Below are 144,179 nucleotides of genomic sequence, written 5' to 3' on the forward strand. Positions count from 1 at the left end.
GCCCTATACCTTAGCTGAGCCTGGACTGCATGTTTCCTCATTTGCTGGAGTTGCCCAATCTCTAAGCTTGCCCTCCTGAAGCGATACAATGCCAGGATATTATCTAAACAGGGGAGTTAACCCCCTTCTTTAAACAAATTTCAAGGGTGTGCCTCCCTGAAAGACAAAGACCAAGGCCCTCAGCGATGCAAAACCGGCCCTGCCAGGCCTTCTCCACTCTCCATCTCTCGCATCTCCCACCTCGCCATATTCTTGTATTTCACGTGTAACGGACACAGCATTTATCCTTTGCCGGTAACATCCAACTCCTACTCATCCTTCAGTAACCTCCTCTCAGACGCTCTTCCCAACCACACCACGTCCACTGCACAAACACAACAGATCTTACCTCCCCGGTAGTGCTTCCGTTTTTGTAAAACTGTCATCACTCCTTCACCCTGTGCTGTTAACTATCTCCTAATATCTCCCGTCTTCGATGACTAAAAAATTCTTAAAGGGCAAGAAATATGCCCCAGCCCAATTCCATCATTTAAGATTTCATACCGCTTTCACCTGTTCCCCTTGCCCGCGGTCCTCACATCCGGCACGGCGCCCCGAGCGCGCATCCACGCGGGACCCCGCTCCCCTCAACACCACGGAGCAGCTGGCCGGAGCCAGCCACTCCCGCTTCCTGACCTACCCGAGTGTCTTCCAGCCCCCTCACCTGCACGACCGCGCGGGAACTGCGGGCCACCGTCACCCAGGCTCGGCCAGGTGCGGCAGCCTCGGAACCTGTCTCTCAGCGTCGGGGGTGGAGCCAAAAGCGCAAGGCCGTCTTCTTTTTGCCGTTATTGGCTTGTGAGGGCTCACAACCCGCCTTCTCAGCGCTGTGATTGGTCCTTGAGGTTGCTGGCATCCTGTGACTCGCGTGAACGAATCCCTGGCGATCTCAGCCATTGGCTCCGCGGATGGAGTGAGGATAGTGAGACCGAGACGTCTAGCCAGTAGCCAGCGCCGCAGCGCGCCTAGAGGCGGGGAAGCGCGAGGACGCGTGACAGCGTGAGGGGGCGGGCTCGGACGCCCACTATGTGCGGGCCCCCGCAAGGAGTTGCGTTGGCAACCTGGGTTCCTTCGTGGTTCATGCCGCGCCCGCGCTGTCCCGGTAAGAGGGTACCAGGCCGTCCTCCCCGCGACTTTAAGATGTGATTTGTGTAGCAGTCGCTTCGCCAAAACCTGGGAAGAGAATAGTATAAATGCAGTTTGACTGTTTTGTGTTTACAGATAGCTCCGCCCTTCTCTGGTGTACCTGGGATTTAGATTTTTCTCCTGCCTTGCTTCCCCAGCCTCAGTATCCTTTAATAAACTATATATATGGAAGATGGAGAATTTCCATTGCAGTATATTTCCTGCGATCATCTAGAGAGTTATCATTATCCCCATTTTGCAGATGAGAAAATCGAAGCTAGGAAAAGTTTAGAAAATGATTTGACATAACAGATGGCAGATGGCTGCTCCCCGGAGGGGGATTAAGGCCTTGACCTGGCCAGTAGTGCGTGGGCTGCGAGAACGCCCAGGTGGTGTAATCCACAGGGAAACAGGGAGCTCCAGAAGCCCGGGGGTGGAGGGGCACAGAGGATTTGACACACTTGCAACTTGTCTACTGCCCTGGCCTCATCTCAGCCATCTCTCAACACTAAAATACTTGTGTACAAGGGAGTAAGGGTAGCGTGTACAGATGGTGTAATAATATACGAATTTAAACCTAAGAGTGCCTTCTAAAAGTTCGCACAAAGGCACCATTTGGTCTAGTCGAAGGCACTTTCTGTTCAGTAGTTTCAGGAAACAGGATGCTGTTCTCTCAGGGCTATGCTGAAACTGGTTTTTCTGCCTGAAATAATCAGCCGTCTCCCCCGCCACCCATCACCTATCAATTCAGGTGTCATCTGCTTGAGGCAGTTCCCTCTTGAGGGATGTCTCTCGTCTAACTGTCCCATGTCTGACAAGGACAGTAAAGTCAGTATCATGACAGTGAGGTCATGACAGTGAATCCCTGGCGATCTCAGCCATTGGCTCCGCGGATGTAAAGTATCATGTAAAGTATCTGTAAAGTATCATGACAGTGAGGTCAAATCAAATGAAAAGAAATGGGATCTGCCCTTTGGGTGGTCAGAGCCCTATCTTTAGAGGAGGCCTGTGAAGGAAGGTGAATGGTGTCCTGGAGTGGATGCTGCGGTGCACCACTCAGGTCCCCTTCTTCGGGACTGAAGCAGGCATTCAGCTACTGAGTGTTGGCAAAGAGAGCCACCTCTCCCCTCTGGCACACCCCCTCTCCAGGGGGCAGCCTGAGTCCAGTGACTGGTTGATGCAGGATGAGCCCCTCACCAGCTCCAGAGCTCCCCCTCTTATTGGCTGAGGTTGTGGATGTGACTGCATCTGCAGTCCGCTTTTCCATCTGCCCAAACCTGCTGCACTTTCTCCAGTACTGTGAAGAACATGCACTATGGGGTCAGATTTACAAGGCTTTGTCAATTAGCAGTGTGCTAACTTCTCAAAGTTTTATCTAGTACCTCTGTAAAAAAGTTTGTTAGGATGGTAAATATTTATGTAAGGCCATTTGCATAGTACTTGGAATACAGGAAGTGCTCAGTAAATGTTGGTTTTCATTTCAGACTTGGAGTCCTACCACAGTAGATATATTTTCTAAATCAGAGCAGGTGTATGTATTGGAGGGGTCAAATTACTATTTTAAGTCCTGGATATTTAGAGCTGAAAGGAAATACAGATAGGGCAGCTCAACTCACTTATTTCCCTACAATAAAGAAATGGGGGGGGGGTTCAGAGAACAGTAACAAAAGTGGTAATTTACTGAGGGTCCTCTGTATTCCAGGCATATTCACATACATCATTTCTTTCAAATTCCACAATAACCTTGTGACGCAGGCACTACTGTTGCTATTTTAGAGCAGAAAGATAAGGGTCAGAGGTTAAGTAACATGTTTAAAGTCACAGCTAGCAGCTAATGGGGAGGGGGGGATGCAAATTCAGAGCCTTCTAATTCTTATGCCCATAGATTTTCCAGTACACACACTGCTTTTTTCCTTGGAGTCATGAAGCCAGGTTGGAACCCCAGAGTCTTGATTCAAAGTGTGATTCCACTCTCCCATGTAACCTCTTCTCCAAAATGAGGCACTGACTGCCATACAAGTCAGGAGGAGGCAATTTGCTCAAGATCAAACTGAAACAAAAGGCAGGCTTGTTTAGCACATCACGGTGTAATATTATGATGTCCTTGTATCTATTAAAGGAGAAATTTCATAACCCATCAGCAGCTGAGATTATAAATACCCAGGTCCCCATGCTATAAGGGAGAATAAAAACCAGGAATCATATGCCAGAGTCCACAAGGAAAAGGAAGGGAAGTCAAAGTCTCTTAGTAGTATACACATCATCCACCTTAACCATAGCCACCATTGCTTTTGGCCAACAAGGCATAGATCCAAGCAAAGCAGGCAGCAGAGTTGCTTCACAATGCAGGTACCTAAATCTAGCCTTGAACGCTACTCAAACCTGGTGCTGTTCCCTTGGCAGGATTTCTAAAGTGCCTCTCTGCCTCAATTTCTGATCTCTATTTCTCATACAATAATAGAACAAGCCAGGAATACTTCTATATGCCTTTTTTAAAGGTGGGGCATTCCAAACTGGAAAGACAGAGGAGTATGGGGGAGCAGGGTATATCCAAAGCTTCTGAAAACATAGTTATGAATCTACCTACTGACAAACCTTGGCAAACTAGTTTAGTCTAGCTATTAAAGCTTTGAAGGAAGTAAAGACAAAGAGGTACTTGACATGCTAAGTATCTAAGATTTTATAACCTTAATAGATTGCATTTCAAGAAAAGCTTAAAAATTTATTTTTTTGATAAATCTTTAATTGATAATTCACAGAAGTTTCATAAAATATTAGTGTTTGGAAGTGATCAGGAAAGATAATGACACACATTTTCCTTGATGCCACCAAAACAGCTAATAGTTCTCCAAGTTCATTAGATCTTCAACATGTTTGTTGACAGTGGATGTGCTTGGAGCCACACTGAAGCATAAATTCATTTTTTTTTTTTTTAAAGATTTTATTTATTTGACAGAGAGAGAGAGACAGTGAGAGAGGGAACACAAGCAGGGGGAGTGGGAGAGGGAGAAGCAGGCTTCCCGCGGAGCAGGGAGCCCGATGCAGGGAGCCCGATGTGGGGCCTGATCCCAGGACCCTGAAATCAGGACCTGAGCCAAAGGCAGCCGCTTAATGACTGGGCCACCCAGGCGCCCCAGAAATTCATTCTTTCATAAGGTAAGCAGAGGCTTTTTCTTTTTCTGATTAAATTCCTTATATTTCCATTTATAATTAAAAGTTCAAATAAGTATTAAGTATGGTTTTATGTTTAAATTTCAGTACTCTGTTAAACTAAATGGAAATTTTATCATAGGTATAATTCTTGCTCTTGATTATCGATTGTTCTGGCTAAACTTCTGTTCATGAGTTAATTCCTCTTCTGAGGCATAACCACCATATCCCATCACACTTTCTCCTTCTCATCCCCCTCCCCTCTGCACCCTCTCAGGGTCCACAACCTAAGCTGTCTATCCCACTCCTCTACTCCCATCCCCTCAATTCCTTTGATTTAGTATCAAAACCACAATTTATTTCTCCGTTGCTCTGGAGTAGGTATTTTTTCTTTGACTTAATCTTTGGTCCTTTGCTATTTGTTTTATTGTCATCTTGGGCTTGTATTAGAGACAGAGGAATATAAAAACTTGAAATTTCACCAATACTTGGGAGATTTTTCTCTGATGGTTGAGATAACTTTTTCTTTGATCACAATTTTCAACGACTTCAGTTACTTATAACAGACTTGCCTTTTAGGTTCCTTTGGCAACAAGTTAAAAATACTGATTTGTGAAGTTAGAAAATGCAAATTTTAAAAAAGAACAGAAAAACAAAACAGGCAACTTTTTAATATGAAACTAAATAGATAAAAATCAAGGACAATGTGAAACAAATAATATACAAACTTTTATTCAAAGATATTCAAGAAAGACATGTTTCGGTCATTTTAAAGTGAGATTAATTGAAGATCTCAGAAAAACTGTATTTGATCAACACACATGGCTACTCACAGAAAATTCTCTCTTCTGTTAATAGCAGCTAAATTTATACACACAGAAAAAATTCTTAAGACCATGCAAACTCAGTTGAATTCCATACATTCATTATATTCATCAAAAACCTGTAGTAATGTTCATGCCAAAGTGTTACTTTAAGAAAAAAATTAAAAATACACACCAAAACATGACCAAGATTAAACTAAAGAAAATAATAAATAAGCATAATTTATATTTTATTTAAAAAAGTTTGGCATCACACATATTTAAGTGTGTTACACCATGTTCATTCCTCAGAAGTGGCATTTTAAAGTGTTAAGCATTGTTAAATATCAAAAAATACAACTCTGTTTTACAATGTAGTACTGGCATAATTCAAAGTACTGTGCCAATTATAAATAGTATAATCAAGTTTCAAACATCTTTTCAAACATATTTAAAGGAAAGCATATAGACACACATTTATATGCACACAATTTATTATACTCATGTAATCAAAGATATTTTATAAAAGCAAACAGTTTTATTCCTCAGCTACTTTGTATACTTATACAGATTTTAATACCTGTTCAGATTTTCAGTTCCTGTGTATACAGATTTTCAGGAGAAGGAATAAAGATAAAATTTAATTTTACAAGAACACATTATCGTCCTTCACAAAATAATCCATAGTCATTTGAGGTTGGTAAGAACTAGTCTTTAAGAAAGCAACTGTTGTCTAAAGACTACAGAATAAGTACTGTAGTCCGGTTTCTTATTAAAATTCAGTCAGCTGCTGCTCATTGCAGAAAAAGCCTATGCAGTGCTTCTACCAAAAATAATCTTCAGTATCTGAGGCCTATTAAGGCAGCCGATCTGATCTTCTGCTGAGACTTAAAGAGCAGCCACAAGTGGAGAAGTGCTAGACTCTGAGTCGCTTCAGAAATACTTGGTGAAGCCTGCTTCTCATGTATAAATATGCCAAAAATGTCCTTCCGGCTCATAATGGTTTATCAATAACTGTGACCCCTGAGCAAAGAAAGAAATAAAACAGAAGTCACAGGCAGCATTCTGTACGTCTGAGAAAAGAGTGAATTCTTTATTACTGAAACAATAGGGACTGAACGAATCATGGTGTTTCAAGATCTCTTTCTTCAACTTGAATACTATCATTTTAATCTAAATGACAGTGAAATCTCTACTCAGTTATGGACCAGAACTACATCAGACTACTTAATCCAGAACTACTCTTTTGCTCTTTATGGTTATAATTAAGGGAAAATAATTTTACTTAGGAAATATCAAAATTCACCTAATACTCAAAAGGGACACAAGAAACTTTTGGGGGTGATGGATATTTTCATTATCTTGATTGTGATGATGGGTTCATGGGTATATACATATGTCAAAACTAATAAAACTGTACACTTTAAATATACACTATTTATTCTATGTCAGTTATATCTCAATAAAAAGCTATTAAAAAATTTCACCTAATTTTGAGCCATGTTATTCTTGGAGCCTACTGTATATAGTTCTTCTATTAGGTGTTGTTTTGGATGATACATAAATAACAGTGATGGCTAATTAGTATAAACTCTTTAATCTCGACTCCTGGGTCAATATTAGAATGAATATTAGAATTTAAAGCAATATACATATGTATCTATCATCAGAATAATATGCAACATACAACTTTAAAGACTCATCATTATATTCATTAAAGATTATTACTATTTCTCTTTCTAAGAGAATGGACCCAAAATGGTATTTTATCATTCACCCAGTGCTATGCTTAAGAAAAATTACTCCACAGTCTCACTATAGTACTATCACATGGCACCCTGCCAGGGGAGATGTTCTAATAGTCCTATTTCTTGGATATCTGAGTAATGAAAGCCTTGCCACATAGTGAACTCCACTCTACTCCATACAGATTTTAGCCATATTAAGTTTTATTATACGATTCTGCACTAGAAAGGTTTGGGATTTTGAATTCAAATGACTGTAGAATGACAAAACAATACCAGTGCTTTATTTTAAAATATATACATCCAATATTAATTATTTTGAGAATAAGAAATTACTTTGAGAAAATTCTCCCTAGAACATTAATATAAAAATCATGATGACATAATTTTTTCATTTAATAGAAGACCGTAAGAAAATTAGACAATTATTACCTGCGTAACTTCTCCCTGTGCTCATACAAGATGACACAACTGTCCATTTATCAGTTGTTGGATTATAATATTCTACAGATGCCAAGTTACAGGAACCATCATCCCCGCCAACTACATATAACAGACCATTAACTGCACAAACTCCTTTAAAAAAGTATGCAGAGAGAAAACAATTATTTTAAAAATTTGGGTAAATATAAATATCCCTATATGTATTTGGTGAGGTGATCCAGAGACACTTATTTCCTTGAAAAGGGGCAAGAAGAGAAGATGGTGAACATGAAAACAATTCCCTTTATATTTGACAGTCTAATACCACTTCCAAGCTCCTCCTCGTTCCATTTGTGTAGTAGTTGTTTTATATGGGCATTGTTTCAATTAATCTTCATAATAACCTTACTTTATAGATCAGAAACTATTTTAATTCTTACTTTGTTAAAAAAAAAAAAAGTAAAGGTCAAAAAGTTTAGTTAACTCTCCCGAAGTCAGCTTCTTAGAAAATCCTAAAGAAAAAATATATATTGGTAGAAGGTAAAAATGATTCTGAATTCTGAAATGATACTGGTTAACTATTTTATCTCCTGTAAAAGGAGAGAAAGGCATTATTTATTTCATTATTACTAGAATAACTCATTTTTTGCAAAAATTCAAAATATCTAGAAAAGTATATATAAAAAAAGATCAGGGGTGCCTGAGTGGCTCAGTTGTTAAGCGTCTGCCTTCAGCTCAGGTCATGGTCCCAGGGTCCTGGGATCGAGCCCCGCATCCGGCTCCCTGCCCAGTGGAGAGCCTGCTTCTCCCGCTCCTACTCCCCCTGCTTGTGTTCCCTCTCTCGCTGTGTCTCTCTCTGTCAAATAAATAAATAAAATCTTAAAAAAAAAATCACCTCTAATTCTGTACTAATTAGAATAATGACCATTGAAATTCTGATCGCTACTCTTGCTGACTCTTATCTATGCATATATACTCAGATACTTCTTTTTTTAACCTTAAAGTTGCTTATACTACACACACTACTTTATTACCCACTCCCAAACAACATACCTTGGACATTTCCCTAAGTTAATAAATATATACATAATGCTTAATGGCTGCATAGTATTCATCTATAATACCATAATGTAATTGTCTTTGCTGATAGATATTAAGTTATTTTCAGTTTTTTTGCTCTTATCAATGATGTTGCAATGAACAAGGATCCCTCTTGCATACTTCTTTGCATACTTATGCAACTGTTTTCTAAATGTAAATTTTTTTGAAAAAATTGAGTTAAAAAGTAAACTTGTAAAATCTCTTTACTTTTATACTTTAAAAGCATATTTTTTATAATTTTAAACAAGGTTCAGAGCTAACTGGTACCAGAAAGCATCAAAACATCCAGAAGGATGCTGCCCACACACTGGTTTCTGTAGTTTTGTAGATGATTTTGCTAACATAATTAACAGATGCTTGTAGATTTTTAACATAACAAAGTAATGAGTCCAAATCTCTATACAACATTTAAAAATGCACTATCAATAGTATCTTTTTTTAAAGATTTTATTTATTTATTTGAGAGAAAGCAAGAGAGAGCACAAGCAAGGGGAGTGGCAGAGGGAGAGGGAGAAGCAGGCTCCCTACTGAGCAGACAGCCCAGTGTGGGGCTCAATGTGGGGCTCGACCCCAGGACCCTGAGATCATGACCTGTGCCAAAGGCAGATGCTTAGCCGACTGAGCCACCCAAGCGCCCCAGCATTAGTATCTTCTGTGCAAATGGAATGGATATGCTCAAATTCAGTTGTGTTATTATTCTAATCTCTTGACAAGAAGCAAACTCATATCATTTTAATGTAGTTCAACTGCTTAAAAAGTAAGAGCAAGATGATAGTTCTACATTCACAAATTACTGCCTTATTCTTCTAGCAAGAAGAAATGAGCTAATTTTGATTTGAAAACAATAAAATACAGGTAGAGGGGGAAAAAATCAGACTATTCCAGTGTTTAGGAAAATAATGAAAGCTCAAAATGCAAATAAATTTCCCAATCCAGCAAGGCACATGCACATATTACTGTGGCTTTTCTAATCTAATATGTATTAGGGTCAAGCACTTACTCTATTTAGGGCCCAGATTTGTGGGTCTTACCATGGTTCTTGACTATCTATAGCCAAGAGATTTTTAGTACCTCACCAAATACAATTGATTGGATGAAGGGAAAGATCCTTGCAGTCCCACATACTTAGTTTCCCCTCACAATCACATCACTTAATTAGAAATTTTTTAAAAATAAAGAGAAATTAAGAAGAGCATTTTGGGGGGGGAGGGAGGGTGCATCTTGCAAAATCATCCAGTGGTGTACAGTGAGTTTGAGAATCAAGAGGAACTTATTTTGGACTATGGGAAATGGCATGAAGATAATGGCTTTTAAAAGATGACTCGCATTTCCTGAAAAGACTATTTAGCTATCCTGAATCTATTTTCCATTTCTATTTCCCTTCCATAGGTCTTCTTTTTAAGTAGTTAGTTCCCTAATCGTGAAGACCTCAGCTTTCTTAAAATTACTTGCTGTTGTAGGGCACCTGGGTGGCTCAGTCGATTAAGTGTCCGACTCTTTTGATTTCGGCTCAGGTCATGATCTCAGTGTTCTGGGATCAAGCCCTATGTCGGACTCCATGCTCAGCAGGGAGTCTGCTTGAGGATTTCTCTTCCTCTCCCTCTGCCCCTCCCCCTGCTCATGTTCGCTCTCTCTCTCTCTCTCAAATAAATAAATCTTTAAAAAAATTACTTATTGTTGATATGTTGTTTTAGCTTTTCCAACTTTAGAAATCATGAACTATATTAAATTAGGGTTAGCTTCTTTTTTTTTTTTTTTAAAGATTTTATTTATTTATTTGAGAGAGACAATGAGATAGAGCATGAGAGGGGGGAGGGTCAGAGGGAGAAGCAGACTCCCTGCCGAGCAGGGAGCCCGATGTGGGACTCGATCCAGGGACTCCAGGATCATGACCTGAGCCGAAGGCAGTCGCTTAACCAACTGGGCCACCCAGGCGCCCTAGGGTTAGCTTCTTCAAGCTTCAAGATAAACAACGAGCTTTTAACCTGATATAAATATTTACTCAACCAGACTAAATCCCCTGAGGATTGGGATCTCCAGTACATGATACATGGTACGCACTCAAAAATATCTGTGGTAAGAATGGATGAATTTAAGCATCAAATATAGAGGGCTCTTCCTCTAATTTAGTCTACATTATTACCAAAAAGTAGCCACTATGCTAGGCATTCACTATATAGGATTACTACATAAGTTTGTTTTTAAAGAGCTCATCTATTAGAAAACCCAAATCAGTAAAAGAAGAATGAAAATATACGACAATACTAGTAAAACTCTGAATACATATCAATATAAATTCCATAATCGTAAGCTAGACAGATACCTGCATTTCTTCTGCACATGTTCATATCTGCAACCTGTCTCCATGTATTGGTGGTAGGATCATACACTTCAACACTTTTTCGTACTAAAGGACCATCATGACCCCCAACAGCATACAGTAAGTTGTTTAACACGCCAACACCTATAAAACACAAAAACCAAACTACAGTAGAGTAAAAGTGACAAATTTGTAACATACGAGGGTTTATTCAAATGACTTATAAAAGTAAGTCAATATTAAAGCACACAAGAAATGGAAATGAATTGATTTGACAAATGAGAATCTCAATAAGAACTATTATTCTAAAAAAGGCATGTCAAATAAAATAAAAAATAGTATGAGGAAGAAACACAGAGAGGAAAGTCATTTAACATAATCCTTCTGAAAACAACTTTCACAGTAAAAGCAAACCAGTATTAAAGCACAAAACTTGTAAGAAATGGATATGAAGAGACTTGATTATGAAGTTCGATAAGAACTAAGAACAAAAACTCAAAGAATGTCAAAAAATATAAGTGATACAAGAAGCCTTTAATATGGCACTTAGGAATTTTACAAAGTGATCTTTAATTATAGATAATTAATTCAAAAGACATTTAACAATGTCATTAAAATCAGTATATATGTTTTCTGGTAAAAGCCAATGAATCATTTCACTTGTTTATTAATTCTTTTCCAACATTTTTGTGTTTTTGGCTTTTTTTAAAAGATTTTATTTATTTATTTGACAGAGAGAGACACAGCGAGAGAGGGAACACAAGCAGGGGGAGTGGGAGAGGGAGAAGCAGGCTTCCCATGGAGCAGGGAGCCCGATGCCGGGCTCGATCCCAGGACCCTGGGATCATGACCTGAGCTGAAAGCAGACACTTAACGACTGAGCCACCCAGGCGCCCCTCATTTTTGTGCTTTAATCTAAATGAGTTTCCTACATACCGGCTCCACTCCGTCTGGTGCTCATTTCTGCTATATAGGTCCATTCATTTGTTGTAGCATTATAGCATTCTACTGTGCTAAGACATTGACGTGAAGCTCCATCATACCCCCCTACAGCATAGAGCAAACCTAAACATGGAACCACAAAGAAAGCCAAATTCATAAAAAGCTATTTTTTCAAGGCATAAAGTATTTTCCTCCAGAGTAGCAGTTTCCCTTTTATTACCCATTTTTATAAACTATAAAGATCTTGCCTAATGGTGATCGAAGAAGTTACCAAACCACATTATGAAGATCTGCAGGGTGTATTTGATGATATTAATATTTTCATTAATAAATCTGAATAATAAAACAAAGTACACTCATTGCATCTTTGGATAATATTATTTGGTAAGTAAACAACATCGTAGGAAACAGAATTAAATATCCTGGTAATCTTAGTAATGGGAAAAAAAAGTTAAATCAAGAATTAGTACCAGTATACAGTAGAATATTATTTGGTGATAAAAAGAAATGAGGTACTAGTAAATGCTACAACACAGATGAACCCAGAAAACATTATTTTCAATCAAAGAAGCCAGTCACAAAAGATCACATACTGTATTATTTCATTAATATGAAATGTCCAAAAATGGGAAATTTATATAGAGACAAAGTAGATTAGTGGCTGCTGAGGTCTGGGGAGATGGGGGTGACAGCTAAGGGGAGTGGGGCTGCTTTTGGGGGGAATAAAAATGTTCTAAAATGAATTGTGGTGATGTGTGCACATTGAATTGTACACTTTAAATGGGTGAATTGTATGGTATGTGAATTATATTGCAATAAAGTTGTTTTTAAAAAAAGTTAGTACAAAGAATTATACCAATAGTAGGGAGAGAGTGAGAACCCACAAATCTGCCCAAGCAGATTAAAAAAAAAAAAAATCACACCAAAAAATAATAGTTACAGCCTTTCTTAAGCTCTTTTGGTGGACAAGGTAGGATATAAATAAATAATTGTGGCAACCCATCCTCTTAAATGTGGAACAGCTTTCTCCAGAAGTAAAATTTTGCACATGTCATCTGATTTGTTCCCTAAACAACTGAATTAAGATCAGTTAACAGTTTTATATAGGTTACAAATAGAGAGAGAGAGAGAGAGAGAAGAGAAAGGGGTGAAGAAGAGGACAAAGGGAGAGAAGGAGGAGGGGGAGAACGAGGGCTTCCACAACTTAGTTTATATACACAAGCTCATTTTTAAAAAATAATACAAGTTGACAATGGCTTTTCCTTTCCTTGTTTAAATGATCGTTTGCTTGCCCATTTAGAAAACTGGTGTTTAGGTTATTGGAAGAATCCCTCAGAGCAATCAAGAAGCCATCCGTGCCTGGAAAGGTTCACCCGAAACGACTGTCAGCACCCACCTCCGACAACACCGACACCTACGCTGCTCCTCCTTGTGTTCATTGGAGCCACGTGAAACCACTCATTAGACTTTATATTATATGCTTCCACGGATGATAAACCTGTAATAAAGCACAATGCTCTTCACTTCCTCCTCTAAAAAAAAAAAGTGAGGTGACTGTTCCTTTATATATATTATTAGGGAAGAGTACTTCAGGTTATGTTAAATTGGACTAAATTAAAAGAGGAAAATGCTGGAATGTAAACATATCAATTACATGATACATAGGACTAGCCTCTTTTCCCCAGGGCTCCTACCCAAGCTACTGACATTTCTTAACTTTTTAAATGTAAGGGGACTGATGGTGATATGCATAAAGAAGGAAATTTATATACTTAGTACTCTTCCATTATTTAAAAGAACTCTTTTTTTTAAAAAAAGATTTATTTATTTATTTGAGAGAGAGAGAGAGTGAGCACACAGAGGGAGAGGGAGAAGCAGGCTCCCTGCCAAGCAGGGAGCCCAATGCGGGACTTGATCCCAGGACCCCGGGATCATGACCTGAGCCCAAGGCAGACGCTGAACCCACTGAGCCACCCAGGCGCCCCTTATAAGAACTCTTGATGGGAGATTTTAAACTTACCTTTATAATACCTGTAAAACACTCAAATGTCTCCTAATTTTGCCACAGTTTATTCCCTAAACTTGACTGCTATGTTAATTCTAATGCAACGTAGAAAAGACCAAAAGGAAGTTACCTGTGCTGCCATCAAAGCCTCCCACGGCATATAACAATCCATTCAATACAGCGGCCCCCAAAGTGCTTCTGCGGTCCCGCATGTTTGCAACGCTGGTCCACTGATCTTTCACGGGGTCATAGGAATCTACAGTGCGGACTCTCAAGGAGCCATTAAAGCCACCGACAGCAAAAACGAGCCCAGCCATGTAGACCATCCCTGCAGAAGAAATCCGGCAGTTAATGATGAATATGCAACCAGACTACCACACTATCTAAAGGCTGCATTCCAGTAAGTTCACAGCTGTTGTCAGAATATAAACTGCTCTTAGGAGAACACTGGCTAAATAGAACTCTATTCATTAGCAAGAATATCTAACCACTAAATTGTCCTCCTTTCTAAGATTATTAAAAAATGCAATGGTGTGGGCTGAGGCATTATTTTGACTCTTGGCTTTTTCAAATATTTATTTACAAATTTAAATACTGTGGCAATATGTGCCAACTACTTAAACCTGTATACAGCTCCCACAGCTTTCAAATTTTGGATCTTCTACTCTGTATGTTTATACTCAATTTGCATAACATACTCCTGATTTATCATGTTAGTGAGCTAAATCAGGGGTCGTGATTATTTTTTGTAGAACCTATGAGCTAGGAATGGTTTTTACATTTTTTAATGGTTGAAAAACAACCAAAAGAAAAAATATTTTGTGACACAGAAAAAATTAAGTGAAATTCAAATTTCTGCACCCATAAATAAAGTCTCACTGGAACACAGCCCCACCCACTCATTTATGTAGGTCTGTGACTGCTTTCACAGTAGGGGGCACTTGAGTTGTGACAGAGACCATATAACCCACAACTCCTAAAATACGTACTCTGGTCCTTTAAGAAGTTTGCTGACCCTGGGCTAATGAGAGGTTAGGGAATTCCTGGATGGAGAAGCCAAATTGCTAGCCTCTGGGTTTAACCATCTTTTCACTTTTCTAAGCTTTTTCCTGCCGTTGTCCTGACCTGAGAAGCCCCTCTCACCATCCACTCTGCTTTCTTTAAGTTTCAAGTCACAGTGAAAGTTCTACATTCTCTCCAACCACTTTAGCCTGAAGGGATTACCTCTAGCTCCTAAACCCCCCAGAGCGAATCACACCTAGATAGTGCATTTGAGGTTAGTAAATCTTGCACAGTCTGCATTATCATCACTTTACACTGTCAAAGTTCTACTGTTCTTCAATTCTATAGTGCTTATGTCACTGCTCAGCTTGGGGGCAGGCACTGTGCCTCACAGTTCTCTGAATCCAGTTGGGAGATCAGGAATCACACCAGTCCTAAGTGTTGACCAGCTCAATGCTTCATATGATGTCATCAGGCAAGGCATATACCATGACCCCCGACAGTCTTACCCTCTGGTGCTTTATCCCCCAGCTCCCAAAATAAGTATGGATGTGCAGTCCTTCCTATGGCATGAAGACTCTTTACAGTTCAAATGAAACTGCCTGTGTTGGCAGCTCTCTGTCAGGGAAAGGAATGACTTCTCAGTCCCTGGTTCAAATTGTCCTCCTTTCTAAGATTATTAAAAAATGCAATGGTGTGGGCTGAGGCATTATTTTGACTCTTGGCTTTTTCAAATATTTATTTACAGATTTAAATACTGTGGCAATATGTGCCAACTACTTAATGAATACTCAAGCTACTTTCTGGTAAATCTCAAGTATTTGAGGAGAGCTGTGGGCAACAGACAATTTAAGTAGGCAGAGAACTAATGAAGGATGAAGAGTAACCCCTGGATTTCCTGAGTGCCCTCGATAAAGAAAATGTGGTATGTCTCCTGGGAAGGCCTGGGCAGCCAATGAGTAGTGAACACAGCAGGCAGTATATTTTAGCATGAAAATGCCCTATATCCCAAATGATGAGGAACACTGGGAAAAGTTCATTATAGGAATTTGGACCACTGCAATGTTCATTTTCTTTTCTCTACGAACAAAACAAAAATCTATCATCTCTCAGAGATATGTAGTATGCTTACCAAGTGCTAGAGTATTTCAGGTGACAAGGAAGAAAACAATGTATGAATCCAAACACTCTGGGTGCAGAGGGTGTGAACTAAAAGAACTGATACTCCCTAAAGTTACAGGGAAGCGCCCAGAAGTTTGAGTAATGTGGCCAGAATTCCACAGTTTAAGGGCATCCACTCTAGTCTGAAGTGGGTGGGGAGGCACGTTGTGCTTTCACGAGGGCACAATGAAGGTAAAATTCATGCATGAACAGTACACTTCGGAATGCACCCAGTCTAATGAGTTATGGTGCAATAAAAAGGAAATTGAATCAGGAATCAGATACGAAGTAAGAAACCAGTTATAAATATCAGGGAAGACTCCAAGAGTAACAATAAAGATAAAATACCTAAGAATAAACTTGCCAAGAAACGTACAAAACCATATGAAGAAAATGTTAAAAACCTACTGAAGAAAGAAGATACAAGTCCTATCACCAGTCATGTAACTAGTCCCATCATATCTTAAAACAAATTATAAAGCACAGTAATTATAATGATAACTGCTCTGTTTTGATGCATAAATAAACAAGATGAGTCAATGGAACAGAACAGAATATTTAGAATAAAACCAAATAAATGTAGAAACTTAGTATATGATAAAGGCAGCACTTCAAATGAATGGAAACAGTTGGATTAGCCAATAAAAAATCTTTGGACAACTGGCTACCATTAAAAAAACAAATTCCACATCTTACTTCTTATATCAAAATAAAGTCTAGATGTTTTGATATGAATATAAAAATTAAAACTCTGCAAACACTAGAAAAATTCATATTTTAAAAATATAATTTTGTTTTAGGGGAGAAACCTAGCAGACACCACCTTCACCAAGTGACTGAGGTTAATGTCACCAGAGAGAATCATGATAACCTCCATCTAATCATGAGAATCATGAGAAAACATCAAACTGAGAGACATTCTTCAGAACAGCTGACCAAAGAATCAAGGGCATGAAAGATAAGGAAAGACTATGGAGCTATCACAGATCAGAAGAGACTAAGAAAATATAACAATTAAATGCAATATGGGATCTGAAACAGAATAAGGACACTAATGAAAAAACTCATAAAATATGAAGTCTGTAGTTTAGTTAATAGTAATGTACCAGTGCCAATTTCATAGTTTTGAAAATTGTATCATAGTTGTGTAAGATATTAATATTAAAGAATGAATATATCAGAACACTGTAGTATTTTGCAACTCTTCTCTAAATGTAAAATTACCTCAACATAAAAAGTTTAAAAATAAATTTTTAACTTAAATAAAAAACATATATATGTACACACACACACACACACACACAAATAGTTTTGAATAAGGCTTTTCTACACAATAAACAAATCCTTAAATCCAAAGGCAAACTGATGTACAGGACTTCATAAAATGGCAAAAATTTTATATGGTGAAAATAATACAAGTAAAATCAAAAAAGAAAAGATCAATACAAATATTCACACCACATATGACAGACAAAAATGATACTTTCCTTACCATATATCTGTCAAGCCAATGAAATAATAAAAAAATGGCAAAAATCATAAACTGACAACTCAGAAAGACGAACTTTCCTCATAATAAAAGAAGTACAAGGTAAGATGAGATAACATTTTCCATCTACCAGAGTGGCAAAACTCAAAACATTTAATCACAAGGTGTTGTTGGGAATGTAGGGAAATGGGCACCTTCGTATTTCACTATTAGTGGTAGTAATAATTGGTGTTTCCTCTTAGGATACCCTTTGAATCAGGAATTAATTTCTAGAGTTTTACCCCACTAAAATATATTGGCACATGTACATAATGATGTATGTGTAAGGGATTCACTGTAGCACTGTTTATAACATAAGATAAAAAACAATTTTAATGTTCAATTAAAAATTAACAAAAACTATACCACATCCAGGACCCCCACCCCCCAATATTAAACAGCTCTTAAAGAATGAGGTAACTATGCTGGTATGTAACCATCACCAAGATATACTGCTAAAGTACTACCTTCTATTTTGCTATGGGAGCTATGAATTATGGACCCAAGTTTGAGTCCCAGGAAGGATGCTTAGGGTTTACAACTGCCTTTCTGCTTGCAGTTTTGGCTAAATAAGGTCTATTTCAACAAATGTTTATAAAATGCATGTCTGGAAGAAGGCAACTAACTGTGGATTATAGCAAAGTCAGGAATATCTTAGAACAAAGGGTCCCAACCTAAAGAATTATTTTTCAATACTTCATTAAAGGTAACCAGGAGGGCGCCTGGGTGGCTCAGTTGGTTAAGCGACTGCCTTCGGCTCAGGTCATGATCCTGGAGTCCCGGGATCGAGTCCCGCATCGGGCTCCCTGCTCGGCGGGGAGTCTGCTTCTCCCTCTGACCTTCCTCCCTCTCATGCTCTCTGTCTCTCATTCTCTCTGTCTCAAATAAATAAATAAAATCTTTAAAAAAAAAAAGGTAACCAGGAAAATATCCAGCAAATTGCTAGCTATGCCACCTTATACTAGAGAATCAGAAAGGTATGTAAAGGTGAAGACTGAGTGGCTATCTGCAACAATATCTTGGGGCATTAATGACACATCTATTTTAATCAAAGCTTTTCTAATAAAGATTCTTCTAATTAATAAAATAAGACCTGAGAGGGAAGCTCCCAATGACCCAGCAGCACAGAAATGACCAGAATGTATCATGCTTACCTGCCCTACATCTCCTGGAAGGTAATTCTGCTACTTGGTGCCATCGCTCTTCTTTAAAGTCATAGCATTCCACACTTCGGATAGCCTTTGGTGCCTGGCCCCCAACTACCACCATCAACTGGAAGGGCAGAAATGTAAGCACTTGAATAAACAACTATTGCATATGGAGGGATTTAAAATGTCTTACAAAGACACTGATGAGAAGAGTGTTAGGATGAAGATGGTAGGGTGAGCTGGGGAAAAACAACCACCTAATCAACACTTAATAAACATCAACAGAGGGGGCACATGTTAGAACTACAGTTCTATTATCTAGCACATTTAGTCAAAAATAAGGATTTCAGAAACTAGAATATGTTTCTGATCCTTCAAGCAAAAGCAGTATTAAAGCCAAAAACAGCAGGCAGTAGCACTGGCAAGGCTGCAAGAGGTCAGAGGGCTTGCTATAAACTAGACCCTGGCTTCGTAACGACCAGGGATTAGGTCTCCACAATCCAGGAGAACAGACAGAAGTGAAATTTATGTTAGTGGGTAGGTGAAATGAAAAGGGCAGTAAGGTATTAAAAGAAACATGAAAAAAGGGGTAAAAAAAAAAAAAAAACTATTGAAAAAGGGGGAGTAGTTGAATTGGAGTTCACAAGAGAGCACACCTTCCTAGATCTCAAGTAGAGACCTCCCTTGATGCCACACAAATAAACCACCCTAAAGGACAGATAATGGAGATACTAGAAATCCTAATGAATGAAGGTACAATAGGCTAGTGCTAAGAATAAACAAGGTCTACCAATTTCTTCAATTCAACTCAATCCAACTATTTACTAAGTGCCTATCATCTATATTTGTCCAGAACTGTGCTGGGTGTCATACACATAAGAAATATAAGACATGGTCTCTACCTCCCAAGAGCTTATAGATCTCACTAAGGAGACAAGACCCATGAAGTAATTCAAGAACAATATACAATTATGTATGACCAAAAAGGTGTATGATTAGTATAGACATTAATCACTAATGCTGATCAAAAAATGGAATGTTGCCATAGTTCAGTGAAAGCTTCCTGGAGGGGGTGGAACCTTGAGAGACAGATGGAATTTAGCTGTCACTGGGTTTGTCTTTTACTGAGTACAAAGGGGCACTCTTTGGCAACACTGAAAATACAGCCATCAAATCGGAAGAACATAAAAGTTAATGATATCACACATGGAAAACTTTAAAAAATGGCAAGGACCTGGGGGGAAAGATGATGTGATGATAGGAGAAAACAGATGTTCAAAGGAAATAAAAAATCAAAACAAAAGAAGATGGAATGACTCATACACACAAAAAGGGGAGGTTTGTAACCTTAATGAAGCAATGACCTACCTGTACTTAGAACTACAGAAATATGGGTACAGAGAAAACAGGATTCCTGAATCAGAGTAAATCCCAAGTTTCCAAAAAGAAGCCTCTTTTAGCAATGTATTAACTGGAGAATAGAAGAAATTTTAAAGGTCTTAAAAAAGAAGACTGAGCATAGACCGATTATATGATTTTTTTTCAGATGTGTCATTCTTCTAATGCTGATGCAAATAAGTAAAAGGAAGAATTAAGAAAATCTGCAATATTCTCCCCGCTTTTACCCAAGGGGAAAAAAGTGGGTGGGGGGAGAAGAAAGGCAAGGTTGTAAAATCACAGAGGTAGAACAGACAGAAAGATCAATCTCATATCCAGCTATTTATTTAAGATCGATCAGCATTTAAACTTCTAAAGACTGCCTCGCAGTTAGGCAGTAGTTAAGAGAGGCTTGGTTAACATCTCTGAAGGTCACTTGAAGAACAAATCTCTGAAGGGAATGCTTTTCAAAAAGTCCTTGAGAAACAATACTGATTTGCTAGATTTCGTGATTCTCAAGCTTTGAACCTCGTGTTTTCCGTGCAGTAGCTCCCTTCTACACATCACAGTGAGGATGGAAGGGAGAGTACACTACTGAATACAGAGAGCAGCAGTATTATCTGTCCTGCACTCAGCCAAGAACAGTAGAATGAGTTGAGGATTCGTGACTCCAGGTATCACAGAACAGGGACAAAGAATGGATAATGGGAACACAAGAGAGCAGGGATATTTGTATGAGATCAAGAGACTACATCAAAAACCACGTTGCTAACCATCAAAAGAGTTGATCATGACCTGACACCCCAGTTATTTGTAAAAGGCATCTGATCTCATTGGAGAGACACCAAACTAATTATGCTAATGTAAAGGAATAGAAAACTGGGAACATTTTTTTGTATGGAAAAGTTACATGTGACATATTTAAGGAAGGCAAGGAGTAGGGAGTTAAACATATTCAAGCGACCATCCTAAAATGCAGATTAAACTTTATTTTTTCATTTTCTTCACCTATTAAATATTAGTTACAAAATGCCTCCTGAAAAATCAAGTTTCATTAATTTTCCAATTGGAAATTTCAAAAGATATCCTGAATAGAGAAAAATACATACACAGAAATAATATGATAACGCTTGTAAAAATACAGATTCCAAAGTGAAAAAGCAACAAAGTACAGTAGCAAACGTAGTTTCTCATTACGATGTCCAAATCCAAGAGTGCCTAACACAATCCCAATATTGTTTATTGAAGATGCAAAACTAATGTCTGAGATATAAAAAGAATCATTCATGCTAATCTGTATGAGTCCACAGAATCAGAGCCTAATATAAAAAGTACTAAGTCACTGTCATGGTAGAAATATTACTAAATATTACACAAGTTTCCTTAGCACTATGACCACACTTTGTCTGATTTGACTTATTACTATGATAAAATACATCATTATTTTGAAATACGTAAGCATGAGAAATTAATCTTTGCTTCATTCTTACCTACCTACTCAGAATTAATGTTGAATATAACCATTCTAACATGACAGTGTTGCTGAAAGAGCATCCGATACAAGCATCTTTTCAAAAATATGTGTAGATAAATAAATTCTGAGAAGGGATCATGCGAATGCAAAGCCAAAGCAACAGTGGAGTTCCCTGCCATCTGCCAAGTCTGCTGCTCCTCCTCCCTAGCCACCCGAAAGAGCAGAATGAATGAGAACCTTCTTGGATAGTATGCCCACCACAAAATAAAAGCCAAAAAATTGAGAAATCCAGAAGTATACATAGAGTTGGAAGGGCCACTCCAAAGCCACAACCAGAAAAGCCGAGAAACAACATAACTGAACAGATGATCACAACTCTATAAAAGAGAAGATAAAATACTTGATAGGACTTTACCAAGAACTCCAGAAAGTTTCCAAAAGTGACATGTTTATTCCAGAAATTGGAAAAGAGTTTTCACTCTAAAGGTCATAACAGCACATTAAAGACAGCAAAACTAAAGATGCCAGAAGAAGGAATACACAAAAAGAGAACTTTTACAAATATGGAATGTTTAAAAAAGTGTTAAAGATAAAATAAACTACTTAGAAGGATGCTAAAAAAAACTAGCATAAAAAGAAATGGTAATTTAAATGGGCTAAGACTATGAACACTTTATAAATCTTTTTTTTTTAAGAACAAAAACTGACACCAAATAATATGGACAAATATGAAGTGATGTAGACTTATAAAGATGGCTATTTATAAAAGCAGGTAAAAGGGTATTTGGAAAATGTAAACATTTATAAAATCAGCAGACCCGGATGGCATGCATACTAAAGTGTTAAGGGAACTAGCTAATGTACTTACTGAGCCACTTACAATTATTTTTGAAAAATCTTGGAGAACTGAGGAGAGATCAGAAAATTTAAAAACGGCAAATACCAATTTTCAAAACAGGGTAGGAAGTGAATGCCTTGTAAATACCTTCTACGTGATAATAATTCTGAGTAAAAATTTAGAATATTTTGAGAAAAGCATCCAAACCTCTAGGAGACAACAAAATGATGAGTAACACGCAAAGGGATGTTAAAAAAAAAAAAAAAAGTCATGCCAAATTTGAATCTATTTGATCCTGACTCTCACTGGATGTTACAGGCCAAATTACTTATTTTTGGCTTAGATAATAAACATAATCCTATGGACTGAAATTTTCTACAAATGGACTATGTCAGTGAGTGGGTATTTCTAGCAGGGTGTCACCAGGAAGAGTGCTGAGGTCCATTCTAAATTAAAATATTTACTAATGATCTAGAAAAAGGAGTAAATAGCATACTCACAAAATACACAGTTGGTTCTAAATTGAGAACTGGTATTAACACTGGGCAGAACAGAAAAACAATACCAATATAGATTTGAAGAAATTAAAAATGTACATTCCAAAAATAAAACTTAAAAAACCACTAAGTAAAAGCATTAAGTGAAAGAATTTAAAAGACGTAATTTCATGGAAAGGACAGAGTGGTAACTAAAGATGACGTAAGAAAACAATGGGTAACAGATTAATTCTTATTTCTTAATCCATCATTGCCCCACACACATACAAGAGCTAAAAATAAATACATAAATAAAAGCATTATATTATGGATCATTCTGATTAGACCATACACAAAATGATGCATAAAGTGCTGGTTTTCTAGTACCGTGAAGATGGAAAAAGGCAAAAGAAATTGCAGAGACAGAAATGCGGGGTTATTCTGTAAGGAAAATTAAATCAGTAAAACATAAATGGCTCAACTAAAAAGATAAAGGTAGAATATGAACTCTCACACAAGGGAAATGTGAACACTGGTGATCTGGGACAACAGAGGGGAGACATACTGAAATGGCTACAGATGATGCATGAATGAACTGTCAGACAGTATACAACAGGGAAGATGAAGGAAATGAATCGAACAAGCTGTTTATCAGCCTTAACTCTAATATATAATTCTGTGAAACTGCTTGGTTTTCAGTTATTACCTAAACACATAGCTTACAGACAAATCTTTCTACCTACTCTGATTTTCCTTTCTACTATAACTAAAGCTAATAAAACTCTGAAGGGACAAAAATCAGTTGCTTTCTGTTCCAGAACAGTGACATCATGTGGTTTATAAAGATTAAATGAACCAAACAATCCCCACCCTCTACACACAAACCGAAAGAGAAGTTGAATTATATACACTACAATGAATTCTCAGGCACATGGAAATTCAGGTGGGTAAAAATATTAACAGCCTCACTATGGGCCTTTCAGATGAAGTAATAACAAGTGTGAACAATAGATCCTACTTTGGGAAGGTTCATGGGTGTCCTCAGTCGGGTCCGAACACTCTTCATTAATATACGCTGTTCTGTTGGCAGCAAATGATACTTCATAGCTTCAATGAGGTAATCTTTGCAAGCACTGCTATTCTTGACCAATGCTTCCTCTTCGACCCTCTGTAAGAAGAAATAAGACATACTCCATGACGGGGACAACTTATTTCATGATAAAACTGGCAAAGAAACAGAAGTAAAGAAGAGGGGAAAAAAGTAATAACTATCCTCTCTGGTTCAGGCTTTTCCTTCAAAAGGAAAGTTTATGAATATCACTAAGAGAAAAATAAATGAAGCCAAAAAAATTCTCAAGTATCTGGTCTGCAGAGAAAAACATATGTAAGTAATAAAGAGAAGAACTGCAATCAAAATTATATACCTCAACATCAGCTATAAAATAATCTTTAGATAATACTATATTCACCTATCTCTCTTTTTTTTTCCTGGGTATATTCACCTATTTCTTATCTTTAAATGTCAAGCCAAAGAGTAAGAAAAAAATTTAGACAATGAGTTCTTCAGGTGGAGTAGGCGATACTAATAAATTAAAGACACTTTTCAAGCACAAAAAGGCAAATAAAATATCCAAAAAAGGGATGCAAAATACCTATGCCAACATGCCTATACCACAAATAAATCTTGTCCCTGCTATTCCTGACCTCAAATGCAGGACAGATTTTTCTGTTCATTTTCTTAACAGTGGAGTGCCAATGATTACGCGATCACAACAAATAATGAGGCTTCAAGAAATCCTAAAATGCTCAGACTGAATCTCTTAATAAAGAATGTTTCCTTAAATGGTTTCAATTATAAAAATGTTGAGGGCGCCTGGGTGGCTCAGTTGGTTAAGCGAATGCCTTCGGCTCAGGTCATGATCCTGGAGTCCCAGGATCGAATCCCTCATCGGGCTCCCTGCTCGGCAGGGAGTCTGCTTCTCCCTCTGCCCTCTTCCCTCTCGTGCTCTCTGTCTCTCATTCTCTCTCTCTCAAATAAATAAATAAAATCTTAAAAAAAAAAAAAAATGTTGAAATGTTCCTAGCAGGATGCTAATAATAAAAAAATAAATTCAAAATTGTCCATAGACTGCTAAAATCCATTTATTTCTACTTATTTCAAATACCCCGGTTTTCCTCAGATTAGAAACCAAAGGCATGCCACTGTAAAACTGTGAAGTAGAATTAAATACTATTTGGGTCAAATGTCAAAATTCCATTTCTGCAGGGCAATCAGAAGCTATCAAAAGAAAAGCTAAGAAGATGCAGAGCAGGGACACAGAGGCACAGGTGCATTTATTTACTTGTAAATGACCACAAATCCTGCCTGGATAAGCTCTAGCATTTGCTTGCCCACATCAAAAATAGGGGGAAGCAAATTTCTAAGAATGGGGAGTGGTCGAAGAAGGAGCAGCTGCCAAGGACTGCAGGTGCCTTTACTGTCCTCTGTCCTGTGCCCCGTGGATCTGTATTCTGCAGGTCTTACCACCGTGTAACAGGCATCTACATGCTGTCAGCCCAGTGACAAAGTGCTACCAGTGACGAAGTGCTATGTGTATTCATGTGTTTTGCATATGCTTTTACCTGAACTAAATATTCCCGAGGAAGCAAAGGTAACCGCACGTGTTCCATCAGCCGAGCCATAAATTCTTGCCTTACATCCTTGTCATGGTTTACCCAAGCTATTACTGCTTCAAATACCTTGCAGAATATATGGGGAAAAGAAAAATAAGGAATGAGTTATGTACCACGGCATCTGAATGAAGTATGAAGAGATTACATTTTATTCACTGTTCTTGCTAAGACATCCAAGTTTAATACATAGCTCAAATTTTTCAAAATCCTGACCTGTGCTGTACTTAAAAAGCTATTCAGTCTATCTCTTTCTTTTAATTTGGTATTTGTAAGTACTTTATTTTTTTCCAGCTTCACTGAAATATAATTGACAGATAACATTGTGTAAGTTTAAGATGTTCATTTGATATATTTATACACTGCAAAATGATGACATCATAGTTTTAGCTAATACCTTCATCATGTCACATAATTACCACTTCTTTGTGGTAAGAACATTTAAGATCTACTCTCTTAGCCACTTTCAAATATATAATACAGTTTGTTAACTATAATCACCATACTATACATTCCCCAGGACTTACTCATAACCAGAAGTTTGTATCCTTTCACCAACATCTCCTCATTTCTCCCATCCCCAACCCCATGTAACCACCACTGTACTTTGTTTCTATGAGTTCAGTTTATTTAGATTCCATATATAAGTGATATTATACAGCATTTGTTTTTTTCTGACTTATTTCACTTAGCATAATGCCCTCAAGGTCCACACATGTTGTCACAAACGGCAGTATTTCCTCCTTTCTCGTGGTTGAGTAATATTCCAGTGTGTGTGTGTGTGTGTGTGTGTGAGATACCTTCTTTATCCATTCATCCACTGATGGACACTAGGTTGTTTCTATATTTTGGCTCTTGTGAATAATACTGCAATAAATCAATGCACATGAGAGTGCAGATGTCTCTTCAAGATTCTGCTTTCATTTCCTTTGGATATAACCAGAAGTGGAATTGCTGGATCATATGGTAGTTCTACTTTTATTTTAGTAAGTACCTTCAGTACTTTTATGTATTAAGTATTTTTCTTTTGGTATTTACTAAGCATTTCACCAAATGCATTATCTAATCTTCTTGAACATAAGTGGTAGCTGTGATAATCTGATGAAACAATCTAATTCCCTGTTGATAACCCTCCTAATTTGAATTTGGTTCTAACTTACCTAGATTTAAATCTCAAGTCTCTTTGGAATAAAGCACCCAAAATAATAAAGCAAATTGATATTGTGGAATGAAAATCGCATGCCCTTATAAACAACTATTTTTGGCTTTTTCTTTAGGTTTATGAATAAATGTTAACCGTACACTTTTAAATCAAGGGTCTGCAGAATAGATGAACTCTCTTTTCTCACAATGGAATATATTAAAATCTAGTATTTTTGAATTTTCTTAAAAAACGAAATAAGGGCATTACAACTTAATAACATATACCTATGAAAAAGCTAACAAGCTAATAGGAAGACCGTATTTGGCTATATAATTTCCTTCCAGGCTGATGACCCAGTAATTCTTAAAGGCTTGTAGAAAATGCTTGATGCTAGGTAAGTGTATTATTGGAAACAAAACTTCTGCTGATGCAGGAATAGAGCAAGAAACTAAAAATAATCTACATTATAATTAACATGCCTCTTTAATTCAGGTACCTACCAAGTACCTCTATGTGTTGGGTGCTAGAAATAAAAAGAATCCTGTCAATTCTATCTACTATTTCTCACCTCTGCTCCTCTGTTCTCTCTTCTCCACCTGTTTCAACCATCCTACATCAGATCCTATTGCTCAATGGTATGACTTCAACATCCTCCTATCTGACCCTCACCCCACTTTTGGTTGATTCAGCACACACCACTGTGACAGCTGGCCTCCAAAATGGTCCCGTAATAAACCATATCTCTGAGTATCCATACTTTATATAGTAAACCTGCCGTAGGGAATCTAAGTTGGCCCTGTGTAACCCCCCCCAAAAAAAGCAGCAGAAGCAGTGTTGCGTGACTTCTGAAAGCCGGGTGATAAGAAGCCTTTTGGGGCGCCTGGGTGGCTCAGTTGTTGAGTGTCTGCCTTCGGCTCAGGTCATGATCCCAGGGTTCTGGGATCGAGCCCTGCATCAGGCTCCCTGCTCGGTGGGAAGCCTGCTTCTCCCCCTCCCACTCCCCCTGCTTGTGTTCCCTCTCTCGCTGTGTCTCTCTCTGTCAAATAAATAAATAAAATCTTAAAAGAAAAAAAAGAAGCCTTTCAGTTTTCACTCAGGTCTCTTGAAATGCTCATTTGGGGGAAGACAGATGTCATGCAAGAAGTCTGATTACTTGAGATCACCATGCTATGAGGAACCTAAACTAGCCACAAAGAGGGAGGGCAGGGAAGGGCCAGGGGGAAGAGGACAGAGGTGGAAGGAGATACCAACCAAACTCCAGCCCAGGAGCCAGAGAAGTGAATGAAGGAGCCACTGTGGATATTCTGGAGACATAAGATACCATGTGCAGACAGACTAAAGCTCCACTATGGCTCATCTGGTATCATGCTGGTATCTCCAGACATTCAAGCCAAGCCAGCAGAAGCCCCAGACACTACAAAGCAGAGATAAGCTGTCCCAACATGCCCTGAATGAATTCTGCCCACAGAATTTTGAGTATAATAAAATGGTTATTGTTTTGTGTCACTACACTTTGGGGTGGCTTGTTATGCACCAGTAGAAAATCAGAACAGCTTTCATGATATTTCTATTACATAGGTATTATCATGACATTGTCCTACCACTTAAAACCCCTTTAAAGGCTCCTCATCACTAGGATGAAGTCAAGGTTCTTTAATATGGCTGAGAAGATATTTTATGTCATCTTCCCATCTTATCTCCTACCACTCTGCCAAACATATTCTAAACTCTAACCATACAGAACCAACGTAATGCCATTATTCTTTCACGCCTTTTTTTACATTTACGTATTCTACCTCTACCTGGAATGCCCTTCCCATTCCCACCCATCCAGACTTCCCCAGCAAACTCATACTCATTTTTAGAACTTGGATCCTACACGTGAGACAGGCTGAACTGCCATACCCATCCCAGGAATGACAAAATGCTCCTAAGTACCCTCTACAGCATTCCATAATCACTAATTTAGCCCACTTGTTGTTCCTCTAGTCTGTGGAGTAAAGATTGCTGTTTTCTTAATATTTCCGTATCTGTGACGCTATGGCAGTGTCTGGTACTCAGCAGGCACTCAATACATGTCTCTTAATATGACTAGTAATGTCTTCCTCTTCTTTATATTTCTGAAGTGCTAAGATTATACATCTAACAACCACTTCTCACATACTTTTTTCATATGGTAAATATAATAGTAAATGTGCCTTTTTATGCCCAGGCAGGATGGGTATCTTTGGAGAATAAAGCTAAATTTCATACAACTTTAAATGCAAAGCACACAAAGGAAAAAATGTTTCAGTTTCTCCAAACTCAGTGTGTTCACAAGCTTTTGTGTCCTGATTCCCAAAGAATACAACACCGACCCAAAGAATAAAACCCACTAAGAGAAGAGAAAGTGGGGGGGCACCTAGGTGGCTCAGGCAGTTAAGCGGACGACTCCTGATTTCAGCTCAGGTCGTGATCTCAGGGTTGTGAGATTAAGCCCCACATCAGGCTTCATCCTCAGCACAGAGTCTGCTTGAGATTTTCTCTCCCTCTCTCTCAAATAAATAAATAAATCATAAAAAAAAAAAAAAAAGGTGCAGGTGGCTGACAAAGGCAACTCAAAATGTGGAGAGGGAGGCTACAGCCAGACAAAGCAGCTGCTCTCTGGAAGGGAGAAGGGAAGTGCTGGTAGGGGTGGGCTATGAGTGGCAGGAGATCAATTTAAAGGAAGAGTATGGTCAAGAATGTTCAGTCTAGGGCGCCCGGATGGCTAAGTCGCTTAAGCGTCTGCCTTCAGCTCAGGTCATGGTCCCAGGGTCCTGGGATCGAGTCCCACGTCGGGCTCCCTGCTCAGCAGCGAGTCTGCTTATCCATCTCTCTCTGCCCCTCCCCCCTGCTCTCATGCTCACTCTCTCTCTCTCTCTCTCAAATAAATAAAATCTTAAAAGAAAAAAAAATGTTCAGTCTAGAACAAGCTACTACTCTGTTATCCCTGGTAACTTCTTCCAACTCACAGGATAGTAAAATTACTTTGGTTTGAGAAATACTGCATTTAGATCACAATTTTTATAGGCATCTAGCTTTGGGAAGAAACCCAGCACCAAAGGACTAGTTTCAAACAGTTTAACATGTGCCAGTTCTTACTGTGGGGGTCAAGTACAAAACTCTAATGTCTAGCAATTCAGGGAACTTCCTATGGAGTGAAGAAACAGTAATTTGCACAATCAACAAGTTAACTAGTTGAGTTTCTAATAACTTCCAGATCAAAGATCACTGGCTGTCACTACACATACAGAATTACAAAGTTACGAAACAAAGTGAAATAAAGAAAGGAAAAGTACTACATCACAATATACCAGAAAAGAACAATTTAATTACCTTCTCTTCTGAGGAGATGGTAAGTTTGTCACTTGAGATTAAGCTGCACACTTGTTCAATGCCGAGATTGAGAAATTCTTCACTAAGTACAACATCTGCAAAATGCTGCTCTGTTTGGAGGTTAAAAATAAAATCCATTAACACCAACATTCCATTATCCAGCTTCAAACTGCTTCAAAAGGAAAAGGTTTTTCTTAATCTAACCTAATAATGAGAAAAACAACTGCATTTCCTCAAGGCAAGAGCTAACAAAACCCAAACAATCTCAACTGGGGAAGTGCTCTCACTTGAGTAACAAAGTAGAGGCACAGGTAGGAAAACTGCCTTATATACTCAACTGAATCTCTTCTGCTTCACACGGTGGTATTTCATTAACCATGTATTCCTTATATGCTAATAAGACTATCAATATTTAAATCCGTAAAACCTTTTGATTACATAAATTAGATAAAGTACATGGTATTAATATATTCACACACTTGAATGTATTATGTAAAACACTAGAGGACTCCAAAACATAATGGAATAAGGAGGGAAACCTGCTTTATTTGAAAACTTTAAACAAATTTTAAATGCTCGTCAGTCTGAACATATGACCATCATTTAAAAAAAAACAATTGATTTATAATATAGATAGCTCTGAATTCTGTGGCAGTTTATCTGGGACCAAAGCATACTATTATATACCCTCAACCCTTTTCCAGAAACTGGTAAAACTAGTAATTCTTGAAATACTAAGAAAACTAAGATTTCACAAATATACCCACTCCTCCAAAGGGGGGTGGGGGAGGAACTGTTCATATAATCAATGACTTTACAACTTTAAAAATTAATCATTTACAAAATAACCTTTCCTGCAAATCCAGCTCTCATTTATAAAGTGTGAGTTCACAAGGAAATGTGGTGTTTGGGCTTTGGAGTCAGACACAGAGAGTTAAATCCCAGCTGTCATATGCTAGCTTGTAAAACCTTGGGCGAATTATATCATTTCTCTAAAGCCTTGGTTTCCTCATCTATAAAATGGGAATAATAAGAATACCTTACCTAATAAGACCACTGTGAGGATTAAACAAATTAAAAGTTTATAAAGCACCTAGAACTGTGTATGGTAGAGAGTAAGGATTTAATAACTTAGCTCTTACTGTATTGTTATCCTTAAGTTCTAAAGTAAAAATTTGCCAGGCAACCTAGGTATTTTCTAAAGGTCTTCACAAGTAATCATATTTTTTTTTTTTGTCAGGAAGTATTTTATTGACAACTAGGGACGTGGCCATAAGAGAGGGAAGCACACAGGACTGCAAACTAAAACCCAACAGGCAGCAAGGGCCCTTTGGGCCAGGAACCCTGAGTCCTGGCGTCCTCATGGTCTCCCACCAAACAAGACTGGGTATCCAGGATAAGGAGCAGTGGCTCTGGTGTCCCACAGAGTGAAAGGATATATGATGCCTCATTATGAGCGACAGGGTAAGGAGGTAAAATGGAGGGAGGGTCCATCACTGCCTAAGACCACCTCCTCCTCTCAGAGCCAACACGAGGTGGAGGACTGAACACAAGTAATCATATTCTAATAGTAATTTTTTTAAAAAAGGCTTTCTAAGATGAAATAAAGATTCATTTCAAATGTGTTTCAACATACCACAGAAAGGATTAGTTGGCTTCCATCTTTTCAGAAACACTTCAAAATCTGCATTTACATAAACCCCATAACTACTCACTTTACAAAAGATTCATCACAAAATGACTTTAAAAATGATAAGCAGCTCTAGGATCATTATAAAATGATTTGGATTTACAAAAATCCAGCTGACACAATTTTTTTTCTGTTGGAATACATTTTTCTATTATTTTTTTATTGAAGTATAGTTGACACTGTTAATATTAGTTTCAGGTGTAAAACAGTGACTCAGCAATTGTATCCATTATGCAGTGCACACCAAGGTAAGTGTAGTTACCATCTGTCATCATACAGTTATCATATTATTGACTCTATTTCTTATCTGTACTTTTCACCCCTGCAATTTATTTATTTTGTAAATGCAAGTTTGTACCTCTTAATCCCCTGCAACTATTTCACCCTTACCCCTCCCCCACCTCAACAACCACCAGTTTGTTCTCTGTATTTAAGAGACTTTCCAGGTTTCTGGGTTTGTTCCTTTTTTTGGATTCTCTATATAAGTGAAATCATATGATATTTGTCTTTCTCTGAGAAAGGTCCACCACGTTGTTGTGAATGGCAAGATTTCGTTCTTTTCTATGGCTAACATTCACTGTACACATACACTACTTGTTCTTTACCCATTCATCTATCAATAGATATTTGGGCTGCTTCCATATCTTGACTATTGTAAATAATGCCACAGTAAATGTAAGGGTGTATATACCTTTTCAAATTAGAGGTTTGGGTTTCTTTTAGGGAAATACTCAGCAGTAAAATTACTGGATCATATAATATTTCTATCCTTAACTTTTTGAGAAACCTCCATACTGTTTTCCGTATGTGCACCAACTTACATTCCCACCAATGGTGCACCCAAGAAACCTTTTCTCCACGTCCTTGCTAACACTTGTCTTTTATTTCTTGTCTTTTTGATACTAGCCATTGTGACTGGTGTGAGATATTTCACTGTGGTTTTGATTTGCATTCCCCTGATTAGCGATGTTGAGCATCTTTTCCTGTGTCTCTTGGCTGCCTGTATGTCTTCTTTGGAAAAATGCCTATTCAGGTCCTTCTGTCCATTTCTTAATTGGATTATTTGGGCTTTTTTGGTGTTGAACTATATGAGTTCCTTATATATTTTGGATATTAACCCCTTATAGGATAATCTGTCAATATCTTCTCCCATTCAATAGGTTGCCTTTTCATTTTTTTGTTTTATGGTTTCTCTCACTGTGTAAAAGTTTTTAGTTGGATGTAGTTCCAGTAGTTTTTTGCTTTTGTTTCCCTTGCCTAAGGGGACATATCCAGAAAAACGTGAAAGCTGATGTCAAAGAGAATATTACTTATGTTTTCTTTTAGGAGTTTAATGGTTTCAGGCCTTACATTTAGGTCTTGAATCCATTATGAGTTTACTTTTGTGTATGGTATAATGTAATGGTCCAGTTTCACTCTTTTGCATGTAACTGTCCAGTTTTCCCAGCACCATTTATTGAAGACACTATCTTTTCCCCAATGTATATTCTTGTCTCCTTTGTCATGAGATTAACTGACCATATTATTTATGGGCTTTCAATTCTGTTCCACTGGTCTATGTGTCAATTTTTATGCCAGTACCACCTCTTTTGGTTATTATAGTTTTACAATATAGTTTGAAATCAGGAAATGCAATGCCTTCATTTTTGTTCCTTCTTAGGATTGCTTTGGCTATTCGTGATTCCATAAAATTTTTAGTATTTTTTTTTCTATTTGAACAATACCATTGGAATCTTGATAGGGATTATACTGAATCTATAGACGGATTTGGGTGGTATGGGCATTTTAACAATATTAATTCTTCTGATTCATGAATGCAGGATATTGTTCCATTTATTTGTATCTTTTTCTGTTTCTTTCATCTAAGTCTTGTAGTTTTCAATGTAGAGATTGTTTACCTCCTTGGTTAAATTTATTCCTAAGTATGTTATTGTTTTTGATGCTATTATAAATGGGATTGTTTTGTTTTTCAGATATTTCATTGTTAGTGCATAGAAACTCAAGTCTGCATGTTAATTTTGTATCCTGCAAGTTTACTGAATTTATTGATTAGTTCTAAGGTTTTTTTGGTGGAATCTTAGGATTTTCTATATATATGAAATCATATCATCTGCGAAGACAATTTTACTTCTCCCTTTCCCATTGAACGCCTTTTATTTCTTTCTCTTGCCTGATTGCTCAGCTAGGATTTCCGTAATATGTTGAACAGTAGTGGTGAGAGTGGGCATCCTTGTCTTGTTCCTGATCTTAAAGAAACCTTTTCAGTTTTTCACTGCTGAGTATGAAGTTAGCTATGAGTTTGTCATATATGACCTTTACTATATTAAGGTTTAATATATTAACGTATGTTCCTTGTGTACCTAATTTGTTGAGAGTTTGTCTCATAGAAGGATGCCATATTTTGACAAATGTTTTTTCAGCATCTGAGATGATCACATAATATTTATCTTTCTTTCTATTCATGCGCTGTACTTCATTTAATGATTTACAGATGTTGAACTATCCTTGAATCCTATGGATAAATTCCACTTGATCATGGTATATTATTCTTCTATGGACTCCTGAATTCAGTTTGCTAATATTTGGATAAGAATTTTTGCATCTACATTCTTCAGCTATATTGGACTATAATTTTATTTTCTTGTAATGTCCTTGTCTGGCTTTGGTATCAGAGTTTTAACCCTAGCCTTGTAAAATGAGTTTGGGAATATTCCCTCCTCTTCTATGTTTTGGAAGAGTTGGAGGATTAGTGTTAATTCTTTCAATGTTTGATAGAATTCATCAGTGAAGCCATTTGGTCCTGGAGCTTTCTTTTGGGGAGCTTTTAGATTACTGATTCAATCTCCTTAGTTGCTATTGGTCTGTTCAGATTTTCTATTTCTTCAAGATTCAGTGTTGGCAGACTGCATGTTTCTAGAAATTTATCCATTTCTTCTGGTTATATTAGCATATAAGTGTTCTTACTAGTCTCTTATGATACTTTCTATTTCTGTGGTATAAGCTGTAATGTCTCTTTCATTTCTGGTTTTATTTACTTGAGTCTCTGTTTTTTAGTCTAGCTAAAGGTTTCTCAATTTTACCTTTGCAAAAAAACCAGTTCTTAGTTTTACTGACCTTTTCTATTGTTTTTCTGGTCTCTATTTCATTTATTTCTACTCTGACTTTTGTCATTTCCTTTCTTCTGCTAACATTGGGTTTAGTTTGTTCTTTTTCTAGTGACTTGAGGTGTAAAATTAGGTTGCTTATTTGGATCTTTTTTCATAACAGGCCTTTATCACTGTAAACTTTCCTCTTACAATTGCTTTTGCAGCATCCCATAGATTTTGGTGTGGTGTGTTTCTGTTTGCTTCAAGATATTTTACTTCCCTTTTGATTTCTTCTTTGACCCACTGGTGGACTGGTGGTTCAGCAAGTTGTTTAATTTCCTCACATTTGTGAATTTTCCTAGTTTTCTCTTGTTATTGATTTCTAGCTTCATACCACTGTGCTCAGAAAAGATAGCCAGTATGATTTTAATCTTAAATTTGCTAAGACTTGTGTTGTGACTTATCATATGATCTCTCCTGGAGAACATTTTGTGTGTGCTTGAGAAGAATGTGTATTCTGCTATTGTTGGATGTTCTATATGTCTGTTAGGTCTGTTTGGTCTAAAGTATGGCTCAAGTCCAATGTTTCCTCATTGATATTCTGTCTAAATGATCTATCCGTTGTTGAAAATGGATACTGAAGTCTCCTACTATTATTTTATTATTCCTGGTCTGTTAGTATTTCTTAATATACTTAGATACTCCAATGTTGGGTCATATGTATTTTTAATTGTTACAGCTTCTTGATGAATTGAACCTTTTGTCACTATGTAATTACCTTCTCTGTCTCTACTTGCCATTTTTGGTTCAACATCCATTTTGTATGATATCAATATAGCTACACTTGCTCTCTTCTGGTTTCCCCTTGCATGGAATATCTTTTTCCATCCCTTCACTCTGAGTCCTTAAAGCTAAAGTGAGTCTCTGGCGAGCATCATATAGTAGGGTCTTGTTTTTTTAATCCATCCCGCCACTGTGTGCCTTTTGGAGAATTCAATCCATTTACATTTAGAGTATTTATTAATAAGACCTTACTAATTCCATATTATTGTTTTCTGGCTGTTTTATATTTCCTTTGTTCCTTTCTATGGTTTTTGATGTCAAAATTTACCTCTTTTTATATTGTGCATTCACTAACATATTGTAGCTATAGTTATTTTTAATATTCTTGTCATTTAATTTTATGCTAGAGTTAACACAACACCATATTACATTATTAGAGTATTCTATTCTATTCTATTTATTTATTTGAGCGAGAAAGAGCATGCAAGAGTATGTGTATGAGCAGGGGAGGGGCAGAGGGAAAGGGAGGAGGAGGAAGCAAACTCCCCACTGATCATGGAGCCCAACATGGGGCTTAATCTCATGACCTTGCGATCATGACTTGAGCCCAAACCCAAGAGTCAGATGCTTAACCAACTGAGCCACTCAGGCGCCCCTAGAGTATTCTTAATACAACTGTACACTTGCCTTTACCAACGTCTTGCATATTTTCATATGTTTTCATGTTACTAATAATTAACAAGTCTTTTCACTTCATTTTTGTCAGCATTTCTAAGGCAGGTCTAGTGATGATGAATTCCCTTAGCTTTTTTGTCTGGGAAAGTATCTTTCCATTTCTGAAAGACAACTTTGCTAAATAATGTATTCTTGGTTGGCAGTTTTGTTTTTTTTTTTCCTCTCAGCACCTTGAATCCCCCTCTCCTAGCCTGTAAGATTTCTGCTGAGAAATCCCCGATAGCCTTATGGGATCTCCCTTATAAGTTACAAGCTTTTTTTTTTTCTTGTTGCTTTTAATAAAGATTATCTCTTTGCCTTGATTTTTTACTGTTTTAGTATAATGTGTCATACAGAAAATTTCTTTAAGTTGATTTTGTTTGGTGACCTATAAAAGCTTCATGAACTTAGATATCCAAATCTTCACCCAGATTTAGGTAGTTCTCAGCCCTTCTTTCCTTTTTTTTTTTTTAAGATTTTATTTATTTGAGAGAGAGAGAGAGAGAGCACAAGCAGGGGGAGGGGCTGAGGGAGAAGCAGACTCCCCGCTGAGCAGGGAGCCTAATGCAGGGCTCGATCCTGGGACCCTGAGATCACAACCTGAGCCAAAGGCAGGCGCTTAGCAGACTGAGCCACCCAGGCACCCCAGCCCTTATTTCTTTAAATAAACATTCTATCCCCTTCTCCCTTTCTTCTTCTAGAACTCCAATAATTCACCATTTGGTCCTTCTAATGGAATTTCATAGATGATGCAGCTTTTCTTCACTCCTTTTCATTTTTTTCCTTGTTCTCCTCAGACTGGATAGTTTTAACTTCCTGATTCTTTCTTCTGTGTGACCGTCTCCACTGCATTTTTCATTTCATTCACTGAATTCTTCAGCTCCAAAATTTGTTTGGTTCTTTTTTTTTTATGATTTCCCTTTGTTAAACTTCTCATTTTATTCATGTATTGTTTTCCTGAAATCACTGAATTATTGGTGTTTTCATGAAGCTCACTGAGTTTTCTTAAAACAGCTAATTTGAATTCATTATCAGGAAAATAACAGATCTCAAAGTTTTTGGGTTTGGTTATGGGAAGATTACTGTGATCTTTTGGTGGTGTCATGTTACCTTGATTTTCCATGTTTGTTGGAGTTGTGTGCTGCTGTCTCTGTCTCTGAAGTAGCAGTCATCTCCTCTAGTCTTTGCTATCTTCAGGGGAGTAATACCTGCCTTCAGCCCTGCTGGAGATTCTGAGGATTTCTTGGACCTTCTACGGACACACCTGCTCTAAGCTTCTTATTACCTTTTGTGGAAGAAATCTTAAGCTTGTATGCTTGTCTTCATCCTGCAACACACCAAACTGAGTGCTCATAGCCTCTCTTTTGTTTTCTCAAAGGTGGTGCTATAGCTGAAGTTTGTGGTCTCTCCCTGGCCCACAGATTTGGGCCTGCTGCATGTGCTTATTTGTCACCTTCCAAAGCTTACTCTTGCCTCTTCCTACAAAAGCACAAACAGGAAACTTGCCACACAGTAGGGGTGGGGGGCATAGCATACAGGGGGTGGGGTGCATATGGGTCTGTTCAGAGGATCTGAGAGGGAGGCTTTCCCAGCAGCTAGTGGGCAGGCTTTTTGATGGGAGTCCACCACGCAGTTAGTAGAACTGTGTCCCTCAGTGCTCACTCATACACTCTTCCTTTTCTGCACTTAAAGAATTGCAGCCTGAGGAAGATCTCTCTTGGCTCTGTGCTGTACACCTTGGGGAGGGGGTGATATGGGTAAAGTCAAACTGTTCCAACCCACTCTAATGTATCCAGACTTCTTTATTTCTCTGATAAGTGCTGGATCTTCCCCTCTGGAAACCTGGACTTCTTTAAAGGCTCTCCTCTTGTCCACAGGTGACTGTCTAGGTCAATGTTCTCCAGTGGCTCCCTGACTGTGGTCAAGAGGGGCTAGAATGGGTTCATGGGTCACTTCAGAGTCCACAACCAAGAAAGGGGTCTGTCTGCCTAGTATGCAATGCACAAGTAGGCAAGACTCCCACCAGATCCCTTGGTGTATGGTGCTGAATCCCACAGGTCCCACAAAGCCACTTTGTTCGTGCATGGATACAGAATACTTGTTATTGGGGGTCGGAGGGCAAAAATGAGGAATGTCTTATCCCACCATGATTAAAAACAAATGTTTTTAGAGGAAGGGAAAAGATGGTGGAGGAGTAGGGGACCCTATTTCAACTGGTCCCCGGAATTGAGCTGGATATCTACCAGACCACTCTGAACACCCACGAAATCAACCTGAGATGTAAGAAGATAGGTCTGGATCTCTACAAACAGAATATCGCAGGTGGTTGGATTCAAGGTACGAAGAGGTTCCGTGGGAAGATATCGAAGGATAAACGGAAGGGGGAGGGAGCTGAGCCGTCAGGATCCTACACCGCCGATGAGTGACAGCCTCCCGCACTGGGGACCGGACACAGACTCGCAGACCGGTAGCAGCGGGGAAAGGACTTTAGGGCAGCCCCCCTGACAGAAACCCGGAACGGGTGGGAACTGGGGGCGGCTGGCGGTTTTAGAAGCACAAAGGGCAGAGACATGCCCCAACCTGGAGGCAAGGACTGGGAGTGCTGCTGAGAGGCACACAACCCAGGACGCTGCAGTTTTAAGCAGCACAGACAGAAACGGAGATAGTGTGGCCTGGAGAGCTCACTGAAGAACAGACTGTGATCTCTGCTCTGAGGCAGAGGGTTGGAAACGGTCTTTTCAGCTCTGATTCTCGGAAGAGACACAGAAAGCCGCCAGGGAAAGCCGCCAGAGAACAAAAGCCCCCAAAAAACACTTTTCACTGAGCCCGCCCCACCCCCACAGGGGGCAGGGCAACTCTGCCCAAACAGGGTTGCCAGAGTAACAGTGCAGCAGGCCCCTCCCCCAGAAGACAGGCTGGAAGAACAAGAGGGCAACAACCCTAAGGTCCCTATAAAACAGGTACATCTTGCTTGGGTTGTGGTCAATAATTTGGACTCTGTACACTCCCAAAACCACCCCTCAACAGAATGACTAGGAGGAGGAATCCCCAAAATAGGAAAGACAGAGACTGTGACTTCTGCCACAGATTTACAAATGAATACAGATAGAACCAGGATGTCAGAAATGGACTTCAGGGTAACAGTTACGAAGACCATAGCTAGAATGAAGAAATCAATTAATGGCAACATAAGAGTCTCTAAGGGCAGAAATGAAAGCTAAACTGGCAGAACTTAAAAATGCTATCAGTGAGATCCAATCTAATCTAGATACTCTTAATAGCTAGGGTAAACAAGGCAGAAGAACGAATTAGTGTTCTAGAAGACCAATGGATAGAAAAAAAGGAAAAGGAGGAGGCCTGGGAGAAACAGCTCAAAATCCATGAAAACAGAATTAGAAAAATAAGTGACGCCATGAAACGTTCCAATGTCAAAATTATTGGGATCCCCAAGGGGGTGGAGAGAAAGAGAGGACTAGAAGATATATTTGAGCAAATCATAGCTGAGAACTTCCCTAATCTGGGGAATGAAACAAACATTCGTGTCCTAGAGGCGGAAAGGACCCCTCCCAAGATCAAGGGAAAGGGGCCAATGCCCCAGCATGTAATAGTAAAACTCGCAAATCTTAGAACCAAGGAAACCATCTTAAGGGCAGTTAGGGGGAAGAGATTCCTTACATACAGAGGGAGGAACATCAGAATAACGTCAGACCTATCCACAGAGACCTGGCAAGCCAGAAAGGGCTGGCAAGACATATTCAGGATACTAAACGAGAAGAACATGCAGCCAAGAATACTTTATTTGGCAAGGCTGTCATTTAGAATAGATGGAGAGATGAGAGCTTCCAAGACGGGCAGAAACTGAAAGAATATGTGACCACTAAGCCGGCCCTGCAAGAAATATTAAGGGGGGTTCTGTGAAAGGAGAAAGACCCCAAGAGTGATATATAACAGAAACTGACAGAGACAATCTACAGAAACAAACACTTCACAGGCAACATGATGACAACTAATTCATATCTTTCAATAATCACTCTCAATGTGAACAGCCTAAATGCTCCCATAAAATGGCACAGGGTTGCAGACTGGATAAAAAGACAGGACCCACCCATATGCAGTCTACAAGAGACTCATTTTAAACCTAAAGCTACATCCAGACTGAAAGTGAAGGGATGAGATTCATCTTTCATGCCAACGGACCTCAAGAGAAAGCTGGGGAGGCATTCTTATATCAGACAAAGTAGATTTTAAGCTAAAGACTGTAGTTAGAGACACAGAAGGACACTACATCATTCCTTTTTTTTTTTTTTAAGATTTTATTTATTTATTTGACAGAGAGAGACACAGCGAGAGAGGGAACACAAGCAGGGGGAGAAGGAGAGGGAGAAGCAGGTTTCCTGCCAAGCAGGGAACTTGATGCGGGGCTCAATCCCAGGACCCTGGGATCATGACCTGAGCCGAAAGCAGACACTTAACAACTGAGCCACCCAGGCTCCCTACTGTATCATTCTTAAAGGGTCTATCCAACAAGAAGATCTAACAGTTGTAAATATCTACGCCCCCAACATGGAAGCAGCCATCTACATAAGCTAACTGTTAACCAAAATAAAGAGTCCTATTGATAACAACACGTTAATTGTAGGAGACCTCAATGCTCCACTCTCAGCAATAGACAGATCATCTAAGCAGAAAATCAACAAAGAAACAAGAGCTTTGAATGATACATTGGACCAGATGGACCTCACAGATATATACAGAACATTCCACCCTAAAACAAAAGAACACTCACTCTTCTCGAGCGCACAAGGAACTTTCTCCAGAATAGACCACATACTGGGTCACAAATCAGGTCTCAACTGATACCAAAAGATTTGAGATTATTCCCTGCATAGTCTCAGACCATAATGTTTTAAAACTGGAACTCAATCACAAGAAAAAATTTGGAAGAAATTCAAACACTTGGAAGCTAAAGACCACTCTGCTCAAGAATGTTTGGGTCAACCAAGAAATCAAAGAAGAACTTAAATAATTCATGGAAACCAATGAGAACGAAAACACATCAGTCCAGATCCTATGGGATACTGCAAAGGCAGTCCTCGGGGAAATTCATAGCCATCCAAGCCTCACTCAAAAAAATAGAAAAATCCCGAATTCTCCAACAAACATTACACCTTAAAGAACTGGAGAAAAAGCAACAAATGATGCCTAAGCCACGCATTAGAAGAGAAATAATTAAGATTAGAGCAGAGATCAATGAATTAGAAACCAGAAACACAGTAGATCAGATCAACGAAACTAGAAGCTGGTTCTTTGAAAGAATTAATAAGATTGATAAGCCACTGGCCAGACTTATCCAAAAGAAAAGAGAAAGGACACAAATTAATAAAATTATGAAAGGGGAGAGATCATGACTAACACCAAGGAAATAGAAACAATTATTAGAAATTATTATTAACAACTACATGCCAATAAATTAAGCAACGTGGAAGAAATGGATGTCTTCCTGGAAACTTATAAACTGCCAAGACTGAAACGGGAAGAAATCCACAACCTGAATAGGCCAATAACCAGTAACAAGATTGAAGCAGTGATCAAAAACCTCCCCCAAAACAAGAGTCCAGGGCCTGATGGATTCCCTGGGGAATTCTATCAAACATTCAAATAAGAAATAATACCCATACTCCTGAAGCTGTTTCAAAAAACAGAAACAGAAGGAAAGCTTCCAGACTCATTCTATGAGGCCAGCATTACCTTAATCCCCAAACCAGGCAAAGATCCCATCAAAAGGGAGAATTTCAGACCGATATCCCTGATGAATATGGATTCCAAAATCCTCAACAAAATCCTAGCTAATAGGATCCAACAATACATTAAAAGGATCATCCACCATGATCAAGTGGGATTTATCTCCGGGATGCAAGGGTGGTTCAACATTTGCAAATCAATCAATGTGACAGAACACATTAATAAGAGGAGCAAGAAGAACCATATGGTCCTCCCAATTGATGCAGAAAAAGCATTTGACAAAATACAGCATCCTTTCCTGATTAAAACTCTTCAGAGTATAGGGATAGAGGGAACATTCCTCAAGTTCATAAAATCCATCTATGAAAAACCCACAGAGAATATCATCCTCAATGGGGAAAAGCTGAGAGCCTTTCCCTTAAGATCAGGAACACGACAAGGATGCCCACTCTTGCCACTACTGTTCAACATAGTACTAGAAGTCCTAGCAACCAGCAATCAGACAACAAAAAGAAATAAAAGTATTCACATTGGCAAAGAAGAAGTCAAACTCTCTCTTTTCGCAGAAGACATGATACTTTATGTGGAAAACCCAAAAGACTCCACCCCCAAATTACTAGAACTCATACAGAAATTCAGTAATGGGGCAGGATACAAAATCAATGCACAGAAATCAGTTGCTTTCTTATACACTAACAATGCAACTGTAGAAAGAGAAATTAGAGAAATGATTCCATTTACAATAGCACCCAAAACCATAAGATAGCTTGGAATAAACCTAACCAAAGAGGTAAACGATCTATACTCTAGGAACTACAGAACACTCATGAAAGAAACTGAAGACAGAAAAAGATGGAAAAACATTTCATGTTCATGGATTGGAAGAAAAAACATTGTTAAAATGTCTATGCTACCCAGAGCAATTTATACCTTCAACACCATCCCAATCAAAGTTCCAATGACTTTTCAAAGTGCTGGAACAAACTATCCTAAAATTTGTATGGAATCAGAAAAGACCCCAAATTGCCAAGGAAATGTTGAAAAAGGAAAACAAAGCTGGAGGCATCACGCTGAGTGATTTCAAGCTATATTACAAAGCCGTGATCACCAAGATAGCATGGTACTGGCACAAAAACAGACATATAGACCAATGAAACAGAATAGGGAGCCCAGATATGGACCCTCAATTCTATGGTCAAATAATCTTCGACAAAGCAAGAAAAAATATGCAGTGGAAAAAAGTCTCTTCAATAAATGGTGCTAGGAAAATTGGACAGCCACATGCGGAAGAATGAAACTCAACCATTCTCTAACACCACACACAAAGATAAACTAAAAATGGATGAAAGACCTCAATGTGAGACAGAACATAGGCAGTAACCTCTTCGACATCAGCCACAGCAACTTCTTTCAAGACACGTCTCCAAAGGCAAGGGAAACAAACGTGAAAATGAACTTTTGGGACTTCATCAAGATAAAAAGCTTCTGCACAGCAAAGGAAACAGTCAACAAAACAAAGAGGCAACCCCCAGAATGGGAGAAGATATTTGCAAATGACACTATAGACAAAGCGCTGATTTCAAAGATCTATAAAGAACTTCTCAAACTCAGCACCCAAAAAACAAATAATCAAGTCAAAAAATGGGCAGAAGACATGAACAGACACTTCTCAAAAGAAGACATACAAATGGCTAACAGACACATGAAAAAATGTTCATCATCATTAGCCATCAGGGAAATTCAAATCAAAACCACATTGAGATACCACCTTACACCAGTCAGAATGGCAAAAATTGACAAGGCAAGAAACAACAAATGTTGGAGAGGTTGTGGAGAAAGGGGAACCCTCTTACACTGTTGGTGGGAATGCAAGTTGGTACAGCCACTTTGGAAAACAGTGTGGAGGTGCCTCAAAAAATTAAAAATAGAGCTATCCTATGACCCAGTAATTGCACTATTGGGTTTTTACCCCAAAGTCACAGATGTAGTGAAAAGAAGGGCCATATGCACCCCAATGTTCACAGCAGCAATGTGCACAATAGCCAAACTGTGGAAAGAGCCGAGATGCCCTTCAACAGACGAATGGATAAAGAAGATGTGGTCCATATATATCATAGAACATTACTCAGCCATCAGAAAGGATGAATACCCAACTTTTACATCAACATGGATGGAACTGGAGGAGATTATGCTAAGTAAAATAAGTCAAGCAGAGAAAGTCAATTATCATATGGTTTCACTTATTCGTGGAACATAAGGAATAGCATGGAGGACATTAGGAGAAGGAAGGGAAAAATGAAGCGGGGTAAATCGGAGGAGGAGACGAACCATGAGAGACTATGGACTCCAAGAAACAAACGGAGGGTTTTAGAGGGGAGGGGAGTGGGGGGATGCGTTAGCCCAGTGATGGGTATTAAGGAGGGCACGTATTGCATGGAGCACTGGGTGTTATACGAAAACACTGAATCATGGAACACTACATCAAAAGCTAATGATGTACTTGTATGGTGACATAGCATAATAAAATTTAAAAATTTTTTAAAAAATAATAAATATAAAAACAAATGTTTTATTCATCTGAAAATATTAATGGTTAAGATTTTTTTAAAAAGAAAAAATAAAATATTTCCAAACTAGGTCCAAATAGTTTCCTTCCCCAATGAGAAAGAAAAGTGTTGCTATAGATAATCAATGCATTTCATCTTCTTGACTTCAGTGGACAAATGCTGTCCTAAGTAAGAAAAAAAACAATGGTTTACGCTTCCTATCTTGGGCCACTGCCCTATGTTGCTGGCATTTATACCAAACTTCTTTAGGGCAGATCTTAATACAGAAGCCTCTGAATTTTGATGCACTACACACTCACATCTTTATCTGTTGTAACATAGCCTCTGGCCCACCCTTCCCCTGAATTTGTTCTTTGGAAGTCCTTTTCTTGAGATTAAAACTTCTCAACCCCTGTACAGTGTTTAACCCTAAGGATACTCTATCCCAGTTTGGATTCTATAATACTTCTTTCTAAACTTTTTTTTTAAAAGATTTTATTTACTTATTTGACAGAGAGAGACACAGTGAGAGAGGGAACACAAGCAGGGGGAGAGGGAGAGGGAGAAGCAGGCTTCCCACCAAGCAGGGAGCCCAATACGGGGCTCAATCCCAGGACCCTGGGATCATGGCCTGAGCCGAAGGCAGACGCTTGACGACTAAGCCACCCAGGCGCCCCTCTAAACTTTTTTTTTTTTAAGTTTTTATTTTTTTAAGTAATCTCTACACCCAACGTGGGTCTCAAACCACAACCCCGAGATCAAGAGTCACAGATCGGGATGCCTGGGTGGCTCAGTCAGAGCATTATTTTCTCCTAAATTTTCTTCTCAGGGTCTATAAACTCCTAAGTCTTTTGAGCATTCCTTGTATAATATCACTTGGGGTCTTCACCATAATCCTGGCTCCAAATTCAGGGCTTCCATTTGTCAGTCTGTCTCAAAACATGTAACCCGAAAATGAACTCAGTTTCATAGGTAACTGTCTGACCCAGGAAGAACAGAATGAGATAATCACCTTACATCTTTGTAGACACAGTTACAGTATCGTTATTGAATACACTATCAGCTAAAACCCTAACATCTTTGGATTGGTTTTACTAATACAAGTCTAATACCTGTCACAAAGCCAAGATAAGAAATTCTTCCTTTTCATTGAATGAATTCTTATTCAGCTTACTGCGCCTCAGTAAGGTACAGTACAAATTAACAGCTACTGCACACCGGAATAAATACGCACACAGTAAAATGCACCCACAAAATACTCACTTAAAAAGTTATGCTAAAGGGCAGATCATGTCAGAGTTTGGTCTGTTTCCTTTACTCATATCCAGGGTTAGTTTCCATATCCCCAGTCTGGCTTCAGTCACCCTCTCTCTATCTTCATTACCATGGTTCTCCCTTAACCAACCTCAACTATTGTTTCTAATCCTTTCACTCACATGTTGACAAATTACTCTGAGAGCTTTCACTGTGACTTCAGTAACTTGCCCTTACTAGTTTATCACTGCTGCTGAATAAAACCAACCTAGTTATGCTGACATTTAATAATCAGTTCCTTTTCTCTAGACAAATCCCACAACTGCAGGAGGGCATAATTCCCAGTAGTACAGACTGTATCATGAATGTGCAATACACATTAAACACATCTATTGTGCATATATGATATATATACATATTCTTCCTTATATATAAGGGCTCTCTTCACTCTCTAGGACAGCTCAACTTTTCTGTTTGCTTCCCTTCTGCACCTAAAATAAGATTATCAAGAAATGAAAGATAATCCTTAAGGATTTGTCACACCAGGTCTATTAGGATCATTAGCTCTGGTCCCTCATCCTAAATTAAGCCCAATGAAATCAATAATAAAAGTCTAAAGTTTTGCTTGTTCAGTTTTGCACCCAGTGATAAGTTACAAAGTATGCTTTATGTTTGATTTCCCAACACCAAACACCTTTTTGATCAAAATTAAGTGCCATGAAGAATTCCTATAATTCCTTTATATTCCACCTAGTGCAGAATTCCATCTGAGAAATGAGGGTAAGTGCATGGATAATAACATATTTTAGACCCACAAACAGCTTATCCCTGAGAGACAAAGTGTTTTTGGAAAAATAAAAATCTCCCTGGTCTTCATTATCCTAATTAATAAAATAAATGTTAGACTAGATAACCGCTAAGGTCCCTACAAGTGCTCATACTCTGTGATTCTTTCATTCTGAATACTATTAGTCTCAAGGAAAAAAAAAAATTACATATATATCTCCAGCAGCTCCATTAACACATACAGCTTTGGTGAAACCCAGAAACAGCTAACTCATCTGAATGAGAAAAACTGTCAACCCAAAGCAGAGCAGAAAGATTGCATGTCGCTTACTAGGACACAAATGAGGGCCATAATGAATGTAAAAATATAAAAATGATTAATTCTTGTAAGAAGCATCAATTAAGTCAGCATGAATTCATCAAGAAGCACTGTACATCAAATGCTTTCATGGTTCTCCAAAGGAAGAATCTTCCATATCAGTAAATTAACATTGCAAAGACCCTTAGATAATCAGCAACTAGTCTTTAGTATGCATATCACATAGTCAAGGCTAGTAATGCTACTATTAAAACCACTCTCTCAACACAAGTTTCTTTCAAAAGGGCAGCTTTCAAAATCATGGGCTTATTTTGAAAGATGTTTACCCTAAGCAGTGATTCCTAGCCTAAATTATAGAATGGTGGGCAAATGATTGAAGCAAACTAATGGCAAAAAAAAAAAAAGTTATAGGAACTACTTTTACAGAGAATAAGGCATAATCAAGACACACTGAATTTGGGCATAAGTGGAATATTACTGGCCTAGAAACTCCTTGCAAGCAGGGGTTAAATCGCACTGAGCCTCTTTACCACCCACAGCAGCCTGGGTAAAGGCAGGCACATAAAGAGGGTAGCTTTGAAATGACTGACCATTGGCTAAAGGGCCAAGAGATTGCCAGGTAAAGGGCCAAGAGATTGCCAGGTAAGTGGCATTAGAGAGCAGATTTATGAAGAAATATAAGAGCATGAGGAGGCAGGAATATAGTCAGCACAAAGCTGTTTCAAATACCAACAAGGCGTTCAAAATACAAACAAGGTTCAACATGCCCTGGAATTGAGGTCTAAGGTGGCAGGTGGGTTTACGGAGGAAAGATGGTGGCCACAAGCAACTAGGAACAGGGAATCTCAACGAAGCCAAAAGTATAGATCCTGAGATCGCTGATGGCAAAAGACAGGAAGTAGAGAGGGAGGAGACAACCTAGGTGTCAAAGACAGAAGCAGACGTGGAGGTCTGGAGAGAGAACAGGCTGCAGAGAGAATGCTGCAGGCCGCCAGTCAGTGGTTCAGAACAGAGGACAGTGACAGGGACAGAACAACAGGCTGAAGTCGTACCCCTTTACCCACCTTCCCGGTGAGTCGGGGGGGGGGGGTGGTTCTCTAAAGAAGTTTGCCCCCAGTTCTCAGGTTTAGAGGGAAAGCAAAGTTTCATTTAAGACAAAGGGAGAGGGGACACACATGAAAACAGCTGGGCATATAAAAAGTGTGGTCATTTTCCAAGCATGGTGGAAAGGCTAAAAGTAGGGCAGTTCAGGCCAGGATGTAAACAGACAACAGGGTTAAGAGCAAGAGGAGGACGAGAAAGAAATTGAAAGTATGTCAGGGACTGGAGAAGACTTCTTTTCAGGTTTTCCTGGTACTGGGGAATGCTGAGTGTTCACCAATCCCAGAATTTCAGCTGGAACACTGGCTTGAAAATGATACTGCAAATCTCCCCAAAGATCACTAAGAACTGATAGTAAGTAACTTCTCAAACTTTTAGTGTAGGGAGTGGTGAAATGAAGGAATGATTAAGAATCTAAAACTGTTGTTTCCCTTAAATTTGTTTGAAATTCTTACAATTCCACAACTGGCAACTTTTGTTTGTCAACACAGAGGCTAAACAAAATTCGTATTTCAAATTAAAATTAAAACCTAACTTCCAAAACAGTCTGGGACTATTAAAATGCCTTGAAACTAATAAGTTCAGTTTTTATCTCCTCCATATTTTTATCTTGGAGAAAATGCTAAAAACAAAGGTATTCATGATTTGGAAAACTGTTAAAATATGGACACCGCTCAAAACACACGGGAAGTAAAAGCATCCACAAGTTAGCATTATCCAAACAAGTCTCTACAACCTGAAATTAGGTGTGAAAATTTTCTTTTTTAGGCATGCAGCAAAAATAATTTCATCTAGCTCTTTAGCTAAGAAAATAATCATTCAAGAGCATCACAAAGGCTGATTACAGTCCAGAACACCATGCCTCAACATGCAGATCATGTAACCTGGCTGGTCTGGTCGCCGTCAGCTGTCTACGATTTGAAGAACATGTCACTACAGGCCCTGGTGAAGCCGCGTGGGCCAGCGTGACAGGCCGTGACTGCCAGCACCACACGGCCAAAGCCATGAGAGTGCAGCAGGATAAGCAGCAAGGATTTACACCCTCCCTGCTCAGGCTTTCTACCCCGCCCACTGGTTTCTCACATTTTTACTTTCTTTAAAAATGTGATATTATGAAAAATAAGCATGAGTTCATAGAAGAGATTTCCACGGAGCACCTTAATTCTTTCATTATACCTGTATAATTTAATTCAATTATAATACACACCAGAGAACTCATTTCCACTCTGCAAGAGAAAGGAATGAGGCAGATCTTATGTCCAGAATCTCGGGTGAGTTTTCAAAGGACAGGAGTGCTCCAGGCATGCTTGGGATCAGAAAGTACCCTGAGGTTAAACAAGCCTTCTTGCCTTTCCCATCCTTTCTCTCTGTCTGCCCCCCTTTCTCCTCCCCTCTTCTTTCCATGTCTGTAAGCATGTATGTATGAACCCTTCTACTGCTCTGTATTCCTTCCTTTCTCTCTTTCTTTCTTGCCTAGAAAGGCCTGTCACAGGCCCACTGTCTAGGACAGAAAAATGAAAAAGGAAGGTATTAACTTTCTTAATTGCCACTGTCCCCCTTCACTCTCCCAGACCTTTCCACATGCTCCATGATTTGAATTTGAAAGTAATTTAGGAGTTTGGGTAGATTTTCTGGATGCATAAAGTGCTTGAATTGCGAAAAGAAAGAAAGGAAGGACTAAACAATTATTTGTTCACAGCAGAAAAAAAAAGACTGTTATCTTCCCGTGTGAACTCCTTACCTCCCCACCTCCTATTTGCGTAAGATATAAACAACAATCAGGTATTTTCACTAGGAAGAACAACTGTTTTTTAGTATTATTCTGAATTATTTACTTTAGAAAGTTTGTTATTAATATGCCAAAGTATATGGAAATAGTTTCATTATATGAAGTTGGTCACTGCGATTTTATTTCTTTAAAATTTTAAGAATGGAATAGATACGAAATGATGACAGAATTGCTTCAAATAATACAAGAGGATGTAAAAATTCATCAAGATGTAGACTTGCCACTGTGTACTTTTCTCTATACATATACATATATATGTATATATATAGGATATCATTAAAAAGTTTACATATAAAAAATAATAACAAGAGGGGGATAGTTAATAACAGGGGTATATAGTTGAAACAAGATTTTTCATGATTTGACAACTCCTAACGTTTGATGAATAGTACTATTCTATTTTCACGTGTGTTATAATTTTTCATAATAAAAGATGTTGTAAAATGTTACTTATAAACTCAAGCAAATATAAGATTCAAAAGCATGGTATAAAAGCAGTATATCCTTTAACACTAGACTATGATTTAAGATACAGTGCATTTCGGGCTCCTAGGTGGCTCAGTCAGTTAAACGTCTGACTCTTGGTTTCGGCTCAGGTCATGATCTCAGGGTCGTGAGATGGAGCCCTCAGTTGGGCTCCACACTCAGCACAGAGTCTGCTTGAGATTCTAACTCTCCCTCTCCTTCTGTCCTTCCCCACTCTCTCTCTCTCTCTAAAATAATCTTTTTTTAAAAAATAAAATAAAACATAGTGCATTAAAAATTAAGCATTAGGGGCGCCTGGGTGGCTGGCTCAGTCTGTTGAGCGTCCAACTCTTGGTTTTCAGCTCAGGTCATGATCTCATGGGTCATGGGATTGAGCCCCAAGTCGGGCTCCGAGCTCAGTGGGGAGCCTGCTTCCCTCCATCTCCTCCTTCCTGCACTTTCTCTCTTTAAAATAAATAAATAAATCTTTTAAAAAGTTAAGAATTAATTTTTCTTTAAAATTTTGCTGAAAATGACATTAAACTGTCCACAAAAAGTTCTTTGCATAATTATGAAGAAGGACTCTACAAACTAAGACATAGAGGTATTCAAATTCTGGTGGATAACTGTTCATATTTTATAGTATACCACACTAAATTTAAGATTTTAAATAAGAGAAAGAAATAACTAAATCTAATAAAAATCTCCTAAGCACACAGTACATGAGTTGGTTCTGACAGGAACAGAACTAAGAGTTCCAGTATATCATGTGAATTATGTGTGGACATCTTTTGCATGAGTCCTGCTTTATTCATTCTGTCCCCAAGTCCCTTTCCCTATCTCTTAAAAGTCAATAACGTGTATCAAGTCATATGAGACAACTAGCTGCCCAAGAAAGATATGTTTAACAGTGACTGTTTCATGCACAAAAAATTATCAAAAAATATACAAGCCTCCTTCATTCTCCCAATATAAATCACTTACAACAGGCACATTATGTCTAGAGTTAATGGATCTTACAAATTTAGACGGAAAATTTTCTACTTAGCTGAAGAACAGCTGAAGAACACTGGAACACATCAGTGAATCCAAATTTGTCTTTGGTTTTTCTTAAAATGTGTCATCCCACTCAGAAGGATTACATGAATATCATTATATATTATAGGCATTCCCCAACTTACAGAAGGGTTGTGTGCTAAAAGTTCATCTGTAAATTAACTTTCTGAAATTCAGATCACATCTTCCCACTGAAAGAATTTTATAAAGGGTAGTCTGACTAATCAGGTCACCCCAAAGAAATCTATAAAATTCAAATTTACTGGACATACTATGTTTCACTGCAGCACTGCAGGTTTTTTCTCCAACTAACCACTTACCATTATTTCTTTGATAAATACAATAGGGATGCTAGCATTATTCCTCTCCAGTGCTTTGTGCGTGCACATGTACACACACACACATACACACACACCCCTTATCCGGGTCAATGTGCTACAGTACAGTGTCCCTTACTCATCAGAGTAAGCACCGTGGAGCAGGGTTTAGACAAGGGGCTCTTGCATTTGAAGGTTGGAGGAAGTTGGGGTTCTCAAGCATATTAAGGGGTAGGGTCATGGAAGGTTCTATAGTAACTGTACTTATTGGATCTCACAAATACAGGACAGAGATGGTGGGTTATAACTTCCACTAGGCTTATCTTCCCAAAGACAGTTAAAAAAATTAGAAACTTTCTAAGAATCACCTTTACTATGTATTTTTTAAAATGCTTATAAATTCAGAGCAAAATAAATTATAGGTTACTTTTGTGTACTTTAGCTACTCCAACACAATAACAAGAAACTCTGCTCCTCAACTGGAGACATAGGGGATCAGAGGGTCCTATACAGCAACCAAAGTGATGGCTTCCTTGACAACAGCAACGGGCTGTCCTCTGCCACAGGAGGAGGGTGCCAGAAGGTCCTGAGAACTAGTGTCTAAGGAGAAAGAGGCCTATATTTCGGATCTACTTCTCCACTCTGCCCAAAGGCAACTAGACTTTAACACCTTTGAAAATTTTTAAGCCAGGGGGCTCCTGGGTGGCTCAGTCGTTAAGCGTCTGCCTTCAGCTCAGGTCATGATCCCAGGGTCCTGGGATCGAGCCCCGCATCGGGCTCCCTGCTCAGCGGAGAGCCTGCTTCTCCCTCTCCCACTCCCCCGCTTGTGTTCCTTCTCTCGCTGTGTCTGTGTCAAATAAATAAAATCTTTAAAAAAAAAAAAAAAAAAGAAAATTTTTAAGCCAGAAAATTGTTCTGCTAGGTTCAAGAAAAGGGGATACAAAGCCACAGAGATTAAATGACTTAATTCACATGCAAATATTTTCTCATATGTATGTTAATTTGAAAGTTTGAAAGAAAAAGACATAGGGATTCAATACTTGCATAAAACTATCTATTCTATTCTTCAGGCCCAATACCAATTGATAGAATTTTTTTTTAACTTCAGAATTTTATAAACATGGTTCAATTCTGCAGTAATACATCGTAAGATTTTAAATGTATTATTATAAAGTCCCGATCCAGAAACACAACACAACTTTCCAAAAATCACTATAGAATCCCATCAGAACTCAAGAGTTCCAGATTCCTCTGTCTCAAACTCAGCCGACGTCTATTCCACTTGCCTGCATAGGTGTTGGCTTTGTTCAGGAGGTCTGTGCATGCATGCATATCAGCAAAAGCCCGAATTCCTAAGCAGTTGACAGGGTGAAGCTGAGACTCCAAAAATTCACAGCAGGTCTTCTTCACATCCTGTAACTGTAACAGACCAGCTGCTGGGAGAAGTACCTGCAACATACAAGTAAGTCCGGTTAGGCAGGTGGACGGAGGAACACTATTTACCACTCCTATACAGATCACAACACATGCAGCTATAACTTATGATCTGCATCCAGCCCCAAATACTCCATGGACCCATGGAATACTCCATGGAAAATAATGGAACAATTATTTGCAAAAAGGGCGATGCCCACATTCCCCATAATTTCTATAGAATCTTTCAAAGATCCCTTCTTGGTCATAAAAATATAAGAGATATCAGATATTAATCATTCTTTTTTATAAGCATAAACAAAATGTACCTTTGACTTTTAAAAACATAAATTATTAGGATGCTAGGGGGTGCTATGGTTCAGTCAAAATGGTTTTTTTCCCCTCAATTCAAGCAGTCATGACCTTCAGTGATTTGTGGGGAAGGCAGGAGCCCAAAGTAATACATACCACAACAAAGCCTCATTTTGCTCTTCCACTGTCTGAATAACACAACAAACTACTTTCCTTAGGGGACAGAACAATTTTAAATTCAACAGTCTCAGTACAAGTCTCAGTACAATCAGATAATTTCTCTAAAATGTAATATATGTGCTAAAAAGGAAAACACAAAAGATAATTACTTAATATTAACTTTTTTTTTTTAAAGATTTTTATTTATTTATTTGACAGAGATAGAGAGCACAAGTAGGCAGAGAGGCAGGCAGAGGGAGAGGGAGAAGCAGACTCTCCACTGAGCAGGGAGCCTGACGCGGGGCTCGATCCCAGGACCCTGGGATCATGACCTGAGCCGAAGGCAGACGCTTAACCGACTGAGCCACCCAGGTGCCCCTAATATTAACTTTTTAATTTGTATTTGTATTTGAATAATTCCAAGAGATTTTGTATTAATTATGAGTTTTTCTATGGGATCTCACCAGTATCTTCACTATAAACACTATATCCAATACCACAACTGCTTTTCAAATAGGTCAATAATGGAAACATTTTTTTCCTTTTAAGCGAATTAGTGTGAAGCTATGTTAAGTACCACATTTGAAAGTCAAATTAAAGAGGAAAGCTTCATTAAAAAAAGAAGTTCTTGAACATCTGCTGCTCTTTTATAAAAGCCAAAAGAAAAAAATAAACCTCAACTATTAGAACAATGGTCAATTTTAGAAAAGATCATATTAGCATAAAAAATAAATAAAACCTAAGTCCCTTCAGGAATTGACTCTCATATATGCCAAGCTGTAGACCAAAGAGGAAAAGAGAAAAGAAACAGTAGTTTAGGATATCTTTTATAAGTTTTCTCTACCAATGTAATAAATCCTAAATGTGGACAAGAAAGTGTGTTCATGTCTTTCTGTAACACAAACTAGTCTACTTGTTTAAATGAACCACAGAAGTTTTACCTCCCAATCTAGAGGCTGCATATGTAGTTAACCCACATGTACACAATGAAATGGCCAGAATTAAGGACTGAGAGAATAATTTCATGTGTTTTTAGTGCAACTTCACCAACTAATATTAGTTTTCTCTAAAAAAATAGAAACAGTATCTAGTGGCCTTTTCCTTCTGAATTTAAGAAAAACAAAATGCAAATAATGCTGTTTATAGCGAAACCTTCTGTATAATATGTATAGTGTGTTTCATTATGTTATGAGAATGATCTCCATGGAAACCTTTAGTTGTTGATAATTTGCAAATTGGAGGTTTTTCTACACTGGTATAATTGTGCTCTGAAGCAACGTAAAGTACATTTCAAGATGCTTAACAGTGCTGCCATTTAATTCAGCAAACACATACAGTTAAGAAAGTGGTCTTCAGTGTAAGATTTAATCTCTGTGAAATTTGCACAAATACTAACAATCACCCATCTAGTTAGCATTTTCCCACAGACAATACAGTGTTAGAAAGTAGTATTCAAACTGGTGGTATAGAAAGACAGGAGCCTTGGGGGGAAAAAGCGGTTGAGCAGAAACGGGCTCACTCATGCACTACTGGTAGGAGTGTATACTGACCCAACGTTGTTGAAAACCAATTTGCCAATTTCTGTCAAAATTACAAATGCACATATCCTCCGACCCAGCAATTTAACCCACAGATACACTAACAAATGCTCAAAATCTCACATGCAGAAGACATTCATTGGAGCACTACTGTGAATAACAGCAGAAGTTAGGAAAAAGCCTAAATGTCCATTGCAAGGAGACTGATAAAACACTTATATCCCCTCCACTCAGTGGAATGCTCTGCAGTCATTCAAAACAATGAGGAAACTATATGAATGGGACAGTTTCTAAGATATATTCTTAAGTGAAAAAATTAGTAATTGATGCATACTATGCTAACATACACATGTACGCCCTCACTTATATACACATCCACCTAAAAAAGTAGCTACAGCAGGCTTCTAAAATTTTTATTTTGCTTCCTTACCTTCAACTTCATCACTACCAAGTCCAGATCTACCTTATCAGGAGAATGAAATTCATAAAATTGTGGAATATATACACGAGGGACAGAAAAGTTATTTCAATTGTAGGCCATGTAGCCGGAAATTCACATATAATTTTTAATTAATGGCAACGGTGAGTCAAGTGGTCCCGTGCCTGGCAAACAATATATATTAAATATACCTTAAGTGTTAGTCAAATGTATAAAACAAGTTTATTTATAATATCCTTCTGTCAGTAAATCCTTTAAAAACGCCTCAGTTTTATGATGTAACTTTACTAGGACTAAATTTCAATAGCTCGTTAATTATTAATTACATACAGCTTCAAAAACAATGAATAATTGGCCCAGGCTTACTAACATGACCCATGGTGACCATCAGTTGCTCATGATGAAAACAGGAAAGCAGCCAGGGGCACACCAACTTTCTAGATTACTTTGTCTATTAGATAGCCAGCAAAAACAAAACAAAATAATAAGTGCTCCTAATTTCAGATGAACCATATCCCACAATCAGAACCACTCAAACAGCTGACAGCCTATGAGCTGGATGCCTTGGGATCAAATCAAATCCAACCTTCTAATTCATCTGATAAAGAACCAAATCCTAGAAGAGGCCAAAAGACTGGACCAAGTGATACAGCTGGTCAGTGGAAAGCTAAGAATATAATCAAATTTGCCAACTCTTTGGTCTACGGTTCCTTCCACTACCGTGAGCCCTCTCTGTAGGTGCAGAATGGAAGTGGTTGTCCAATTTCTAAATCTCCAATACTTGTCTTTTCAGCAAGAGTAATAAAGAAAACAATCACTTCAACAATACATTCTTGTAATTGCTTCCACTTAATGAGCAATTACTACATCAGCACTGTGCTAAGCACTTGGCAGGCAATAATATCTCATTATCCCCATTATATACAAGTGAACACAGAGGCCTGGAGAAGCTGGGTAACTTGCCCAAGGTCACACACCTGGTATGGGACAGGTCGAGTCTACTATGAGAGCAGCAATAACCAGAGTGAGTATAATGCTTTTAGATGGCACCCAGATAAACATTCTTACGTCATTAGTTAGGAGTAGGTTTTTAAAGTTACCCTCTATTTATTTCAATAATATAAACCTTTTTCTAAGTACATTTATTTAAGCAAGAATTGAGTCAACATAAAGAAAAACATTAAATATTTAATAGTGCCAGCAGCATAGAATATAGCAAAATCATGAAGGTGACACACAAATTACTAAACTTTAGAAACCTCTGATATGGGAGATCACATTTAGTATTCTAATCTTTCAATATGTGATCTCATTCTGATTCTTATGGCTTTTGCCTATCACCGAAAAGGAAGGATGTGCCTTAATCTGGGGCTATCACAATCCCATGGCATATTTTCTACAGGGTGGATAAACTCTGCTATTAGTAACAAATGCGGGAAACACCTAGCAATGTAAAGAGGTGGTTTCTTAATTTGCTATTTAGGTCACAAAAATATCTTGGGCATTGTAATTAAAAGGTCTGAAGAATAAATTTATGCCTTAAAAACTAATTTTTCTGAGCTCCCTAGAGCAAAGGTGCAGTTGAACAGTGCTGCTTCTTATATGAAGTGGAATTATATTGACACCATAAACCTCCAGCCACATAGCATTATGACCTAATGGAAAATTTCCATTTGCTCCATTTTCCACATTAACGCTGAGATTGATGAAAATAACCCAAAGGCACTCTAAGATCTAAAGTGTATTCCAAAACATCAAAGAAAAAGCAATTATGCTTGTTATATAATACAAATGTTAATGATATAGTCTAAGAATTAAAAAGTGATTAATTCCCATACAGTATATACACTGAGGGAGGGCCACACTCCAAAAACTGAAATATCTCTCTCGATTATGTTGGTTTTTTTTTAAAGATTTTTATTTATTTGATAGAGAGAGACACAGCAAGAGAGGGAACACAAGCAGGGGGGAGTGGGAGAGGGAGAAAGCAGGCTTCCCTCGGAGCAGGGAGCCCAATGTGGGGCTTGATCCCAGGACCCTGAGACCATGACCTGAGCCGAAGGCAGACGCTTAACGACTGAGCCACCCAGGCGCCCCGCTTGATTATGCTGAGGCCTAAGGAAAAATATACAGCTGGCAGTGTGTCTTGGGGTCCAGCCCTCCCTCTCCTTCCAGCAGCCTCTTCCACATTCCCCTTTAGTTCTATTCTATCAACCCTGAGCTTCTCCACTCAGACCCTGGTGTTCTCACCATGATCTCTCAGTCCCTTTCAGGTCACCACAAACAGCATCACACCAGCTTCATCTGCTTTGTAACACTTACCATTGTCAGAAATGATTTTATGTATCTGCTCCCATGTTTACTGTCTCTCTCCCTGCAGAAGAATATATGCTCTGGGCCTGTGAGGTCTTATCTGTTTTACCCCCATTATAGCCTCAGGTACTAGAAGAATATCTAGATGCAAAATAAATGAATCAATCTGAATGTACTCTCCTGGGTATTTGTATTTTAAAAGAGATACAATTTTGGATGTCCTTTGACCCAGAAATACAAATTCTATTTCTAGAATGTGTCTATATGGGACACTTGTGTCCTACTACAAATCTTCTGAGCCCTACCTCTTGCTCAAGCCACCATGGCAGCAACCAGGTCCAAGTAGACTTTGATCACCTCCATGAAAATGTAACTTAACAGAGCCTCCCCCCTCCCCCCACCTCCTACCATACCTCTCTCTGGTGTCCCAGCCAGGAAATGCACTGGGGACTCACAGCTGCACCATCTGGAAGCACAGGGAAACGCTTGTAGGGCCAGCCCTGACCTATGAAGAATGGTCCAAAGAAAGATGATAGCTAAATGCTTCCCCTCTTTATTCCCAAGCAGATAGTTCTGAGACACATTTCATAAGCCTCCTCAGATGGTCCTGGTGGAAAACAAGTAAAGAATGCACTTCTGGATCTCCAGAATTCTAACCAAGGTAGCAATGGTAAAGGCAGCTATTTATTTGGTGATTATCACCCACCACTAACCAGACATGGCTTCAGTTTGGCCTGTCCTCTGAGTACTATGATCATCCAACTAGTGTTCTGTAGAATGTAACATAGGCTCTACACATTATTCTTTTTGTTCATGTGAAAAGCACTATCTCTAAGTGCCGGGAAAAACACGAAGTAAAAGAACATGACCAGCTAATTAAATAAACAACTTCAAATCAATCATTTTGGTAAATAGGAAAAATTTATTTTCACCTAGATGTGCTGATTTCCAAAATACGGAGACAATAAAAGCCTAAACATTTTACACTGTGGAGACGTTTTCTGCAATGAACAAAGAAGCAGGGGGAAAGCTACCACTGATTAGAGAAGACAAGTGGAACACTAGACATGGAAGACACTCGAGACAAACAATTAGCACCCGTGTGACACTCTTACACCAGCTGCACATTTTAAAGGAAGATGCTTTCATCCTACTTCCCTTTGACAAGCCAAATTACACATAAGATGTTTCGCTTAGACAAGTACACTCCTTCTCCTTGGCTATTAGGATCTGCAATTTATTTTCAGCTTGGGCATTTACTCCATAGGGGGAAATAATTTATGTAGTCTTTTAAATCCTGAGCCATTAGCAGTGTGTTTATTAGAAAAGACTACCAAGGGGTCTGACTGTTCCATACACAAGATTTCCAGATGTCTATGAAAACATGCAAACATGAAACAGCTCAGCCACTATTAACTTTACAATGAGTGTACTATTAAAAAGGTTTTTATTAATTTCCCAGCCATTTTATATTCATATCAGAAGCACCTGTCTGTTTAAAAGCAAGGGGGCACTCGGGTGGCTCAGTCAGTTAAGCGTCTGACTCTTGACTTCAGCCTAGGTCGATTTCAGGGTCATGGGATCAAGCCCCACATGAGGCTCTGCACTCAGCAGCGAGTCTGCCTGAGATTCCTTCTCCCTCTCTCGCTGCCCCTCCCCCCACTCTAGCGCAAGCGTGCTCTCTCTCAAATAAATAAATCCTTTAAAAATAAAGAGCAAGGGCCTTGTGTGCCAGGAATGACCTAAAAACAGAGAAACAGCTGTTCAAAGGGCATGAAGAGAGAGAAGAAATTATTCCCAAACTTAAAGAAGCTATACGCTGTTGGACCAAAAAAATCTCATTATGAAATATAACCTATAACTTTCAGTACTATACATCTTCTAAAATCTGTACTTAGTCTCCAGATTATAAATAAATCATGTTCCACAAGTTTATTTTTTCAACTGGCTTCTTGATGCTCATTTAGTCATAAAACAGTATTAAAAATAGTTATAAATCACAGTATCAATGAATATACCACTTGACTGCTGTGGCCTCATGGGGCATTGGGTTCAGGAAAGAAGGAGAAAGAAAGTTTCCTTCCTCTTTCTGGGATGTAGGCCTGACTGGGTGCAGAGTTTTGAAATAGGAAGTGTTTGACCACGGCATCCTGCCACCTCACTCACACTTCCACGTCTCAAAACCCTAAATCTCAACCACCAGGAGCTGGCCTCTGCTCTGTGCACCCAGCTATGATTCCCCACACAGATCTGCCTTTCCTGACTGCTAAGTGTTTCATCCTCTAAATAGATTTACCTCACCCCCTCCTCCCAACACCCCCCCATCCCAAGCTCCATCCCTCGGGGTAGCTACTGCCAGCAGTATTATTATCTTATTATTAATTCATACTAATGGTTAATAACGCATCACCTTGGGGCGCCCGGGTGGCTCAGTCATTAAGTGTTTGCCTTTGGTTCAGGTCATGATCCCAGGGTCCTGGGATCGAGCCCCGCATCAGGCTCCCTGTTCTGCGGGGAGCCTGCTTCTCCCTCTCCCACTCCCCCTGCTTGTGTTCCCTCTCTCGCTGTGTCTCTCTCTGTCAAATAAATGGATAAAATCTTAAAAAATAAATAAATAAATAACGTATCACCTTCCAGGACAAATACCTTCCAGAGATATTTAAACTTTTAAGAGAGGCTGACTCTTAAGCAGAATACATCTGTAATGGAGGTGATTTCCAATGGTATAATAAATGAGGCAGAAAGGCAAAAGTAGTAAAGAAAGAGGATATATGTGGGCAATGTGGCTTTCCCACAGGCTGAAAACCACCCCTCCTCTACTATCCTTTCTACAGCTGCTTTTCCCATTCTTTTTAACCTAAGTTTTCTCTAAAATCTCTCACTTCTTCAACAGTGGCTCAAATGTATAACAAACATAGCACCTACCGTATAGAGTGTTGAAAAAAAATAAGTTGGTCTACCGCTCAACACAGTGCCTGGCACCTGGCAAAGGAGCACATTAGCTCTAATTCAAGGTTTCTTCTTGGATTGAATCGAACATTCAATCCCATAACAACAGAATGCCAGGATTTCCTTTCTCCCTCACAAGATGATCTTCTATGCCAGATCATTTATAATAAGCGTAAGGTTGCTTTCTTTTTTGATCAAATATTCCCAAAGTAAAAGATATAATCAGGGACAATTTGAAAAGAACAAACACCGCATACAAAAATGGGAAATATATTTGATATCCCACTGCCTATTAAATAAATATGAATTAAAATAATGATACAGCATTTTATGACTATTGATATTCTCTTTTTTTAAGACTTATTTATTTGAGAGAGAGAATGAGATAGAGAGAGAGCATGAGCAGGGGGAATGCGAGAGAGAGAAGCAAGCCCCCCGCTAAGCAGGGAGCCGGATGCGGGGCTCCATCCCAAGATCCTGGGATCATGACCTGAGCGGAAGGCAGACGTTTAACCGACTGAGCCACCCAGGCGCCTGACTACTGATATTTTCAACCACATATATTCAGGCCAAGGGATAGTAAGCCTTGGCCCCTATCACATTTTTGCCCTCACTGTAAACTAGTTAACTCTCTTAGAAAAGAAATAGGCAATATTCATCAAGAGCTACCAAAAATTATAAAAGTTTAAAGGCTTTGATGATGGAAGTATGTTCCCAATAATTTACCCTGAGAAAACAGTTCAAAAACTAGAACAGGCTACAACCATGAATTTTACTTTAGCATTATTTATAAGAATAGGAAAAAACCTTGGGGCGCCTGGGTGGCTCAGTTGGTTAAGCGACTGCCTTCGGCTCAGGTCATGATCCTGGAGTCCCGGGATCGAGTCCCGCATCGGGCTCCCTGCTCAGCAGGGAGTCTGCTTCTCCCTCTGACCCTCCTCCCTCTCATGCTCTCTGTATCTCATTCTCTCTGTCTCAAAAAAAAAAAAAAAAATTTTTAAAAAAAAAAAAAAAAAAAAAAAAAGAATAGGAAAAAACCAGAAACAACTACAGATTTAGCAATATGGCAACAATTAGGTGAATTATGTTAAACCCACATGATAAAATATTATATTCAATGACAATGGAGACTAATAATGGTTTTAAAAAACTAATATTTCTAAAATATTTGCAATAACATATAATATTATAAAATGAGACGGATACACAGCTAGCTCTAACCTATGATTACATTAGAAAAACTTAACAGACATCAAGTGAACATTTCCACACGATTTAGTTTTTCTAACACATAATGGACATAAGTAAAGAAAGCGGTGCACGGGTCTTTTTAACAACAGCTTGGCTCCCTGCCCTCACATCTGTCCGCTCTATAGCTAGCAGCACTGGATCTGGATCCAATCCTGTCTCTAATCAGAACATCTCTCAGCTCTAACTAGAAGCAGCTCAACCTGGTCAACTTCATGTCAGTGCTAATGCGACCTTGGACACTTTGATGCTTTGTTTCCTAGACCAAGCTCCAGCCCACCTGCCTCTAACTAGGATCCTTCCCTAGTGGGCATCAGTAACTTGGCCCGACTTTACTGTGCATGGACCAGTTCTCCCAGAGGCTGAAATCCTGCCCTCGAGGTCCCAGCCCAGAAAACGCAGAGTGCTTGTTCCCAGACTCCCTTCCTCCTGTTCTCCCAGGACCTCCTGCCTGGCTCTGCTCCTATCCATCAAACAGGGCCTATTCATTAAACAGGCCTATCCTATGGGCATTCCCCCATTATTCACCTAACAAATATTTGTTGAGTATTTAGTCTAGGGTCCAATCACTAGTCTAAGGTTCTAGGGATATGGCAGTGAACAAAATGGACAAATATACCAGCCATCCTAGAGCTTGAATTCTAACAGGTAGTGCTTACATTTAGTAGGGGCATATGTAATTTCCATCATTCCAGCACTCCTGCCCTTCAAAGTGGTCTTCATATCTCAAAGTCTGAAGTCCGGAAGCACTGGAGGGCTTGAGAGCTATAGATTTTAAGCCCCAACCTGTTGCTGAGTTCCAATAAAGCCTCAGGGGCAGAATGGAGTTAGTATGAAAAGAATGGAGAACGGAAACCATACCACAGGCTCAAGAGAACTCTGGTCTTGAATGCTGGACATGCTCCACAATAACTGTGTGACCCAAGAAAATCGCTTAACCTCCCTGAGCTGCAATTCTCTAAGTTGTAAAAAACAACTCTCTGTCCAGGATGTTGTAAAAACTAAATGAGATCATGTATGGGGATTAACATAACAATAAAAAAAAGATGCACATTCTCCTGTGACAGCTAAAAAAAAAAAAAAAAACTAAATGAGATCAGTATTTAGCAAAGTGACTGGAACATGGAAGGTAGGTAGCCCCTTCTTCCTAAATGAATATTTTTAATTCTATTTCTGCTGTCTTTTATGGGCATTAATCCACTTAAATTTCTTCTCCTTTAGTCCTTCCTCTCTAAAATCACCTCAAATCAAAAAAAATGACTACTAGTCGCTTTACTAACTGATCATGCATTTTACTCCTATTATATAGATCAAAATTTCCCCTCTACCTCCTCTGTATTCTCCAGGATTCTTCCTTTCCACAACCTCAGAATTTCATGAATAAAGAACAGACTAACAGACTATCACTGACTCCACATCCACCTTCAACACAGAATTTAAACTCGTTAGTTTAGGGTGGTGAGACTGAAGCATCAATCCACTGCCTAACAAAGGAAACAGGGACCAACAAGAACTGTCAGCAGGCCCCAAAAATATTTTTTTAAAAATTGAAATCAAAGCAAGCAAGTTTAAAGGGCCAAGGCTATCAGCAAAGGTAAGATATGAGTCTTAGTACAGGGACTAATGATGCTTCTGGCTTTTCAAAGGTGCTGCGTGGATATATTCACAACTGTGGATGGTAACTGCCAAATAAAATGCCAAATATAACTGTCAAAATAAATTATCTTCACTGTCTTCACTCCCCAGGGCACTGTATTGCTTTATCACACACAACTCCCTCTTCTTCCTCTCCTCCTTCTTGGTCTTTCCAGTCTTACTCTCTCCCTCTTGCCTTTTTGTCTATGCTTGCTCTTTTTTTCATCTTCTTTCTAAACTGATTTATATTATTCGGAGCCTCCCCACCCCCACCAATTATGAAGTTTATTTCAGTGGAGTTTTTTCAAGACCAAAGAGACCGCTAATATTTTTTAAAGATTTTTTTTTGTTTTCACAAATAATATAACGCTAAATCAAAACACATGGACACCCATTCATGCATGCACACACACATACCAACACTCACATACATCATATACTTCTTGGACAAACAACTCTTTTTCTGTCGCATGTTTATATATTCTCTCCTTCCAACCCTGTCTGTAATCAATATTCATATATCATCTCCCAACCCTATTTGTCAAAGCCTAGGCTTGACATGAAATGGAGATTATAAGATAAGATCAAGATCAAATTATTGCTGGAGAATGAAAAGTGAGAAAATACATAAGAAAGCACATGTCAAGCAAAAAAAAAAAAAAAACCAACAACAAATCCCTTTTAATAGGCAATTAAATAACTTTATCCATCTTACTTACTAGCCTCTCCCTGACCCCAACTAGAGCTTAATTACAGAATATGTGTTTCTCAATGCCCTTTATCAAAGTGCCTTAAGTCTTATTCATAACAGCCCAAAACTTTAAATACATGTCCATCATCATGCTAAACTGCAATAAACTCATACAACAGAATACTCAGCATTTATAAAAAGCAACTAACCACTGGAACATGCAGCAACACAGATAAATCTCACAAATGCTCTGTTATGCCAAAGTCAGCCTCAAAAGAATACATTCTGTATGATTCTATTTATATAAAGTTCAATATCAGGCAAAACTAATCTGTTCTAACAGAAATCCTATCAGTGGTTGCCTGGAGTCAGAGGTGAGGGATTTATTAGGAAGAGGCCTGAGGTTATAAATGCTCAATATCCTGATTTGGGTGTGGGTTAATGGGTACATTCATTTGTTAAAACTTAGCAAACTGAACATCTAAACAATAGCCCACTAAGGAAAAAAAAAAAATGAATGCTTTAGGCCCACACTAAGATGCACCACAAGTCAGTGGAAGGCATTTATAAATTATGAAATAAATTTTTAAAATGAAAAATAAAAATCATACCTGACAGAACCCCAAATAAGAAAATAAATGAAAATATATCAAGTGTATTTACATAACCAAATTTCTATACTAGTATTTGTAAAGTTAATTTAAAACAACAGCTTTTGAAGAAATGTTAGTGATATGCTACATTCTATTTTCACAAAAAATGAATCATATAACCTGGGGAAAGACACATGTATACTTAAACTAGATGATGAGAAGCACATTAATTTTTTTTTTAAATTTTTTTTTTGATTTATTTATTCATGAGAGACAGAGAGAGAGAGAGAGAGAGAGAGAAGGAAGCAGGCTCCCAAGGAGCAGGGAGCCCGATGCGGGACTCGATCCCAGGACCCCGGGATCATGACCTGAGCTGAAGGCAGACGCTTAACCATCTGAGCCACCCAGGCGCCTGAGAAGCACATTAATTTTACTAACCTGACAATGGAATTATGACATTGAAGTACAAAAGGTAATAATATTATTTAAAGTTGTGGATCAATAATGCTAGGATTTATAAAACCTTTGGCTTATTTCAAACTAAATATGCCAGAACCACAGATAATTCAACAACTCTAAGCTCTCACCACCTAAACTGGTTTGGAGAGCAGGATCCTGAACACTGGCAGCAAGCCTGTCACAGATGTGCTTTGCCCCACATAGGTCCAAACACAAACAATATGAGGCATAGGTCAAACATGAAGAAAAAAATCCACCTAATAAGGACTCTGATGTATATCTAAGCTTTCCCTGCTCAAATTACGACACCGCTGTAAGATGCTAGATCACAATCAGGAAGGAGCCATTTTTTGCTCATCAAGATCAAATTCTTCTTATATACCACATGAAGTTAATTAAAATATCAATCACAAAATGACTCAACGGTGGACACCTTCAAAGATTATATATTTTGGGAGCATCTAGGTGGCTCAGTCAGTTAAGTATCTGACCCTTGGTTTCAGTTCAAGTCATGATCTCAGGGTCCTAAGATCGAGCTCTGCATCGGGCTCCGTGCTTAGCGCAGAGTCTGCTTGTCCCTCTCCCTCTGCTCCTCCCCCTGCATGTTCTTTCTTTCTCTGGCTCTCTCGCTCTCTGGAATAAATAAATAAAATATTTTTTTAATTATATATTTTAATAATGTAAAGCCACAAGTATCTTAGTTACTAATATTTCTTGAATACCTAGCTTAAAAAACCACTTCAAGTTTGATGCCCATTTAAATTTTATAACATGTTCTTATGATAAACTCTCTAGATTTTTCTCAAACTAGCTGACCTCCAACGGCTTCTTCCATACTAAATTTTAAATAGGTTTTCATTTATCCTGTACTTTTAACTTATACAGAATAAAACAATTTAACTGGAATGACTGGAGAACAGATATTCTAGGCTGGTCAAGTATTTTGATTAAAATTATGAGAATTACCAAGTTCAGACTTAAAATATAATAAAATGCAATTAACACCAAAACTCAATTGTAAATAATTTTTAAATTTATAATAATTATTAATATAAAAGAAATTCACCATTTTTTGCCTCTGGATAATAATAAACTAAAATTATCACAATTCTGCTAAAGCGATAAAATACCAGTTTACCAGTTTTCTGAGTATTAGAATGTCAGATAAATTCACTTCCATGATAGGATTTCCCACTACTATCCCATAAATAACCACTAATCCTGAAAGTTGGACTCAACACATTTTTATGTTTTTTTTTTTTTAAAGTTTTAACCTGTGTTTTAAGCACATCATCTGCCAAACTCTTTTAGTCACAAAGAACTACTTTCTGTCTCATAAGAGAAACAGAACATGAAAATGGAAAAACAATAAGGCTTCCAAAACCTGTGCTAGGAAAAATAGCACTTTTTCTTGAACCACTGCCCATCAAACCAGTAGAAGAGGGTGTTACAAATTGGTACTGCAATCACCCCAGAGTGCTGTCTCCACACTAACCCAAATACACAAATCCTGTTGGCTGGAGAGAAATCCACAGCAAATTAAGATTTATTTTATAAAAAATGAGGGAAAGGTTACATGAGCCATTTTTTTTTTACCCAGTAATCCCAAACAATCTCAGTGGGTTCTTCTTCTTCCTCGTGGTCACAAGACTTTTTATTGCTGCCCATTTCTTATTTCTGCTCAACATTTACAGAGCACTTTAATATTTTTATAAGCTTTAACTGGCATATTTCATATATCACAGCATTTCTGTGAGGTGTCAAAGCATTATCAGCTTTTATTTATAATAGCTAAAAAACAGAAAAGTTAATGTCTTACTCAAGGCCATTCTTGAAATCAATGGTTAAAATTACGATGTGAGCTCTGAATTCTAATACAATAATTAACCAGAGTCCACTAGCCCATGAAGGTTTTCTAGCAGAGAGCCAATCTAAGGGGGCTCCTTATTATTTTCTGAGTTGTTCAACAGTAACTTAAATATACTTGATTTAAATTATTTTATTTAAACCAAAAACATTTACAAAACTGCTCAGTAGATGTTTTTGCTCACCCTGAAGATAAGCCTGCTACTGAACTCCTCTGGTACATGAGCAACTTCTAATTGTGTGGCTGAGAATGGAAAATGGTCATTCAATTAAGATAACTAAAGGGCAGATCTGGAATGTGACTGTAATTAAGGTTAAAGCATAACCAAGTGTATAGTTATAGTCTCTGTCAGAAGAAATCATTCTTAACAGAAGTGCAAAATAATTCTTATTATTCAATCTCTATATGGAGACAGATGAGAATTCAAAATTCCGGGGCCCTACTCTCTAATTAAGAATCCAGGCCTCAATGAGCCACCATGGCTGGTAGAGTTCCTTACAGCCTCAAGGGCCTGGAGGTAGAAAAGACAACTACCAGACAATAAAATGTTCAGAAATGGGTCATCTAAAGAGAAATTACTTGTCAGTTTTTCTGGATTCCATGCAGAGGAGAGAGGCATTGGATCTGATGGCGCTCGATCAATTTCCTGATCACTAGAGATGTGTTTTGTAGTAGAATGATAGTCCATTAGGGCCCTCCTTAATCCATTTGAAGTAACCTCCCTTCTCTATGATTTCATGCTCACCAAACAATCCTCTGATTAGAAGTCTATCACTTAGAGACCTAGGTCCTGGGAATGATGTGCATTGGATTACATACACATCTATCCAGTCACTAGAAACACCTATTACCCTGTAAAGTAACAGGCTATAAAGGCTCTTAGGACAAGGACTGTCTTACTTGATACTGTATCACCAATAGCTGGAACACTGCCTGGCATAAAATAGATGTTCCATAAAATCTTAATGAATTACCACTGAAAACTGGAATTCATAAGGATCAACACCAGCATTGGAAAAATGGGAAAACTCAATACCTTTAGAAATAAGAAAGGGAAAGAGCAAGCCATGTATAAAGAAGCAGTGAAATAGTTATTAATCCTTACTTGATCTATCCTCATCTAGCTGACGATGTTAAAAGCCTTAGATCTTCAAGTTCAGTCCAATTCAGTCTTAAACTAATCCTGACCAAGACTGTGAAGTTTATTAGGAGCCCAACCAGTGTTTCTAGTCTGTCATTAATCTTGCTGCCTTAAATGTGGTCTGCTTCCCAAAGCATCCTCATGCTTACCAAGCCACGTTGTGAGCCCTAAAGCCCTGCCCAACTAAGCATGGCCTCAGATCCTGGATTTGCCATCCACAATTTCAACTTTACATAGCTATGGTATTACAACTGCCTAGCGTTTACCAAGTCTCTTTCCCAACAAGTGAGCTTGGGGCTGTAGACTTGACTCACTGTTCACTCAGGGCATCAAAGACACTGCCAGCTGTTAAGCAGGTACCACCACCACCACCACCACCATAAGACTTCCTGCTGCCATGCCTCCTGTAGCACCTCATTCAGACCTGAATCTGTCACTCGTCCTGGAGCACTTTCATTCGGATTACATGCTGCCCTCAATTTTAAAAAATACTTATTGGTGCGACTGGGTAGCTCAGTTGGTTAAGCCTCTGCCTTCAACTCAGGTCATGATCCCAGGGTCCTGGGATCGAGCCCCACATCGGGCTCCCTGCTCAGCGGGGAGCCTGCTTCTCCCTCTACCTCTCCCACTCCCCCTGCCTGTGCTCTCTCTCTCTCTCTCTGTCAAATAAATAAAATCTTTAAAAAAATAAATGAATTAAAATTAAAAATATATTTAAAAATACTTACTGAGTGCTTGCTCTCCCAGATTCTTGCCCCTATTCTTGGCCCCATTCATTTCTGGCCCAAGCCTCAATCCCAACTATGCTTTTAGTGAGGTCCCAGCATGTCTCACCTGTACATAAACCAGTTATCTAGTGAGTGATGTTTCACAAGCTCCTATATATGAAAGAACAGAATTTATCCCATCTCAGACAAGAAAATAAAGCTCAGAGAAGTTAAGAACTTTGGACAAAGTCACTTGGTATTTCAATAGCACAGCCAACAGCTATCCCCTATTTACTATGCTTTGTTCCTTGTTCATTTTTGGTAGCATCAGGACCAAGCACAGGACTGAAGACTTAGCAGATACTCCATCAGTCTGCTTAAATGATAGGGTGTTTTCAATATCCATTTTAAAATAAATATCCATCTAATGGGAATCTCATTTCAGTGTTTATCTACACAATGCAGAAATACACACAGCAAAAGCACTGGTTTACCAGCCACTGCTTCACCTGCTCACCTGACTAACCAACTCTCCCAAGTTCTCTGTACTCTCTAACATGCTTGCACACTTCTGCCCCTCCAGCTGAGTTGCATTTTATCAACTCATACATCTTGGTTTCATTCCCAAATCTGTTTATGATACTTGCACTTGTTACAGAAATTATATAATTTAAATAAACATATATAATCCAATGAGATATAAGTGTAAAAAGAGAGCTATTTCTATGAAAACTAAGTTGATTGCTTTAGAATGATTTGATCAATGTGTTACTGCAAAAAAAAAAAAAAAAGCTCTCAAATTACACATGGGGGAAGGAAAGAGAAATTGTGTAACTCAAAGATGACTTTGCACTGAGATTTGTTTTCAAGTGTCTCAGTTCTTGCTGCACTTTTCTAAAAACTAGAAAATAAGAGTTGCTCCATCATTATGATGTCCTATGTGCAAAAAAGCATATGGCTCTCCGAGCAGCTAACCACACTAGTTTTACAACAAAAAATTGTCATACAATTTTACAGTTGCATGTTGTAGGTTAAAATAAAATATTTGGGGTATACATGTATTCTTTTTTGATGGTTTCTCCACTTTAATAGCCTTTTGCTGATTAAGTGGTCAACCATGTCAACAGGTCTCCTACTGTGGATGCTCCTTCCCTCTGATGCCTTCTTTTTAGGAACACCTCACTGGTAAAAAGTTATACAATATACTGTTAGCACTTCTGGTCTGAAACAAACAAAAATAACCTGCCCTACACCACCAACAAAATGGACACACTATGTTGAATTTTCTACTGTATACTGAGATTGTGTAAAATACTCTGGTGTGTTTATTGCCAAAAATTAATTTTAACTGTCTCTTGAAAAATTTCACTTAAGTTCTGTTCCTTTTCCAAAAAGATGAGATTTTCTATCCCAAATAATTTCAATTTATGCAACATCTAAGTTTTCTGAACTGCTTAAAATCAATTATCAGATGCTTCTTAAATTCTTCTGAAATGAGAAAAGTTCTAATGTAGACAGAACTTGTAGATGAACACTCATATAATATTAATTTGGAAATAAGAGTATTTACTTACACTGGCACTATTAAGATACTTACCTTTGTTTTTCACACTTACATCAAGTGAAAACTCTTAGCTTCTTTTAGCAAGCCAAAACAAATACACAAAAGCTCAGAAGTCAAAATGTATGTAACAAAACCACAAATTTAGCAATGAAGTAAATGTTCTGAAAAATTCAAGTTGCTTTAGGATTCTCCAAAAATGTTGATCAATACATCAAATGAAGAAGAGTTAAACCTCCAATAATTTTTAGATAATGAAAAAAATATTTTTAGTTATAAAGGTATTTTTATTTTCAAATTTATAAACTCTCTTTTTAAGCAACACTAGTTAATGGCAACTTAACAGCTGCTATGTGATACTGAACAAATTACTTAGCCTTCTTGGGCTTCCATTGCAAAATGGAGTTAATACCTATCTAATAAGGTGATGAATATCAAATGAGATATATGTAAAATGCCTAGTACATAACTGAAAATAAACCTTCATACAAACACACACATATAAAGCTAAGTATTCTTAACAGTGGGAGAGTGAGGCGGGGAGAGACAAAGTACATGAATTACCTAAAAGTGTATGCAAAACTCTGTGCATAAATGGCTATGTGCACTTTACTTGGGAAAGGGTCCATAGTTTTTCATCATTCTCAAAGGAATCCAGGATGTCCCCAAATTTAAACAGTTTTTGTGTTTGTGTGTATGTGTTTTTAAGAGAGCTCGAGCAAGTGGCAGAGGGGAGAAAGAGGGAGAGAGAATCTTAGGAGCCCAATGTGGGGCTCAATCTCACAACCCTGAGATGATGATCTGAGTTGAAACCAAGAGTCAGATGCTTAAGCGAAAAAGCCACCCAGGCGCCCATGATGTCCTCAAATTTAAAAAACTACTTTATAATAGCCTTTGACTTTATTTTCTCTGTTCCCAGATACATAATGTTTATAAAATTTCACTGGAAACTTTAGAAACAAGTTAAATTTAAATTACTCAATAGGAACAACAACAAAGTTCAATTAAAAGCATGATCGTGGGGGGCGCCTGGGTGGCTCAGTTGGTTAAGCGACTGCCTTCGGCTCAGGTCATGATCCTGGAGTCCCGGGATCGAGTCCCACATCGGGCTCCCTGCTCAGCGGGGGGGTCTGCTTCCCCCTCTGCCCTCTTCCCTCTCATGCTCTCTGTCTCTCATTCTCTCTCTCTCTCAAATAAATAAATAAAATCTTTAAAAAAAAAAAAAAGCATGATCGTGGTAAGATATATATTCTCCTTTTATTTCTCCTTTAAAAAAAATACACAAACAAATTCATTTGGTTCAAATTATTCCCCAACCTTGCCATAAATAAAAGCAAATACCTAAATTCAAAACCAAAATTTAAAAACCTAAACAAAAAAAAAACAGCAACATCAAAAAAAAAAAAAAAAATCAGGGAAACCCTGAAGAGCCAAGAAATTAAAGTGCTATTACTTACATGACACAATAATAATTATTCTTTTTTTGGAGTTAATGCTTCAAATTGATTCAATCCCTCATTCTGACTCAAAGTTCAACCTTCACTTCAAACAACTGTGATATATATATTTTTTAATTTGTGTAATAGGAGACTATATAGTATCACAGAACAGGCCCTATACTAGGAATCAGGGAAACCAGGGTTATGGTCCTGTTCAGGCACCAACTGACTAAGACAGCTGGACCTCAACATTCTATGGCACCATGATTCTACATCAAAACATGTAATCCCAAAGTAAAACACTAAGATATCTGCTATCCTAAAATCGTATTTTATTATTTATTACTAAAACAGAAACTTATTAAAAGAGAGGTTACCTGACCAGAGACTTGATTCTAGGTCTAATAAGAAAATATACCTATAACAACAAACTTTTGAACTACAGAAAGATCTACTCCCACTGTCAATTCTCTCAAAATATATATACTCAGAGCAGGCTCCCAGTTGGGGCCATTTAAAATTTTAGCTTAACTTTAACAAGAACACCACATACCTCCACCATACCACTCCCTTCCCTAAGGTGACCAGTGCTTATAAGAAAGATATAACAAAATGTACACAGACAAAAATAAACAAGACAGAGGAGAGAGCAGTTTGGCATATCTGGATAGGTACACCCTAATTTTGTATTTCACTGAAAAATACTTGTTACAGAAAAGGCAACTTATTTTAATCAATTTTATTTCCAAACTGCCTTTTCTAAAATAAGTATTTTTCAATGGAATATAAATGAGGCTAAGCTCTCTTCCCCCACCCCCCCAAAAATAAAAACTACACGAATATTAAGCATTTAGTAAGTCTGCCAAATACAACTCTTTGAATGTACTCCTGTAGGAGCTGAACATATACAAAAAAGGCAAATCAACATGGCAAGAGGTTTTCTGAAAGGCTGTGATAACTAATATTTCAGGACTGGAACGTGACAGTTATTAAAAGAAACAAGAGAGGCGTTCTCCCAGTTCCTCATAGGTCAATGTCTCCACCGCCAAGAACTACTACAAACAGCACTGAGGGCTGAATTCACACAGTCTATTAGGCCTAAATCATCTTAGGCCTAAATCATCTTTTGCAAATTTCCCCCATGTCACATTTTATGACAGCAATTCATTGGCTGAAGGTCAGATACAGGGCACAATGAGGCCCATGAACTCAAATGAATTTTTAAAAAGGAGCAAAAAGAAAACCAAGATAAAATCTTGTTGAAAATGATGTCCCCAAATCCAGCAACTAGCATAACCGTACAGAAAAAATCAGATTGTTGGTACTGTTACTTCATGACATGAACCAAACACTTTCCTCCAGGTTAAAAAAAAAAGTTCGCATAGCAGTTGATTCACACCTTTATACGTGACTTTAATATCCAAACAACCAAGGTTGTTTCAAATGCCTTACCTCATGAACTGGATTTCCAAGCAAAGGCAAATGAGGCCACCTGGGAAAGATCACCCGAAGGCTTCACCACTGCCAATATTTCAGATTTAATAACAGCATGTCTTAACAAATTAATGTCCAAAGATTTCAGTCTCCAAACTCAAAAAGTTTGTATTATATTTCAACTAATTATAAGGGACAAAAGATTGAGCCCACACTTTCCTATCTGAGCAAGTAGAATTCAGAGATTATTTCTTAAGAAGTTAGTCCTAATTCTTTTTGTTGTCCTCAAAACACAGTTTACCTGTTGGAACAAGGAGTATAAATAAACTTTCAGTTGGCAATTTGGCATAACTATCAAAAATTAAAACATGCATGCACCCACTGATCTACCAATTACATTTGAGAAATCTATTCCATGAAGTTTTGGATATAAACATAAAAATGTCCATTCACTGCAGTACTTTTATAAAGGTGGAAAAATCATATATGCTGATTAACATATGGGATGCCATTCAAAAAAAGGAGCTGGGCCCACATATACTGACATGTGAAGAACTTCAAGATACTTTGTACAGTGAAAAAAGCAAGTTTCAGAATAACAGGCATAGTGAAAATATACTTATATCAGGAAAACTGTGCATGGGTGTGAGTGCATGGGTATATATAATTGCATAGAAAATGGTCTGAAACGATTCACACCAAGCAGATAGCAGAAGCTACCCTCTGGGGCAGGAGAATAGATCAATGTGTGTGGGTTGGGGTGGGTGAGAAAGGAAGGGCAGTTTATTTATTTTTATTTTTATTTTTTTTTAAAGATTTTATTTATTTATTTGAGACAGAGAGAATGAGAGAGAGAGAGAGAGAGAGCACATGAGAGGGGGGAGGGTCAGAGGGAGAAGCAGGCTCTCTGCCGAGCAGGGAGCCCGATGCGGGACTCGATCCCGGGACTCCAGGATCATGACCTGAGCCGAAGGCAGTCGCTTAACCAACTGAGCCACCCAGGCGCCCCAAGGAAGGGCAGTTTAAAAGAGGCACTTTCACCTTCTACACTACATACATCTGTATTATTCATTTACATCATATATATATGACATTTGTTCTTTAAAGAAAGAAAATGCAATGTCAAATTTTAGCTAAATTCTAGAATCACAGAATATGCTGTAATAGAAAAAGAAGTAAAGACTGTTGATAGTCAAAAACATCCTTTGTAGATTTCAACCTCAAGGGAACAGAGAAATGTTGGCAGCATCAATCAGTAGTTATAAATGAATATGACAGCGTTTTCACAAACAAGTGTCATTCAGAGAACTGAAAGATTGGAACTTCAAGACTATAAAAGATACTGAAATCAGAAACATCATTAGAAAGATGTAATCATTCCAAATGTCCCTTAGAAATTCAGTTTTAACAATGAATTCCATTACTTTGGTACAAAAAGTGTCCTGTGGTGTGGGTATGCTATTTTGATTTAAAAAACGGGCATGTACGAAGAGCCAAATGGTATGAGGGGTTTACTCTCACCTGTACATTTTCTTCCGTAACCTGAATTTCTGCAGTGTAAACATAATCGATCAGCATCCTCAGAGTCCAGCCGTCTACCTCTTTTATTCGAACTCTCTTTGCTCGGCTCTCACTCATCTCACCTAAAACACAAAGGAGGAAAAGTGACGCTACTGCAAGCCACTGCTGTGAAAATACCAATACCATTTTCTTGCCATTCACTATATTTTGTAGGCAACACAACCAGCCACTTTTTGCAGGCCTAAAACATTCCATTACCTCCCCTAGCAGCTTACCTAAGCAAATCATAAAACGTACTTCCGTTACCACATCAAAACAGTGAACATGCCACGTGCCCAGCTGTAATACCCGTGGCATTATTAGGTTCAATATCTGATGCTGTCCATGCTTTTTTTGGTCCATACTTGTGGGCAGCTTGTTTTCTTTTTGGATTTCTACTCATGACTAGAAGAGTCACAATGTTACCCCTTTTGACTAATAGCAATGAGCACTTGCTAAAAAGGACCCACTTGGTTAGCAGCATTCATTCAATAAGCACGGCAGTGGCTGCCATGGGCATGAGTGGCCTGCACCGGACACAGAGGCTTTGCTCTCGGGGACAGCACGACCCTCATGCAGGAAACAATTAGGACACAAACTACAGAAGCTGCTGAGGGAATGCAAGACAAAAGAAAGATCACAAAAGGGCTAGTCAATGACATGGGTTTGTTACAGAGATCTTCTAGTCCAAGTTCTACTCCTCTTTGTCATCTGTGGTAACTTCATCCACAAACCTAAGTCACTTCCATACCAGCCTTTCTTACTAAAGCCAGATATTCTTCTATCTCACTGCCTGCTAAAAAGTGCTATAAGACCTCTCTCCTTTACTCACTGAACTAGTGAAGCATTCAAGGATCATAAATAAGGTCCTCTCTTGTGGAAAGAAACAGGAAAGCAGAAAAGAGAAGGGAACTTAGGGAGAGAAAGCAGCAGGTTTGAGCTCATATGTGTGGACAACATAAAATGACCCAAGACATAGGGAAACATAAATTATCTAATGGTAGAGAAAGAAAACTTCAATTTAAAATGATGAAGGCAGTCTAAAAATTATGTTGACTCCTACGAGACACCTAGCACAAGGGTTTGGATCCATTGAGTTTCAAAGACAAAAGAAGCAGCATCAAAACCATTAATCCTTCACCTTAATCCAGTATCTGTTAGAAAAACAACATAACAGCCTCAGGATTTCTTGAAAGTTCATTTCTTTTTTAGCCATGGTACACTGTCAGCGACCATAAGCTATCAGAAAAGCCTACGGGAATCCATAATTACACAAAATTCCTTTGTAAACACAAACCCTGGGAGGAGAGAAATAATAATAGTGATGTACATTTAACTGCATGCTTCCCTGGAGATTATTTCTGACAAGATCTCAGAAAGAAGCTGTTCTCCTAAGAGCTAAAATATCTCAAAAGTATCCTGCCACCTCCCAGGGAGGGGTGGGGGCGGGGGACGGGGGGCATCCACCGGTGTTATAAGAGAAGAGAGATAGTTAATGAGAAAGAGGTATGTATGCCTATACAGCAGGAAGACAAGGGACTGGGTTATGTGTCTGTTGCCTCAGCATGTTTTTTCCCCTCTAAAAAAAGGGAGGAAAAAGGAAAGGTTGAGAAATACAGAAATATTATATAAAGGCACATTCCTCTATCCTACTCTCTCGGATCTTGTAGACAGATAGGATTTGTATCATCTCAAAGTTCTTTTGTGTCTGAAGTGAAGCCACCTTGGAAGGTAGACTTGGACTTTGGACAAAGGCCACATCTAATTCACCTATAGGGCTCCAGCGATGTGTAAAGCCCTGCAGGGCCTGAGGCCACACAAGTATAAAGCCATGTACTTAGTTCTCAAGGAGTGAATTCAGCTCTCAGGACTTAGGCATGATCTAGCTTAGACAAAAACAAGTCTGACTTTAATTTACATATTTGTGTAAAAAATTAGTCCTTTGCCAAGCAGTTTTTAATATTCTAGTTTTTAAGGTATTGCTATAAGACATACTTTGCTAATTCATATATTCCATATGCGTCTTTTTTAATATGAATTTTCTTTCCCCAGAAAACTGCATCCGCTTTCAACAAATTCAATCTCTATCATGTGTTGCTTTAAAAATGTTTTAATCCTTATGTTTCATGTTAATCTACAAAAACAGTAACAAACAGCCTGCCACAGATTGCATTAATAGTTTACAAGTTCCAGTAAATACTAAGAATTAAAACACATACCAAAGAGAGTTGTAGGGATGCCTCGGTGGCTCAGTCGGTTAAGCATCTGCCTTCAGCTCAGATCATGATCCCAGGGTCCCCCACACTGGGCTCCTTGCTCGGCAGGGAGCCTGCCTCTCCCTCTGCCTGCAGTTCCCCCTGCTTGTGCTCTCTCTCTCTCTCACACACACACAAATAAATAAATAAAATCTTTTTTAAAAAATTATTTAAAAAAATAAAAATAAAGAGAGTTGTAAAAGCTATTTAGATCTAATTCTAGTTGTTACACTTTACCTGAGTTACTGCCCTTTGCTGTTTATAGAGGAAATCTTTAGGCACTATGGTTTTGTGAGATTTATTTTTGATAATGCCTTTTTAAAAAATATTCAATGATACTGTACAGAGTTTATTCGTATCATTTTTAACTTCACAAAGTCTCTCTCCAGATTAGGGTGTTTTGCTTCTGTATCTTGATCATGTAGACCTGTGAAGCTCTATGAGGATATCCGCACAGATATCATCACTAAAATCCTGAGAAGCACTTTTGACTCTCCCTTCTTCCTTACCCACCCATCCCAACGTTCACTAAAACCTTCAGAATGAACCTCAGAGAGATCTCAAATCGATGCCCCCCTCTCCTCTCCATCCCTTCCGCCACTATGTCACCAGGGTCCTACTACATCCTGCCAACACCAGCACAGCAACCTCCTAATTCTTTCCTTGCCCCCGGGACGACTCCACAGATCTGACCATGGTAGTCAAAAGCCTCCAGCTGCTCCTAGTTCAGGCATGTGAGCTCCTTCCATATTCAGTCCCTGCTTCACTATCCAGCCTCCTCTCTCTCTCCTACTTCTAGCCTTAAAATATATCCAGAAGAATATTACGCAGCCATCAAAAAAAAAAAAAGAAAAAAAAAGAAAGAAATCTTGCCATTTGCAACAACGTGGATGGAACGAGAGGGTATTATCCTAAGCAAAATAAGTATCATATGGTATCGCTGATATGAGAAATCTGAGAAACAAGACAGAGGATCATAGGGGAAGGGAGGGAAAAATGAAACAAGATGAAACCAGAGAGGGAGACAAACCATAAGAGACTCTTAATCTCAGGAAACAAACTGAGGGTTGCTGGAGTGGAAGCGGGGTGGGAGGGTTGGGGTGGCTGCGTGATGGATGCTGGGGAGGGTATGTGCTATGGTGAGCGCTGTGAATTGTGTAAGACTGATGAATCACAGACCTGAACCCCTGAAACAAATAATACATTATATGTTAATAAAAAATATATATATCCAGAAGAAACTTCCTGTAGTTTTCCACATGCAGCGAATAACTTCCTGCTTTGATGCCTTTGTTAAGCTTTGTCCTCTTTGTCTCCCCATGCTCTCATTCCCCAGGCTAATCCCCATTCTTCAAGAGTCAGCTGGACCCTCTCCAGGTAGGCTTACCTATTGGTGGCCCAAAGCCAGGTTAGGCTCTCACCCTGGGTACACTTGGGTACCTCCTGCAAATCCACTCTGTCCTAATAATACTTAGTTCCCCCTACCTGGATCCTTGAGCTCCCTGAGGGCAAGATGTCTTTCTCATCTTATCTCTGTATCCCACAACGCCTGACCTATTATAGATACCCAATAAATTCTGGTTGGATAAATGAATGACTAGAAGAATAAAAAGTGATACACATGTCAATCTAAAATGTAGCCTCTTTACTCAACATAATTAACACTTGAATTAGTCTTGAACATGGGTTTCTAGCTATGAAGGATTTCAGTCAACATTCACTGAACATCCACTATACATTCCAGGCCAAGCTAAGTACCTCACTAGTGAACACTGCACCATCTCCAAATTGTAAAAGTTTACAGACATATTTGTGGATAGAAACATTTCCATCTAAAAGACCTTTAATCAAGGCTCCTGAAACCTAGCACAAACTGATGACTTTATTCATGCACCCTTAAGTTCTAAAAAGTGAACAGGCTAAGAGAGCAAACCCTAAGATCCATTTCAATGCAAAAATCCTATGATTCTAATTTCAATTATTGTTTAGCATATAAAAATATCTAAGAAAAACATAAAAGCATGATACAGAATCTTTTACTATGCTGAAATGCTAAAAAGTGAATGGCAAATTTACAACTACATGTAGTAAATAAATTTTATTCCATTACTCTTCAGGTTCATTTGTAATCTAATCATTATTGCCCCTTTGTTTGTCATTAGTCCTGGGTTACAAAGAAGCTACTGATACACAGGTATTTTCATTCTGGCAAGCTGACCCGGATGCCCCTGCCAGCCATTCTCTATGATGGTCATGGCACATAATTCCCCAATCCTACCACTAATCTGAGGCAAACGTTGTAGCCACATTCCCCTGCCAGTTTCAGTCTAGTTTGAGTAACTTCTGGAAAAGGTCTACTAGACCCTAAAAGGGAGAAAAAAAGAAAAAGCACGCCCTCCCTCTCCTTCCTTGAGATGTTCAGTCCACTCTGATAGGCATCTTCCATTCACAAGGGGAAGCAACCTTGGGATAACATTTTTACTGCAAACAGCAGGGCAGAGAGAGAAGGAAGCGGATCCCTGATGAAATTCTCAGGCTGCAGATCTGACCATGCCTGGTGTCCAGCCTACCTCCCAGTTATGAGAGAATACACTTCCTTACTATTTAATAAACCAGTTAAGTGGAGTTTCTATCATGTGCAGACTAAGGCATCCTAACTTAGGCTCTTTATGCACAACACTCTATTTAATTTTCTTCACAGCAGTCAATGATATCAGAAATTATCTTTTCTTTGCATTTACTCTCTAACCTTTCCCCCTCTTCCAAGGAGAATCATGAGAGCAGGGACTTACCTGTCTTGTTCATCTCTAAAGTTCTCAAACCTAGGATAATGCCTAGCACACAGAATATGCTCAATACATATTCCTTGATGAAAGAAAGCATGAATCTTAGACAAATATAACCACGCAAACAACTTTTTAAAAATACCACTTCTTAATCGTGCACATGATAATCCACCTTTTCATATTCTAACTTACTGAATCATGTTCAATATGACAAAAGAAATCATCAAAAAGCACAATACAAAGGAGTAAAAGTAAAAATTCAATATTTCCCACTAGACGTCATATACTTTAGACTGTGGCACTAAATAAGCCTCAAATATATCTGTAAGAGAAATAGCATTTTAAATGCCACGTTTGTAACAAGTAATTTAAAAAAAGAGCCCAATCTGATATATGCTTTCTCAAGTAACAGTTAAACCACCTGGCCTTGCTCTAAATAGGCCCACACTTCACAGAGTAAAAACCTGTGAATACATCACAGAATTACTTTTCACCTCCCTTCTCTACCCAAATACTTGGAATTACAATGAGTAACAGAATTCTTTTTTAGGTGATATAATTTGAATGAAAATTTCCCTAAAATTTATGGGAGATTAAAAACAAGGGCCAAAAAAGGACATCTGCATATTTCCTAATAGGGGAGTCACAGGAAAACAAGAGTAGGTAATGCCCTGTGCCATTGCAAACACTTCTGATTACCCACGAAGCAGGAGAAAATAAATATACATAACGTATGATGCAATGGAAGCATGCAAAGGTCTACTGGTTGGCCTCACCATATTTTTTATAATAAAATTTAACAGGGCTTCAGATCAAAAAAAAAACAGGAAAAGAAATAATGGAGTCATATTCTAGCAAAAAGTAAATAAATGTATGTACACTAAACCACCTAGACCAAATCTCCTTATGTTCCTTACCTAATCTCTGACAAATGATGTACTATTCAGTGGATTCAAAAGTAGAAAATGTACAAAGATCGCCAGAAAGGTGAACAGCATCTACTGCTTTCTATCTATGCACTATCACTTCACCATAAAGTCAAGCCTAATAAGCATGTCCATTTTTTAATTGAATTATTTGGTTTTTTGGTGTTGAGTTCTATAAATTCTTTATATATTTTGGATTTACCAAAAACAAAACGAAAAAAATTAATTTGAAAAAATTACATACAACTCCTGTTTATTGCAGCATTATTTACAATAGCCAAGACATGAAAGCAACCCAAATGGCCATCAATAGATGAATGGAAAAAAGAAGATCTGGTACATATATATGTGATAGAATACTACTCAGCTGTAAAAAAAAAAAAAATGAGATCTTAGCATTTGAGCCACCATGGATGGACCTAGAAGGTATCATGCTAATGAAATAAGTCAGACAGAGAAAAATATATACCACATGATTTTACTTATATATGGAATCAAAAATACAAAACAAACAAGCAGAAACAGGCCCATAAATATAGAGAACAAACTTGTGGTTACCAGAGGGGAAAGGGTAGCAGGACGGGCAAAACAGGTGAATGGGAGTTGGGGATTCAGGCTTCTAGTTAGTGAATGAGTAAGTTCCGGGGATGAAAGGTACAGCACAGGGAAAATAATCAGTGGTATTGTAATACTGTTGTATGGTGGTGGCTGGCAGCTAGTGTTGTGGTGAGCACGGCATAACATACAGAGATGCTGAATCACTCTGTTGTACACCTGAAACTAACATTTATGTCTGCTATTCTTCAATTAAAATAGTAATAACCATAATTACGGCCAAAATTAATTATGTATTTTCTCTGTGCCAAGTAAGAAAACTGCTAAGAAATTCACATATATGATCTCATTTAATTTTTACAAAAATCCTAGGAAGTGGGTAATATGATCATCCCCCTTCTCCAGATGGGGAAACGGTAGCATAAATTGATGACATGAGTTTCCCATAGTTTCCAACAAGGAAGTAGCAACAGCAGTGTCATGGGAGAGAATGCCACTTACAGGGGACAGCACTATACAGGGAATTCCTAAACTAGGCCAACACATTCCAGCTAGAACCCTCCTCTCACAAGCCTAGAGACTCTGTTGAGAAAACTGTCCAGGAGAAATAAGTAAAATGTGAACCACGAGACTGAAATGAACCCTAGGACATAAAAATTTGACTAGTCTCACTTCATCAGAATTGACTTTTCAAATCAGCCTCAGCTAAAGAAAGGCACCCTCCCAACTTGGCTCACTGCCCCTCTGCTATCCTTCCTACATTCTTGATTATTTAACTCTGTTCAGGAACAGCAAGGCTGCAACAGACTAAATAGTGAGGGGATCTAGACTCCTCTCTACTCCTAAAACACTAAACCCATCCTCTTCACATGGCCTTCTGCACTCATCTTCATCTGTGTGAGTCCTTTAAGCCTACCAGGTTTCAGGATGTGTCAGATCCCCTTCTCTCAGTGCTGCCCACCACAGCCCTTACCATCAGCATCACTGCTCTGGGCACCCAGATCTTCCACACACTACTGCATTATTTAAAGTGTGCATATCATTACGGGGTGGGAAGCACACTTACGCTGGTCTGTATTCCTTGAAGTATCTAAGCAAAATATCAAGCACAAGAAATACTTCATGATTTCTGAAGTATGAATAGCTTTGTATTTGTGCTTTTTGGTATAACCACATTTGTTTTTATAAGTATTTTGTTTGCCCTACCAATACTCTTAAGATTATAAGCTCACTGTTGGAACAGATAGTAACTTCATTTCTTTGCATAGTAATATGTTTAAATTTATTTTATTTTATTTTTTTTAAGAATGAGGTTAAGAGGGCACCTGGGTGGCTCAGTCAGTTACGTTTCTGACTTCAGCTCAGGTCATGATCTCTGGGTCCTGGGATTGAGCCCTGCATCAGGCTCCCACTCAGCAGGGAGTCTACTTCTCCCTCCCTCTCTCTCTGCCCCTCCCCCTGCTCATGCTCTCTCTCTCGCTCTCAAATAAACAAATAAAATTAAAAAAAAAAAAAAAAGAATGAGGTTAAGGACTTCAAGTGTTGCAGGCAAATTACTTTTTTCCAGAAGTACTGAAATCATTCTATATATTTTTTTACAGTTACCGAAGTGTCCACCCTATTTTTTATGTAACCAAGTCAAAGGACACTAAATAAACATCTCTTTATTCATGGTAAAGAATAAGTGAAGCATATGTGAAAATCATTTGAAAAAATGGAAACAGTAAAAGCACTTTTCTTTTGCCAAAATAATGAAGTGCCAAAAGTTGTTATAAATAGCAGGAAAGTAAACTGAGCCAATATATGTAAACATAAATATAAAGGGGGAAAATTGAGCATAAAATTGTGAGTATGTGAATGTACACATACACACAACATGATTGCAAAAATGAAAAACAATGAGGAAGAGGAATTTGAAAAAAAGCAAGAGCATTTACTTCCATTACGATACTGAATTTCGTAACAGTAAAATGTTAGTAAGAAAAGAAAGTATGGAGGGCGCCTGGGTGGCTCAGTTGGTTAAGCGACTGCCTTCGGCTCAGGTCATGATCCTGGAGTCCCGGGATCAAGTCCCGCATCGGGCTCCCTGCTCGGCAGGGAGCCTGCTTCTGCCTCTGACCCTCCCCCCTCTCATGTGCTCTCTGTCTCTCTCATTCTCTCTGTCTCAGATAAATAAATAAAAATCTTTAAAAAAAAAAAATTTAAAAAAAATAAAAATTAAAAAATTAAAAAAAAAAGAAAGTATGGAGAGAAAAGCCCAGATCTGTATACATTTAAAAAACACCCATAACTAAGACATTTCATACCTGTAAACATGGCATGAAAGTAAGGACTACAGGCAGCCAGCACCACTCTATGAGCAGAGATTTCCATGTCTTCAGCCACAATTGTGACATCACACAGCAAATTTTGACTGTTTACAAAGCAGAGAGAGAAACAAAATTTTAATGATACCAATAATATATGTATTGAACATCCCGTGCAAAATATATTATAGTAAAAGCGCACTCTTCTGAAGTTGAGGCTAACTTTTAAAACTGCAATCCTGGGGGACGCCTGGGTGGCTCAGATGATTAAGCATCTGCCTTCGGCTCAGGTCATGATCCCAGGGTCCTGGGATCGAGTCCCACATCGGGATCCCTGCTAGGCGGGGAGCCTGCTTCTCCCTCTGCCTCTGCCTCTCTCTCTCTCTGACTTCCATGAATAAATAAATAAAACATTTTAAAAAAAAACAAAAAACACTGCAATCCTGGGGCGCCTGGGTGGCTCAGTCATTAAGCGTCTGCCTTCGGCTCAGGTCATGATCCCAGGGTCCTGGGATCAAGCCCCGCGTTGGGCTCCCTGCTCGGCGGGAAGCCTACTTCTCCCTCTCCCACTCCCCTGCTTGTGTTCCGTCTCTTGCTGTATCTTTCTCTGCCAAATAAATAAATAAAATCTTTTAAAAAATAAAATAAAACTGCGATCCTTTGGGGCACCTGGGTAGCACAGTGAGTTAAGCAGCTGACTCTTGGTTTCGACTCAGGTCCTGATCTCAGGGTCCTGGGATCGATCCCCCACCTTTGGGCTCTGGCTCACACAGAGTCTGCTTCAGATTCTCTCTCCCTCTCCCTCTGCCCCTCCCGCTCATGCGTGCGCACTCTCTCTCTAAAATAAATAAATAAATCTTTTTAAAAAATAAATAAATAAAACTGCGATCCTTTAAAACAGAATTCCTAAACATGAAGCACACAGAAAACAGGCATGACAAAAGCCCGACATGCATTGGGCCCTCACTCAGAATCTTGCCTTTGTTTAACAGACAAATCTTTCCCAATTTGATTACTGATTTCTCAACCTAAAGTAAATTACTAGCAGCAAACCATCAGTGGATTGTAAAAGGGGAGATTGTTTGAATTAAGAACAACATCAGCAGAAGTGGCAGATGGCAGTTTGACGTTAAGATGAAGACAAAATAAAACATATGTAGAAAACCAAATTGGGTCAAAGTACCAAAAAAAAAAAAAGATACTTAAAATGATGCTGGTCACCAAGCAAAGGTAAAATTATATTCAATTACACCTGCTATTTAAAAGGCATATAAGACACTTGAAGCTTAACTTAATCAGAACATTTTACCAGTGAAAATTATCTCATTCCTCAAGGCTAAAAAACATTACCATATACAAAATTAAAAAGCATTTTGTTACCTTAAAACAAACCATTATTCAGCAAACATAATTATACCTCCAATTCTGAAATATCCATTTTAAGTCATTCAAAACCATGTGGTGGACACTTCTTACATTCTACACAAGCTGCTAGATGAGACTCTCCAGCTAAGTAAGAATGTCACAGAATATCTTTTTGGCAAAAAGTGGTGCTGACGCTTCTTCCAGAACAAGCAAGAGGGCTCCAACTCTAAAACCCACCTTACCGGTCGTCATGTCATTAATGACTGAAACACGTGTGGTGAACCCAAAAGTCCTTTCCACACCTCAAATACCCAAGCACTGAATTTATATGTAGAGCACACATAGGTCACACTTGGCCCCCTCCTCCACTATTGTATTTCCTACAAGGATGGCCTGTCTGCTTCTGTAATTTTCTAGGAGCTCACAAGCAACATTTTCACATGAGCTTCACCAAGTCCTTGACGTTTTCCACTTTTCCGCACTGCTTACAAACTTGTTTCTGTGGGGATCATACCAAAAGTTTTCGGAGACCCTACTGGCATCTATTTTCCCTCCGGTCCAAGAGAAACTAAGAAAAAGGAGTCCCACGGCACTGGTGATAAGTGTGTTCCAGGCCTCACTGCTGATGAGCCTGCTATGCCCTTTAGACTGAAGTATGGCTCATGGGCGTCACTATAATGGCTCACGATGCTGTATGAGACATCAGGCAGGTCGCACATTAGAGACATCAAAGGTGGCCTCAGGTCACCCATTTGTGAGTCCTCCACTGTGGAAAACTGACAAAGCCTACTGTCTGCTCGGAGAATATAAAACGACTCTGCAAGTCTGTGACTTCCATGGGTTCACAAGTAACCAGGGTGGGAAAAGTCAGTGGTGTTTTCAGGAGAATACTATGCAAGAGCTATACCTGCATGTATTATCTCATTCTGACCTCACCACAATCTTTATGAGGTAGGTATTATTATGATTTTTACTCCCAAAATGTATAGCTGGGGAAGTCAAGGTTAAAGATGAACAACCAGCCATAAGTCCCCACTAGTGGCAATGCCAGGATTCAAATCCATGGAGTCTGGCTCCAAAGCCTTTTAACCACTACACAAAACCACCTAAAGCCATGTGGTTTCAAACTTGGTAAAGCTTGAATAAAACAGGAAATAAAATGTATAAATCAAATAATACCAATTTATTAGTTGACATACTATATACTAGAAACAATTTTTAAAGGTCTATATATAATTTATAAAAGGCCTAATTTTAGTGGGTTTTTAGCACTACCTCTCCAAGAATATTTAGAAAAATCAAATTCAACAAAGCATTGCAAGGTCATCTCTGCCCTTAAGTTGTCTAGCAGAAAGGACTGACGATGCCAAGATTATAGGATAAAGTGGAAAACATCATTGTAAAGGTGCTATGGGAGGAACTAAATCAGACGAGCGGTCAGAAGAGTCTTCTTCAGCTACTGACCTTAAGCTGAGTTCTAAAAACAAGTAAGCATTAGCAGGATGGAGAAGGAGCAAGAGAACTTCTAACAGAGAGAACAGTGTGTGCTATGGAGACCTGAAGCAGCACAGCACCATGGGGAACCCCAGAAGAAGAAAAGCAGAGAGAGAGAAGGGAGAGCGAAAAGCAGGAGACGGAGGGGTCAAGGTCAGCAGAGTTGCACACAGCCTCTCAAGAATGGGACCATCCAGGTGTTCCTATAATGACCAGGGCATCTGGACACAACTCAAACATGAGTCAAATACATCTTTACGCCTATTTTCCTTCTGTCAGTAGTAATCCTTCTTAGTGCTCTAATTTCAAGATGGAACTTAAGTGGAATTACACTTGAACACCCCCAAATCACATAATTAATTACATTTAGCTTCAATTACAATTACTCATTGATCGAAACCATCTAGCATAACACCTGCTGGTTGTCACATAATTAGCTTGGCCTTCCCAGCTTATTAGCGGATGTTAGTTAACTAATAAGGTAAAAACACTGTCAAATTAGCATGCAGCCACACCCTGCATTGGGTCACACAGAATCTAAGGGTCACATTCTAAAACAATAACATATTTAGTTCTAGTGTTTCATTTTTTTTCTTTTTGTCTCCAGCAAAATCATATTTTAAAACAGCACTCAAAGACAAGAGAGATCTGACCAAACTTCTTCTTTCAGCCAGTGTGTGTCTGAGTCTCACCCTTACCTCTTTCCAAATGTGCACGTTCATAAGCAGCAGAAAAACTTTTGGGTGAGGAGGAGTGAGCTACAAATGAAAAGTCTGGCAATTAAAAAAAAAAAAGAGCAACTAGTTTAGCAGCCTAGATGGTAAGTCTCTGAGTTTATATTCCTATTACTTGAAATCTAATGAGAGCACGAACTGTAGAAGGAAAAGTCTTCCAGAATAACAAGACAAATAAACCCAACATCTAGGTTTTAGCAAAATTTGCATTTATTCATTCATTCATCAAATACCCAGAGTGGCTACTGTGCGCCAAGCAGAAAGGACTGACGATGCCAAGATTATAGGATAAAGTGGAAAACATCATTGTAAAGGTGCTATGGGAGGAACTAAATCAGACGAGCGGTCAGAAGAGTCTTCTTCAGCTATTGACCTTAAGCTGAGTTCTTGTGCGCCAAGCACTATGTTCATTTACTGTGTGTGCTGCCAAAGCAAGCATGCACTATGCTCATTTACAATAGCAAGATAATGTCCATGAACGGCAAGGAGTTTACAGTCTAAAGGGGAGAAACAGACAAGCTAACAGGTAATTATAAAAATCAAACCTATAACTTTTAAGATGGGGCAGGTATGAGGTGTTTAGGAACACACAAGTGAGGCCAAGCCCAACCTTAAGGAGGCTTTGCAAAGGAAGCTGACTCTAAGCTCAAATGTGGAGAAGAGCAATTATACAGGCCTTATGTAAAACTGAAATTGCCCAGAAAAATGAAAGGCACTCCATCTCCTAAATGAAACAACATCATGCAAATTGATCCTTCTCAGGAAAGATACTGTTTTGAAAATTAATGAAACATGCCCGGACATACCAAGACATCCTTTAGTTTTCTGATATAAAGTGACCAATTCCCAAGACTGGAAAAACCTATCACTGCTGTGTATCTATTTTCTCAAAGTAAAATAGGCCATCTGGCTCTGAGGTCAAAAATAACTGGCAGTCACCTAAACAAGAATTTACTTTCTACTGGAAGTGGGGGTGGTGAGGCGATCACATGGCATCTGTCCATCTGTCTCCCTCGGGTGCCAGGAAAACCTGGAGGCACTCCTGCCACATGGAGTGGAATCAGAGGAACAGCCGAAGCACCAGGCTGGTGAGATGAGCTGTCAGCCAGAGTCCATGGGCGAACCACAAACTATAGCCCAGGAATGTGCCCAAAGTCATCTCTGGAACAGCATCAGGTGTTAGAATAAAAGAAACAATAGCAAGACATAAAAAGAAATCAGACAAGGGGTCAGAAATCAAGGCAAGAAGGAAAGGAGCCAAGGAAATTAAAAACTGGCCAGGAACCAGAGGGTGAGCCAGACACAGAGATGCTGTTCTGGACATGGCTGCATCATGGAATACTGTCCTCGGCACGAAGGGAGGTGGGGTGGGGAGATGAGCTGGTTCAAAGGTGAAAGGCTTCCCGACTGCTGACTTACGTCATATTTAACCAAACCTCCTGTAACTGACAATTTCATTCAACAGACAAGGGAGATACAATCTGGCTGTAATGTCAATAATCTCGAAGAGCAACAGAACTCCATGACAAGTGTCACCACTGTCTTCCTTCTTCTTCTTCTTAAAACCATGATGGTTTGATTTTGATATGAATTTGAATTTCTGTTGGCTGGTAAGCACAGGGAAAAACCTAGATGTTGGGTTTAGTAAGATTCACCATCATAGTAAAAGCCCTGAAAAACAGCACAGCCCCCTCAACAGATATGTACCTGCGGAGATTTTCAAACAGGAAGCAGGAAGTGGTGACATTCAATTTGGAAAGTTAGGGAAAACTACTATAGTCAGTGACTTAGAAACTGCCTGAAACTACTAAAGGGTCCCAGAATAGAGAATATTATTCTTTTCAAATAGAATCGAGACAGCACAATGACGTGAAAAATGACAAAACGGAGCCACAGGAAGACGTGGGGGAAAGCATGTCATCGAATACCTCAGAGAAGGGAAGGTAAGATCTTCAGATCTGACGACTGCAAGAACACTGGGCCACAGTTGAGAGGAGAAGATGGAAAGAATAATTAGAAATAAAGTGAAAGAAGATATTAGGGACGGAGGAAAGCTGGTGGGGAGAGGGAGAAGAGAGAAATGAGGAAGGTGAGGGATTTCGGGGGAAAAGTAATACAGTGATGAGTTTCTGAACATGCAGATGAAAAGCCTATGTGGTAGAAAATGTAGGATGTATACAAAGGAAACTTCCTCATTAAAAGGTTTTTTTTTTTTAAATTGGTGAAATAAATCAGGAGTACTCTTAGCTATAATAATTTAAAGAAAAAAGCCAGAGTAAGATCTTCTGATTTTCTGATTTAAGACGGCCTAGTGAAAGCGAGCTTTGAAACAGAACACTCTCTCACATGTGATAGGTATTCAACAACATGGAGAAAGGGAAAAGAAACAAACTGGGTCAGTAAACTACTTCACTACTATCCATTATTCATATTCTTTGAAATGTTAAATGATTCTATCCATGCTCAATAAACACCACTTAAAAAGAGATCAATCACATGTGCTTAAGAAACTCTGCAGATTACCAGTTAGTTGAGACTAGAAGTTTCAAACTATATCTTAAACTTTCTAAATAAACAAGTCTATTTGATTTGGGGGCTCTTCCCAACTGCTCTATCTTTCAAGGAATGTTTTATATTCTACTCTAGTACAACATGAAAACAAAAGAACTTCACAATGTCTTACCATACAAAAAATATAGGTATTAGAGCAATACAAAAAATTCACATATGTAATTTCCTAAAATCTCTTTTAAAACAGTAATAAAGCTATGAAGAGACAGACTCACTTAAATTTTTTCTTTAATTCACTTGCCATTTAAGCAACAGAATACAAATAACTAAAGAGCCACAACTCACAGTTTTCAAAGATGCACAACAGATTCAAAGATGCACAACAGATAATTTAACCCTACTAGTGACCTGGATCCACAATGTCTAAAAGTCCTGGAGGAAAAATACAATAAGCACTCCTTTAAGAGAGAGCTTCAGGCTTTTTTGTTTAAATTATCTTTCGAAACGTAAGAACTGCTATTATAACTGAACCAATAAATACTTATGACTTATATGTGATGTATAGGGGAGCATTTGAATTGCTTCATATGATTTATCCTTACTTAAAACTTTCAACTCCTAAATACAACTTAAGGATCAAAATAATCTTCCTTCTAAAGAAGTAACAGGTTGGCCCCAACTAATAGTCATTGAAATTTTTAAAGCTCAAATACAGTCTTATTCCATGACCTACAAAACTGAAGTTTTTCTGTTAAAATTTATTGTGAAGGCAAAATGCTACCTCTTGACAATTCCTTTTTTTGGTCATCTCAAAAAGCTACAACATAATGTTCTCAATAAAACATGTCTGAGATTTAGTCTGCTTGTCTCCTCCACAGACCCAATACAGTGTGTTGCACATAATAAGCCCTCTGTAAAGATCTACTGATTTGATTTTGAAAATGTTAGTGTTCTGAAAAACTCCTACCCCCACCAATTCATGCTAGGGAAATTGAAAGAGCTGCATTTCCTGCCAGAGATGTGTTGCTAAAAAGACCTGTCCTTACACCACACTGCCAGGTTGTTCCTCCAACATCATTAATCTTACAACGCTGCTCCCCTTTTCAAAAACTTTCCCTGATTCCCACTGCCCACAGGATTAAGTCCAAATTCATCCCGCTATTTAAGCCTGCACAATTCTGTCCTTCTCCCGCTTCCTAGCCACTGATCCCCAGCATGAACTCTTGATTCGCTTTATCCAACAAGTTCTGTTTATCCGCTCCCTCGCTCATGCAATTATCCAGGCCAGGAACTGCCTTTCCTCTCCTGTCCTTTGTATGAATCCTACTGCTCGCCATCAGGCCCAGCAGAAACCACTTCTGTGGGCCGCCGTAGATTTCTCCTGTGAAAATCCTCTTCGGCCCACGATCTTCCACCACCTCATCCTCTTCTCTGGACATCTCCTGCAGCAATCCAGACGCTCGCTGGGAATGGGCCAAGTCTGATACTGTTTCTGGCTCCCGCACAGCCTCTTGGGCAGGCGAGCTGATTTCAAAGGAGAACCAGCTGCTTACAAATACTTGTTGAATACACTGTTTAGAAGGGACTGCAGGGTTTTTAAACCAAGTAATTTTAAGTTATTCAAGCTCATATTGGGCTAGGACATGGAGCTGTACCTGGGCCTCCTGTCTAAAAAAGAAAACAAAACCAAAAATCAATCACTTCCATCAGCCAAAGGTTCATAAACACAGTGCCTACCGTCCGGCTGTTACTGTACCAGGTAGAGGTGAGGGCACAAGAGCAGAGTGGTAAGAACAAGGAAGATCTCCCTTCCCAGAAGTCAGGAAACCCACTCTCAGCTACCCCTTCCTGGCAGCAGGAAGCTGATGCAATGGCAGGAAATAAGATTTCCAGCTGTAAGGAGTAGGCCTCTTTAGAGATTTTTTTTTTTTTTTAATTACTCAGTGGGCCGTAAGGAGTAAGAGAGAAGTGAATGACATTAAAAACAAACCAAAAAAAGGGTTCTGATGAACCCCAAAGAGAGTTTATTTTTTAAGACACTACCTGCTAGTGACTTTATTAAAACAATCACACGGTCATAGAGCTGGCAGCCAAAACCCTCCCGCTGTTCAAAGGTCATTCTTTGTCCTGAAAATCAGCATCAACTACCAGCCTGGTGACACATTAGCTCCTGAAATGGTGTGACACAAAGAACGAGGTACTATTTCACAGCCATACAGCTCACACCCAAAATGGGACAAATAGGTACATGAAGGCCAGCGCTAAATAATCCCAGGACGAGGTGCAGGCAAGCAGGAAAAAAATCTCACAGGCTCAGAGAATGTCCAAGCAACAACAAACCTTACATTCCATCCTGTCCAGTCCCCTCATTTCATAGCTAAGCCTCAAAGCCGTAAAACAGCTGCCCCAAGGCCAAAGAGTTTGTCCCCAAACCTGGGTCATCCACTTCAGGGGCAGGTGTCACCTGCCCTGACGTGCAGTGAGTTATGCCTGGGTCACCAGGGAGCTACTCACACCAGTGGAAGGGCCACGGCTACTGCGCCCACAGGCGGGGTGGGGGGCGAGATATGAATAGACATAGAAAAAGTCAGTCTTTCTAGACTTCTCAAAGAAAAAGAAGAGCCATTAAAAATCTTAGTCTTAAGATGACCTGAATCTTTAAGTAAAGAAGAAACAAATGATGGACTTAAAGCGTGGGCTTTTAGGAAGACATAGCACAGACAGATCGAAGGAAAGTATAAGTCATTCCCTTCTTTGTAGTCCAAGCTTTTAAATATATATACTTTCACAAAGAGAACAATGGGGTAAAAAAAATATATATATATGTCTTTCACAAACAGCTAAGAAAACCAAGACTGTTACTACATACATTAGTCTTTTAATTAAGAAAAAAATTACTTGTGGCTCAATCAATTTGGGGGTAGGGGGCAGAGAAAGAGGGAGAGAATCTTAAGCAGGCTCCATACCCAGCATGGAACGGAGCTCGATCCCACAGCCCTGAGATCATAACCTGAGCCGAAATCAAGGGTCAGACATTTAACCGACTGGGCCACTCCAGGCGCCTCTTGATCAATTTTAAAGTCACTCCTTTCATATCAGTGACTCTCAAAATACTCTAGAATTACCTTAGCGATGGACATGTCACCAATCCTCAAAATTCCTACCACTACCACCACCACCACCACCAGAGTCACATTTTTCTCTGACAGTTTTCTTTTGTCTTTTTTTTTTTTTTAAGATTTTATTGATTTATTTGTGAGACAGAGCGCACACAGAGGGAGAGTGAGAGGGAGACGCAGGCTCCCCGCTGAGCAGGGAACCCGAAGCGGGGCTCGATCCCAGGACCCTGAGATCATGACCTGAGCCGAAGGCAGACACTTAACCAACTGAGCCACCCAGGTATTCCTCTCTGACTGTCTTCTTTCCATATTCTTTGTGGTAAGTTAGAAACCTTAGACCAGTGCAGTTCAGTAGAAATATGGGATATAGATATAGATATATAAAAAATATATAAATGCAAGGTCAAAATCTTGTACTAATCACAAAAAAAGAAGTGAAAATAATTTCAATAATATATTCTATTTAACCCAAAATATCCCACATATTATCATTTCAAAATGTAATCAATATTCTTAAAAAAAAATTTTTTAAGATTTTATTTATTTATTTGAGACAGAGAGATACAGAGAGAGAGAGAGCATGAACAGGGGAGAGGCAGAGGGAGAGGGAGAAGCAGGCTCCCCGCCGAGCCAGGAACCAGACATGGGGCCCAATCCCAGGACCCTGGGATTATGACCTGAGCCGAAGGCAGACACTTAACCATCTGAGCCACCCAGGTGCCCCAAAAACTTATTAATAAAACATTTTACATTCTTTTTTGTATTAAATCTTAGAAATCCATTATATATTTTCCACTTACAGAACATCTCGATTCAGACTAGCCACATGTGGCCAGTGGCTACCATATCAAACAAAGCAGTCTTATACTATTCATGCTTCTGATAAAAAACCTGCAGAAAAAGCTTTTAATGTTCTCTGTATCACACAAAGCAACAATGAGGCATGAAGAGTGTATTCAGTATAAACAACTGAAAAATAAAGGGAAGAGAACCATGATTACACATATATTAATGTAACAATACCTTCTTAATTCATTCATGACTTTAAAAGCTTTCTTCATATGCCAAGGATTCACTGTCACTGGGCAGTGTTTTTCAGTATTATCATCTTTTGAATCGAGAGGCTTCTGATGACCCTGCTTTGTGCATCTGTGCATAAAAGAAAAGAACAAAAAAACAGAAAAGACCTTATTATAGATAATTTAGTTCAGGTTTATCAGGCTACAAGAGATACAATGAATCTCCCAAACTCGTTTAGAGGAAGTCTCACAGTATATCCCAATGTAAGATTAAGACACAATTCAGAACATTTTCTGATGGTCACTATGATTTTAACAAAAAAAGTGGGTAATCACCTCCACAGTGTTAAAGCTCTGTCAAAGATGAGCAAAGAAAATTCAGTAAAAGTGGTTCGGCAGACAACTCAAAATAAAAATGATGAGAAATGATCCTCTGTGTTGGAAATTAACCTGCTTTTAACAATCTGTTGTAGTCATATATTATTTACAAACATATTACAAGACAGGAACAGGATCATATTTTATACAAACTTCAGAAACTCAGAATCTGATTTGAATTTTGCTTTCCACCTGCCAGGTTATTTACCCCACATATTTCAGACCTACTCTTGTAACAAGAGATTAATCATGTTAGCTAGAGTTTGAGTATTTGCTATACAGCAGCCACAGTGCTAAGTCATTTACCTGCATTATTTGCTTAATCTTCACAACAACTCTGTGAACCCATTACTATTATTATCCCCATTTAACAGATGAAAAGATGAAGGCAACAAATTTATTTGGGTAACTAAACAGTAGAGCTGGGTGAGACTGAAGCCAGTCTGACTCTTCGAGCTCATTCTTTTCACTCATGTTCAATACCATTTCCTACATTAAGCAATGATACTTAACTTCATATTTAAACATAATTTTTAAGAGCATGGGCTATATTACTACTGGCATATAAATTATTCTTTTGAGACTTGGGGGCAAAAAAAATTAACAAATAAAATCAAGGTACCACGGCAGGGAGGGGGGATTAATGCTGATGGACACAAGGGAACTTTCCGAGGAGATGGCTGAACAACTCCAGAAATGTACTAAAAATCAGTGAATTGTACAATTACAATAGTTGAATTTTATGGCATGTAAATTATGCCTCAATAAAGCTATTAAATAAAAAAATCAGGATACCAAATTAAGCCTAAAAACCATACTTGTTTATATATATCACACAAAGAACAGGGAAACATCATTATCTATTGCTGCATTTCTCTTCACACCTCTTCCTTTTCTGACCCATTTTGAAAGGATCGTTCATTCTTAAAACATTCTCTCTCACAAATTCATTCAGCACATATTATTTGAGTGCCAACTATGTACGAAGCACTGTTCTAGGCCCTTGGAATACATGTGAACAATGAACAAAAAAAGACTCCTATCCTCACAGAGCTTGGAGTCTAGCAGAGGAGAGAGGAGAGAGGGAAGAGACAATACACAGAACAAACCAGTGAAGAAGGAAGCATATTAGAAAATAAGAGCGATGGATGGAAGAAAAAAGGCAGGGTTAAAAGAAGCAAGAGTATGGAGTGATGCAACTTGCACTAGTCAATACAGTCATCAGATCATCAATAGCCCAACTGAGAAGTGAGATCTGAAGCAGGACTAGGAGTGAGAGAATGTCCAGAAGGATGAAGAGCTAGAGCAAAGGCCTGTACGAGCCTCGTGTATTCCGGGAACTGTGAGACCAGGGCTGGGGCAGGGGGGCAGAGGGGCAGAGGGGAAGGCAGATCATGAAGGGCTATAGATGCTGGAAGGCTTTTATCCTGAAGGCAGTAGGGAGGCATTGCAGAAGAGTGACACAATCCAACTTACGTTTTCAAAGGATCACTTTGGCTGCTGGTTGAGAACAGTCAACATGGGCAAAGATGAAGGAGGGTTAGCTATTTAGGAGAGTAATGCAGTAGGGGGTAAGAGGGGCTCCGAGCACAGCAGCAGCAGTGGAGGTAGGAGCAGTGACGAGAAGCGACTGGGCTCTGGGTATATTTTAAAGGTAGTGCCAACAAGATTTGTTGACAGAATACATGTGGCACGTCAAAGAAAATCGGAACGATTCCAGTGTTTTTGATTTGAGCAACTGGAAGGATAGAGTCTCTATTAATTGAAATGGGGGAGGCTGCAGGTGGAACCAGTTTGGGGGTAGGGAGATCAAGAGCTTCGTCTTCATACATGTTGCTTTTAAGACATCAGACATCCAAGTGAAGATATCAAATTGGCATATTAGAGTCTAGAGCTGGAGAGAAAATTTTAGCTGGATAGAAATGTGGGGATCATTGATTCCATAGAAGGTACATGAAGCAGTGAAACCCAGGCACTCAAACATTAATGTAACCTCCATAATCAACCATAGATGCTATCCTTGCTCATTCCTTGGAGCCCCAGGAATCAACACAAGTTGAGGCATCTGATTCTTCCAGGGTTTGCATACTAGATGTGGATATAAGTCCTGTTTCCCCATCCCTTGAGAGTTTTTAAAGGGGCCTTACAAATAAATTAGTACAAGATACTGCCTCTAGTGGGTGAGCCCACAGCTGGAGTGGAAGAACAGGATGATGCACTCTACTACCCGTGGCCTCTGTGTGTGTATGTGTATGTGGAGAGAGGGACGAGTTATACCTGGCCTGAGAAAAAGAGCTAGTAAGTCTAGGAACCAAAGATGAAAGAACATTCAGATCTGGCCGAGGAGACTGGGAAACATTTTATAGTATAAGACATATTCTCATAATGCTATTTCCCACCATCCTTTCATAAAGAAAATAGTAGGAAAAATTAAATTATGTAGATATATGCAACCTATGCCAACTTTCTGACCACATAACACTTACTGTCCACATGTATAGGAAGTTAAGATTTACATCTGCTTCTAGTTTAATAACTTAAGAGTTTACAACAAAGGGGAAATATAATATTGAGGATTGACAAAACTATTAGAAGGCTTTTCAATGCTCAGAATGGAAGCAAAAGCAAATCAGCCCTAGAAAGAATATCATTATATAAGAGTCAAGAGTGTTTATATTTGCTTAAGAAATTATTAATTAAAACTTCCTGCATTAGGGGCACCTGGGTGGCTCAGTCGGTTAAGCAGCTGCCTTCGGCTCAGGTCATGATCCTGGGGTCCTGGGATCGAGCCCCACATTGGGCTCCCAGCTCTGTGGGAAACCTGCTTCTCCCTCTCCCACTCCCCCTGCTTGTGTTCCCTCTCTCACTGTATCTCTCTCTGTCAAATAAATAAATAAAAATCTTTAAAAAAAAAAAAAAAACAACTTCCTGCATTAGAGAATTAACTTTAAGACAGCTACCATACAATAATCAATATCTATATTGGGGCATTCTTAAAGCTATTTTCAGCTCCTGCTTTTCCTGATGTACTCCAAAAACTCTACAAAGAAAAGACTTTATTCAAAGGCTTAAAGGAATAAGTAAGAAATAACATTGAATTTTTTTTAAGTGTTCTCTGTACTGAGAGCTACTTAGAAATACAGCACCCTGCTGCACAGGGCTACATTTTAACACTAAAGTCCTTTCCATAATTTTCCACTTCCTATGTGGTTTTGTGTTAGTCTCTCATTCAGAAGCAGAACTGAGTAACAAAATGACACATCATGCCTAAAACTACAGATGTAGAAAATGAACATATACTAGGAAGCAGGTAAGTGGGAGGTGAAGGTTTACCCTTTAAGTTATACCAGTGAAGTGTAGTTATACCTTCTCCCTACTTCCCTTCTAAAGCAGGGAGTTAGCCTTTTCCAGAGAAGCTTCTTATTCTGAGAACTGTCTTCTTTAAATTATCCGGAGGAGATACTTTTTCAAGGTTCTTTCATTTTTAAATCTTTCCCCAACTCTATACTCTGTAACCAGTCTTAAAATTGTCCAATAGCCTATTGTTATCAAAACATACTCTAGGGCGCCTGGGTGGCTCAGTTGGTTAAGCGACTGCCTTCGGCTCAGGTCATGATCCTGGAGTCCCAGGATCAAGTCCCGCATCAGGCTCCCTGCTCGGCAGGGAGCCTGCTTCTCCCTCTGACCCTCCCCCCTCTCATGTGCTCTCTGTCTCTCTCATTCTCTCTGTCTCAAATAAATAAATAAAATCTTTAAAAAAAAAAAAAAAACATACTCTAAAGTAGTTGAGGTTTCCAAGGGTTTGGATCCCAATACATGGCTACACTTTATAATAGGTAATCCTGAAGCCTTTCTCAGTGACTGACTCTTCTGCAAATTTCCAGCTGCAGGCAAAGTTGGCTTCTCAGACTAGGTAACTAGGTAACTCTAACTCTGCCCCAAAACACACTACTGGCAGTAAATGAATTCTCAGAGAAGAAGAAAATAAAGACTCTAATAGGGCTGTCTCCCTCAAAGACTCAAGATCCATTACCAAGTGGAGGTTGGTTCTGAGGCCATCTTAGAAATGAGGTATAATTTTTTCAGATATAGAGTATTTGCTCTGGAATAGTGATTCCCATTGGTGGGGGACAAGACCAGCATGACCCAAGCAATTTTTTCAAACTGCATACAACCATCCCTTTTCACATGAAGATTCAGGCAAGCCTCTTTTATAGGACTAGGTATATCAGAGTGACAGCATCTCCAGGAGTAGGGGTGAAAGGCAGGTCTGTATAATTTAAAATTTAAAAAAAAAAAAAAAGGTGATGTAATATGTCCCACCCACTTACCTCCCACCCTGGGACAATCAACTCAGATTGAGAACAAACACTTTAGAAAATATGGGTTGTTCATGTTTTTAGGGTTTTCTGGTAGAAGCAATGCTATAATTCATGTGAATGATGCAGCTGCAAAATTTAACAGGGCACCAGACATTTTCACATTCAGGACACAAATACTTAGCCCCTGGGTGGCCACCATCTCTGCTCTCCCCTCTGCCTGTTCACCTCAAAAGCTGCAAGACTCCCTTGCTTGCAATGAGTCACCCACCATTACTCACAAACTTCTGCCAAGTTCACGTCAGCAGCTGTTGTTTTCAAAGTCACCATCCATGCTGTACTGCTCTGAAGTTTCTCCATTACCTTATAACATCTCTCCTACTTCCTCTGCTGTCTTCCTAGCTAAACTTGCATTCAGAAGTTGATTATCATACTAACATAGCTCCCATTCACAAAGCCAAGATATCACAAGTAGAGATTCAACCATAACTAATATTTTAACTAGTATTTGTTATGTCACTCTACAGTTTCCCAACAAAATACTCTCACATCCTTCATCTCACCCAAATAACCACTACAGTACTTACAGGTTGTAAAAACAGAGGGCTTTCTCCACTGGAAACATGTTTTGGTTTGTGGCAGAGTTGTGGTTTCAGTTTTTGCAATTAGCTAAAGACAAAGAGACCTTCTCTGCAAATTTCCTTCAAGTGTTTGGAATTTAAACATTTATTAGGTACAGAGCCAGCAGACTAACTAGAATTTACAAACATACAGTCATATTACCAAATAAATGTACCTTAAAAAAAAATGTTAACATCTGCCCTACTGACATTTAAGAATTTGGATTATACCTTCAGTATGAAGACCTTTAGGAACTGAATAGGAAGCATCTGTGAGACAAACACAAAAAAACAAAGAAAAAAAACCCTGCCATCTAGTCAGAGAACATACATCATAATATTGCCACTGAAATCTTGCCATTTGCAATGACATGGATGAACCTAAAGAGTAGTATGGTAAGTGAAAAAGGTCAAAGACAAATACCACATGATTTCACTTACATGTGGAATCTAAACAAACAAACAACAAAAGAGACACAGACTCATACATACAGAGAACAACCTAGTGGTTGCTAGAGAGGAGGTTTGGGGGGTGGGCAAAACAGGTGAAGGGGATTAGGAGGTACAAACTTCCAGTTATAAAATAAGTCACGACGATGAGAAGTACAGCCTAGGGAATATAGTCAACGATATGCTAATAACTTTGCATGGTGACAGAATAAAAGGTAATATCCCTGAATACATCAGTATAGTACATATATTGCCAAAAGTTATGTTTCAGATTTCTCTGAGCTGGAAAAGCTGGAAAGGCCCAATTTTACTAAAATGGATTAGCAAAGAAAGCAGAACACTGAACCTACTGGAGGACGGAGGGAGAGATCATATACGTCCCCTCTTCTCCCCCTAGAATTTAGTTGTGTGGCTTTATGTTCAGGGTGTGGGGAAGCACTGGCAGGAGGAGGTGGTTGGGATGTCTGAAGTGGAGAGGTTGATGGAAGCTGGAATATAATTGTTCTCTGATAGTAGAACAATAGAGCTGTAAAAAGCTCTGCTTCAGTTCAACTCAGCTCTCTCTCCCTCTTTCCCTCCCACCTACATGACAAACAGAGCACAATCAGGCACTTTTTGTCCCTGGCAGTGACTATTACCAGGAAAGGGACCAGGGTAAAAGTATGTCTTATGCAAGATCAATCTTATTTTAAAGAATACGTTATAAACGGTTAACAAAACACTGTCAGAGCAGGATATCTATGATGTGCTAAAATCGGAAGAAGGAGGTTGATGATCCATTTCAAACACTTCCATGTCTTTTATCAACTCATATTTCTGGACTTTCTTTCACCACTTCTCCTAGGATTACTAGCACTTGGCTAGTAAGAGAGGGCTGCAATTTGATTGGACAATTCAGTTGACTAGCTACATTTTCCATCACTTGAATGAAAAGGCACTAGAAGAGGACCAGAATCAGCTGGAAGACCTGAATTGTCGTTCTGCCTACGCCAAATACTAACCAAGTGACCTTGGGTCTCTCTGGGCTTCAGACTGTTTACTTATAAAATAAGGTTTTGTTATTCCACAAATATGTCTAATATGAAATGCAATAGGAAAGTCAAAGATAATAACACCTCACCTACTTGCCTCAGGGAGCTGTACAAGCACTAAATACTGTATGAAAGTAAATACAGAGTTAAGAAGAAAAATGTTGAGGTTAGAAGCTAACCTGAATATAGAGATAGATTTTTATGGGTTTTACTGGCCTTCCTCATTTTTAATTGCAACATTCGATCAAAAGTTGTTAGCAATAGTCCAGACAACCACCGCTGTTAATAAATCAAGTAGGTAAGCACTGCCTACATGCCGACTGCACGCCCTAACATTAACCAGAGTGAGGGATACACAGGAGGATGGATGCAGGAAACTTCTCCACTTAGCATCTAACTGGGGAGGGGCATCTGAAACCACTAGGGAATGGCACAAGTCAGGACACAAGTGCAAGATGATGGGTTATACTGATACTGTAGGATTGCAAAGAGCAGCTGGAACGAATTGGGGTAAACAGGGGAGACTGTGTGAAGGAAGACAGGGTTCCACATGGGCCTTGGAAGAATTCCAAGTTGTTTTAACTGGGGACAGGATAGGAAAAGGCTGGAGACTCCTGCCTTGTGATAAGGCATAGCTGACTTTAGGAGGTCAAAAGCAAATAATAATTTTGAACATACTATAAGATTAGGCCAAAATGAGAGAGGGTTCTGATCATCTGGTTGAGATAACTGGTTTGGTAAGTCATTTGATGTGACTCTAAGATGTTGTTGGGGTCAAAACAGTAGGTGGACTGAAAGGTGAGGAAAGAACACATGGAGGTTAATAGGAGAAAAGGTAGGAGAAAAAAAATGCAGGTATCAAGGGATAAAATCTGTTCATCAGGATGGTAGTGGTCAGAATGGACACTTGAAACCAGGACTCTACAGTTCCTGGAAGCTGATAAGATGTGGAAGATGAGGAGAGAGAGAGAAATCAGAGACCATTCCAAGGCTTTGGGTATCTGGGACCAGAAGAATGATTATTGCACTGTATAAGTGCAGATGTTATAAAGGGAAGTCAGTTTGAGAACTCAGTTTTAGGCATGTTGCATCTGAGACATAAGAGTAGATGTTCTGTAAGAAGCTGAAAATTCAAGGCCGAAGCACCAATCTAGAGCCCAGGCTTAAGATATAGATGGAGCCACAACTTAGTGACTAATAGTTGATTAAAAAGAACTGGCCAAGACCTGCATTCGTGAGGTACTGCCACCGCCAACAGTAACAGAAGAGAAGCCCTGTAAAACAGGAAAAAAGTGATGGAGTCCTACCTTCTCCTCTACTTGATAACCAATGAAAAGTAATTTACCATCTGAAAAAAGACAATAGAGACCTTAAGGGTGTTGACAAGATTAAATGAGATAAAGTAAATCACATTTAGCAACCTAAAACTACAGGAGGAAACCAAGAAAAAGTAGTGTCAAGGAAAGCAAGAGCTTATTTTTCAAGGCAGGATCAGTGAAAAGAACTCGTCAAAAAAATACTTCAGCAAAGGCCAATAGTCTGAAATGTAAAACAGTAAAGCACTTAACACACAAAATATACTGACCCATGCACTACAGTAATTGTATTATATATTTGTTCACTATCAGTTTCAACCTCGAGGAAAAGGACTTTGTTTTCTGAGATATCCCCAAAGCCTGGTCATAGTAAGCATCCAGTAAGTATGAATGAAAAACCTGAACTCCCTTATTATAAACAGTAAATACATTTGGAATTTGGAAGAATTCTAAGGAAGAGCATCTGAAAAGCAATTTTCATTCTCTGTATCACCTCGAAAGAATTTTCCATCTGATCTTAATTAAGAAGTTCAGTTGTTTTCATAAACATTCCTGATGCAGTTCCATAACAGCCACAGGTGAGTAAATTTACAGTAACGTTCATGAAAGCACACTTACTAATATTTATTGAATGTCTACTGTGCGCATTAGGAAATATACATCAGAAACAAGGTTTGGAGCTATTTAATGGGATGGGGACGAGTGATTTCCCAGCATCAGAAAATTTAGACCACTGCAGAAATGTTACCTATTTCTAGAATCCACTTCTCAAGTTCCCAAATACACCTCAGAATTTTCCTTATATAACACTTCCTTCAACACACATTGATCCATGTCTTCTCTCAACATTACCTTGTCAGCCATTATTGCTCCTAAATATTTTAAACATCTTTGTCACTGAGGAGATTCACCTATGATCTGACAGATGCCCAATTTACATTCATGTCTAGTTAAACAAAAACAAGAATACATTTCAATGTGCTATAAAAGACAAACCAATGAATATTGGGGTAACCTCTGTCAAGGTTCCAAATTCACAGTAATTGAATCTAAAAAGTAGAAAACATTAAAGGTCATCTGGTCCAGTGGATCACAAATGTCAGGCTTCCGTGAACTTTTTACTGGTCTGTGACAAAATAAGGAAAATGTAGTAAGTTTTCATAAAACTAATTAATTCAATTTAAGGACTATCCTTTAGTCTGAGATAATGTCCTTCTTTGTATTTGGAAAGGGACACTAAAATGTCCTTTCTCTTACCAAAAGATGGTGAGAGTTGATAATTATTTTATCGATTTTTTTTTTCTGCTAGGCAAAACAAAAAACTTAGCAATTCTGTGTTGGACCTCAGTTTTTTCTTTTAACTTCACAGGTCAGTGAAACCCAAAATTCTGAAAACCTCTGTTCTAATTCAACCCATCTTCTGCTGTCTAAATCCCTTAGAACATGATCAACAAGAGGTTTGGTCTGCCTACGCTTGAACAACTCCGATGCCAAGATATGGCAGTGATGTGGAAACACTGGTCCAAGATATGGTTGTATCTGAGGCACGTTTGCTTAGTTTTGTGACGGAAAAACAAAAACGTAAGGCTTGTAAGGAGAAAGCCAACTTGTGAAAGAGGAGCCAGTAAGAAAATGAGGGCTAAGAAACTGTTCAGTGAGGGGTGGTCAAAGGAATGCACTCCATCCTACACCTCGGTGTTCCCTCAACTTAATAATTATGAAAATCCTTTGCAAAAATAACTATAAAAGCTAGAATCTGTGAAAAGTTCCTAAGGTCAGGTCTGCACATCTCAGTTTACCACCTGAATTTCCTTTACTACCCTACATCTAGTTTTTAGTCACACACCTTCAGGTTCTATCAGAGGCAAATGTCCCATCATCTTCCTATCACCCAGACTCCAAAATGCAGGAGAATCCAGATGCCACATATAGGATGCAAAAACAATAAGCAGAGATATGACACCCAATGACAATATGAAAATCAAAAAGGATGAGGAGAACTTGGAGGCAAAGAGTGGAAAGAGTACAAGAGATCAAAACCTAATTTCAACAAGCCTATCCCAAAGGAATTAGGGAACCTCTGCCCCTCCAAGACAATATGTTAACAGGCCAAAGGGCAGCAAGGTGGGATTTGAAAACAACGTGAAACTGGCTGTTAGAAAAGAAGCAGGAGTATAAGCTCCTACACAGTGCCAGGCAGAGACAGGCATTCAAATATCTGCAGAATTAATGAATTAACAAACAGACATTTGCCCAAAGAGGATCTGAATCCCTGCTTCCAACCACATCACCCAAGGCATATTAAGCCCACATCAAACATCTTGCCTTGCCTTAAAGCTCAGGCTAAAAATCTAACCTTATGAAAGACTGAGCCCTCCCAATAACTTCCACTGCCTTCATCCACCAAGCTCTAGCCCAGTGAGGCCCAATAAAGCTCCTTCCCAAAAAGATACTGCCTTGCAATTCTCAAACACAGCACCCCTCATTTAGTGTGGAAGGGAAAAGTAAGCTAATGGGAGTGAAGGCAAACAGGCCAAGGGGTCAGAAGGAAAACTATTTCTGATTCTAACAAACTCTGAACTGAGGGTTAATCCTACATAGACCAAATGAAAATAAACCCTATTTGTATTTATTATTAAGTGAACATGAACAATGAAGAAGTCTCACCAACTTTAGCCACCCCTGATTAAAAGAAGTTTTAACAGTTCTTTCTTCCCTGCTAGTATTCGTAGCTTTCCATCACCTCTCAGCCTGCCATTGTTCCAGCATTACTGATGGAGTCTCAATACCAAAGAATTGTGCTAGATACCAAAATTATGATTAACTGATCTGTCCTAGATTTTGTTTATCAATATTTGCATGCACACGTATTCCATTTTCAATTATGTCTATTTAAACCATTTTCTATGCCTCTACTCCCTCCCTCCAGAGCCTGCTTATTGTCCACACCCTTTTTTCACCTGCATTTCTGAGAGCCCCTGTTCTTTCCTGTAGTTCCCTCTGCTCCAAAAGTAAAATGGGACTGCAGAAAAGGGATATAAAGGGGGTAGATTTACTACAGATAACATGCCTACATGGTATATTCTATATATTATGTGCTGTCTAGACACAGGTAACGTTTCCTGCCTTAATTGACTCTAAGCCTGGACAGAACCCATGTGCTGGTGCTATATTCACGCTACTGATGCTAACAGCCCACCATCATGTTTCCCAGGGGTTCCGGAGCTTTCCCAAAGCTGCTGAAGAACATGACCAGAAAACAAAGCCCTCAAAACCACAGTGATCAGGAAGCAACTGAGCCCCTGCTTCTACCAGCCCAGGAGGGTCAATTCATCAATCTTACTCCTTAGATCCCCACGACCTGTTCCACTCAAGCTAAAAATTCTGTAAGGCACTTTTAGAAATTGTAGTTCTAGGATCCTATTAGCTCTCCTAAAAGGACTCAACATCAAAAAATTATTCAGCCCAAGCCAAATATCCACATTTTGGCTGGAATTCTGCCACATATCTACAAGAGGCTGGTGCGGTACAACTGCCATGGAGTGAAACCGGCCAAATCTAAGTGAAAAACGCTAAGACTCCATGAATAAGATCTCATGAAAAGGTACACCGTTCTCAGAATGAGGTCTGCTTTGGTTTGAAAAGTCAGATTCAAAGGGCTCTTGTTCCTTCACAAAGGTTAACCTAAGGAAGGCAAACCAAAACTGAAATTTTCAAAACTCCTGGGGATTTATAGTCCACTTTTACTAAATACTTCCAAAAAAATAATATTGTACTGAATAATGCAAATCTTCGATATCTTCCACAATAATTGTTCAACTGTTATTATTTCTGGAAAGTAGTTTCGTTGCCGGTATCTTGAATGTATCTGGGTACCAAGGAAAAAGACACCTGTGCCTGGCAGGTCGCTACACTACTAATTTGCCCAGGGTACCAAGGAAACAGAAGATGCTCTGGTTTCTGGATACAATTTTCTGCAGTGCCAGGTAAAAGAGGTCACATGCCCCGAAGAGCCGTGGCTCATTTAGAGCGATGTAAAAGCTCCTCAGATATTAATTTTGCTAGAAATCCAGAGAAGCAAGCAACCTAAGACCAATTCATTTAGACACCGGTGTCTGGTACTTTCCAGTTTCCTTTTTTTCAACGGACTCTCGTGCAGCACATCTCCATCCTCAGAAAGGGGTTGGCAAGCTGGGCACCAGCAACCCATGCATTCCAGGGAGGCGTACACAGGACGGGCAGAGTCCCCAAGCCCAGCCCCATCCCGAATCTTCTATTCGCCTGGGACCAGGGAGACCCTTCCCTGGAAATCCTGGACAGGGTTTTAAGTCACTGCCTGGCCAGGCTGAGTTTCCGTCCGCGTCCGCCTCAGGACTGCGGGAACCGCGCCGTCACGCCCCGCAGCTCCCACCTCCCGCGGCCCCCCGGCGTCCGCTCCCCGGCGGCTCCCGGCGGCTTCCGCCGGCGGGCACCCGGCGGCCGTCCCCGAGCAGCACCCGCGGCCGGCGACACGCGCCGCAGCGGCGCGCTTATCTGCAGCGGCACAGCCCGCCCGCTCGCCGGCTCACTCACGCGGGAGGTAGCGGCGGCGTCTCCATTGTGGCTCCTCTTGGGCTTCAGAACGCAGGCACCGACCGCCGCCGCCAGCACCATTCCAGCCGCGGACGCCGGCACTGCCCGCCCGCCGAGCCGCGTTCCATCCGCCCCAGAGGGGGCGCCGCGCTCGCCTCACCGCGCGCCACCACCTGCGGCGGCGGCCCCCGCGGCCATGGCCCGCTCGGCCGGGCGCGCTCCGTCTGCCTGCGCGGCTCCCGCGCTCGCCGGAGTGCGGGGCGGTGGCGGTGGCGGTGGCGGTGGCGGCGGCGGCGGGACGGGCGGGCGCGCGGGCTCGGCGACTTCCGGGTTCGGCCCCGGCCGCGCCGACGCCGTGACGGGACGGCGATGCGGCCTCCCGCGGCGGCCGAGGACCCCTCCCTCGGCACCTCCCCTTCCTCCTGCTCCGGCTGTTGCGGCTGCTGAGGGTGCTGCCGCTGCGGAGGGTGCTGCTACTGCTGCTACCGTTGCTGCTGCTAGTGGTGGAGGCGGGCGGGCGCCAGCCGGGAGCGGGGCGGGCGTGCCCAGACGCGGGCCCGCGGGGCGGGACGGGGGCGGAGGCCGCCCGCAGCTGGGGCTGTGGGTCACTCGGGCGGGGGGAGCTAGAAAATGGGAGGGGGTATTGTCTGTGCGGGGAAAGGGCACCCGAAAACACAGCATATCGGCGCTCGCTATTCACTTACTGCTCTGCTTCGCGGGCGTGTTCACATTGCTCTCTTGATTTGAGCCTGTGCCCAGGGAGATGGGAAGGGTAGGCATTAACCAACCACTTCCTTCACAAATGGTGAAACTGAGGCAAGAAGAAATGAATTTGCCTGTCCAGTGTCCCAAGCAAGGACCTGGACCTCCCTTCCCAGTGTATGATCCATTCGTTGGACAAGTGAAGTGAGCACCTACTAGACAAGGTTTTGGTACGGGATACGATAAGAGAGCAAAGCCATCATGGAGCTGTCAATCTAGACGGGCTAAGAAACAAACGAAGGATGCGTGCTGTGAAGAAAATCAGAGTGAGGAAATGGGATGCTATTTTAGGAGTAACCAGAGAAGGCCCCTCAAATGATATCATTTAAACAGAGACGGAATAAAATTAATCTTGAGGAAAGCAAAGAGTGCTCAGGGCAAGGGAAGAGTAAGGCAGAGACTCCTATGCAAAATCTTGCCTGGCTTGTTGAGGAACAGGAAGGAGAACAATGTAGCAGGTGATCGTCCAAATATGCCCGCTGGACAACAGTAGCATCTGGCAGTTGGTTAGAAATGCGAATTCAGGAGGCCCACTTCAGATCTACTGAACCAGAAACTCTGGGGGTGGAGCCTAGGAGTCTGTCCTGTAACAAGGCTTCCAGATGATGCTGATGCGCGCTAAGGTTTGAGAACCTCTGCTGTAGCTGAAGCAGAGTGAGGACAGGAGACAGTCCGAGGAGGTGTTGTGTGGGGAGTACTGGTCACAAAGGCCTTGTAGGCCATCATTAAGGATTTGGCTTTTACCAAGAAGAGACACAACTGTAAAGTTGTGAGCAGATTAATCTGATAATTAAAAGGACGCCTTTGCTGGTATTTGTTTTAAAATACTCCACCAAAAAAAAAGGGGGGGGGTAGGGAATAGTAGAAGAAGATGGACAAAATGCTAATTTTTTATGCTGAATGATGGGTGCGTGAGGATGGTCATCATTTATGTATATGTGTATGTTTTTAAAGGCCCATAATAAAAAAAAAGTTATTTTTTTCAAAAGATGACTGGTTGCTATATGAGTGGTATATGTAGGGAAGTAAGAGAGCAAACAAGGAGATTAGCCTAGCTGGAATGAAAAATAAGGATGGCCTAGACTAAAGTCAGAGTGATGGAGAGAAGTGGTCAGATTCTGATTCTGTTTAGAAGATAAAGCACACGGGAATTGCTGATAGGTTAGATATGAGTATAAGAAAAAGATAGAGTCAAAGATAATCCCCAGGGTTTTGATCTGGGCTCTTGGGAGAATGGACTTGACATTTACTGAGATTGGGGAGATAGAAAGAAACAGATTTGGTCAGGGGAAGGAAATATTTGTAAACTCTGATTTAGACATGGTTAAGTTTGAGGTGTCTATTAAACATCCATGTGAAGATAGGTGTAGACAACTAGATAAATATATCTGAAGTGGACATAACTGTGGAGTTTGTCAGCATACAGATGTTATTTAAAGTCATGGAGCTGGAAACCAGAGAGGTAGACAAATCATAAGAGACTCTTAATCTCAGGAAACAAACTGAGGGTTGCTGGAGTGGAGGTGGGTGGGAGGGATGGGGTGGCTGGGTGATGGACATTGGGGAGGGTATGTGCTATTGTGAGCGCTGTGAATTGTGTAAGACTGATGAATCACAGACCTGCACCCCTGAAACAAATAATACATTATATGTTAATAAAAATAAATAAATTTAAAAAAATAAAGTCACAGAACTGGCTGAGATCAACTACATAAATAGCTATGGAAGAGGACAAAGAAATGAGCCCTGGGGCACTCCAATATTAAGATATTAAGGTGAAGAGAATTCAGGAAAGGAGACAGAGAAGGAGCAGTGGGCAGGGTAGGAGGAGGACCAGAAATGTCTTGGTGGCTTACTGAAGTGTTCCAGAAAAAGACAATATTTTAATATGCCTTAGCATGGGCTAACCTTGATCCACCATGAATAGGACATACACCATGAGTTACTGGTGGTTGTTTTTTTGTTTGTTTTTTTTTCAGATTCCAAAGAAAACTTCCTACTTTATCAGGTCATTGTAAGAATTAAATGAAATAATCTGGGGCGCCTGGGTGGCTCAGTTGGTTAAGCGACTGCCTTCGGCTCGGGTCATGATCCCAGGGTCCTGGGATCGAGTCCCACATCGGGCTCCCGGCTCGGCGGGGAGCCTGCTTCTCCCTCTGACCCTCTCCTCTCTCATGCTGTTTCTCTCTCGCTCACTCTCTAATAAATAAATAAATAAAATCTTAAAAAAAAAAAAAAGAATTAAATGAAATAATCTATGTAAAGTGTATAACACTAAGTGTATAATGGAAGCACTTAATAAATGGTCATGGCTATTATTATTTCTACATATTTCCATTATATCAGTCATACCTGACTGAGCTAGGAATTGAGATTAAGTGCTGGACCCAAGAGATACACACTAACTTAGGTTTGATCAAAACTTTGATCTGACTTCTTTCTTCTGCATGCAAGGTGAGTGAGCAGAGCTGTTTGATCACCCATTTCAGGAACTCTTTCAAGAAAAAACAAAAAAAGTCTTCTATTGCTTGTGTATATTCCCACCCAAATGAAGATGTGTCAGTCTGACAATTAAGTACACAACTCCAAACCATAGTTCCCCTAGATTAATTTTTTCTGTTATAATTCTCTGCTCCTTAAGGGATCCAGATCATCTAGAATGCTAAGTATCTATCCAAACCTTTTCTTTTTCATATCTATTTCTAAATTTGTAGACTTTACAAATGGTCTGGGAAAGAGTACCTTTTTACCCTCGTACAGCTCAACCTCACTGAAAGTCAAATGTCAGGTAGATTTGAAGGCAGTCCATGTTTCTTTTTTTTTTTTTTAAGATTTTATTTATTTATTTGACAGAGAGAGACACAGCAGGAGCAGGAGCACAAGCAGGGGGAGTGGGAGAGGAAGAAGCAGGCTTCCCGCAGAGCAGGGAGCCCGATGCGGGGCTCGATCCCAGGACCCCAGGATCATGACCTGAGCCGAAGGCAGACGCTTAACGACTGAGCCACCCAGGCGCCCCAAAGGCAGTCCATGTTTCTAATCCAAGTCTTTGCCCTGGAGCCCATTCCTTGCAAAAGGGGAAGAAATAAACCCACAACTCAACATCTCATCTAATAATTTTGAAGCAGTTTGAAAATGTTAACTAATCTCCACTGAGCTTTTGTTGTTTTCTAAAAAGACAGTGAGGGAAACTTTGGCTTTCAGATGTAAGTAGACCTTCCCAAGATCAGTAGCAATTTATGAGGCCAGTTTCCATTTTCATCTTTGCATGGGCCAAGTAACTTCACAAAGCTGGCCCTTGGCCAGATGCAACCTCAAGACCTAACCCTGCCTTACATTCATGAGAAAAGTAAACAAAAATGCTTGACAGGATGAAGACAAGTCCATTTGTGGGGAAAAAAAACTTTTAATACATCTTTCTTTGTATGTCAGCTTCACCATTTTCTCAAGTAAAGGGCACAAAGGATTAAGAGTAGTTGCCCAAGGCCACCAAGGACTTCTCATTTCCATTTCCCTTGGTATGGAGCTGACTGGACATGCAAAGGTGTTTGAGATCTCCCTCCTTGGGTTATTAGCTCCACTCATCTCCTGATTATTCTTTAGATGAGTTGTTTACTCCCCACAGAGGGATGACACAAAAGTCCATTTGTTATACTGTTGAAATAGAACAAGTCCTTAGCCATGTTAGTAACCACAACCTAAAGCTAATGCGAGTAACCAGAATATATCCACTTGTAAAGAAGATGGAACCACACAGAGGAACACATCAATGACAGTAGCTGGTGACAAAAGTTACTCAGATTGAGTTGAAATCAGATGTTGCAGTAGACTAATGACATGACATGGCAGGCATAGATACATCATATGGCAAGAATCTGGGAACTGGTGATTGTTCATGTAAAGAAAAGATTTAATTTCACCAGAGAGTATAAAGCTGTAAGATTCCGTTTTTGTAATTCTTTTCAGTGTAAATATAGCAAGTATGAAAAGCATCACTTATTCAAAAATACACCTTTAAAGAAAGATGAAGACCTTCTATAAAGTCTTATTTTCTATCCTAAAGAGGTGGTTTAAAATGCATTACTTGGGTGCCTGGGTGGCTCAGTTGGTTGAGCGATTGCTTCGGCTCAGGTCATGAGCCCGGAGTCTTGGGATAGAGCCCCACATTGGGCTCCCTGCTCAGCGGGGAGCCTGCTTCTCCCTCTGACCCTCTCGCCTCTCATGCTGTTTCTCACTCTCTCTCTCTCTCACTCAAATAAATAAATAAATAAAAATCTTTAAAATGCATTACTTGAGTTGTTTTTCTATTTTTAAATTAGGGTTTTTGTTTTTATTCTTCTGATTTGGAAGCAGCTTAGTGTACATAATATGAAGCATTTCAAAATATCTTTGCAAGATTTGCTATTTAGCAAATTGATTTGTTGATACATTAAAGATATTTATTATGTGCTTTGTGGTGTTAAATGGGGTGATGTGAGTCTTCTGCTCCAGACCAATAGAAAATCCTTAATTGAAGGAATCCTTCATTTTTATGACTCCAGTTTACTCTGCAAATGCTTCCTTGTTTTCATAGTCTTTAAGATACCAACCCTACTTCCAGCGCAGCACACCTGCCCATTATCCTGTATGGGAGGCTCCTGGAGAAATGAAAGCAAATTGTTTGCTGCCAAGTTTAATTGGAAATCTGTTGGAATTGGTACAGGAAGTATCCAAAAGTAGAGTTCACACTAATGTATATCAGGTAAGCAGTTTCTCTGTGCTTTTTTTAAGAAAAGAAAATCTACTTAATCTATTTTTACTTGTATAGAGTTATATGGTATCTATTTATGTAGTCTAGTGATATAATACCTCATTAGAGAATTATCTAAGACTAAACATCTTTCTTTTTAAAAATTTTTTTTTCTTCTAAAAGATTTTATTTATTTATTTGACAGAGAGAGACAGCGAGAGAGGGAACACAAGCAGGGGGAGTGGGAGAGGGAGAAGCAGGCTTCCCGCCAAGCGGGGAGCCGGATGCGGGGCTCGATTCCAGAACCCTGGGATCATGACCTGAGCCGAAGGCAGACGCTTAATGACTGAGCCACCCAGGTGCTCCTTTTTTTAAAAAAAAAATTTATTGTTATGTTAATCACCATACATTACATCATTAGTTTTTGATGTAGTGTTCCATGATTCATTGTTTGCGTATAACACCCAGTGCTCCATGCAGTACGTGCCCTCTTTAATACCCATCACCAGGCTAACCCATCCCCCACCCCCTCCCCTCTAGAACCCTCAGTTTGTTTCTCAGAGTCCATAGTCTCTCATGGTTCGTCTCCCACTCTGATTTCCCCCCCTTCATTCTTCCCCTCCCGCTACCTTCTTCTTCTTTTTTTTTTTCTCTTAACATATATTGCATTATTTGTTTCAGAGGTACAGGTCTGTGATTCAACAATTCACAACTGCACAATTCACGGCGCTCACCATAGCACATACCGTCCCCAGTGTCCATCACCCAGCCACCCCGTCCCTCCCACCCCCAGTACTAGAGCAACCCTCAGTTTGTGAGACTAAACATATTTCTACACAGTCAGCAATGCTGGGGGGAGGAAAGAGCAAGTAAAAATTCTTGACAAACTACAGGAACTACAGGAAGCATTATTAGCATGTTGTCATTCTTCTCAAGTTATGCGTGCGTGCACTCGTGCGCATACAAACTTCTACCCACAACTTCTGTTTGTCCATCACAGCTGACTGTTCGTAGCATGGACCTTAAACCAAACTGTGAAATACATTTGTTGTTGGCATTCTCATTTTCCCCATTCTGTTCCTTTTTTTCCCTTTGACATCAATATATCTATCACCTCTGACCCTCCCCATCCACTCATCTCCAAAGTCCTTTCTTCATCCCTAATAAAACTTAGAAATTATCTAATATGAGTTAACAGAATGGTTGATTAGTGGATTATACTTTAATATAATAGCTTTAATATAATGGGGTAACTTCTTATTGGTATTATTTTAGCCAAATAATATTTTATACCCTAGTCTTTCTCCTAGAATGCATTTCAATGCCCTCTATATTATTTTAATCACAATATTTTTGATAACAAAGTGTGATGTTGAAATGTGTCTTTTTCATTAATGGACTTGGACTTCATTCAATGAACTGTGAAAGGAATGTTTTACTTAAATAAAAGACAATGCTGATAGAAGAGATGAAAAATATTCTTGAACTCTAGACTTTTTTGAGACCAAAACCTCTGGAAGTTTGTATTATTTGTTCAAATTGTTCACATGGCAATATGAAAGATAAGTCTTGAATTTCCACATAAATCCTAAAATTTGAGCTCAGCCCAAGTCTCGGAATTATTTTTGCAAATAAGGATCCTTTGCCAAGAAATCCTTTCTAGTTCTTAATCTGGTTCTAGTCAGCTTCTGGATGCAGAGAAGCATGTTTAATGCACGATATAAGTGGTTAGTCAATTCCTGAGGCATCCATATTTCTTCATTTTCCTTGTTAAGATTTTGGTAATAATCCAACCCAAGAAATAGAATTGAATCCAGGCTGCATATGTATGAGAACTATTCTTCACTGAACTAAAAATGAACCTAAGCTGCCATTTTGAAGTCTTTGTTAAAAGCCAACTATAATTAAATCATAAGAAAAATATTCCTAGTCATACTTTCTGAGGCAAACTAATTCAAGCAAATGTTAATTGTATTATACTTAGGTATTATATCAATTTTTTAATGCCAGATAGGGAAAACACTGACCACCTTATTTTAAGTTGCAGTTGTACTCTCAACACTCTCTAAACTCCTTTTCTGATTTATTTTTCCCCAAAGCACTTATTTATAAATCACAATTTAACAAAGTAGGTGTTTTACATGTTTATTTCATTTATTGTCTGTCTTCTCCCTTAGAATGTAAGCTCTGTGAAGGCATAGATTTTAGTCTGTTTGGTCACTGCAGTATGAGGCTTAGAAAAGTTCTGGCACATAGTATGCATGCAACACATACTATTGAATGAACAAATTGGCACTATTTACTATATTCACCAACCAAAACACTTACCTCCAGGAATGTATATTCTAACTCAGATTCATGCAATGTGCATTTTAACACTTATATACAACAATTATATATAATTATATATTAATTTTTCTTCTTTTTTACTTTTGGAAGCATAAAATTGATGCTCCCCAGAAATAAGGAAGGCACAGAGAAACTTACTTTGATTCCAGTCAGTCAACCAGCTAACATTTATTGAATGATTTATTTGATGAATATACTGGGTTGAGAGTTGGGGGGAGTGGTAGAAATAATATAAAGCATAATGTGGGATGCCTGGGTGGCTCAGTCGTTAAGCATCTGCCTTTGGCTCAGGTCATGATCTCAGGGTCCTGGGATCAAAGCCCGCATTGGGCTCCCTGCTCAGCAGGGAGTCCGCTTCTTCCTCTCCCTCTGCTGCTCCCCCTGCTTGTGCTCTCTCTCTCTCTTTCTCTGACAAATCAATAAAATCTTAAAAAAAAAAAAAAAGCTTAAGACAAGAATTCTGCCTTTAAGAAACTTGTAATTAACTTCAGACTTCAAGACATAAATCTAGTATATTAAATCAAATTAATTGAACAAAAGTACCAGACAACAAAGTCTTCACAAATAAGGTGAGTACTGACTTGCACACTTAAGAAAGAGAAAGGCCCACAGTAGGAAAAGAGAATATATTCCTGGACAGAAAAGGGGGATTTTAGACAACAAATTATTTCAAAGACTGGGGTAATAAGAAATAAAGCCAAGATGTTAATGTGAAGGTCAGATTCTAGAGATCCTTGAATAGGCTTTAGGTTTTATATGAAATAAGTAGATAAGTATTAGAGGAGCATGTCTGTCCATCTGTGTGTGTGTGTGTGTGTGTGTGTTTGGCCAGGTAGTAGAGTACAAACTCTACTGTAAGAATTTTAATCTGGCATTGGTGTGCAAAATTAATAACAGATGGAAGAGACTAGAAGCAGGAAGATCAGTTGGGAAACTATCTAATCGTAAGAGTTCATGTGGGGGCACCTGGGTGGCTCAGTTGTTAAGGGTCTGCCTTTGGCTCAGGTCATGATCCAAGGCAGTCCTGGGATCGAGTCCCACATCAGGCTCCCCCTGCTCTGTGGGGATCCTGCTTCTTCCTCTCCCTCTGCTTACCACTCCCCCTGCCTCTGCTCTCTCTCTCTCTTTCTCTCTCTCTCTCGGACAAATAAATAAATAAAATATTTTTTAAAAAATAAGAGTTCATGTGTGAGATGATAAAACTTGGAGTAGTGTGCTATTAATGAAAAGGAAAGGCCAAATGGAAAAGATGGAATAAGCATGACTTGTTGACTAATTTGACATGAAGGCAAAGGAATATGAAGTTGTCAAATATCTTGGTGTTTTGACAGATATTGATAAAAAAGAATATGATGATATAATTTTTTTAAGATTTTATTTATTTATTTGACAGAGAGAGAGAACGAGCACACAAGCAGGGGGAGAAGCAGGCAGAGGGAGAGGGAGAAGCAGGCTCTCCACAGAGCAAGGAGCCTGAAGCAGGACTCGATCCCAGGACTTTGGGATCATGACCCAAGCTGAAGGCAGATGCTTAACCAACTGAGCCACCTAGGCGCCCCATATGGTGATAGAATTGATAAAAAAGAAGAAAATCACATGGGATAAATGATAATGGGTATGGCTTTAGGACTAAGAGTTTGCAGTAATAGCAAGATAGCCAAGCGAAATGTCCAGCAGAAAGTTGTAGATAAGCCCAACAAGGCCACTGGGTACAAAGATTCAGTCACTCAGAGAGTTATTGTACCCTGAAGAAACAGGTAATGCAACTTTCTGTGGCAAGCTACTTTGTTACAAGATGTAAACTCTCCCCCATGTTCTCCACATTATTCTATGCATAGGTTGACATCCCTGTGTTGTTACTGGTTAACTTCCTAATTGTTAATTTTTTAGGCAAATAACACATGATTATATTCTTACAGTAAAAATTCAGACCATAAAGTGAAACTTCCCACTGACCTCTCCCCCAATCCCCTTCCCAGAGGTAACACACATTAACCATTTTATGAATGTCCTTTCAAACATTTTTCTAGGCAGTTACATACATATGTGGTACATATAGAAACACATGTGTTTGTATTTGTTTGTTTTACATAAGTGGAATCATGCTGTATGGTACTATCAGCCCAATAGCAGCTGCTAAGGAAGTCTTACTGCCAATTTGCTGTAGCTGTGGGGAACCGAGGCAGGGAAAGCTCGGCTGCCAGTTGCCAATACATCCAAGATTTTAACTGACACTAATTTCAGGGAAAATTCTGAACATCGGAGGCTTGGCTAATGCATTAGATTAAATAGTACCTTGCCAGATAGAACTCCATTGGGTCTCAGTACCACAGAAACTTTTTCCCTCCCCTCTCACCAAAAGGCACACACTCGTTTGGAAATCTTATTTTTACTCTAATCCTTAGGAACAAGATTCAAGTCACTACTTCTCCAGTAAAAAAAAAAAAAGAAAAAGAAAAAGAAAAAAAGAAATCTTTAAATAGATTTACATTACCAGAAATCCTTAGTTTTTCTAGATTCTCGATGTTTTTTTTCATAAAATCTCTTGTTCTAACCTGCACTTTTTCTCTCCGTAATTTTTCATTTCAGTTACTATTTTTAAAAAGGAGGCTTTCTCTTTAAAACTCAGGGTATGAGGAAGATCTAGAAGAGCTGAGTTATGGTGGGTATCTGTTCATTTTATATTGGTCAAAAGCTGCTGAAATTTCAAATTTCATTCTCTTGTGTTTTTGTTCCTGGTTAAATCTTCCTAAAACCATAGTAATTACATGCCTACTTGTAATGATTTACTTTAAAGTATATTTAAATATTGCAGCAACATGCATTTTATTTAGCACAATCCATTTTTAAAGTTCTAACTGTGGGAAGCTTTCTATATATGTTCATAATTACAGTTTATTTGAATGTGGAATATTTTTGGAAAGTGAAGTACCATACTTTGGGGGGGTGGAATGAAAATAATTTATGTATTTTTAAATGAACTAAAGTTGTTTTTTTTTTTAATGTTCAGTATCTAGGGTAATTTTTAAATTCGTTGGTTCTTTTTTATATTATAAGCCTTGAATAAAAATATCTTTATACAATGAAATCTCACTAATGTTGTTTTCAAAATGCATATCATTGGCCATCTCCAACTACTTTGGTAATTGTGGTGATTAAATTACCATTGCAAGATTTTTTTCTTATACTGAATTCCATACAAAATAATTTTTGCAAGTGGAGGTATCTTTCAAAAAACTAGCTGAAAATTATTTATATTTTATCAGTAACGAATTATAATCATAGTACTAGAAAAGTATGGCTGAAGCCACTTTGATAACTTATCCAGTCCATTCACCTCATTTTATATGGGAATATAACCAATTCTTTTTTTTTTTTAATTTATTTATTTGTCAGAGAGAGAGAGAAAGCATAGCAGGGGAAGCAGCAGGCAGAGGGAGAAGCAGGCTCCGCACTGAGCAAGGAACCCGATGCGGGACTCAATCCCAGGACCAAGGGATCATGACCTGAGCCGAAGGCAGATGCTTAACCGACTGAGCCACCCAGGCGTCCCATAACCAATTCTTTTTAAAGATTTTATTTATTTATTTGAGAGAGAGAGAGAATGAGAGACAGAGAGCACGAGAGGGAAGAGGGTCAGAGGGAGAAGCAGACCCCCCACTGAGCAGGGAGCCCGATGTGGGACTCGATCCCGGGACTCCAGGATCATGACCTGAGCCGAAGGCAGTCGCTCAACCAACTGAGCCACCCAGGCACCCCCATAACCAATTCTTATAGGCATTCAGGGCATATTTCAGAACTTCTCCAATAACTCATTCTACACTTTTACAGTCCTTTTCAAGACTTAGTACCTAGCATTGTGTTTACCTTGGAGACAGATTAAAAAAATAACCTGCCTGGGAACAGCTTGTGTACCCTGAGGAAATGAGATATACATATCTAAAATTATAGGGGAATCCGATTCATGAGTATAAAGATAATAAGGGTTGGATTATCCCAGAAACACTTTTTGGAAAGGTATAATTTGATTTGGGGACATGTAAGATTTACATCAATAGAGGAGAAAAGGGAACAGTTTCCTCACATAGGGAAGGAAAAAACAAAACAAATGCTGGACCTGGCAAAAATATAGGTCTACCCTGACTGGAGTTGAAGAGTAGGTGAGATTGGACAGGTAAGACAAGGTGCTTTCTCAGGGGACCCCCCAAGGCCCTGGGTGTGCGGTGCTTTATAAATTGGTCTAATAGGGCGCCTGGGTGGCTCAGTTGGTTAAGCGACTGCCTTCGGCTCAGGTCATGATCCTGGAGTCCCTGGATCGAGTTCCACATCAGGCTCCCTGCTTGGCAGGGAGTCTGCTTCTCCCTCTGACCCTCCCCCCTCTCATGTGCTCTCTCTCTCTCATTCTCTCTCTCAAATAAATAAATAAATAAAATCTTTTAAATAAATAAATAAATAAATTGGTCTAATAAGCTAGAAGACTGAGGCTTTTTAACAAGTGAGTAAACTATGCAAGCATTACTTTATTGAGATTTATCTGGCTGAAGTAGAAATGACCAAGTTGGGGTTTGGGAAGTTTTAGAAGGAAGGACATTGACTAAGGAGGCCTTACACTTTGCATCAAAGGTTTCAAAAATACCTATGTCCTTGTGACACAACACTTGCACTTCTAGGAATTTATCCTAAAGAAGTAATCATATGTGCACATGGGCCATCTACCAGAATATTTAATGCAGTTTATTCCTATAACAATAAATTAGAAACTTAAATTGATCAATAGGTGAGTGGCCAAATATTATTATAATACCACCATGTAGTGGCCTGTTATGGGACCATTAAAAGTGATACATTACAAGACCACTTAATGTCATAAAAAGATGACATACCTTTGACAGGAAAAGAAAGTTACAAAATCTTTGTATAGTATGATCCTATGTATCTAAAAGGAATAAAAGGGTGTGCATGTGTGACAGAGAGAGAGTGAGAGGGCATCTCTGCTTGTAACTAGGAAGTTGAGCAAACAGGACACCTTTTGATTGGGTAGAAAATGCAACTTTTATCTTCCATTGTCCTTTTAAGTATGTGTTCGTTGGTGTTCCTGCCTTAAGGTGAAGGGTGAAAGGGGCCCATCACTTTAAGATGACAAAAAGTTCTTCAGCCAGTTATAGTCTTAAAAAACCACAACTCTGTCTTAATTGTCAAAATTCCAAACCTCACTCTGGGCTAACTTTTCTTCCCTCCCCAATCTCTGACTACTTCAGTCTGAAATCTTGCAGAGGGAAAAGTTGGAGAGGGAGTGAAATCCCTCATCAATACTCTTTAGACTGTGGATGGCCAATCAGGAAATTTGCATTCTAGAACCACCTCTACATCTCAAACTAGTAAATTAACCACTCCAGTTTTTCATTACCTCCATGTGAAAAATGGAACTAATAACATTTGGCCTACCTACATCTTAGATTTATTAGGCACATCAAATTATATCACAGAAGCAGAATTACTTTGCAGAGTTGAATAGTGTTTGGGTAGTGTATTATGAAACACAACCCACTAGACTAGGGATCCAAAAGCCAAATGCCTACAGGAGGCCAGGAAGGTAACCTAAATGATTACATCTTTTAAAATGTAAGGTGATAAATAGGAACAAGCATCTGACCTTAACGCTGGGGAAGTGATGGAGAGGCCATGCCCAGTGAGAGGGAGCAGCTACCCCTCAGATCTGAGCCACTTGTGCCATGGAGAAATACAGGCCATGTTACCGGATCCTCTGATATTTCAAGGAAAGCCAGAATTCCTGATTTTTATGCGAAATCTTCTATTTTTCCAATATTGACAACTGATTTAAATATCAAACACAACATAGACCAACAATGTGTGATCTGAACTAATGATGAGGCTAGATTCAGGCCCCAGGACATCATTTCATAATCCTGCACTAGACTATAAACAACTTGAAGGCAGAGACCTTGACTTTTATCTCTGTGGTCTCAATATTTGACACAATGTCTGACATATTTGGTGCTGAAAACATGCTGGTAAAATGATAGATGATCCCTGCTAAATTGAAAGACTGTTTCTACACATGAAGACCACTCAAACAACTCAAGACTGCCTCTGCATAAACTTTTTTTATATATGTAAACTTAACTGTAACAGTCCTTCCTTTTATTTTTCCCAACCAGTCAAAATAGAGTAGGGGAAAGAAGTAGAAGAAAGCTAAAGAAATAGAGGCAAAATAAAAGATGAATGTGAGCAAAGAGTTAAGTAAATAAATCATAAGATGTTTGGTTATTTCTGGGGCTTTGTCAAATCTCCTGTAAGGAGATTAGGTTGATCTGATTGAAGTGGGTGGATTTAAGCACTAAAGAGGTAGGTGAGAAGAAGAGCAGCACCTGACTTAGGGGATGTTGGTGTCTGTTGTGGGGATAGCGGTAGTCAGAGAAGACTTCCTGAGGATGTGTTGCTATTTAATTCAACAAGTGATTTAATTCAACAAATAAGTATTGAATATTTACTATGGAATATATCAATAAGCAAAACAGAGACCTCTAGCCCTCATAGAACTTATATTTTGCTGGGAGGAGGCAGACAATGAACATAAAAAATTAGAAAATTATATAGTATGTTAGATGGTATGATGGTCAATTTTATGTGCCATTTGGTTAGTCTATAGCCCTTAGTTATTCAATCAAACACTGATCTAGGTGTTGCTGTGAAGGTTATCTTGGAAAATCTGGATAGGCCTGATTCGATCAGTTGAATGACCTTAAGGATAAAACTGAGGTTTTGAGAAATTCTGCCCGTGGACTGCAACTTTAACCCATGTTGGCAAGTTCTAGCCTGCCCTTCCTGACAGCGTGCCCTGTGGATTTGGGACTTGCCTAGCTAGCCCCCACAGTTGCATAAGCCAGTTTCTTATACCACATAAGAAATCATTTGTCTTAGTATCAAACTATTGCTACAGAACAAACCACCCCCAGATTTAATGATCCTATCACCATTTGCCCAAGATTCTGGGCGTTAGCAATTTGGATTTAGCTGGGGGAGTTCATCTCTGCTCCATGCCATGTCAGCTGGAATCACTCATGTGTTTGCAATCATTTGGCAAGCCAGCCAGGCTAGCTAGTGCCAAATGGCTTCTTTCACAGGTCTAACAGTTGACTGAGGGGGTGGGGCTGCTGGGATACCTCTCTCACCACCAGCAAACTAGCTCAAGCTTCTTCAGGTGATGGCTGGGTTCAAAAAAGCAGCAAGTGAGACAGTACAAAAACTCAATGTGCAATCACTCATCAAGCCTCTGCTTCTGCCATTGGCCAAAGCAGGCCATGTGGCCAAGCCCAACATCAATGTGAGAGGAGACTTCACAAAAGCACAAGAGCCTGGGTTTAGAGATCCATGACATACAGGGTTTGCCATTACTTCAACAATCCACCACAGTCTTTATAAAAAGCCTGTGAGGTAGGTACTGTTAATGTCCCCATTTTTTAGATGAGGAAACTGAAGCCCAACAAGGTGTTAAGTAACCGAGGGGCATCCGGGTGGCTCAGTGGGTTGAATGTCTGACTCTTGGTTTTGGCTCAGGTCATGATCTCAGGGTCATGGGATCCAGCCCTGCATTGGGTTCCATGCTCAGCAGAGAGTCTGCTTGAGATTCTCTACTTCTGCCCTTCCCCCCACTGGCATGCTCTCTCTCTCTCTCAAAATAAATAAAAAAATATTTTTTAAAAAAATGTATTAAGTAACCCACACCTAGTATCAGGCAAGGCTAAGATTTGAGCCAAGTCTGACTTCAGGGACTGTGCCCTTAACCACTAAGCTCTACATGAGGAAAAGCTGTGGGAGAGAGACCAGAGGGGTGAAATGGTGCAGATGTGATGGGTCTCGAACACTGTCAAGGTCCCATCCTCTAGGTCCGTGCAGACTGCAATGGCAGGTATGGGCAGCAACAGGTAAAGAACTTGTGGGTTGAGATTCCTGAAAAAAAGAAGAGAGAAAAGCTTTACCAAGAAACGGAGTCAGAGTCACAAGCTGGGAGAAAATGAACCCTGGACCAAACCGCAGAAGGCTGGTGGCGACATAAATAGATGTCACATCTAGAAGTCAACACCGAAGAAGGTCAAGAGAATGGAGTGAAAACAGAGTGTTCCACACATTGCCACAGACAAACCAGAAGTTAATTTTGCATCTCTAGGGTCTGGTACCCCTAAAAAATGAGGTCTACTTTTGTAACAATTTGTCTGGAGTCATGCTCACCATAGCAGAAATAAATTCAGTTTTACTCCTTTTTCCTGAGGGTGCGGGTGTATGTAAAAACCGGGAATAGTGGATGTGCTGAAATTACAGTGAGCAGCTTTGAGCAGCCTCTGAGTGTATTTATAGATATCAAGCACACGAAACACGCCCACATCATACACCCTCTCCCCAGGAATACAGGATGTATGAAGAATAATACAAGGTGTACATTTGGCAGTCTGTACCACACAAGGGTGTGCTGGGCGTCATACTTTTAAAAATCCTTTATCATACCTGACCAGTGTTTTATCAAAACTCTAAAATGAATGATTGGAAAGCTTGTAGACAGAATCATTTCGAATGCACAATTTTTCTTTTTTCCAACACGGGCACCAACATAATCTGTCTGAATCTCTTAAGGTCAAGACATATTGGTTATGACCTCAGGTGAATGGAGTAATGATAAGATGGCAAAGCGTTGGAACTCTTCCTTTTTACTCCATTCAGTTCTCTACCATCACTTTTAAGAAAAAATATATTGCTTTTATGGTTAAGAAAACCTTATTTAAAAAAACTAATAGGATCTCTAGACAGAGCTGTCTGGCTCTGTCTAGTGTGAAACACAGAGAGAATTACCGGGACAGAAGAGGTACAGGTACTTCAGTCAGAGGGGTACTCTGCCAATCCTCCATGCCCCAAAGATCTGGGAATGAAATCATTAAACTCTAGGACCAAATTCCAACCAATAATAGTCTCGGGCACCTGGGTGGCTCAGATGGTTGGGCGTCTGCCTTCAGCTCGGGTCATGATCCCAGGGTCCTGGGATCGAGTCCCACATCGGGCTCCCTGCTCCTTGGGAGCCGGCTTCTCTCTCTCTCTCTCTCTCTCTCTGTCTCTCATGAATAAATAAATTTTGAAAAAAAAAATAATAGTCTCTTGGCGTGAAAAATAGGGACCTTTTGATTTGTTATCTTCAGAGGCAATGGAGACACATTGTTTATCAGACAAGACATCACTTTTGCACTCACCAGAAAAAAAAAAAAAAGAGAAAGAAAGAAAGAAATTACTGTGAGACCCAGGCTTAGAACAGACAGTACAAAAGATTGAGGGCATCTGCTCTCTTGTCACCAATTTAGTGAGGTGCAAAGAACAGAAAAGATTGGCAGAGACTCAGAAATACTTAATATGAGAGAGAACACAGACACATGCTTGCTTGTTCCATACCAAGTACACCTCAACATTTTTAATGAAACAAACATTAATTGAGCACCTACTCTCTGCGGCCGAGTGCTACAGGGGGTTCACTACTGTATCAAACACAGCTTCTGCCCTCAAGGAGGTAATAATTTAACCATCCAAGTTGCTCTCAAGAACTTTATAGCAACTACAACACACTCTCCCTATTTCTTGGAATTAGATCTGCTTCTTTGCTTTATTTCATTTTGATCTCTTACTGTTTCCTACCATTAGTTTCTCCAGATATTTGATGGCTGGTGGACTTTATTTTTTATTTATTTTTTATTTTTTAAAGATTTTATTTATTTATTTGAGAGAGAGAGAATGAGAGAGAGCGAGCACATGAGAGGGGGGAAGGTCAGAGGGAGAAGCAGGCTCCCCGCCGAGCAGGGAGCCCGATGCGGGACTCGATCCTGGGACTCCAGGATCATGACCTGAGCTGAAGGCAGTCGCTCAACCAACTGAGCCACCCAGGCGCCCAGGACTTTATTTTTTATTTTGAGTCTCTCACATCTGATTTCCTGGGAGAAGAAAAGACGGATTAACAATATGTTATCTGTTGGGATGTTTTCAAGTGACTCACTCCTTGAGGTTCCTAACTCACAAGAGCTCAGTGACAGGAGAAAATATCTCTTTCTCCAAGTTGTTAATTCCTGCTTTAGGGTATAAGCCATCTTCTCTTTTAACAGAATTTCATAATGAGTTCTCTCTTGGCATAGTAATAATAGCAAAAGTTATAAATCCACTCTTTCTGACTTTTACATTATCTGTGAGTCACCATACCTCTGACTTCTCCATCTGGCTCTGTGACACCCAGCAACATCACACTCCCTGGTTTCAGTTGTACCTGTTACTACCTGACTAACTGTCCTGAGGAGAAAGCCAAGGAAAGCTGAAACCATCTGGCTTCTGGCTACCACAGGTCCCTAGAACTAATCTTGCTTGCTTGCATGCTTGCTTGCTTTCTCCTCTTTTTGAATCATAGCACGGAGCTCATAGAATGCTCTGAGGAGAAACCTTAAATAATGTAGCACCTAGATTTATAGGAACAGGGAGAAATAAAACAAGTAGAATTTATGAAGGTCCTTTATTAAAAAGAAGGAAAAAGGGATGAGGCCAGGGCACATTTCATTCTTTTTTTTCCCCCCTGTTCCTTTCCCTTCAGTGAGAGAACACTCTATATAGAACATCCTTCCCAACCTGCATTTATATCGGTGGTGTCCTTCTGGGTAAACCTCTCTCTCCTCAGGCTCAAGCAGGCCTTTGCTGAGAAGTAGCCCAGGACAGGAAAGGATGGTGAGCCAGGACAAACAAAAGAAAACCAAGCAAAACTGTTGTTCTTTAAAATTCAACTAGAGCTCAGGAATCTGTAGAAATTCAGAAGTGAAAGAGCCCATTTTTATTTTTATTTATTTTTCTAGTGGGAGAAAGAGAGCATGGGGGCGGGGGGGAGACACAGAGGGAGAGGGAAAGACAGATCCTTTTTTTTTTTTTTTAACATGTAATGTATTATTTATTTCCAGGGTACACGTCTGTGATTCATCAGTCTTACACAATTCACAGCGCTCACCATAGCACATACCCTCCCCAATGTGTATCACCCAGCCACCCCATCCCTCCCACCCCCCACCACTCCAGCAACCCTCAGTTTGTTTCCTGAGATTAAGAGTCTCTTATGGTTTGTCTCCCTCTCCCATTTAGTCTTGTGTCATTTTCCCCTCCCTTCCCCTATGATCCTCTGTCTTGTTTCTCAGATTTCTCATATCAGTGAGATCATATGATACTTGTTGGAAAGAGAGATTCTTAAGCTGGCTCCACATCCAGCGCCACACAGGGCTTGATCTCAGGACCCTGAGATTATGACCTGAGCCAAAATCAAGAGTCGGGCGCTTAATCGACTGAGCCACTCAGGCGCCCGGAAAGAGCCCATTTTTAGTTAACGGAAACAAGGAAGGGATAACAGAGGGGGTGGTCTGACAGATGAGTAGGACTTCCATGGCACAGATGACGGATGGGGAAAGACAACTACCTGCTTCCGCCATAGTGTGAGCCTGTTAACCCCACCCCTGAGATCCCATAGCTTCCTCTCTAGAATGTGGATTTGGGGACCTGGAAAGTTTCCTCCCAATTCATCTCTTGTTCTAGCATGTGATTTATAATAATAATATTGCTTGCATCTTGATGGAGATCTTTCCCACTCACCTTCTCTTTTATGCTAACTTTTGTCTTTCTCCATTTCCTCCCATTTATCCTCTTTAAGTTAATAATGAAATAATAATATCAATGAGTGTATTTGTTAGCCATTGCCAGGATTACACTGCGTATAAACTACCCCACAATTTAGTGGCCTATGACATTAATTTGCACACTCATCAGGTCTCTGGAGTAGCTGCTCTGGCCTGGATTTTTCTGGACAGTTCTGCTTCACCTCCCAACCTTAGTAGGCTCCAGTTTATTCTCATTATCACTTCCAAATAATGTTTTGTATTCTTACCTTTGTCTACACCATCTCCCAACACATTGCTTATGTGGAAAAAGATGCATATAAGTATTCATTAGCAAAGTCAACAAAAAAAATCCACAAAATTTTCCAGAATTGTGTTTAATGTTGAAATGAATGTCCTAGAAGTAGCTAAGATCAAACCAGAAGGAACTGCCGTCTGGACTGTTTTCCACAAGCTTTATACATTATGACACAGTTACCATTCTTGTGTGTTAAAAGTAATGATGAGGATTCTAATAATATCTCACTCAGTAAACCTAGTACTTAAGAGGATGAGATAGTTCAGGGCACCTAGATGGCTCAGGTGGTTTGGGTCTGACTCTTGGTTTCAGCTTGGGTCATGATCTCACGGTCGTGGGATCGAGCCCCACATCAGGCTCTGTACTCGGCATGGAATCTGCTTCAGCTTCTCTCTCCCACTCTCTCTCAAATGAAAAAAGAAAATTTAAAAAAAAGATGAGATAGTTCTAGTGAGGCAAGGTCACAACTTTTGTACTTTTTCTGAAGAAAGTGGTTGCTAAGTAAATTAGTAATGAAAAACAATCCAGAGGGAACCATTAGCAGTCCTCAGAAAGTCCTCTCAAGCATTCTTGAAATTCTGTGGCAGCGTATATTTGCATATGAATGATAAACAAATTAAAAATGATTTTTATTTGTCTGTTAAAGTAGGTTCAAAAGAAGCTCTCCTTGGAAGTTTTGTGGGAATTAGCCCACATTCCAGGAGAGCTTTAAAATATGAACTTGTAGATCTCAAAAAGAACTTTATACAATCAGACTTTAATTCACATGAGTCTTTCAGATAATTTTTCTGAATTAGAATTTTTCCCTTGTTAAGCAGTTTTACCCACCTACTGATGACTCTTAACAAAGCATTTTAGGAAGGATAGCAAGTGGAGAATTACTTTGGGTATTATTAAGCCAAATCAGTCAGCCCAGACAAACCTCATTGCATCATGACCCACCTGTACCACCCTGGGATCCAACTGTACCACAACAACCTGAAGAGAAAGGTCATGGGAAACACAAAAAATATGAGTATTACTCTCCAGAATTGACTCTGCTTATATCTTAAAATAAGTCTTCTTCCATGCAATACAGGTAGAATGTCCCTGTTTGTTCTCCAGGGAATGCAGTTCTGTAACAGTTCAGTGTAATTATTGTTCAGTAAATGGTAAAATTATGAAAATGTGAGTGTCTGCTGTGCTATTTGCCTCCAAATGGCATATGCTTTTGATTATTATTTGTAATTCCTGTTTCTAGCAGTAATAGACTTGTTACCTTAAAATGCTTAATCCCTGTGCATTGTAGTAAACAGCCTTTTTAAATACCATACATTCAATTTTATGATGATTTATTGTTAGTGATCCTGTGCTTCTTTATAAACTTAAAAGTCAAATAAATTTATCTTAATTTTCTCTCTCTGCCTTTCTTCCCAAATGTGCTCATGCATGCTCGCTCTTGTTCTCTCTCTCTCTCCCCCTTTCTTACTACCAAATCTTCCCCTGTTTACTTTCTCAATCATCTTTGGACCAAATCAAATACTTTAACCTTCTGGAATTGACATTTGGCAAGGGTTAATTTTATCTGTTTCATTTCAGAAATGCAGTACCAAAAGATTTTGACCGAACTCAGCCTTTTTTCAAAGTAATCAAGCCACAGATTAAACCTTCCAAATTCACAGCTTGCTCATGAACTAGACAAGCATGGGATGGGGGAGGAAACTGGAACATTCGGTACTGCATGATCCTCCCCATCCCTCTGTCACCTCTTTTGCCAAGAAAATTTTCTTAAGCTCCAAGCTAAATGACCAGCTCTTTTTAACCCTCTTTCCTTCACAAGAGTTTTCAGTATTTATCAGTGCTTCTCAAGCTTTTTTGACCTACACACCTTATTTTTTCTAGAGTTTTACCTGCTGTAGTTTTATTACAAAATCAGTGTTTCTGCCAAAATTATAATACTGAATTCTTTTCCACTCACATACACTGGAGATTCTCATGCATTCCTGAGTGAGGCATGGAGGGGCTGGGGTTGACTCTGTACTCTCCTTCCTTAAGAATCACTACAACTGGACTGCTGCTAGGAGCTTGGTTAGTAAGTCTGCCAAAGCTGAAAAAGAAATTCTAAAGAGTAAGTCATTATTGTTGTAGATATTCCAAATTGCATTAAATTAAGAGTTAGGACTATAAACAATGAATGAATTGGTCCCTGGAGGAAATATTCAAGTTTCTATGAGATGCTACGGTTGGTACTAGAACCTTGCACTGACTTTAGAGATTTTGCAACTAATAAAGACTAGCAGCCCATGATAATCTTTGTTTTGCTAAATAGAATTTAGAGAGCTGTTTGATTAATCTAAATGAGTTTTCTATTTTCAATCCTTTTTCCAAAATACGTGGTTCTGCATTTCAGTTTTTATACTGAATTGGCTTATGCACATTCCTAAAAAAAAAAAAAAATGAGATCCAGAAGTTAGTGATTAATGAATAGATAAGGCTGAACAACATTGGAACAATGTGGTAAGCTTGTCTTCTGTTAGCATTTCTTTGACCTTGGGAACTTTGGTTTCTAAAGCTGAAGGTTTTTGGGATTTTGTTTGTTTACTTTCCTTAGCAAGGCACTAAGGTAGAATTTGTCTGTGAATGTGAAACACTGAAAATATTAAAATTTACATATGCTTTCATTTATTCCTTTTAGTTATCAACATGCAATAAGCACATCAATAGCATTTTTTCCCCTTTTCCTAAAAATGGTTTATCAATATTATCTCATTAACCCTTACTGCCCCCCTGTGGTATAAGGGAATGTTCTCTTTCTCTGTCTCTTTAAATTGGGCTGACCAAATCTTTTAGAAATAAAGAAGTTTGTCCAAACTAAACAGTGTAACACTGCTAGAACTGGAAATAGAATTCAAGGCGGCAGGGTCTAAAATTTCTCAATCAAGTTGCAGTAGAATATAAAATTTGACTCAATATATACAGTGTCAAGGAAGCTTATTCAAGACAATAAACTTGTTTAGGGGGTGCCTACTGGCATCATTACATGAAAAAAAAAACTGTAGATAAGTATATGTGAAAATTTATAACAAATATAAAGCCTATTCTGTTCTATTGGTCTCTGGGTCTATTTTGTACCAGTACCATACTGTTTTGATCACTACAGCTTTGTAATATAACTTGTAGTCCAGAATTGTGATGCCTTCAGCTTTGCTTTTCCTTTTCAGGGTTGCTTTGGCTCTTTAGGGTCTTTTGTGGTTCCATACAAATTTTTGGGATTGTTTGTTCTAGTTCTGGTAAAAAAAAAATTGCTGTTGGTATTTTGATAGGGCACAGAAATAAATACATAGATCAATAAGTAGAACAGAATAGAAAACCCAGAAATAAGCACACAACTATATGGTCAATTAATCTTCAACAGAGCAGGAAAGAGGGCACCTGGGTGGCTCAGTTGGTTAAGCTACCGCCTTCGGCTCAGGTCATGATCCTGGAGTCCTGGGATCGAGTCCCGCATCGGGCTCCCAGCTCAGCGGGGAGCCTGCTTCTCCCTCTGACCCTCCCCCCTCTCATATTCTCTCTCTCCCTCATTCTCTCTCTCTCAAATAAATAAATAAAATCTTTTAAAAAAAATCTTCAACAGAGCAGGAAAGAATATCCAATGGGAAAAAGACAGTTTCTTCAAAAACAGTGCTGGGGAAACTGGACAGCTACATGCAAAAGAATGAAACTGGACCACTTTCTTAAACCATACACAAAAATAAACTCAAATTGGATTAGAGACCTAAATGTGAGACCTGAAACCATAAAAATCCTAGAGGAGAACACAGGCAGTAATGTCTCTGACATTGGCCATAGCAACTTTTTTCTAGATAGATCTCCTGAGGCAAGGAAAACAAAAGCAAAAATAAACTATTGGGATTTCATCAAAATAAAAAGCTTCTGCACAGTGAAGGAAACAATCAACAAAACTAAAAGGCAACCCATGGAATGGGAGAAGATATTTATAAATGATGTATCCAAAAAAGGGTTAGTATCCAAAATACATGAAGAACTTATAAAACTCAACACCCAAAAAACAAATAATTCAATTAAAAAGTGGGCAGAAGACATGAACAGACATTTCTCCAAAGAAGACATCCAGATGGACAACAGACACATGAAAAGATGCTCAAATTCACTGATCATCAGGGAAATGCAAATCAAAACTACAGTGAGATATCACCTCACACCTATCAGAATAGCTAAAATCAACAACACAAGAAACAACAGGTGTTGTTGAGGATGTGGAGAAAGGGGAGCCCTCTTGTACTGTTGGTGGGAATGTAAACTGATGCAGCCACTCTAGAAAACGGTATGGAGGTTAAAAGTTAAAAGTAGAACTATCCGGGGCGCCTGGGTGGCTCAGTCGGCTCAGGTCATGATCCCAGGATCCTGGGATCAAGACCCATATCGGGCTCCCTGCTTGGTGAGCCTGCTTCTCCCTCTCCCTCTGTTGCTCCGCCTGCTTGTGCTCTCTCTCTCTCTCTCTCTGTTAAATAAATAAATAAAATCTGAAAAAAAAGAAAAAGTAGAACTATCCTATGACCTAGCAACTGCACTGCTAGGTATTTACCCAAAGAATACAAAAACACGAAATCAAAGGGATATACGCACCCTTATGTTTATAGCAGCATTGTCTACAGTAGCCTTATGGAAGCAGCCCAAGTGTCCATCAATTGATGAATGGATAAAGAAGATGTGGCATATATACAATGGAGTAGCCATAAAAAAATTGAAATCTTGCCATTTGCAGCGACATGGATGGAACTAGAGAGTATTATGCTAAGCAAAATAAGTCAATCAGAGAAAGACAATTACCATGTGATTTCACTCATATGTGGAACTTAAGAAACAAAGCAAATGAGCGAAAGGGGAGAAAAGAGAGAGAAAGAGGCAAACCAAGAAACAGACTCTTGACTATAGAGAACGAACCGGTGGTTACCAGAGGGGCGGTGGGTGGGAGGATGGGTTAAATGGGGATGGGGGTGAAGGAGGGCACTTGCTGTGATGAGCACCAGGTGTCGTATGGAATTGATGAATCACTATATTGTACACCTAAAACTAATACTACACGTGTGTTAAGTACACTGGAATTAAAATAAAAACTTAAAAAGTAGAAATATAAAGCCCTGTTGCTTTCAATATTATGGAGATCTTGCCTACTAGTTGCTGGTGTTCAGAAATGCTTCAGGTCAGGGAAGGGAAGACTAAATCTATTCCTAAATCCATTCCATTCTCCTGAAACATAATACCCTCTTGAATATATTTGATAGTTCAATTACCAATCCTGTTTCTTTGCCAGAAGTAGGTTTCTGGTAATGCTGTGCAATATACCTGGCCTTGCCCTGATACTATTTTTTGGCCTCTGACTGCAAATGTTTCCTTCATGGGAGTCAATAGTGCTTTACAGTGATGCTTTTCCTAACCTTGTGATACATCATTTTTACCTATTTCACCACAGGAATATGTGCAAATTCAAGAGATTTAAGTTTCTGAATAATAAAGGCCCCACTTTTGAGTATAAGTGTAATATTTTGGTGGTAGAATGTTTTAAAAGGATACATGGATATAACGTGAACTCTGAAGCCACATTATTGAGTATGGAGTTATCCCTCTCTATAGGAACCACCTTGTTTCTAGTGTACTAAATATCTCTCGATATCTCCTCTGGTCACTGAGCTTTTCTTGCATTTTTCTTTAGGACTGAGGGTGTTTTAGGGGAGAAATATCCTTGACATGATCATTTCTCCTGTATCTGTTGCAGCCTGCTAACACATGCATTTCCATGTTGAAAGGAGCTACATTTAGGGTCAATTTTTAAAAAATTTTTTTGATAGAGTCAATTTTTATTTTATTTTATTTATTTATTTTTAAAGATTTTATTTATTCTTTTAGAGAGAGAGACAGAGCACAAGCGGGAGGGCAGAGGGAGAGGGAAAGAGGGAATCTTAAATAGACTCCGCGTTGAGCACAGAGCCTGCTGCAGGGGCTCGATCTCACATCGCATGAGATCATGACCTGAGCTGAAACCACGAGTTAGATGTTCAAGTGACTGAGCCACCCAGGGGAATAGGGTCAATTTTTAAAACTAGCTTGCTGTTTTTAGAATATGATATATTCTCACTATGAACAAAATTCTGACATGACAGAAAAATACAAAGAAGAAAGTAAAAATATACCTAAAATTGTATCACCAGAGAAAACATCTGACAGTATGGTGAACATCCTCCAGACATTTCTCTATGCATTTCTGTGCATTTGTAGATTAATGCAATTTTACATAAATGAAATCACATACTATATGCACTCTTCTGAAACATGCTTCTTTTCAGTCAATCATTTGTCCCTGAGATCTTTCCATATCCATCAATAAAGAACTACTTTGTTTTACAGGCTGAAGTGTATTCTTTTTTTTTTTCTTAACCAAAAAAAGATACTTATTGAACAGTTACTCACCACTGGATTAGACTTAGACAGGCCTTATAGAGAGTTTCCACCTTCCTGATTTATTTTCAGCCCTTGAGATCATCATCATAGATCAAAGTCAAGGCCCCCAGGAAGGTGACATATTCCTGGAAGCTCACCACTTTGCCCTTGTTCCAGTCCAAGTCGTCCATCAGCTTTGCAATCTCAGCATCCTGCAGCTTCAGGCCAATGGTGAGCTCTTTCTGGATCAGCTCCGTCAGGTCCTTCTTGCCCAGGGTGTTCTTGTCACCATCCCTGCCCAAGTACTTGCAGAAGATGACCACAAGGAGGCCAACGGCCTGATCCAGGGGGCGCTCCTTAGTTGGGCACTAGGCTCAGAGCACATGGCAGGGGGAATGTGGAGGAACAACTGGGGTGGTGGCCAGTGCAACTTTTAGCCTACAGGCTGCAGTGTATTCTACTGAATCCATGTGTTACTTTGACACAACTTATCTAGGCTGGTTCTGAATTTCTACCATTATAAAAAGAGCCACATGAGGTATCCCATGGTTACATCTATTCTCACTTACTCATTTATTTCTTTTGGATAAATTACTATATGTAGGGTTTTAGGTCATTTTTATGCATATTGCCAAACTATCCTCTAGAAATATTGTACCAATTTATATTCCCACCAATAGGACATGAAAGTATGCATTTCCTGAAACCATATCCAATTCTGAATGTTAACTTTTTCAATATTTGTTGAGATCCGGGGCACCTGGGTGACTCAGTCATTAAGCGTCTGCCTTTGGCTCAGGTCATGATCCCAGGGTCCTGGGATCGAGCCCCACATCGGGCTCCCTTCTCCGCAGGAATCCTGCTTCTCCCTCTCCCATTCCCCCTGCTTGTGTTCCCTCTCTTGCTGTATCTCTCTCTGTCAAATAAATAAATAAAATCTTTTAAAAAAAAATTTGTTGAGATCCAAAAAATGGTATTTAATTGATATTTTACTTAGCTAGTATTTGATTCCTAATAAGATTAAACATCTCCTGGGGCACCTGGGTAGCTCAGATAGTTAAGCGTCTGCCTTCCGCTCAGGTCATGATCCCAGGGTCCTGGGATTGAGCCCCATGTCTGGCTCCTGGCTCCGCGGGGAGACTGCTTCTCCTTCTCCCTCTGCCTCTCTCCCTGCTCATGCTCTCTCTCTGTATCTCTCTGTGTCAAATGAATAAATAATAATAATAATAAATCTTAAGAAAAAGAAATTTTAAAAAAAGATTAAACATCTCCTATGCTTATTGGTTATTTGGATTCCTTCTTTTTTTTTTTTTAATTCCTTCTTTTTATAAATTTCTTGCTCGTATTCTTTTGTCATCTTTCTTTTTGTTTCCCCCATATATGTACACATTTTTTTTTTTTAGCACTTTGTTATGCGTCGTGTTATGAAACATTTTCCTAATTTGTCTTCTCTCTCTCTCCCTTCCTTACAGTGTGAATTGTTAAGTTCATTTTTTGTTTGGTTGTCTGCAACACAAAAGTTTAAAAAGTCAAAGTTATCAATCTTATCCTTTTTGGCTTCTGAATTTTTGTGACACAGTTTTAAAAAGTCTGCTGTATCTCAAAGGGAAATATATTTATCCATTTTTTTCCCTCTAGTACTTCTGAGTCATCTATCACACTTACATATGTGATCCATCTAGAAGGTATTTACCATGTAAGGAGTTAAAATTTTGATCTGTTTGATTTTTTCTTTTTTTTTCCTGGATGGATGACTAATCTATTGTCCCAAACCCTTACCGAATGACTTTTCTTTACCACTTATTTGAAATGCTACCTTTATCTATAAATTAATATATTTTCATCTGGCATAGTGATCAACATTGTATTTGGAGTCAAACAGATCTCAATAAAGTTTGATCATTTTCTTCATATAGCACTTCTTGTTAAGGTTTTCTTATTTAATTTAAATTTTTGTTGCTATTGAAATTGATGTGTTGTGTGCCACTCTATTTTATGACTAGGGATTTTTTGTATATAAGCCAACTACTAATTTTGTACATATAGTTTAAAATAACCTCCAAAAGTGACAATTTTGCTGCTTCCATTCCAGTTCTTATTGGGTTCCTTGTTTTAATATACTAGTGGCACCTCTATTTTACTCCAGACATTAATGAGTTAAGGAAAAAAATCATCTAATTCTACTTTATTGAGTGATTTCATTGGAAATGGATATTAAATTTTGTTAAATGCATTTTTGGCCTCAGCCAAGATGATCACACAGTTTCTCCTCTTTGACTTATTAATATTGTGATTATATTAATAGTTTTTTAAAACTATAAACCTCATTTGCATTTTTGGAATAAATCCCACTTGGTCATAGAGTATCAGTCTTTTAATATACTTCTTCATTCTGTTCAAGATATGCAAGATTATTTTCGCATTTATAATTTGACTGTCAGTAGTGTATCCTAACAGTGCCACCATTTTTCTTGTTCTACTTCAGGTACTAACTTCAAAGTCAATTAATGTAAAATACATTGCTTGGGGCACCTGGCTAGCTCAGTTGGAAGAGCACCAACTCTTGATTTCTGGGTCATGAGTTTGAGCCCCACACTGGGTGTAGGATTAAGAGATAAAATAAATAGACTTAAAATAAAATAAAATACTATGCTTTATAAAATGGAACTACTAAACAAAGTCAGAAATGGAAGAGGAGAAATAACCGACACCACAGAAATACAAAGGATTATAAGAGAATATTCTGAAAAATTATATAGAAGAAACAGATAAGTTCCTAGAAACATATATCCTCCCAAAGCAGAATCAGGAAGAAATAGAAAATTTGGACAGACTGATTATCAGCAATAAAATTGAATCAGTAATCAAAAAACTCCCAGTGAACAAAAGCCCAGGACTGGATGGCTCCACAAGTGAATTCTACCAAACATTTAAAGAAGAGTTAATACTTACTCAAACTATTCCAAAAACAAAGAAGAGAAAGGAAAGCTTCCAAATTCATTCTATGGGGCCAGCATTACCCTGATACCAAAACCAGATGAAGACACCACAAAAAAAGAGAACTACAGGCCAGTATCTCTGATGTATGTGATGCAAAAATCCTCAACAAAATATTAGCAAACAGAAACCAACAATACATTCAAAAAAATCATTCACCACAATCAAGTGGGATTTATTCCTGAGATGCAAGAGTAGTTCAATATATGTAGATCAATCAATGTGATATATCACATTAACAAGAGAAAGGATAAAAACCATATAGTCATTTCAATAGATGCAGAAAAAGCATTTGACAAAGTATGACATCCATTCATGATAAAAATCCTGAACAAAGTAGGTTTAGAGGGAATATACCTCAGCATAACAAAGACCATATTTGAAAAACCCACAGCTAACATCACACTCTGTGTTGAAACACTGAGAGCTTTTCCCCTAAGGTCAGGAACAAGACAAGGGTGTCCACTCTCACCACTTTTATTCAACATAGTACTGGAAGTCCTAGCCACAGCAACCAAATAAGAAAAAGAAATAAAAAGCATCCAAATTGGTAAAGAAGAAGTAAAACTTTCACTATTTGCAGATAACATGATACTATATATAGAAAACCTTAAAGACTCCACCAAAAAAAAAAAAAAACCTAATAGAACTAATAAATGAATTCAGTAAGGATACAGGATACAAAATCAATATACAGAAACCCACAGCATTTCTATATACAATTAATGAGGTAAGAGAATGAGAAACTGAGAAAAAAAATCCCATTTACAATTGCACTAAAAACAATAAAATACCTCCAGGGGTGCCTGGGTGGCTCAGTTGGTTAAACGTCTGCCTTCAGCTCAGGTCATGATCATGGGTTCCTGGGATCAAACCCCATGTCCAGTTCCCTGCTCAGTGGGGAGCCTGCTTCTCTCTCTCCCTCTGCCTTTCCCTCCACTTGTTCTCTCTCCCTCCCTCCCTTTCCCTCTCTCTCTCTCTCCTTTCAAATAAATAAATAAAATCTTGAAAAAAATTTCAAAAATATTTTTAAAAAAAGAATAAAATACCTCGAGACAAATTTAACCAAGAAGATGAAAGATCTATACTCTGAAAACTAAAACACTGATGAAAGAAGATGAAGATGAAACAAACAAATGGAAAGATATTCTATGTTCATGGATTAGGACAACAAATAGTGTTAAAATGTCCATACTACCCAAAGCAACCTACAGATTTAATACAATCCCTGTCAGAATACCAACAGCATTTTTCACAGAACTAGAACAAATAATCCTAAAATTGATATGGAACCACAAAAGACCCAGAATAGCCAAAGCAATCTTGAAAAAGAAGAACAAGACTAGAGATATCATAATTCCAGATTTCAAGATACACCACAAACCTGTGGTAATCAAAATAGTATGGTACTGGCACATAAAAAGACACATAGATCAATAGAACAGATAGAGAGAAATAAACCCATGACTGTATGGTCAATTAATCTTTGACGAAGCAAGAATATGCACTGGGAAAAAGACAGTCTCTTCAATAAACAGTGTTGGGAAAACTGTATAGCAACATATAAAAGAATGAACCTGGACCACTTCTTTACACCATAGACAAAAATAAACTCAAAATGGAAAAAAGATCTAAATGTGAGACCTGATACCATAAAAATCCTAGAAAAGAGCACAAGCACTGATTTCTTTGACATTGGCAATAGCAACATTTTTCTAGATACGTCTCTAAGGCAAGGGAAACAAAAGCAAAAATAAATTATTGGGACTACATCAAAATAAAAAGTTTCTCCACAGCAAAGGAAATAATCAACAAAACAAAAGACAACCTACTGAATGGGAGAAGATATTTGCAAATGATATTCGATAAGGGGTTAGTATCCAAAATATATAAAGGACTTACACAACTTGACACCAAAACACCCCAGAAAATCCGATGAACAGACATTTCTCCAAAGAAGACATTCAGCTGCCCACAGACACATGAAAAGATGTTACACATCACTCATTATCAGGGAAATGCAAATCAAAATCACATTGAGGTATCACCTCACACCTGTCAGAGTGGCTAAAATCAAATCAACAACACAAGCAACAACAGGTATTGGTGGTGGGAATGCAAACTGGTCCAGCTACTGTGAAAACAGTATGGAGTTTCCTTAACAAATTAAAAATAGAATTACCATATGATGCAGTAATTCTGCTACTGAGTATTTACTCAAAGAATAGGAAAACAGTCATTTGAAAAGATATATGCGCCCCTATGTTTATAGCAGCATTATTTACAATAGCCAAGATATGGAAGCAGCCCAAATGTCCATTGATAGATGAATGGATAGAGAAGAGATGATATATATATTATACCCTCTAGATCCACCCATGTTGTTGCAGGATGGCAAGATTTCATTCTTTTGAAAGAATGAAAGTACTCAGCCATAAAAAAAAGAATGAAGGGCACCTGGGTGGCTCAGTCATTAAGCGTCTGCCTTCGGCTCAGGTCATGATCCCAGGGTCCTGGGATCGAGCCCCGCCTCGGGCTCCTGCTCCGCGGGAAGCCTGCTTCTCCCTCTCCCACTCCCCCTGCTTGTGTTCCCTCTCTCGCTGTGTCTCTCTCTGTCAAAATAAATAAATAAAATCTTTAAAAAAAATGAAATCTTGCCATTTGCAACAACATAGATGGATCTAAAGAGTATAATCCTAAGTGAAATAAGTCAGTCAGAGAAAGACAAATACCATATGATTTTATTCCTATGAGAAATTTAAGAAACAAAACAAACGAACAAATGAACCAAGAAAAAAGAGACAAAAAAACAAACTCTTAAATGTAGAGAACATATGGCCCACAAAAATGTGTACACAAATGTCCATAACATTATTCATAATAGCCAAAAACTGGAAACAACCCAAATGTCCACCAATTGACAACTGGATAAACAAAATGTTGTATAGCCATACAGTGGAATATTATTCAGCAATGAAAAGGAATGAAGTACTGATACATGCTACAACATAGATGAAAGTCTTAAAAACATTTTGCTAAATGAAATAAGCCAGTCACAAAAGGCCACATAATGTATATTTTCATTTATAGGAAATGTCCGTAATAGGCAAGTCCAAAGGTACAGAAAGTGGGTTAGTTGTCACCAGGGGTTGGGAGTGGTGGGAAATGTGGAGTGACTACTAATGTGTACAAGGTTTCTTTTTAGGGTGGTGAGAATGTTCTAAAATTAGGTGGTGGAGATAGTTAAACAATTCTGTGAATATACTATGTATCACTCAATTATATACTTTGAAAGGCTGAATTTCATTATATGTGAATTTTATCTCAATAAAGCTGTTATTTTATTTTATTTTTTTATTTTATTTTATTTTTTTTAAGATTTTATTTATTTATTTGAGAGAGAGAGCACATGAGAGGTGGGAGGGTCAGAGGGAGAAGCAGACTCCCTGCCGAGCAGGGAGCCCGATGCGGGACTCGATCCAGGGACTCCAGGATCATGACCTGAGCCGAAGGCAGTCGCTCAACCAACTGAGCCACCCAGGCGCCCTAAAGCTGTTATTTAAAAAAAAAAATCATATGAGGGATGCCTGGGTGGCTCAGTCAGTTAAGTGTTCAACTCTTGATTTTGGCTCAGGTCATAATCTCAGGGTCGTGAGATTGAGCCCCACGTCGGGCTCCGCGCTAGGCGTAGAGCATGCTTAAGATTCTCTCTCTTCCTCTCCCTCTGCCCCTCCCCCCACTTGCACATGCTCCCTCTCTCTCCGTCTAAAAAATAAAAATAAGTAAAAAAATTTTTTAATTTTATGAGGAAAAAATATTGAAGCCACACGTGGGAAGCAATTATTTACTTTTTTATTTTTTTCTCTTTCCAAAGGCTAGCTTAGGAATTAAAAACCTCTGTTGAAAACTGAAGCTCTGCTGCAGAGGAACAAAGAACACCCTAAATCTCTTGACTATCACAGACTGAGAAATGTATAAGTTTCCCAACAACCAATCACAGACCTGTACTAGTGAACAATAGTGTAATTTCCCTGGCCTATAAAATTTTGCTGACAAAAGGCTTTACATTTAAAAGATATAAATGTAAAATACATTTGCACAAATTCATCTGACCTTCCATGTCTTCTGCTTTTACCACAAAGGTAATGATGAATCTGCTGGGAACAAGTTGGCAGGTAGACGAGCATATAGGAATGAGCTACAAAGGGTAAAAGGAGGGAGGAGTATAGGAGATCCATGATGTGTTTGTCAGAGAAGGGCACTCTCATCCATCAACATGCTCTCCAGGCTTTATACCCTTTTTGGGAAGGCTACAGTTCCGAGTATCACACCTCAGAACCATTGTGAGGCAACTGGTCCTAATTGTAAGCCCTGAAAGACCAACCACATCAACTCATGCGAGTCATCAGACAAGACCCAAGTTATCGGGGCGCCTGGGTGGCTCAGTCGGTTAAGCCTCTGCCTTCGGCTCAGGTCATGATCCCAGGGTCCTGGGATCGAGCCCCGCATCGGGCTCCCTGCTCGGCGGGAAGCCTGCTTCTCCCTCTCCCGCTCCCCCTGCTTGTGTTCCCTCTCTCACTGTGTCTCTCTCTCTGTCAAATAAATAAATAAAATCTTAAAAAAAAAAAAAAAAGACCCAAGTTATCCTTTTGCTGCTGCTGTTGTCTAAAGGGTCGTGTTGCTTCATGAAATCAGTCAGAGTCTGGTCTAGGGATCTTTTAGGAAAATGTAATCAAGTCTGTGGTTAATACTTAATTCCCAATTCAGTACAGTATGTTAATGAACACTGACTAATGTGGAAATTATAGTACTGTAGGGTGCAGTAGTACTGATTTCAGTTCTCACACAGGAAAAATTCTACCTCTGCGTTTGCCCTCACCTGCAATCACCGTGGTGCAGCCATATATCTTTGAGCAACTTAGACTTAATTTCTTTTTTTTAAAGATTTTTTTATTTATTTATCTGAGGCAGAGAGAATGAGAGAGACAGAGAGCACACGAGAGGGGGGAGGGTCAGAGGCAGAAGCAGACTCCCTGCCGAGCAGGGAGCCCGATGCGGGACTCGATCCAGGCACTCCAGGATCATGACCTGAGCCGAAGGCAGTCGCTTAACCAACTGAGCCACCCAGGCGCCCTAGACTTAATTTTTGAAAAGCCTTTTTAAAGCGTCTTATTATCTAATAGTTATTAGGACTGGGTATCTGTGTTACAGATATGCTTCAAGAAACAATAACCATGGAAAAAGTTCTGTTTTTTATAAACAGTACAGTACATACTGCTAACCTTTCCACTAGCAGTAGTAGTAGTAGAAGAAGAATTATTACTATGGAGGGTCCTTATCCAGTATACTTGGAATCTATTATTTAAACAAAAAAGAGGGAGAAGGTTTCTAGTAATCAAACTAATAAAGGGTAGCTGGAGCATTTATTATGATAACAAATATCCCAGAGGAGGAAAATGTTACAAAATACATCTTCAAGGACGAAGATGTCACTACTTATCCACTATTAGTGAGCAAAAATTTTAAACTTTTTCTATAGTGCTGATGAATTTGTACTGACCTATTATCACTTTCTTGCCAAGATTTTCTCATAAGATAGCCTGGGTGGCTCAGTCGGTTAAGCGACTGCCTTCAGCTCAGGTCATGATCCTGGAGTCCCGGGATCGAGTCCCGCATCGGGCTCCCTGCTCGGCAGGGAGCCTGCTTCTGCCTCTGACCCTCCCCCCTCTCATGTGCTCTCTCTCTCATTCTCTCTCTCTCATTCTCGCTCTCTCAAATAAATAAATAAAATCTTTAAAAAAAAAGATTTTCTCATAAGATAAATATCTGTGTGACAGATATGACAGCTGAAATCGATCTCACTAGCCAGAAGTGGGTCACATGGACACCCATACATGGAGGACACTGGCTGGGGAGATCAGGACTATGGTTCAGGTTGGGTCAGCCAACTAACAATATCAGTCCCACCATCCCTTCCCTCACACACTCCTGACCTCACTGAACTCTGTGAAGCCCAGGCATAGGGACAAGCCCAGGCACATGTGAAAAAGAAGACTGCCGGAGCACCTGTGTGGCTCAGTAGTTAAGTGTCTGCCTTCGGCTCAGGTCACGATCTCAGGGTCCTGGGATCGAGTCCCACATCGGGCTTTCTGCTCAGTGGGGGAGTCTGCTTCTCCCTCTCCCTCTGTGCTCTCTCTATCTCAAATAAATAAATAAAATCTTTAGGGCGCCTGGGTGGCTCAGGTCATGATCCTGGAGTCCCGGGATCGAGTCCCGCATCGGGCTCCCTGCTTGGCGGGGAGTCTGCTTCTCCTCCCTCTGACCCTCCTCCCTCTCCTGCTCTCTGTCTCTCGTTCTCTCTCTCTCAAATAAATTTTAAAATAAATAAATAAATAAATAAATAAAATCTTTAAAATAAAATAAAAGACTGCCTATTTCACAAATTACCTAATTACCAGTTTCACTTATGTATCAGTAATCAAGAGAATGTGGTATTAAAATAAGGAGAGACATATACATACAGATTAATGGAACAGAATAGAAAGTCTAGAAATAGATCCACACGTATATGGTCAAGTGATTATCAAAGATGTCAAGGCCAATTAATTGATAAAGAGTAATCTTTTCAACAAACATTGGAATTGGGCTTTCATATGGGGAAAAAAATGAACCATAAACACTATAAACAAATATTAACTTCAATTAATATAAAAGCCCACATTTCTGGAAGAAAACATAGGAGAAAATCTTTGTGATCTTGGGTTAGGCGAGGTCAAAGCACAAACCATGAAAGAAAAAAAAATGATAAATTGGACCTCATCATATTAAAAACTTTTGATCTTTAAAAGACACAGTTATGAAAATAAAGCAAGACACAGAAATTCTGAGCTTCCTTTCTTGCTAGTGATCTGAAGAGGCTATAGGACTAAGGAAATACTCATGCACTAATGGATGGAGATAGATTCATGCACAATCTGAAGAGCACTCTGGCAGTACTTAATCAAATTAAGTACATGTATAATCTGTGGCTCAGCAGTCTCCCTGCTGGGTCTGTACCCCAAAGACATCCTCACACAAGCCCAGGAAGGGGCATGTATAACTACTTTCATTGCAGTACTAATTGTGGTAGAAGCCAAAGCGGTATAAAGCAGAGAAGCAATTACCATTAATTTATTTAGAAAATTTTTAGCATTCCCAGATCCCCAAAATAACCCCTTTTAAGCTTCTGTGATATTTTAGGACACATCTTGCTAACAGATGCACAAAATAAATCCAGATAAAGCACAGATGTACATGAACAATTCTAAACTATGGCAGCTTGATGCCGAGCTGCTGAGGGTAGTTCCCGAGGAAGAAGCCTGGCAGGGCCACCGTCACCGCTGATGGCAGAGGTGAGGGGCATGATCCACAAAACAAACCCTGACCACTATTTTCACTCTTCACCTCTTTCATAAAAGCAAAAATCCTGTTTGGATTTCTTTCAGTTAACTAAAACAGGTACTAATGTAGGTGTTTCATGAAAGTGAACTTTCGAGAAGCAGGGTCAGTGGGGGGAGGGGGGGACGCCTGTACATCACATCAACTGTAATCTTTAAATTGGAAAGCAATTCATTCTGGTAGATTCTACTTTTTTTATTTTATAAAAAGGAAAATGACCACTATGCACCCATTAGGATGGCTATTTTAAAAAAAGGGAAAATAATAAGTATCGAAAATGGAGAGAGAAATTGGAACCCTTGTGCATTGCTGGTGGGAAGGTAAAATGTTGCAGCTGCTGTGGAAAACAGTTTGGCAGTTCCTCAGAAAGTTAAACATAGAAGTGTTACCGGGTCAGGGAGGGCAACAATCTTGGGGCGCCTGGGTGGCTCAGTCGTTAAGCGTCTGCCTTCGGCTCAGGTCATGATCTCAGGGTCCTGGGATCAAGCCCCACATCGGGCTCCCTGCTCGGCGGGAAGCCCGCTTCTCCCTCTCCCACTCCCCCTGCTTGTGTTCCCTCTCTCGCTGTGTCTCTCTCTACCAAATAAATAAAATCTTTAAAAACAAACAAACAAAAAAAGGAAAGAATTCTTGAGACATTGTATGGTGCAACTTAGTCGGTTTATTTAAGTAGCACAGGGACAAGGTGGAATGACCTGTACTTTTGCTATATGAAGCCGGTGGTTACATGCTTAGTGCTCAAGGGGGAGGGGACATTCAGGGAGTATTAGATTATAAATGTCTTCTTTGAAT

The 144,179-nt window shown here is 39.2% G+C and overlaps 3 protein-coding genes across 7 annotated transcripts in view; all 3 read right to left on the reverse strand.

Moving 5' to 3' along the window:
- The window catches only part of MSMO1 (methylsterol monooxygenase 1), a 14,492-nt gene extending 13,698 nt beyond the window's left edge, over positions 1 to 794 (reverse strand). The window contains exon 1 of one of the 4 annotated variants that reach the window (XM_021698725.1): positions 704 to 794. The gene's annotated coding sequence lies outside the window, so the exon portion shown is untranslated. The other 3 variants (XM_021698726.1, XM_021698728.1, XM_021698727.2) reach the window with 3 other exon arrangements.
- Positions 795 to 5,021: 4,227 nt separating this feature from the next.
- KLHL2 (kelch like family member 2) lies at positions 5,022 to 106,976 on the reverse strand. Of its 2 annotated transcripts, XM_021698808.2 has the most exons (15): positions 106,691 to 106,976; positions 94,009 to 94,134; positions 83,763 to 83,869; positions 74,896 to 75,017; positions 52,763 to 52,925; positions 29,829 to 29,938; positions 25,280 to 25,396; positions 23,676 to 23,825; positions 18,499 to 18,616; positions 13,784 to 13,981; positions 13,045 to 13,146; positions 11,643 to 11,771; positions 10,710 to 10,850; positions 7,295 to 7,438; positions 5,022 to 6,140 (listed from the first exon to the last, which is right to left on the reverse strand). In XM_021698808.2, the coding sequence occupies exons 1-15, from the start codon at positions 106,714 to 106,716 to the stop codon at positions 6,112 to 6,114; spliced, it is 1,782 nt and encodes a 593-aa protein (XP_021554483.1). In that variant the 5' UTR covers positions 106,717 to 106,976; the 3' UTR covers positions 5,022 to 6,111. The 2 variants fall into 2 exon arrangements, with proteins under 2 accessions (XP_021554483.1, XP_021554484.1); XM_021698809.1 differs by lacking the exons at positions 83,763 to 83,869; positions 106,691 to 106,976 and having other exon boundaries at positions 94,009 to 94,076.
- A 26,063-nt stretch (positions 106,977 to 133,039) lies between these two features.
- Positions 133,040 to 135,344, reverse strand: LOC110588404 (protein S100-A6-like). Its single transcript, XM_044913072.1, has 2 exons — positions 135,306 to 135,344; positions 133,040 to 133,321 (listed from the first exon to the last, which is right to left on the reverse strand). Exons 1-2 carry the CDS (start codon positions 135,342 to 135,344, stop codon positions 133,040 to 133,042), a joined length of 321 nt encoding a protein of 106 aa, XP_044769007.1.
- Positions 135,345 to 144,179: the final 8,835 nt, after the last annotated feature.

This window comes from Neomonachus schauinslandi, chromosome 2, assembly GCF_002201575.2.
Source record: "Neomonachus schauinslandi chromosome 2, ASM220157v2, whole genome shotgun sequence".
Classification (NCBI taxonomy): Eukaryota; Metazoa; Chordata; class Mammalia; order Carnivora; family Phocidae; genus Neomonachus; species Neomonachus schauinslandi.

What these genes read in the sequence shown, in the direction of transcription:
- KLHL2 (XM_021698808.2), bottom strand. Translation starts at nt 106,716, where the DNA reads ATGGAGACGCCGCCGCTACCTCCCGC. An exon ending in TTACGGAAGAAAATGTACAG is followed by an intron (nt 52,926 to 74,895) that starts GTGAGAGTAAAC and finishes TGTATGTTGCAG; the next exon opens with GTACTTCTCCCAGCAGCTGG. An exon ending in TTCCAGGAGATGTAGGGCAG is followed by an intron (nt 13,982 to 18,498) that starts GTAAGCATGATA and finishes TTTCTTCTGCAG; the next exon opens with GGATGGTCTACATGGCTGGG.
- LOC110588404 (XM_044913072.1), bottom strand. Translation starts at nt 135,344, where the DNA reads ATGAAGAAGTATATTAAAAGACTGATACTCTATGACCAA. An exon ending in GACTGATACTCTATGACCAA is followed by an intron (nt 133,322 to 135,305) that starts GTGGGATTTATT and finishes CTCTGAGCCTAG; the next exon opens with TGCCCAACTAAGGAGCGCCC.